We start from the raw sequence: 138,690 nt of genomic DNA on the forward strand, positions 1-138,690 counted from the left end.
ATTCCCAAACCTATGACTAGAAAACAGATGAGGGGATTCTTAGGTGCAACGGGTTATTGTAGACAGTGGATCCTGGGTTATGCTGCTTTTGCAAAACCCTTGCAAGCATTCACTCATGATACCACCCCAGAACCCCTCCCTTGGACTCCTGAAGCTGAACAAGCATTTGTGGCCCTTAAGCAAGCCCTCACTCTTGCTCCTGCTCTTGGACTTCCTAATTATAAGAAATCCTTTACCTTGTTTTGTCATGAACGGGAAGGAATCGCTTTAGGAGTACTCACTCAGATGCATGGTGAAAAGCATCGCCCAATTGCATATTACAGCTCTGCCCTTGATCCCGTAGCTGCAGGACTTCCTCCTTGCCTCCGTTCAGTTGCAGCTGCTGCCTTGTTGGTTGAAAAGGCAGATTCTCTAGTTTTGGGACACTCTTTAACCGTTGCAGTTCCACATGCTGTGATGGCCCTTCTGCTCAAGGGCAAAACTCAGCACATTTCCAATTCCCGTCTTACTAAATATGAGAAACTTCTACTGTCAGCTGCAAATGTAACCTTAAATCGCTGTTCAATTCTGAATCCTGCGTCACTTCTGCCTATTGCCTCTGATGGTGAGCCTCATGATTGCCTGTCTATCACAACTCAGTTGTTAACCCCTCAAACTGACCTCAAGGACATTCCTATCCCGAACTCTGACCTTGTTTTGTTTGTTGATGGTTCCTGTCTTAAAAATGATGCAGGCAAATTAGTTGCGGGATATGCAGTATGCACTCAGTATGCTGTTTTGGAAGCCTATTCTTTATCCCAAGCTCGTTCTGCTCAAGTTGCTAAACTCATTGCTTTAACACATGCTTGCATTCTTGCAAAAAATCAAACCACAACCATTTATACTGACTCTAAGTATGCTTTTGGTGTTGTTCATGATTTTGGACAAATCTGGAAACAAAGAGGGTTCCTCACTTCATCAGGGACCCAAATCAGTCATGGTTGTTATATAAAAGCGCTCTTAGAAGCTGTTCAATTGCCTCTTGCTGTTGCTATTGTTAAATGTAAAGCTCATGAGAAACCCTTTGATGATGTCACACGAGGAAATGATCTGGCAGACCGTTCTGCCAGAAATGCGGCCCTTTCTGGCCCACAGGCTCCTAACTCTGTTTTTGTTTGTTTTTCAGCAGACCAGTCTCCTTTGGCTAGCCCTTCAAGTCTGGCCCTTCTTCAAAATCAGGCCCCAAAAAAGGAAATAAATGACTGGCTGCGTGCAGGATGTTCACTGCACCCCGACTCTCTCTGGTGCTCCCCGGACGGCCGCTTGGTGGCGCCTAGAGAGCTTTTGCCACATCTTGCTCGTTTAACCCACTCTGTGGCCCATACGAGCAAAGGAGGAATGATTGCTACAGTACAAAGAAATTGGTTTGCCCCAAATTTTCCTTCCATGGCACAACAGTACTGTAGCTCCTGTCCCATCTGCTTAGCTCACAACATTGGGCAACGGGTAAAAACGACACCCGCAGCCCATCCCCCTCCATGGGGACCATTTATAAATCTGCAAATTGATTTTGTGCAGCTACCTAAGTGCTGTTCTTATGAGTACATTCTTGTTATTATTGATGTGTTCTCTGGATGGGTGGAAGCCTACCCATGCGTACATGCTGATTCCATCACTGTAGCAAAAAAATTGTTCAAAGAATTCATCCCTAGATTTGGATTGCCCCTCACAATAGATAGTGACCGCGGCACCCATTTCACAGGACAGATAGTAAAAAACATCTGCCAAGCACTCAACATACAGCAACACCTACACTGTAGTTATCATCCACAATCAAGTGGTGCTGTAGAACGTAAAAACTCTGATTTAAAAACGCGCATTTCGAAGATTTGTGCTGAAACAGGCCTCAAATGGCCTGATGCACTGCCCATTGCTCTTATGCACATTAGAAACACTGTTAACAGAAAACATGGCCTAACCCCTTATAAAATACTCATGGCACGACCCATGAGGATGCCAGCTACACCACCTGTTGCCCCTCACCAAACAGACCTACAATTAACTGATGAAACTGTACTAAATTATTGCAAGGCATTAATGAAGTATGCCAGGTCTGTTCATTCACAGGTCCAAAAAGCCTTACCTCAACCACCGGATGTTCCCTGTCACAACCTCGAACCAGGGGATTGGATCTACGTAAAGGTCTATCAACGGAAAAACGCACTTCAACCCAAATGGAAAGGACCTTTCCAGGTACTTCTGACCACTAATTCTGCTGTTCGTTGCCAAGGTCACCAAACGTGAACTCACGCCTCGCACTGCAAGAAGGTATCACCTCCATTGGACCCCGAAGCAGCTGTATTCCAACCAAGGTTGGGATCTTTCCCTGAGGCCAAGGACAAAGACCCTCAGGACCTCACTCAGGCAAGTGAGGAGCATCAGGGTGCAAGTGCTAGTAACCTCTCCCCTGCACCCAACACCTCAGCCCAGCCGGATTCATCAGTTGAAGAACAAAGATATCATCTTCGGCCTCAAAGAAAGTGAATGCTCCCATTCGGAAGATCACCACCTCGATCAAGACCAAGAGCCGACATTATCAGTCCTTTAGGTAACTTGAGCCCAGAGGACGAAGAAAGACTTTGGCTGCCATCCTGGGTTTGGCTGGTAGTGTTCTTTTTCTTACTGGTGCTGGTTATGTTTGTTGTTAAGATTCTTTGTCCCTCCTGTATCTAAAAATGGCACTGATATCCTTATATATCACACTTGGGTGTCTCAGTATCACCCAAGGGGGGGTGGGAGAAAAATTTGTATTTGCAGATCTCCCGTACGGTGGCTCAAGCTGGAAATAAAAGTGAATGCTGGATATGCTCTCACAGCCCAGCACACCTACACCAAGAAATCCCAGTGATCGGAGTACCAATATCCCTCCAGCAATGGGGAACAATAAACGGCGGCTTCGTTAGACTCTACTCGTTAGCTGCCCATCGGTCCGCTCCTAAAGAATGGAGGGCCGCCCCTGCTAACTGGATAATCTCCCCAAGAGTAGAGGCGCCTTTCTGTTACAGATCCAACAACACCGGAGCTTATAATAAAGCCACACCTGTAGGACACTACCCTCATTGCCTAACTACTCTAGATTATAGCCCTAGTAGCACCAGTGGAATCCTGTTGGATAACATACCCTCTCTCAATTGTACAGGATTCATGGTCTACAACTTTTCTAAGGAACCTCATGTTGCTCTCATTGCAAACAGATCGGAATTTTACATTGACTCCAATTTTACTTCTTATAATATATCTCGGTCCAGCAGGATAGCAGCTGAACGTGGTCCGTCCTATACGATGCATATCAATCGAAAGTGCCGGATATGGCACAACAACTGTCGAGATTTGAATACCCTTTCTGCCCCAGGCCTTTACTGGCTCTGCGGAAACAGGGCTCATAAAATCTTGCCCTGGAATTGGGTGGGGGCATGCACTCTTGGACGTGTTATCCCTGGTTTCGAAATGCATAGTGCAATATATCTGGAACAAATAAAAAATTTCAACCATCACATGAAAAGGGCGGTTAACCCCTTAGCTACCAGAAACACAGGGTTCCATCGATTTGTGAGAACCTTCATACCGTGGCTTGAAGTAAGAGAATTGGAACTAGCCATAATTAACATTTCAGCCACAATGGAAGCTATGGGAAATGCCACTGCGGATGCAATTCAGGCTCTGCAAAAAGAGATCTCCCAGATCTCACAAGTAACTATACAACACCGCATAGCCCTAGATTACCTATTGGTATCCCAGGGAGGAGTATGTGCCTTAGTAAACTCCACCTGTTGTGTCTATGTCAATCAGGACATGCGAATCGAAACTGACATTCACAAAATCCGAAATCAGTTAAGGGTCTTACATCAAGTGGCCTCAGAAAATACTGACTGGAGTCTAGAAGAAATGTGGTCTTGGCTAACCTCCTGGCTCCCAGATTTCGGGGCCCTTGGCAAGAAAATCCTGTATGGAATATTGTTTGTCTTGATAGTTCTGATAATGTTCTATGTCTTAGTGCAACTGATCCTCTGCTGCGTGAAAGCCAGCAGGAGAAGCTTTAGCAAGGCAAGAAAACCCACAGCAGAGTCTAGAATAATGGTGTTACAAAAGTGTGAGCAGATTAAAAGAAAACGTGAAAGGCTGCATGATGAAATAGAGGGGCTCATGAGAATGAAAATTTAAGGCTAAAGTGAGACTAAATAGTCTCAAAGGGGGGGGCTGTGGAATCAGAAAAAATATATGCCTTAAACTTTGATTATTTTAGTTATAAGATGACATAACCGCTTTGTGTAGAATTGCTGGCTCTGTACAGTAGAACATATAAGGGCAAGTGTTTGTTCTTTGTAACTCTTCTGCAACTGCTTCGCTCACCGCGGCCTTGAAGGTAGAAAAAAAGTATGTACAAAGTAGATTTCCAGGTGCAAGAAGGAGGTTTGTGAACTAACCTCGCCTCCCCCATAAGTTCCCATCCTGATTACAGCAAAGAAATAATGAAGTAATATTATAGCCGCTTTTCATGCTAATTTCACTATATGATCACGTGAGTTGTAAGCGACTGTTAAAAAGTATATAAGCCTCCTGATTTTGCTCTTGGGGGGGGACCCCTTCCAAGTGCTTGGGAAATCCATGTCACTTTGGAACTCCCCCCTACAGCTGTAGTTTCTTTTGAATAAAAGCTTCTGCTGACCTGACCCAAAAGTACTCTGTGTGTGTTTCCACGACACACTTCAAAAAGAAGACCAGATTATTTTTCCTTTTCTAGGACTGGGACTAAGTAAATTAAAATGCAAGTCAAACCACGTGTTCAAATTCAGACAAAACTTTCATTGAAGTCAATGGGGATTTTGGCAGAATAAGGACTGCAGATCTGGGCCCAAAATGTTTAATCCAAACTATATTATACTTCTACTAAAATCAAAGTGTTTCAGTATAAATAGTCAGAACAGAAACACTTTTATTTTACACTTCCAAATGGCCAGATAATAGCCATTTTTTGGCACTTAAGGATAGTTAGCAACCTATTCCATGTTCAGTGTGGATACACAAGGGTCTACATAACCACTGAGCTTGTACAGTAAACTATGCTCTAGTTGGGCAGTTGGCAGCTCCATATGCATATACCCAGGCAAGTAAAACTGCTGAAATTATAAGCAGGCTAAAACCCATGGCTAACGTACATTAGACACTAGGTTGCATTCTCCAATGTGTTAGGCCAGTGGTCTAGTGATTAGAGCACTTGCCCAGGAAAAGAGAGACATTCAAGTGCTAGTCTCCCCTCTCTCCCCACTTCCCCCCTGCAAAAAAAAGTGCTTGAGCTTACTGTTTTGCTGATTACCCAATACAGTGCTTTAACCATCAGGCCATAGGTTAAGCATTATACACCTGTCCTGTCCCATCCCCCAACACCCCCTGCCCTCTGGATCTAGGTCTTTTAGCAGACGAGGGAAGAAGTTACCAGTAAGTGAACCAAAAGGAAGCAAACAAGCTGGAGTGTGTCTCAAAAAAATATTTCCTACATTAGATGGCCAGGCCCCGGGCTCTAAACCAGGCCTGCGTCTTGAGTGGAGCAGATACTTCCCTGCTGCTCTCTGTGTTTTATCCAATGTACATTAAGTACAGTGGCTCAGCTACCAGAGGAGGGAAGAAAAGAGATTAGACAATACCTAAACAATAGCCTGGTGGTTGGAGCCCCATCTAGGAAAGAAAAAGGAAGAAGATAAACACACATCTCAAAGGAACAGCTGTTAAAATGTATGAGAGTGCACAGAATTATTTGGTTGGACAGTAAAGATCAGCTTCCTTAATATTTTATAACTGTACATGAATTATAGCATGCACTACAAAATTGAGATTAAAAGTCTTCGGGGACTAATTGACTATAACCACGCCTACTCGAAAGATTATGTTAAAAAATAATCTAAAATCTTTTCAGAAATTAAAAAAGTTAAGATGGCACAGATGCATTACGCTGAATCCAATACCTTGCAAGTGGATTATGTGAACTGGTTCAAACCGGTTTGAACTGGCTCTGAGCAGTTCAAACCAGTTTGAACAAGCTCCAACCAGTACGAACTGGTTTGAACCAACTCAACCCGGTTCCAACTGGTAGGAATTGGTTCCAACCAGTTCCAACAGGTTCCGACCAGCTTGAAGTGGTTCCGACCGGGTTCAAACTGTTCTGACTGCTAAGAACCAGTTCCGACCAGTCTGAACCGGTTCCAATTGGTTTGATCCAGTTCTAACTAGTTTGAACCGGTTCCGATTGGTTTGAACCGGTGCCGACCGCTTTGATCCAGTGCTGACCGTTTTGAACCGGATCTGACCGCTTTGAACTGGTTTGAAATGGTTCTGTCCGGTTCCCAGCAGTTTGAACCAGTTCCCACTGATTTGAACCAGTTCCAACTGCTTTGAACCGTTTTGAAGCAGTTCCGACTGGTTCTGACCAGTTGGAACCGATTCCGACCTGTTCTGAATCGGTGTTTGGAACTGGTTCACTGGTTGGGACCGATCGGGGTCAGTTCATACCAGGCGGAGCCGATTCAAACTGGTCAGAACCAATCCAAACCGGACTGGTTTGAACCAGCTCCGACCTGTTTGAACCAGTTCCGACTGGTCCTTTTTGGTTGGAACCAGTGTTTTTTGGTCTTTACTGGTCTGAACCGGTTCAACCAAGTCAGATCTGGTCGGAACCAGTTCAGTTCAGTAGGAACCAGGAAGAAATAGTGTGTGTGTGGGAGGAGGAGGCTGAGTGGAGCCGGGCCGGGTCAAGCCCCGCCCAGGCCCCTGCTTGGCCCAGCCCCCCAGGGAGAGAGAGAGGTGGGGGGGTACTCACTAGTCCCCCTCCAGTAGGGCAGGGTCCCCCAATCCCGGGCAGGGCCCCCTTTTGCCCAAGAGCAGCTTCCCCGACGGCAGGCCCACTGTGCATGCGCGCAGTTTAAAAGGGCCCGCCAACAGGGAAAAAGCCCCAGTTAGACGCGGGAGCGGCGAGAGACACGCGGGTGAAAGCCTGCTGTACCCCCGCTCCCCCGAAGCCCCCCAGAGACCCTTCAGCAGCCGCGGAGCCCCCCGCTGACCCCCAGCACAGCCGGAGGTAAGCAGGGCCCGTGGAGAGAGGGGGCTAACCCCTTAGTGTGTGTGTGGGAGGAGGCGGCTGAGTGGAGCCAGGCCGGGTCAAGCCCCGCCCAGGCCCTTACTTCACCCAGCCCCTCAGGGAGCCACGCAACCAGAGCTGCACAAACAGGCGCGCTTCTCTGCCGGCACGTGAGTTAGCGCGGAGTTTGCATGGGAGGGCACACGGGAGGGCCCAGGACCCTGCCAGCGCACCCCCCAGGGTAGACAGTCCCAGCCGTAGCCAGCCTCCAGAGGCATGACACGGATGGGCACACGCCGCACCCCGAGGGTCCCCTCGGGCTCTGCGGCCCCCCCTCTGGCACCTCAGAGACTGCCACCCAGATGGAGCCCCTGGTTCCGGGCTCCATGCAGACGGAGCCCCTGGCTCTTGGCTGCGGGAGCTGCCTGTCCCCTTTTCAGGCTCTGGGGCCTGGGAGCATGGTGACTTCCCCTTGTGGGGTCTGCTCCCTTTTGGGGTCTCTGGTGCGCCAGCTGGAGGAGCTCCAGGCCACAGTCCAGAGAATGCGTGCCATCAGGGACTGCAAGCAGGAGATAGACTCCTACTGCCAGGCCCTTCTCCCCCAGGAGGCGGAGGGTAGACCACAGTCTCCCTCCATGCCAAAGGAGGACTCCGGGACCTCCCGCTCTGTCCAGCCAGGGGCATGGACCACGGTGGTCAAGGGCCCTAAGGCCCACCGCACCAAGGCCCCTGCCCCACCGGAGCTAAGCAACAGGTATGCACCTCTTGCTGCTCCAGCAGAGCCTGCTGAGTTGCCGGCTCCCTCAGGCAACATGGACCCAACTGCAGCTCCCACCCCTGCTCTCCCCAAGACAAAACGTAGGCTGTTTGTTGTGGGGGACTGAGGGGGCAATCTGCCGCTCCAACCCCTTAGCCCGGGAAGTCTGCTGCTTCCTGGGGGCCCACATCCGGGACATTGCAGAGAGGATCCCAGAGCTCCTCAAACCCACAGACCACTATCCCATGCTCCTAATTCATGTGGGCACCAATGACATGGCTCGGAGCGCTCCCAGCCAGGTCATGAGGCGATACAGGGATTTGGGAGTGGGGCTAAAGGGTCTGGGGGCACAGGTGGTGTTCTCGTCGATCCTCCCAGTCTCAGGCTATGGGCCGAGGGAGAGGAGGATCCACGTGGTCAACCAAAGACTGCGGCGCTGGTGTCGTCGGGAAGGCTTTGGCTTTCATGACCACAGCCCGCTCTTTGGTGAGAGAGGCAGCGAGCTGCTGGGAAGAGATGGCCTCCACCTCTCTCCCCTAGGGAGGAGGCTCTTCTCAGCCAGACTGGCTGACCTGCTCCACTGGGCTTTAAACTAAGCCCGCTGGGGGACGGGGGCACTACTGCCACTGTTGGCCCGCTGAGCAATCCTTACAAAGCCAGCAGGCCAAGGCACTTAAGGGAGCCCACCCCTGCCCCAGCCCTGGCAAAATCTGTGGGCAAGGAAGGAGCCCCCCAGGGGGCACTTGCTTGCCTGTACACAAATCCCAGGAGCTTGGGGAATAAGCAGGAGGAACTCATCCTCCTGCTCAATGCAAATAATTATGATGTCATAGGGATAACGGAGACCTGGTGGGACTCCACCCATGACTGGACCACGGGTATAGATGGCTATACCCTGTACAGGAGGGATCGTGTAGAGAAAAGGGGCAGGGGTGTAGCTCTCTATGTTAAGGAAAGCTACACGTCCCTGCAAGCCGATATTGGTGACCAGGGTGGACGGCTGGAGACCCTCTGAGTTAAAATCCGTGGGGAACACGGCACAGGGGACACAATGGTGGGAGTCTACTACAAACCTCCCACCCAAAGTCCTGAGCTTGACCAGGAGTTTGCCCGGGAACTGGCTGAGGCCACATGCTCCAGGACCATGGTTGTCATGGGTGACTTCAATTACCTGGACATCTCATGGGAGGAACGCTCAGCAAAATCTGAGCGGTCGCAAATCTTCCTCTCAAGCGTGGATGACCTCTACCTGACTCAAGAAGTCTATGGGCCAATGAGAGGCAAAGCGCTGCTCGACCTGGTGCTGGCTACTGGGGATGACCTAGTCGGCAACCTAGTGATCAATGGGAAGCTGGGTGACAGCGACCACGAGCTGATCACCTTCACCATCCGCTGAAAAGCTGGCAAGTCAGTCAGCAACACGGAAGTCCCTGACTTCAGGAAAGCTGACTTTGACAAACTCAGGAGGCTTGTCAGTGAGGCCCTAAGGGACCATGACCACGGAGAGAGGGGAGTTCAAGAAGAGTGGTTGCTCCTCAAGGGAGCGATCCTCAATGCACAAACTAAGTCTATTCCATCTTGGAGGAAAGGCAGCAAAAGGGCACAGCAACCCCCCTGGCTCTCCAGGGACCTAGCAGACCTCCTGAGGCTAAAAAGAAAGGCCTACAAAGGATGGAGGATGGGAGTCACCTCCAAGGAGGATTATTCTGCACTGGTCCGGTCCTGTAGGGAGCATACCAGGAAAGCCAAGGCTGCAACTGAACTCCAACTAGCTTTGAGCATCAAGGACAATAAAAAGTCCTTTTTCAGATATGTGGGGAGCTGGAGGAAAAGCAGGGGCAACACTGGACCCCTGCTGAACCAGATGGGGCAACTGACAACTGACGCCCAGGAAAAAGCCAACCTACTAAATAGGTACTTTGCGTCGGTCTTTCATCAGTCCCATGGGACGCCCATGCCCGCTACGGGACAGGGAAGTCAGGGTGAGGGTGATCCCCTGCCCTCCATTGATGCTGACTTTGTGAAGGAACATCTTGAGAAGCTGGATACCTTCAAGTCAGCCGGCCCTGACAATCTTCACCCCAGGGTACTCAAGGAGCTGGCGAGCATCATAGCCCAGCCTCTAGCGCAGATCTTTGAAAACTCTTGGTGCTCTGGTGTAGTGCCCGAAGACTGGAAGAAGGCCAACGTGGTGCCTATCTTCAAGAAAGGAAGGAAAGTGGATCTGGCTAACTATAGGCCCATTAGCCTGACTTCTATCCTGGGGAAGATCTTAGAAGAGTTTATTAAAGAGGCCATCCTTAATGGACTGGCCGACGCCAACATCTTAAGGGATAGCCAGCACAGGTTTGTTGCAGGTAGGTCTTGCTTGATCAATCTCATTTCCTTCTACGACCAGGTGACCTATCACCTGGACAAGGGAGAAGAGATTGATGTCATATATCTTGACTTCAAAAAAGCCTTTGACCTGGTTTCCCATAATCACCTCTTAGAGAAACTGGCCAATTGTCGCCTTGGGTCCTCCACGATCCACTGGCTGGAAAACTGGCTCCGGGGTCGGACCCAGAGGGTAGTAATTGATGGAAGTCACTCATCATGGTGTCCTGTGACCAGTGGGGTCCCCCAAGGCTCTGTCCTTGGACCCATACTGTTCAACATCTTCGTTAATGATGTGGACACTGGAGTCAGAAGTGGACTGGCCAAGTTCGCTGATGACACCAAACTTTGGGGAAAAGCATACACACCAGAAGACAGGTGGGTGATCCAGGCTGACCTGGACAGGCTCAGCAAGTGGGCGGACGAGAATCTGATGGTGTTCAACGCCGATAAATGCAAGGTTCTCCACCTTGGGAAGAAAAACCCGCAGCATCCTTATAGGCTCGGCAGTGCTATGTTGGCTAGCACTATGCAAGAAAGAGACTTGGGGGTCATCATTGACCACAAGATGAACATGAGCCTGCAGTGCGATGCTGCAGCTAGTAAAGTGACCAAAACGCTGGCTTGCATCCATAGATGCTTCTCGAGCAAATCCTGGGACATCATTCTCCCCCTGTACTCAGCCTTAGTGAGGCCGCAGCTGGAGTACTACATCCAGTTTTGGGCTCCACAATTCAAAGAGGATGTGGAGAAGCTTGAGAGAGTCCAGAGAAGAGCCACGCGCATGATCAGAGGTCAGGGAAGCAGACCCTACGATGACAGGCTGAGAGCCCTGGGGCTCTTTAGCCTGGAAAAGCGCAGGCTCAGGGGTGATCTGATGGCCACCTATAATTTTATCGGGGTGACCACCAGTATCTGGGGGAACATTTGTTCACCAGAGCGCCCCAAGGGATGACGACTAGGTCGAATGGTCATAAACTACTACAAGACCGTTTCAGGCTGGACATAAGGAAGAATTTCTTTACTGTCCAAGCCCCCAAGGTCTGGAACAGCCTGCCACCGGAGGTGGTTCAAGCGCCTACATTGAACACCTTCAACAGCAAACTGGATGCTCATCTTGCTGGGATCCTATGAACCCAGCTGACTTCCTGCCCTTTGGGCAGGGGGCTGGACTCGATGATCTTCCGAGGTCCCTTCCAGCCCTAATGTCTATGAAATCTATGAAATCTATGAAAATCTCCCAGTGTGTGAACCAGAGGACAACAGTAGTAAAGTTTTCTTGAGCCTTTCACATTTCAAAGAGGTTGGAAAAGCTTTTATTGGAGGCACATCCCCTTTGTGTAGAGCTTGGGGTTCAGATTGGAGGCCCAATTAATAAACAGAGAAATTAACACTCCCTTTAGCATGCTTCCCTCAGAAAAGTTTTGTCTGTCTAATGGAATAGATGCTTAAAAGTGATAATTCCTCTTTTTTTTCCAGCCCTTGACTAGCAATCTTGGAAACTGACTCATCTTCTGTGACCCCAAACAGAGTTGTGCTTTACAGGACTGACCCACTGGAGAGACCTGGCCTCAGACTGAAGAGGCAGGCAGGGAGCATTTTCAGCAGGGTGGCTCCAGTTCTGAGACTTCCTCTCAGAAGCAGTTATACTGGGGCCAATATCTGCTTTGACTGTTTCTAAACATAAACCATGCCTTCTTGAGAAACCTGCCTAGGACCATTCACCACTTCAAAAAGTAAAATTAATCCACACATTCCTTTACGCCTAGGGAAAAAAGGGAAGAAAACGCATTTTATGGTGTTGTATGCTTTGTTTCCCTAGTTCTGCTTGGCTTTGAGGTAGGTAACCCTTTCACAATATGGTTAGTGTCCAGCAATCCTGTCTTGGGATTTTGCTGGTTGCCTGCAGGGTTCAGGAGGAATTTTTTTCCCCTCTTGTATGCTTTATTGGCTTCTGATTTTTACATTTTGCCTTTTTCTGAAGCACTAGACCCTGGACACACCTAAGGCTGGGAGTTTTAACTGGGCTGTTCTGTTGTTCCTGCCACCATTTAGAAACCCCTCAGGTTCCTGGCTAAAATATCTTGCTTTTCTGCTTAGGATCAAATCAATCACCAAATTTGTGTCAGGAAGGTTTTCATCCAGTTCAGACTGGCAAGTACTGTGGGAGATTGTGCTTTGCTCATATCACAGGACTTAGTCCTCTGCACGGTAAGTAGTAGCTAGCACTGGTTGAGACCCCCAAAACTTGGGTCTCCAAAAAAGTGTTCTGGCAGGGGAGCCTTAGAGATCAGTGAAATCTGGAAGGGTGCTTACAAGTGGAGCCACAACTCTTGCAGGTGATCCAGGGTATAGCTTCAGGGTAGCATTTTCTTGCTGTAGTGTGACCACCTGGGTCTGTATAGCCTGACTCTGGGCCTGCAGAGCTAATGCAGGAGTGCAGCTCCTCTAAACAGGCTACCAAATCCTCCATGAACAGGGCCATCTAGGTGGGAGCCATATCCCCAGGGGGTCATGGACCCAGGGGTGCCTTGGTAGTTCCAGCAAACTGTTGGGATTGAATGAGCTGTAGGCAGTCACTCACCAAATTACCGTAAGCAGGCCAGGGTCACAACATTTGGTCTGGTTCTTGGAAGTCTGGTTCTTCAGGCCAAGGGCTGAGGAAATATTATGGTCAGGGAGGAAGGAGATAAGAGCCAGGTGATCCAAGCAGAGTGGGGCCAGGGATTGTAGTGAGGCTGGGATCAGGCAGGAACAAACAGGAGCAGGGCAGATGTCCAAGGAGCACACACACAGGCAATGTTGCTGGGACATGTCCCACAGGAAGTAGGAGGGTTTTTATAACTCTCCTATCAGGGGTTTGTGGTCCTTATAGGTTCTCTTTGGTCACCTGACTCCTTATTAATATCCCTATGGAAGGAACCAAACTGAGCTGAGGCTGGTGTCTGACCAGCTGTGGGATAGTACTGAAGACCCAGCCTCCATGTGTGGGCCTGGCACCCCTGGTTTTGAATCCCTATGATCCTAATACCTCCTGCCCTTCCCCACCCCAACTGGGCAAAAGTAAGCCACATGAGCGTAGACTGAGTACAGCAAATGGCATATACACCCTCAGGGTGCATCCACATATGCAAGCATGTGTGCTTGCAGCAGCTCAAATAGAACCGGTGCAAATTTGAGCTGGGGCTTTTTGCCTCAGCACACATGCCCAGACATGCACTTTGTTGTGGAGCAATTGGTGAATGGTGCCACTTGGGGCAAAATAACCCTGCCTGGCTGCTCCTAGATCTGCAGCCCGGGGTGGCGGGGCAGCTAGAACATAGGGCCAGCACCTGTGCTGGCTCCAGCAGTATAAAAATCTGCCCTGGCCAGCAGCTCAGGGCTACTTGCCTTCAGGTTCTTGAGGCTCAGCCACTTGGTATCTGGGGACACTAGCCCCATGTATCAGCTAGACTGCTGAAGCAGCATCTCAAATTCACTTTTAAAATACCCCCAAATCCACATTCTTTCAAAATTAGAAGAAAGAGAGAGAGAGAGAGACTGATCAGATGGCCAATGTTTTATTGCTTTATTTACACTGTTAAAGAAATTTGGAAGTCCAACTAGTGTCTCTAGTATCATAATAAAATAAATCCTAAATATCTATGTTTTAATGTTTGCTTTTGGTTTCCTTATGACATTGTGGGTGTGTGATGGGGGGGATAGGGGGTTTTCAGTAGGGGGTGAGAAGTGGGGGGATGCGAGTCAGTGTGTGGGTAGGTGTGGCAGGACTGTGGGTGTGGAGGCTGCTTAGGAAGTGTGGGTCCTCTGTATGAAAGTGTGGAGGCTGGAGAGAAGCAGAACAAGCAGGGGACTGGAGAGAATAGGAGAACAAGCAGGAGGCTTGCTCCCCCTGTGCCCCCCCCATCATTCCCCGCACCACTCACTTGCTCTCCCAGCCCCACCCACACACACATTCACCGGCACTAGTAGAGAACGAGGCTGGAGAGCAGGGGAAGTCTTCATCTTATTTCCAGGGGCTTGTCTCCAGCCTCCTGCTCGTCTCCAGGGGAACAAGCAGGAGGCTGGAAGCATTATCCTGCTTGTCTCCATCCTACTGCTCATTCCCCCACTCGTCTCCAGCCTTCTGCTTGGGGTTTGAGATGCTGCAAGATGTACGTGCAGGCTCGTCTGGACATGCCCCCAATATCCAGAGAGGCCCCTTCCAGTCCTATGTTCCCAAGTGGCTGACAATGAAAATATGGGACACTAAAGTGATAAGAACAGATGCTGAATCTTAGCCAAAACGCCAAGAAGCAATCATTACACATGGGTAGAATTCTGTCTCCCTTTGTGCATCCTAGTGTCACTCTTCTAGATGTCTACCTGGCTGTTTTTGTCCCTCACTTTATGCTGTGGATGTGTAAGCATATGGATGTGTGCATATACCTGAGCATAAGTCCTGAAAAATTGCAGCAAGTTAGGGCACTTGCCTGAGAGGTTAGGGCACCCGAGAAGCAGGGCTATCAGTCCTCCCTCTCTGCCCCTCTCTCAGAGGAGTCTGAACCTATATCTCTCTTGACTTCCCAGAACAGCATTCTAACCACCACACATGTGCTCTACATTATCCAGACTCCTTCTGAAGCTGAGACACTGTCCCTTGCATTTAATAGTTATTGAATAAAGGGTCATTCATGCAAATTGAAATTTTTAGCCAATCAAGAACAAATGTTAAGGCTAGAAACAGGGACCTGTGCCCTTCCAAGCTAGCATCTCTCACTAAAACACATACCCAGGTTCCACATACCTCCCTCAGCTGTCCTGAAAGTCAACTTCAAGGGATTGTCAGAGATGCCACTGGGTAATACCTGGCTTGTGGCATAGTGGTTCAAGCAATGTTCTGGGGAATCAGAGTAAGGGAGGCCTAGAATCCAGCTTCCTAGGTTAAGTGCCCTAACCATCCAGCTATTGGAAATAAAACACAGGAGGGTTGTCCTCCTGAGGAACCCTGGGTTTCTGCTTGTATACATTTTCTGAACTTGGATGCTCATACATGTCTAGAATGGGCATGTGTACATAGCCATGTAAATGCTCAAACTACATGCATACACTTACATATCTCTACTACAGGGTAGAATTGCTCCCTGCAGCTAAGTGTTGTTTAGACGCAAAAAGGAAAATAGAAGCTACCCTAATTGTAATCTGTTTGTTGCTCAGGTAGAGTAGAATAAACCAATCTGTTGTTTCATTCTCATTTTCTATGTAGCTTAAAAATGACAACTTATATACTATGAGAAACTGGACCCAAAGATGATCTTGATCTTTAAACATTTTCTGTTTATACAGTATGCATGCCTGTCGTGTTCTTGTTTTCACTGTGTGTTCCTTTTTTTTTGCATGTATTAAGTTCTCTTACATCAAACAATTTAATTACAATAAAGACTATTAATTGGCACTCAGGCAGTCATTAGGCCATTTGAATTGTCTGGTGACTCTTGAGCTATTTCTTTCTTTAAGAAGCAGAGTACACATTATGAATACCTGTAAAAGCCTTCATATTCAGCATGTCATTGATGGACTTAGCAGCAGTTCCTTTTACTAATCTTCTTCTCTTTCTCTTCTTGATTCCAAATGGTAAGATTCTCTTCAATATCCGAGGGTATTTTCATATGTGCCCTGGGAGCAGGCATGGCGGGGGGCATGCTTTCATTATGGAGGCTCCAAGAGTCACTCTAAATAAAGCACCCAGAGCATTCATTTATCAGCATCCCTGTACTTCAAAATGGTGGCATGGGCACTTTAGATAAAGCTTGTCGAATGAGCATTAGATAAAGTGCCTCCACCACCATTTTTTAGTGTTGGGATGCTGATGCATAAATACATGCTGTAATTATAGTGCCTCAGAGCAGCCTCTAGGCTTGTGTACAGGCACCCTCAGAGCCTTTGTGGAAGACCAATGGTAGCCTATTGCCATCTCCAAATGCAGGATCTTGGGGAAGAAGCCATCCCTTCATACTTTGGGAAGCAGACAGTTCTTTGATAAAAGCATACCTGAAGTGCATTCCTTCCTCCAGCAGTTGTAGAGTGAACCTATTTCCAGGTTATAAAAAAAATTAGAATTAAACTAAAGTGAAAGGTATTTTAGATAAAATTATTTACAACTGTCCATAATACATTAATTTCAATCCCTTGAAAATTCCATTCACTTTTTCTTCCTACCTAGAATAATCTTTTGCTCATCTCCATCTGTTCCTCTACACCAAGGGTGTCAAATATCTGGCCTGTAGAAACCCATCATCCATGAGTCTGACTTAACCCACAGGCACATGTGGCATGAGCCAACCCAACCTCACAGGCAGAACCCGGGATGCACAATACACACATCACCTGTTCCAGCCACTCTAGGATCTCCGCCACATGTGGCAGCTGCCCTGCTGGTACGGGACTGGATGCACACCTGCAGATATCACATGCAGCATGGTTCCCAGACTGGCTTGAGTAGGTACCATATGAAGCACAGTTCCCTGAGCAGCCAGAACAGGTGCCACATATGATGGATCCAACATGGGGTGGGGGAGGTCCACGTGTGCAATCTGGCCTACAGACTGGCCCCTCACAGGCCAGATAGTTTTCAATTTTGACATCCTTGCTGTATGTTGTCTTCCTCCTACAGTAAAACAATGTATTTCTTGCACTTTTGCTTCCTCTCATTTATTTCCCTCACTCTGCCTTCACTCTTTGACCTCTTCACCCACCAACCTAATGCTGGCCTTACCCATAAAAGTCATTCCCCTTCTCTTTCCCCCTCTCTAACCTTCCAGTTTTCAAACTGGCCTTATTTTTGTTCATTGTATTTTATGTATCATGTTTTCTAAAGAAGCTATAGCATTTTGTTAAACTTTTTAGCTGTACAAAAGATACAATTTACACCCCCTACCCTTTACTTTAAGAACCTTTTCTGAGCAGGGAAAAAAGTGGAAATCATCAGCAGAACAATTAAACAAGTATTGTGTGGGGAACATATACATTGGAATGCCACAAAAGAAGTGCTGAGGCAGGAAGCAGGAATACACAAGTACACTATCCTATGAGAAGTTTAAGTAAGGGACCAGCCAAAGTCAAAGCACAGAGAAACGGATTGACAATTCAAAGAATGAGAAGTATTCAGATACCACAGAGGGATAGACTTGACCTAAGCTCAAAGAATGTTTCAGAGTCCTAAGCAAAGGGAGGCAGGAAAATATATAGTTTTTTCTTATTTTGTCTAGACTTCTATATTCATCATATTGCTGAAATAAAAAATAATTTGTTTTAGAATCCTATGCAAAACGTGTTTGTTACCTGTTATATGCTCCCAAGAATTTAACTGCGAACAAAGATAGGGAGGACAGATGTGGGGTGCAGTGGGGCAGATGCACCACCCTTTCAGATCATGCCATAGGAGTGACAGTCAAGGGGTTTTTTTTCCCCCTAAGTCCCCGAACATGGGTGACTGGTGCCTCCTGAGTCTGGGGGCACCAGCAGCTGATCACCAACCCCAGAAGTGCCAGTGGCACTTCTCTTGGCACCTCCACTCCCCCACTGGTGAAGGCCAATCTTGGGAGGGCACATGCCCCCTGTGCCTCCCCTATGCAATTTATGTCCCCAAACCAAGTAAGAATCCCTCCTCCCTTTTCCCTCTATGCTCCGCAGCCCCTTTCTTGCCTTAACCCACCCAACCCCCACTTGCCACTGCAGTCTCCAGCTCTCCTGGAGGGTGAGTTCCAGAGGCATTCCTGCCCACTCTGCATGGACTTGGGCACAGCCAGAGGCAGCAGCAGTAGTGGGCAGGTTCCTTCTCCCTGCCCAATCCCCCTGGGTGTTCCTTGCCAGCTCAGGAGCAGGTGTGGAAGAAAGTAACCTGCCCACTGCCACTCCTGTCTTTAGCCAACTCTTGTGCTCCCCATGCAGCCCTGGCTGAAGCAGGGCAGAAGTAGCTCTGGGGCTCTCCCCATGCCTGGGTGGCTTGGGGACAGTGGCAGGCAAGCTGAGAGGCAGAGAGGAAGGTGATGCTAAAGGGAAAGGGAGGGAAAATGCTGCTTAGCACAGAGAGGAAGGGAGATGGGAAGGAAGTTTTTTACCTGATTGAGGGACATAAAAGATCCCTAGATGCTGCTCTTGCAGCACAGTTTACCCACCCTGATGTGTATATGGAGGGGAAATGGGGATGCAGCCACCTCTGCAGCACAGGTCACTGTTTCCACACCTCTACAAAATCCTGGATCTGCCCATGAACAGAACCTCCATGGGGTTAGTATTTTAGGAAAGGCTGCTGTGCTTAAGCTACTGACACACCAGCACTGTCCTTGGGGCCTAGGGCAACTGAACTCCACCGCCCCATATCCAAGAAAGAGTAATGGACAAGAAGCTTGTACCCCAGAAATGTGCCATGTAGGCCAAGGGAAGAAACAGTACTACACTCCACTGTAAATTAAAAAAAAATAAATAAATACATAGATCCAATTGACTGGAATCCAACGCAGCAGTCTAGTGCATAGTCTGCTAGGAGAAACTCTCCCCCAAGGCTGTGACAGTTACACTATCTTGACCAAACTACACAAATACCACATGAAATAGTTCATAAGCATAGACTCTTATGACCACATCTCAGGAAACTCTAACAGCCTCTTAGCTTTTCATATAAAAAAATATATGCCAGTACCTGAATCTAAAATGAGACTTTTTCTCCCTCCCTATGTGGTCAGGGGAGGCATGTCATCTTCGATTCAAGAAAATATGGTAATATACCAATTACCACAAACCATAACTGTGAAGTCACTTAAATAAAGCCTGTCCAACTGGTAGCCCATGGATGGCATGCAGCTGCTTGCAACAAGGGGAGGGGCGTGCCTGAGCACTAGGGGGGACCCTAGCCGCCCTCATAGTGTGTGGCTTGTGCAGCAAGTGACTCATAGGACTGCAGCTCCCTACCCCCCCCCCCACAAGTTGGACTGCCCTGTTTTAAATCATTGTCAAGCATATAACTGAGGTATTCTTGCCTGATAGAAGCTCTACCTTCTTTAAAACCACATTACTGATACTGTTTTCACCATCAGGCAATTCTAGGAAAAGTACTAAGAAAAAAATCTGGTTCTTTATTTAGCCTTTGTTAATCTCATAATGGCCTTTGGTACAATTAACAGAAGACTTTTGGAAATTATTAGCCAAAGTAGATTGCCCCAAAAAGTTTATCCAGATAATCTATTACTTCTACAACAATAAGAGGGCAGAAGCCATTGAAGTTGGGGATGACTTCAACCCTTATCCTATATTCTAACTCCCACTCTACTAAGTGCCTTTTTATATACGTATATGCACCTTCAGAAGCTTAGATGAATTAGTGTGCGTGTGTGCATATATTTATATTACACACACATTTTAGCATGGATGATAAACTAGTCTTTGCTCCCTACAGTCCAAAGCTAAGACCCATGAAAAACGGTTTTGAAAACTCTTGTTTGCATGCAACTGCTCTTTGCCAACACAGAGATGGATCTCCAAGTCATCACTGACCACTTTGAGGGCTGCATAAGAATTCTGGTCTCATTAGAAGTCTTAAGAAGATGGAAGCAATGTACCAATCTGTTCCTGGTAAAATTCATTTACTGTCTATTACATCACTATTGATAGTGACCCACTACCTGCAGAAGATAAATTCATCAATCTGAGAAGCACCAGATCAAGTAATATGTTTATGGCAGATGGGGGTCTGAGGGGTGGCCATGACATTCCCCAGTGACCCTTAACCAGGCCAACTCCACCCCGAGGATACCTACTTATTTTGCCCACCACACCTTGTAGGTATCATCATCATCATCATCATCACTAGGGAGGCTGCCTCCAAGACTTTGTATGGCCCTCAGTCCCACTAAACCTTACTAGATTGTACTGGCCTTTGGACCCCTCGCTAGGTCCTTCTCCCAGATAGTGCCTCCTGGGACACCTCGAGCCTTATGGGCTAATTGAGTGGCTCCAAATCCTCCCCTTTACCACACCCCATGCCTTGCAGATGCAATACAAATAGCTGACTCCCTCAGCCCTTTTCTAGGAGTTGAACTTTGTCCCTATACCAGGTCTTTTCCATGGCCCAGTCTATGGCGCCCCTCTGGCACTGGGCCCTCCCGCCCCTGTATCTGCTATGCCCTTCTGGCACCAGGCTCACTGGCCTCCAACCTCTGCACCCCACTGGCACTGAGCCCTCCAGCCCATATAGCTGTGCCACTCTGGTGCTGGGCTCTGCACAATAGGGTGCCCCGCCCACTAGGCACCAATGAGGTCTCCTCCTCCCCTTATAACCTCATCCCAAAACCCCCAGTAAAATAATAACACAAACATAGGCCTCTGGGCTACAACACAACAATACTAATGGAGACTGTGGTCTGCCCCTTTAAGAAGGTAAAACTTCCACCCTAGGATAGTGTCCCCTAGTCCTGTGTACCTTGTAGGCTCCTACAGCCTTAGTCCTTATAAGCAGCAAAGCAGGCGACTAAATGTCTCTGAGTAGTTCTCTAATGCCATGCTCCTTCCCTTGGCAGTCTCCCCAGAGAGAGGGGAACTCCTAGCTCCAGCCCTGAGCTTATATGTTCCCAGAGCCCTGCCTCCTTCTGGTCATCTGACTGCCTGCAGGTGCTGGCCAATTATCCCATTAGGCTGTTGCTCAGGCAACCTGCAGCTCCCTGGCCAGGCGGCTTCTGCCCTTAAAGGAGCAGGCACATTTTAGTGCCCTGCTACAATGTTCTTAGATGGTTAAGCAGGTCTTTTGGAAGGCTCCAGCTAAGGCTGTAGGAAAAATAGAAGCAAAATTTGAAGTCTATAAGGCAACAGTCATACCATAACTGTACACATTTGAGATCTGTACTGCATATATTTACCATATTAGATAACTCAGTCACTTATATATAACTTATCTATGAAAGATCATGAAAATTCATGACAGCATATACCATATACTGAAGTCCTAAAAATACCAAATATGGCTGGCAAAGAAATAATAGCAAAGATGCAGTTGAGGTGAGTTGGCCACCTAGTCTGAACACGTGACACTAGACTACAAAAGAAGGTATTTTTCTATGGTCAGTTAAGTTTGGTAAATGATCTCATAGTGGTCAGCTTAAACGGTTTAAAGTCTAAACAAAAATAATGCGGTATTTCCACTGACACTTGGGACCAGGATATGTATGAGAAAGAGAGTAGTGAAAACTTATTCAGAGTAGTCTAATTACATTTGCAATAACTCTCTACCCAGCTAGCAGAAGAAAAGAAAGCTCAAATGAAGCATGGGAGAGAACCACTTTTAGGTCAATCTAAGTAGGGATACACTAATTTGGGTCAATACCAATGACTAATTTTTAACGAGCCATATTGGCTGATACCAATCTGATTCCAATATGCAGCCCTGCAGCATGGAGAGAGGCGTCTGGCTGATAAGTCTGTGGTGGGGGAAGGGAAGGGGCGTGGGAGAGGCAGATCAAGGCCCCTGCAGTGAGGGAGGGTGTAGGGCTGAGGCTGGGGCAGGCACTGCCCAGCAAGGGCAGGGTGGTGCGGGGCACTCCCACCGCTGTGCACACCCCAGGAGGCCGTGTGCCCCCAGATCTGTGCACAGGGCGAGGGTGGGTTGCCACTGCAGGCTAGAGCAGTGCTGGGCTCTTCCCAGTGGAGGGGGAGCTGGGCTGTGCTTGGGGTGCATGGCAGCAGTGCTGGGAGCGGAGGCTACAGCGAATTTTAGGATGGCTGCAACCCTCCCTCCCAGTGCCACCACCACCTGCCCCATGCACAGATCCAGGGGCACACGCCCCACCCCCAAGCTCTCCTGGGGTCCATGCAGTGGCAGGAGCCACCCCCTCCCACCCCCGAACCCTCTGAACCAGCCACAGCTCCGTCCCATTACCTGCCCCATCCTGGCTTGGCAGTGCCTGCCCCTGCCCAGCCCTACTCCCATTCTCTCCCTCACCACGGAGGCCTCAATCTGCCCCACAACACACACCTTCCCTCCCACCTTGCCCCTTCCCCCACAACAGACTTACCAGCCAGACCTGGCTGCTCTCACATTGCCAGGCTGCGCTCCTGGCTGCCTGCAAGCTGCACTGCAGCTGCATGCATGCACACAGCATTTATCGGCCACATCAGACAAAAAAAGCTGATTACTGATGCTCTCAATTTTCCTCATATCAGTGCCGATCCAATATGGGACAGGTGTATCTTACATGTTTCAAACTGTATGTAGAAGAACATTCTTCATAAAACCTGGACTCTATAGCCATATGAGAACTCACAATCAAAACAAATATGGAAAAGTTTTTATCTGTCATCATCAGAAATGATGCATAACCCCCATTTTCTCTGAGTCTTCTTTATAGAATATTCTTACGGATATGCCACCTGTATATAGAACAAGGGCTGGCAAAATATGGCCCACAGGCCAAATCTGGCCCACCAAGCCATTCTATCCAGCCCGCGAAGCCCCTGAAAAATTTAGAAAATTAATTATCTGCCCCTGGCTGCCTGTCAAAGATGACCCAAGGGCCAGTGGCAAGACCTAGGGGGGCAGGACCCAGCAGCCACAGCAGCAAGACCCGCCTGGCCCCACCTCCAACTGGAAGCCTCTGCCTAGAAGAGGCTATTGGTCTGGTGACCATGGGGCTGTACCCTGCCTCCCTCCAGGAAATACAGCTAAGAAAAAGGGAGGCAGGGGAGGACTGCGGGTGATCACCCCAGTCCTCAAGGCTGGGCCAGCTCCTTCTGAGTCCTGCAGTCCTGGCGGTGCAAGCAGATACCACATGATGCCGGAGCAGCCAGCCAGCGGGTGAGGCAGGAAAATGGGGAAAGGATGGTGGCAGGCAAGGGGGTGAGTGGCAGCAAGCGGGTGGGCACCAGTGAGAGAGAGAGAGAGAGAGAGAGAGAGAGAGAGAGAGAGAGAGAGAGAGAGAGAGCGCATGCATGGAACAAAGTGTGTGCGCATGCACAATGAGGCAGGGAGAGAGCCCCACACACCCCCCACCATACACATGCACCCACACACCCCCTCATACTGCCATACATACTAACCCCAACACCCACACCCCCCCACACACCACAGCCATCCTCTCCCTCCACACATGCCACAGCCCTCCTCAGCCACCCACCCTCCCATACAGCCCCCCCACAATCCTTGTGACCACCCACACCCCATGTATCCACACACCCAGATGCTCCCTTACCCCACACAGCTATCCACCCCCTCAAAACCCTCATCCACACATCAACACCCTCTCCCACACCCCACATACCCACACCAGCCCCCCAAAAACCTATACCCACACATGTATACACCCACCCCCTTCACAATATACAAGAATAAGACTTCATTTTAAGCTATTGTGCAATCACCTCCATGTACACTACACAAATACATGTAAATCAGGAAAAAAATTTTTTTTTTTAAATCAAATTAATGAATGTTATAGATGTTTGATTTTTAGAATATAATTTGGTATTTTTCTGGTTCCAAGATGGCAAAAACCTTTGCTGAAAGGAGTATTTTCAAGGGCAAGAGGAAGGACTTCTGGTGGCAAAGGTCAGGGGTTAGAGGGGCAGGACTTCTGGTCCAAGACCAGGTGTCAGGGCACCTGTCAAGGGGTGTGGCTACCCATGAGGCCCTTGACAGCTTGCTAAAACTCAGTAAGCAGCCCTCCAACCAAAATAATTGCCAGCCCCCGATACAGAAGCATCTCACCATCTCCCATGAGGATCTTGCTGCTGACAATCTCCAGCAATATTGTAAACAACAGGGCCAACCCCTAATGCAGTTCAATGCTAACTTCAAGAGGATTTGTCACTCATATAAGATCATTCATATCTGCCATTCGTGTAAGGTCAAATCATCATTTTAAATTATCTGTATATATGCCATTTATTCTTGGTCACATCAAAGTTCCTCAGCCCAGGTGAGAGTATTCTTTTACCTAATTTATTATGTGCTTTTCCTAAGCCCATAAAGCCCAGCTTTCCTGATATTACTTTAACGGCTTCATTACACTTGCCAATCATAAAAATTGCATGTGTAGTCACTCACCCTTTCTTAAAGGCAAACTATTCTTGTCTGAGTGAAGGTTCAACCAATCGTAGCAGCAACATGTTCCGGAGTCTCATTCCATGAGCTTCGTTCCATCCCGTCTTCATTCCGTGAGCTTCCTTTCTCCGAAACTTCTGCAGTCGTGGATGTTTTCCTTCTTACCTACTGGGGCTAAGATACACTTGCACCAGTCTTAAGAAATCTCTGGTCTCACCGTACAGCTTTAAACTTTCTGTTCATCTATTTTGTGCTCTTTTGCCCAACACTTTCACCAGTGAAGCCTACTGTCACTTCATCAGGTAGCATTGCGGTGCTGTTTTTCTTTCCCTGGGGCACTCCAGCAGGTCTAAATGCCAATCCTACAGCACCGCCTTTCCCTGGGCACCTCTTTTTAGAATAATAATTGACAGAGAAAAGAAAGCAGGGCAGAGGGGAACCACAGCATGTTATGGGGGGACACCCTGAGCTAAAAAATAACCATGCAGCAGCTCCCGAGTGGACGGTTTTGCATTATAGCAACCTTCACAGGTGTGGTGATGGGGTATCACCTAGTCAAAGAGCTGCACACGCGCCAAGTGCCTCACTGACGACAACTGTGCAAGGGGCATTTGTGTTGGAAACATCACCGTGCATGGCAACACACGTGCGCCTCACGCTGTTTTGCAAGGAGAGCTGGGTGGCATGGCAAGGGTGGCTTGGACACCATCACATAAGCAAACATGGCAGCATCACCCTGGCACCTGTATGGCACTTCGAGAGCCTCTCCATGCAGATGAGGCCAAAAGGCTCAGGGGAAAGCAGTGGAAATAGCGCCAGCGCCGCTGAATCCCGACAGCACTGGCGCGGGTCAAAAAAGGCGCCAACTGCCTCACCCCGCCCCGGCTTAACACGTGATCAGCTAAGCTTCGCTCCGCCTGCCTGACGTCACTCATCACGCGTCTGTCAACTGTCCCCCGACGTGGCTTTACCTTCTTCCTACCTGCTGATTCGCCAAAAAGGAAAGAGAGAAAAATAACCCGCTTTCCCTGGCCCTGGGCGCGGTGGTGCTTTTTGAGGGAGACGCAACACGAATAAACTCGGAGAGGGTTGCTGGAAAAGTGGGGGAGGGGGGTGTTCTCTGTGGAAAGTGCCGAGGCGGAAGCGCAGGTCGCTTCCTCCCCTGCTCGGCGCTCGCCCAGCAGCGCGGCGTCGGGGACAAAGGCACCGCAGCCGCGGCCGGAGCTGGTGAGTGCTACCTGCCCTCCCCCTCCGCCCGCATCGGGGCCCGCAGCGCGGCGGCTCTGGCAATAGGTGCCCCTCCCCCCACGCGCACCCGGGAGGGAAATCCTCCACGCCCCCCCCCGCCTCAGCAGGTCTGCAGTGTCCGCAGATTCGCCACGGCCCGGCCGCGCCTGTCCCGCCCAGGAGCCGCCAGGCTCCCGCCGCATCCAGCCGCGCCTGGGGGAGACTGGGCGGAGAAGCGGGGTAGCCACAAAGGTGGGGGAAGGGCGACAACTTCGTGTGTGGAAAGTGCCGGGGCCAAAGCGCAGGCGGCTCCGCGCGGCCGGGACAAAGGGGCTGGGAGGGCGCACTGCGCATGCGCGGGACCCGCCCGGGTCTCTGCTTCAGCCGGGCCCAGCTGCAAAGACAGGTCGGAGGGGGGAGGGTCTCTGAGTAGGCCTGGGTCAAGCCGGGAGGAAGTAGCCCAAAATGGGGGGTGGGGGCTGCTCCGCCCCATCCTGGAATGGGCGGTGCCAGGTGATCCTACCCCTCCCCCCACCGCAGTTTGGCTGGAGGGAGTGACCCCCAGCATCTTCTGGGTTCATGTGAGGTGCAGCACCCAGCTGCTGCCCTGGGTTCCCTGCCCTCACACCCCACCTGAGCACGTGGCTGGGAGCTCCCTGCCTGTCCCCTGTCCCACTCTCCAGGGAGCTGGTGTTCCTGGTGGGAATAAAAACCCCTAGTTCAGAAATAACACACCTGGGTGGCCACCTTCTGACTGAGCAACTACAAACGATAACAATAAATCCGAGTACCTGTGCACATCCATTCGATATGCAGGTTCTTTGGCCTTATCGCCCCCAAATCTGACAAGTTTCAGGATCTTCCTGCTGCTGCAGGACAGGACCTTCCTTTACAATAGGATGGGGGTGGCATCAGGGCAGCTATTCCTGTCTAGCCATGGCCTGTCTGCCCCACATCTACTGCTGGGGCTGCCAGCTGTGGTTTCCATGCCTGGGCAGGGCATGCTTGGCCAGGCAGATGGGATGGGACCACAGGTAGGCAGGAAGTGGCAGCCAGGAGCGGCCATGAGCCATGATCTACTCTCCACACATCCCTCTGCCCTGGGCCTTGGCCCTGTGCTGTCACCACCCCATGATCCCCTTCCTACTCCCAGATGCTGCCCGCCACCAGCCCATGACCCCATCCCACCCACCCAGCCAAACCCACCCTCCCGGAAGGGGTCCCAGGTTAGTCTCCGTGGAGGCCCCACCCACTCTGTCCAGTACCTTTGGTGGTGGGTGTGGGGCAGACGGACCAGGGTGCCTGGGCAGCAGAACCAGGTCCAGCAGCAATGGTGACACTAGTGGCAGCAGCCAGAAGGAGCCACCGATGTGGGGTCTGCTAGGAAGTGGAGTCCGGCCACTGCCCCTTCCCCCCCCCCCCTCCCCCCCCCCCCGCCACACCTGGAGGTGGTAAGACCAGCTGCATGTGCTATGGCCTGAGCTGACTTGTGCCTGGTCTGGGTGGTGCCAAGGGACCTGCTGCAGGCCGCATAGAATCCCTTAGCTAGCGGATCTGGCCGACAGGTTGTATTTTGCCCACCCCTGCAGTAGGGATTTTTTTCTGTTTTTGTATGAGAATAGGAATCAGGAATTTCAGCAGTAATAGTTGGTGTTCATGGTTGTATGGGATGGTTTGGATAGGGGTGATCCTGTCTCAGGCAGGGGTTTGGACTAGAATCACTAGATGATCTCTGGAGGCCCCTTCCAGCCCTACTTCTCTGTTACTCTGACAGGGCTAGGCCCAGATTTTGTTGTCCTAAGTCTTCAAGGGGATATTTCCCATGCTGAAAGTTAGTACGATATTGCTGTTAGTTTATAGAGTATTTACATTCTTTGAGCTCATGTTTATTAGTGGTTGCATATGCCAATCTCCCCATGGTTATTTATGGTCTTGTATCTGACACTGTTGGCACTTGCTTTTTCCGTTATACCAAGATTGAAAGACATCATACACACCTGCTTGCTCCTTCACTACCATCAGAACTTTGAAGCCAGCAGTGAAGCCAGATCAGTGAAATCCAACACACAGTATTCTTAATTTTTTGAAACAGTAATACACAAAGACATTTTTTTTTAATTTGAATGAGCTTCAGTTAAAGCATCCTGCTGCCATTTTTAAATGTGTGGAGGCTTAATACATGTGACACTGCAGCGTTTTAACTAAAACAACTCTCTGGGAACCAGTCTCATTAAAATGCCCATCCATGAACACGTGTATAAGCAGCCATGATTTTTAATTGCAGTATATCAGGGTGTCACATTCATCTTGATGTGGGGCTCTCAGGCTAGAACTAGTTGCAGGGGCAGCAGGGCAAGCACCATCAGGGAGCCAGGGGGCTTAATGCAGCTATCACTTGCCCCCTGCTGCTGAAATAAATTTCCACTGGGACTCTATATTCCAGATTTTGATAGTGTCCTTTACTCCCTTTTTCCTAGCCTGTCCAGGAGCCCTGTGGGCCAGATGAGACAGCTCTGCAGGCCATATGTTTGACATGCCATCAGTAGATACCTTATGATGGTATAAGTTTAAAAAATAAAATGAAAATAAAGACTTATGTTTAGTGTTATGGTGTCCTTTTTTTGTCTTTCAGCATAACAATTATAATGCTAGCTGACTGAAAATTTGTCCAGTCCATCAAAATGTCAAGTAAGTTTCTGGATTTTTTATTTATTTATTTAAGGAGAGCTTGATCTAGTAGCCCTTCCTTACACAATTAATTCTGTTGTTGTCACATAATAAATGGCTATGGGATCAGGCTCTTTTTAAAAGGAATAGAAGTCTGTCGCATCATACGCGCATTTAACTTATGCGAATTCAACTATATGTGGGGTGGGAGGGGGGGTGGAGCTTGAGTTTGCACACAGCACTGCTGCTTACCTGGTAGCCCACTATGGCGGTGACAGCCACTGCCTCCAAAACCTCCCGCTGTCGCCATGCAGCCGTGCCCAGAGCTGTGTGGCCGGCCTCCGGGTGGCATCGTGGTGGTGGCCAGGCGGCACGCAGCCATCCCCACCACCACCCTGCGCTGCGCCACTGCCACTGGCCGCACAGCTCTAAGCACGGCTCCGCAGCGGCGGTGGGAGGTTTTGGAGGCAGAGGCAGTCACTGCTGGCACGGTAATTTTGACTATACACGATTTTCGCCTTACGCACTGACTTTAGAACCTAACCTCCATGTAAGATGCAACTCCACTGCACTACCGAGTGCAGTAATTACTGATGAACCATCAGTTAGTTGGCCCTGAATCCTGCTCTGGTTACCACTCTAAATGTCCAGTTGTGATTATAAAATTTATCTTGCTGTTTCCTGAAGCATACATATACATGGAAAAACTACATTTTATTCTGTCTGTTTCCCCCTAAAGAAAATCTAGTTAGCTATCTAGTGGTCATGTATACATGTGAAATTAACACAGCTGAATAAACTCCAGCGCAGTTCATGCTGGAGTTTATTGCTCCCAAGCACAGCATTTACATGTGCGCCCAGGACCATAGTATCTTCAGCTGGAGTGGTGCAGCCCTGGCTGGGAGCCCTAGGAGTCAGCATGCCAGCCCAGGGCTGACTGGGGCATGAGGGTGCTTCAGTGCGGGGGCCTATGTGGCAGGCAGCCTCTCGCACTGAAGCACCCTCATGCCCCAGCCAGGCCTATCATCCTCTACATGTGCATTGCAGTGGGGTAAATAACTCCACTGTAGGATTGTACTTGTGTCTGGAAGAACTATTCTGTGGCAGATTTAATTAGTTTACACCTTCCTAATAACACTGCACATGTAGACAGTGACATTTTATTCTGGAGCTAATTAGTCCATAAATGTCTCATGTAGACGCGCCCAGTTTCTCCTCATTTTCTGTTACTATATTTCTCCTTGCCCTTATTTTAACTGATTGCAGATCAATACGTTTACTATTTCCTAGTATGTCTGAATAAAAGGTTAGTAATGCAGCAGTGGTGATGCTTTCAGTTTTTTCTTATTTTATTGTTGTACCTTGTAAACTATGGGGCAAAGATCTCACCTTTCTCTTTTTTGCTAAATCATTTTTAAATGATTTGCACTCTTTTAAGTGCCATATACACAGCTTAAGTTGTCAAGAAAAAACTTATTTATTTTCTTTTGTCTTTAAAACAGAAAGGCCATCTTATGCCCCACCTCCTACCCCAGCTCCCACAACCGTAAGTATAGTGATTTTTCTCATTAACACAAATGTGGTAACCTGGCTTTAAAGTAATTTATTCACTGGAGGCATCTAGTATTTAAAATACTGTAAGTAAAGATTATTAAAAATGATGCTCATCAATTTAGTTTAAATTAACTTTGATTTTAAAAAAGGGAGGGGACCGGGTAAGATAAAGATCACTCCTTTTTATGGCCAAATCCTGCAAACATTAAACTTAAAACCAATGAGACTGCTTATATGAGTAAAGTTAAGTATATGTGTGAGTTTCTCTGAGCTTTTGCCCTGAAATTATACCCATAGTACATGTTGCTAGGAATATCAGAAATTTATGTGTGTTTAATGTTGATATAGTGGGATATTTATAGTGTTTACAACAATAACATACAGATGAAGTGTCATAGTTCTTTTAAAATTTTCTTGCCTTTGAGAGCTTAACAGCTTCCCAGGTTTTCAAGATGAATGTTTGTATTTCTTTTTAGAGTAGTTTTACAATTGTGCTTAAAGTTTATTTTTAGCATTATGTAGAATTATGCACGTTTTCTTTATATTGTATCAGAATAATGAAACCATGAAGGGATTAGTACTCTGTCCTTAGTATGAATATAGTTCAGTACATAGTACAGAATGATGCCTTTTTAAAAACATTAATTGTAATTTTGGATCATGTGAAGTGGCATATCTGATAAATTAAGGACTTTTGTTTGAAAATACACTAAGATGTTGAGATTTGCATACCTGTAAGATATTCTACAAATAGTTAGTGTTTTCTAATAACATAGTAAATAGTACATCACTCAAGGAGTGCTTGCACTCCTAGTGTAACTTGTATCTGAGGACTGGAAAACATTTTATGTATTTCATTCAAACATCTGACACACTGTGAAAAGGGGTAATTACCCCTGTTGTACAAAAGAATAAATTGAAGCACAAGTGAAATTGCTTGCCTAAGAAAATTTCAAAACCTGTATGCATAGTAGTGGTCTTGGTCTGCAAAATCGAAAAGAAGTAAATCCATGATTTATGATTTTGTTAAATGAAAATTAAAGAGGTTAGAAAATACTTCTGGTGTTACCATAGAGTGTATTCTTTTCTTCAGATAAATTTATTAACTTTGAATTTTATCTTGCAAATATTATCTTGCAACTATTCCATTGTGGAAGTAATTTGAGATCATGTTTTCTTTGAGTTTTGTTTTTGCTCGTATTTAGTTTATATTAATACTGAAGTTAATGGGATAGGTTTCAATCCTGTATCAGATCGGTATAGTCTGCTCCCTGCATCTGTGTGGAGCACCACTGACTTCAGTGGGACACTGCATGGATATAGAATTTGTTAATTTTTTTAATCTACACGTACCGATTTTTTTTTGGTCAAATAAGCAAGTCTTTAGAGTACATGAGATTATGACCTCAGATCCACGAGTAGTGTGTGCACTGTACTACACGCATGTCTTCTCTACTACTCAGTGTACTTAATGTGCAGTTTTTTAGATTGTAACATGGGCTCTGTAAATATAGAATGAAGTGGACCTACATGTTTTCTCACTCCTCCACAATCAGCTCTGATTTTGTAGTATAGAAAGTATCATCAATCAACATCACTTGATTCATTGTATATGAAATAAATTTTCTGTTGTGCTTTTCTTGTATTGAATTTGTGTCTTGTAACAATAAATAGTTAGGTACATGTAGATTACGTTGTGGCCTAACTGTTTTGTGGGAAAGACCTAACTTTACCTACGTGAACATATTCTGTATTTTATAATGGTTTGTACTAAAGTAACAGCTTACTGAAAAATGAATTTACGTTTAGTAGTTACTGTTTGAGTGAATGGCAATTGCTGTCATCCACTGAGAGACTTAGCAGTATAATACTAATGTTTGGAGCTTGTCCGTTAAGGAGTAATTCTACTACTGCGTTTGCATGTCAAAGTGAACTAACTACGCTGTGTCTATATCCTCACAGTGAAGAGTGTACAAGTTAGGTGTACTTTGGTTTAAAAACTGTTTTTGTGCTCCCTTTGATATACAGCCTTTCTATCTTGATTCTTAGGGATGTTGGATTCAATTATGACTTTATAACAAAGGTTGTAAAATATACCACTGCCAAAGCATACTTTGAGACCCCATGTGCTGCTAACCAAGGCCAAAAAACTACCTAGTTTAGACTACATACTGCATGATTGAGGTGTGGAACCACCAAGTACCATGGTAGAGCCTGAAGAAACCTAAAATTCTGTAAAGTGAAAACTGTAGTGGTGCTCTCATCTCCCTGTAGTTAAGACTAGGGTTACTGTTGAACAGTTGGGCTTTTTTGCCCTGAACAAAGACATTGGGCAAAACTGGGGAACATGGAGAAGGGGCAAGACAGAAATTTAATCTGAAAACAGAAAAACATAGGACCATCTGGCTTTTTGGTCACGATGAAAAATGTAAAGAGTACTGTGAATCCCTGAAAAAATGAAATTGACCAGCAATATAGGAAAGACAAAAAATGACCCCCTGAAAATAATTTTCTAGTACAGGTATCAAGATGTATTATTTTGTGTTTTAACATTAATAAAATAATAAATTGATTAGATTAAATGTAATCTGTAGTTTCTAATATGTATATTCTATTGCAATGTTTCTCCAGCCTCCAATTCTGCAGGCTGCCACATAAGAAAAAAATACCATGTGGGATCACCACTCCCAGGCTACTAGTGCCTAGTTCCCCAAACATTTAATTTGGCAGGTCATCAGGAAAGGCTTCCATATACCACTAGGGGTACACAGGCTGCACTTTGATTGCTACTACCATAATATTAGTTGTATTAGTGTAAGGTTTTCTGAAGAGAGGATAGATAGCCTGAGCTTTTGCTGGTGTTTATGGTAAATGATGGTATTGGTGATTTCTGCATAACTTGTATGCAGTGTGCTGCCACGTATGTTAAGTTCTGTTTTCTTTGAGTGCTACGTTCCTTCTATTTTTTGGTTACTTTAAGAAATGCTTGCTAACATTAATAGATGCACAGGATTTGTGCACACTTTCTTGAGAAGATTGCACACCTAATAGTAGTAAACAACAGCAGTTACAGGTTTGTAGTGACACGTTTGGCTAAAAATCCTGTTTCCTTAACAGGTTTCAATTGGAATAGGTTTTACATGTTGAAGGGAAATCAACTGCTACACCTCATTTGCTTTGTTTAAATTCTGGTTGCTTTTGCATGCCATATTGCAGATCATTTTCATTTCTGTGTTTTCCTCGTTTGAGCTCATTTCTCATTCGTGTTTTTGTCTCATTTGTTTCCATCAGCAAATGCCCAGCACACCAGGGTTTGTGGGATACAATCCATACAGCCATCTGGCCTACAACAACTACAGGCTGGGAGGGAACCCGGGCACCAACAGCCGGGTCACGGTAGGAGAATCAACTATTACATCATCCGGCAAACAACAGGAATTGACCAGAAATGGCTTTAGAGTTAGGTTCTTCTGAATCTTGGCTGCTGTCACTTTTTATAAAGACAGAAAATTAATTTTGATTTTTTTTCTAACTCTTCCCCCTTTTCTCCCTCCCCTCCCCCCACCTCCTTTCATTGTGCAATGTTGTACTGAAACATGGACTTCTATTAAATGGAGCAAAAAAATACTTATTATTTCCATCTGAGAAACTTTCAAAAAGAAAGGCTTTCCAAGATTTTAAGCCTCAGTGGTTTCTGCATGTTTAAGAGGTCTTTTCAGTCTGAGTGTGAATCATATGCTCATTTTGGAGGGAGGAAATTACAAATTTTATTGAGGCTGTTGGCACAAAAATGAGGACAAAGTAAGTTCCAATGCAGAAATTTTAACAGATGGTTACATGATACTGTTTAGCAGTGCAAGGGACCCAATTCCATTCTCTAAGTCTGTATAGTTAGTTTTGCAGTGATTACTCCAACCAAAGGAGTGATGTTGATTGGATCTGAAGGGAGCCTGCTTTCTCTCCACTTTGGTTACCTGTTAAATAGTTGCCACATAACCCTTCAGGAAATGTTTGGCATGAAGTGGAGGAAATGTAGTGATGTGGGAAGAATCCTCTGAGCTAAAAGAAAGATACAGAACACCTTGCACATTCACACAAGACAAAAACTAGACTCTCACTAGTCTGCAATCTTTGCAATTCAAATGGCCTTATTAATTTTTATACTTTTAACTTTTTTTGCCCACTGATGTAAAAATAAATACTGTGCAATTTCTAGCCACTTTAGAATGCAGTATTAATAAGATTTTGTCAACTTTATAAATGTTGCCATTTAATATAATAGCCTCTTCATCCCTCTGTAATGAAACCCTTTCTTTAAATTAAAAATCAACTGATAAAATGCTTAAATAAGAAACTTCTTCCCCCATAGTGAAGATACGAGCCGGAGCTTAAGTGAACATAGGGTCTGAATTCATTTTTCTTATTGAATACACGAATAAGGTTTTGTCTGAGAACTTTCATTGTTTCTGTATGTCATAAGCATAAACAGCTTTCTCTGCCATGCATATATCAATATATGTATGGAATCTTGTTAATTTAAAAGCATTAAACAATTTCAGTTAATGTTTTTCAAATCCATCTGTGTGTGTATATATGTATACATTTAGTAATGCGTACAGCTCATATACATTTTTATATTTATATGGAAGTATGTATGCATTGTTTCATAGAAATTCATAAATGTAATGAAACAAAAATGTCCAGATAAAAATTTTGGAAGTAAAACACTGGATGTTGTTCTGTTTGGCCTGTTCTAAGTGCTAGTCTCACCCTTTGGCTAAGATCAAGTGTAACCATAACTTGTAATCCTGGAAACTCTTAATATAAGTACACTTCAGTTTACACATGAGAATAGTCCCATTTCATTTAATGGAACTACTTGCATGTGTAAGAGTTTGTAGGATTGAGGCCTTCAGAATCTACCAGTTACCAATAATATGATACCAGCAGAACTTTCTAGAAGGTGCAAACCCTGTCTTGTTATAAGGGCACTATTTCTAAATGAGATGCTTTGTAGACTGGGGGAGAAGAACAAGTGAATGCTGCAGTTTTCAGTCAATAACACTGATTGTTTAGTGTCTTTTTTTTGAGTGCAGGCAACATGCTTGGCGTTGTACAAACCTAAAAGAAGACAAGGTCTCAAGGAGCTCACAGTCTTAATTTGGACAAGGACAGTACAGTTTGGATACACACAATGCACAGGTTGAGGGATCAGTTTCCTAGTAGGGATGTTTTCCTAATTAATTTTGGATTAGCTCCAAATTACACTTTTCCATGAAAATGTTTATGGTATTTGTAAAGGGATTTGAGAACGAAAGAATATCCCGATAACGTACTGTTTCACACTTTCTCCTTATCTTTTTTCCTACAGTAACTTCTTTAATGCTACATTTGTCAAAACAGGTACAATAACAGTCACTCATCAAAACGAAGAAAGCAACCTAATGGGTCTAGTGCTTCCAATTAAATTTTTAGGTACTGCTTTAAGGTTTTTAAGACGATTGTCCCCTACTGGATTTTTACACTGGAACTTTTTACAAATTGATGCTTAAAGACGCATTTAGAGGGCAGGGGGAAACATGGCCAGATATTGAGAGAGCCAGTTATGGTACCTGTTGGGTTTTTTTTTGAGATATATATATCCACATAATGAGCATGTTCCCACATTGCTATGTATTGAAGTTACCCAATGGTCACATTAACAAATGGATTTATCCGGTTCTTTTATAGGCTTCTTCTGGTATTACAATTCCAAAACCCCCAAAGCCACCAGATAAGCCTCTGATGCCCTACATGAGGTATAGCAGAAAGGTGGGTACACAATGTTTGGCTTTAGGTTGAATAAGTACTATTTAAAAGTTAGTCTTTGTGTGTGCTAACAGTTGATTGCTGTTGTCATAGTTCTATCTTCTAAACATTGTCTTCTAACGCCTGCAGAACTTATTCTTAAGGGGAGTTTTAAAACACAGTTGGCCTGTCCCTCAGACTAATGGCAAGACTGGTCTGTGTATATGGTTGCCACCTTCTGGGGAAATAATGTTCTTTTAAAGTGTCATAATTCATTATCACTGTCCCTGCTGACAAGGATTCACCCTGCCGCATGCAGCAGTTCCTGTGACTAACTGGCAGAATATTTCTTGATGCAGAAAGTACTCCTTGTGGTATAGTGGGCTTGGTACAATGCTGTAGCTGGACATGAAGAGTAGCAATGAGTGGACTTTGTATCTCTCCTCCTCCGACCTAGCCTCTGGCACCATTTGTTTCATTGTTCTATGAACTGACAGGAAGTGGGAGATTGTCTTGCAGAGAGTCTGGAATCTGATTGGGCATGGGGAGGGCGTGTGATCCAGTCTCGGAGTGGGTGAGCCAGAAGGAAATTCTTCGACTTCTGGTAAAGTACCTTTACCAGCAAGCCTGCCTTAAGGCAAAAACAGCAAAAAATCAAATGAAGTGGCATTCTTAATCACTCCTGGCAAGAAATAACACTATAAAGTTAAAAACTTCTTGTTGGAATCAGAACTTGTTGGAACTCAAATTGATCAGCAAGACTGAAAAGATTTGGAATATTTGCTGAATACACTAAGGTCCAAATTCTGATCTGAACAGTTCATTGCCTTTTGTCATATATCTGAACACAAATACTGCTGGACGTGTTTATGCAGTAGCATATTTAATTTTTTTTCCAGAGATGCAGTGATGTGCATTTAAGAAGAGAAATAACAGGGTTAAAAGCAAGATTCTGATGAAACCGAAGCCATTATGAATAAATCAGGCAGTTGCCTTTTTCAGTACTTGACTTCACTACTGTCTTCCTGCCCCAGAAAATAATCAACCGAGTTTAGTGAGACTCGTTCTTAATGTAGCCTTGTTTTGTAGTGCTGTTTCCTGAAAGAACGCTAAGATGACAATATAAAATGTTTAATATGGAAGTCTTTAGATATCAGTAGTAAAGCTCCAGCTGTTTCTGTTAAGGTCTGGGACCAAGTGAAGGCGTCCAACCCTGATTTGAAGTTATGGGAAATTGGCAAGATTATTGGAGGGATGTGGCGAGACCTCACTGATGAAGAGAAGCAAGAGTATTTGAATGAATATGAAGCAGAAAAGGTAAATGGAAGAAATCTGGGATGTTAATTACCGGTGATTCTTCTAGGAACTGGTCTGAGAAGAAAATTCATCTTTCCTGTATCATGGTGTGTATGTGCCACTCATGAAACCATATGTATATACCTCAAATGGAAATATATCCTCATCCACCTCTTAGATTTTTACTAATTGGGCATCAACAGTGACTGGCCAGATGTAGACCCAATTCAAAATGAAATGTGTATATTTGAGTGGGAATCTTAACTAATTAATGAATGGATTTGACTGTACAACATCAGTGTTGAAAAAGAATATCTTAACACCCAAATCCTCTTTCAAAACTGGTGCTCTGTAAGTACTGCTGTTCAGTCACTTAGGAGTTGGCTTTCATGGTATAGCTTTGCATAATTTGATACTGACAATCTCATTTTTGATGGGAAAATAAAGTATCATTAGTTTTTTGTTACCTATCATCATAGCAGGTAAGTTTTTAAGAGTTTATTCTGTTGTTTAAAAGAAAGTCCAGGATTTCTACTTAATTTTTATCTTAATATAAAGGACTAATTCAACACTTAGATTGTAAGCTCTTTGGGGCAGGGACCATCTTTTTGTTCTGTTTGTACAGCACCTAGTGCAATGGGATCCTTGTCATCTGACATGAATAAAAATGATAAGGACACCTCTGGGTATATAAAGAGCTTCATATATCATTATAGAGTAACTCAAATCATCTTTTGAAATCAAAATAGACATGTTTCAAAAGTAAGAGTTAAAAGAAATGAGCTGAAAGGGAAAGTAAATTAACAAATGTGTAGGAAGTAACACAGTCTTGCTACAAGAAGCGAAAGAATGATATGGCTGCAACATTATGGATCGCTCCAAGTTGGGTAAGGGTTGAAGAACTCAACAAAAAAACTCCATTGCCACTTTAAAAAAAAAAAGTCAGAAGTGACTAAAATGATGATTGTTTCTATAGTAAAAAGCAAGTGATGAGAAGCATTGGAGCCAGAAAGGTGAGGAGATGAGGATCAAGGCAAACACAGAATTTCTTGTCACATAGAGAAATTGAAAGTGATTGAATCAGAAATGTAGGTTGACTGTAGATAATTATAGAAAAAAAGGTCGTAGTGATTAAACATTACATTTTTATTGTATCAGTAAGGATTCAAGTGAAGATAGCATGAGTTGACCCAGAAGTAACCTCTTCCTGGAACTTGTTTAGGAGCTCCCCAGTTGGTCACATTAGAGCATCATAAAACAAGAGTGATGTGAAGAATTTGTGCACATATCTGAAAGAGAAATGGAAAGTGGAAGGAAAGACCAAGTCATTTATACCAAATAGTCCTTTTGCTTATAAACATGGGCCAAATATTGCAAAGTAGGATTGTTGAGACACAGTGTTTCTTAAGTACAATAAAATAATATCTGTCAAATTTCAGATAGAATACAATGAATCTATGAAGGCTTACCATAACTCACCTGCTTACCTTGCCTACATCAATGCAAAAAGTCGTGCTGAGGCTGCATTAGAGGAAGAAAGCCGACAAAGGCAGTCACGTATGGAGAAAGGTGAACCTTACATGAGCATACAGCCAGCAGAAGATCCAGATGGTAAGCAGGAAGATTTGTATACACCTTCAGTGAGGCATATTCTCCTCCTAATGGCATACAATCTAAAATAGGATTGTCAAACTTATGGCCTGTGGAGTTGTACTGTGTGGCCTTCAGAGCTTGTAAAGGGGCCAGGCATCCAGGGATGGTGAAAGCAGGGACCGAGCCCTCTGCCAAATGGGTCAAGCCCGTTTGGCAATATACAGTGGCAGAAGGATGAGTAATAGCTTTATTAACCCCATGAAGCTGTTGCCTGTCCTGCCACCATCTCCAGATCTAGCCCACAAGTGTCATGGTTCAGATCTAAAGATCTGGCCTGAGGGACAGAGTAAATTTTCACAGCCCTGTCTAGAGCAAGGGTCAGGTAGCTATTTTATTCTCTTAATAAGAAAACATTTCACCAATATTCTCCTGGCCTGTAATGAGAAATACTCATTTACTGTTTCAAATTTAGCAACTGGGTGTTGCTTTTTTAATCTGTGAAGTACTTCATAAGATTTCTTGATTCCTATTTGAAAGGAATTTTGTCAGTTAATAATGGTTACATATAATTCTGATGGGATCTATTGGGAATTCCATCATAGTAGGCTTGCACTTCATTCTCAGAAAAAAACAACCTGCTTCTCTCAATCTAACTGGTTTTTAAAGATAAGTAGCACTTGCTGTTGACAAGTTAATGAGAAAAGTGTTGAATTTTGTTGACTAAGAGGGGAAATATTCCTATAGCTTCTGCACTCCACCCACTGGAAAAAGTCATAAAGATAATCAACGTGTATTTTAAAGGCTTAAGATGACCAAATAAAGTACTTGCTTGTTGAAACCTGAGGGTGAAAATGTGGCCAGATGATTACACCCATTTTTGTTCAAGTACATCCTTGCGATAATTCCCATGTCAGGTAGCACTTCTCACTGTGTGAGGTCCAGGCTATGTTAAACTTGTGGGAATGGAGCAAATTTAGTAATTTACATTTCAGAAGCTGATGCTCTACCTGGCTACCCCGAGCCAGATTCAACCCAGGCATAACCAGCTGCCAAAACCATTTCAGTGATTTGTACCTGTTATGTCAGGTTTGAAATGGGCTACCAGTATTCTGGATGAATGCATATAAATAAGAAGTGGGATTTGAAATTCCACATTGAATTAATGTATTGCCATTTTGCAAGCCTTGGTTATTGGTTGTGGGTTTTGGTTTGTTTGTTTGTTTGGGGGGGGTCCATTTGCAGTTCCGAATGCTTTAGCCTGGGACACAAAGACAATAGTATCCAGGGGCTGGAAACAAGCCACGTTGCTTCAAGCTATAAAAAAGCCTTATATTACGTGGATAATTAACCATTGCATTTTACTTAGAGATGTCATTCTGTAATTTGAAATCTTTAAAGCAAGATCAGATGTCTTTATGTTGTAGCTCAAAAATGAGATATGAGCTATCAGTGAACTGCTGGTTGAAATTCCATGGTACAATATATGCAGGACTATATTGAACTATAATGATCATTTTTGGCCTTAAAATCTAAAAAATAAGTCAGCACGTTTCTTGCTACTTTACAGATGTGTTTCCGTTTTCAGTTCATTTAATAGTTCATACTTTGAAATGTGAAATGGAATATTTTTTTCCTGAATAAACCATTTCTTGACTAGTCTCAGTCAAAATTGGACTTTTCAAAACATTTCCTTACATCATGCACAACTTATCCCCTGAAAGGCCTTTTGCCTCCAGTTTTGTGAACGGGGGAGAAGCAAACTCAGTCTTGACTCCATAATTATATAAAGTATGTGAAGTTAAACATACACCTTCAAGGTTTGTCTAAGCAGAGATATTTAGGAAGATTAATTCAAATTAAGTAAAGGTACATATTGAAGGTATAATAGTAACAATTCTATGGACAGTCTTAAACTATGTTAAGGCCACTAGTATTTTTTCTCTTTGTCTGCACAGAGGTTTTAACAAACCCTTTTGACTAACCTAATTATGGGGAGGAATGAGGGGAAAGGATGTCAGTGAAACACAGGGAAGAGGGAGAGTAGAAAATGAATGTTAGGTGGACCATTACCCTTTGACATGTTTTGAACCCTGGGATACTAATATGTTGGGAGCTATTGAAAGGGAAAAGTGGTTTCATAATTCTGGAGAGTTTCTTCTTCTGGTACAGATTGTCAAATTTTATTCTAATTATAAAATGGAGTATCTAGTATATTCCATTAATACCTAGTTAATACAGCAATTTTGCAGGTAGTTAAATAATACCATCCTTTAAATAACATTGTCTCTCTAAACTTAACACTTTACATTTTAATCAGGAAAATTATTTCTTTGGTCTATCATACGTACCTTCTTTGGGCTGTTCCTCTTCTAAAAATGTGTCAGAAAAGTTTGTCTTAGACTTAAGACCAAGCCTTTATCTGATATATTCTCCTTTCTGAAGCAGCATGTAAGAAACCAGCAATTGATATTTATCTCTCATCTGGTATACATTTTTTATTAATTACCAGTGGGGTACTGTTACTGATGAATTGTCCATTTGTGTGAAGACAAGGTTCCTTGGGTGAATTTTATATCTTTTATTAGACCAACCCAAATGGTTGGAGAATAGTTATTAAGCAAGCTTTCGGGTTCAAAAACCCTTTGTCAGGCTAAGGAAGTTTCAGCAGTTGGTGTGTGCTCTTCCTGGATGGAATGAAAAGTAGAGAAGCCAGGGGCTGGGCTGGGGAGTCAGTTGCCAGGCAGATTATAATGTATAAAAAATCCAATGTCTTTGTTTAGTCCAGACAAGGTTCCTTGGGTGAATGCACTTAAGAGAGTAGTTTTATTAATTTAGAATCTGTCCCTTCCATTGACTTCAGAGAGAATACAGGTACTCAGCTCTTCTAAAAATAAAATACTTCAGGCTTTAGGTACAAACTTGATTTTCATGGAAATCTTGTTTTTAAACTTCTTTGGATATAAACTCAACACTACGTTTATATCTGATTATAGTGAAAGCTTTGTTATCCGGCATGAGTGGGGTAAGGAGGGTGCCAGTTATCTAAAAATTCTGGTTATCTAAAAATTCTAGTTACCAGCAGCAGCCCGCCCTGTCCTGCACAGATCCAGGGGCACACCCCCCCCCCCCCTGCCTCCTGGGACATGTGCAGTGGCTGTGCAGAAAGAGAAAGCAGAAAGAACCCCCTGCATATCTGGAAGAGTATGGGCAGGAAATTCCGGTTAATAGAATATACCAGTTAGTAAAATGCCAGTTAACACAGCTTTTACTGTATTTTACTTCGAATTAATTCTTAGGTCATAAACTTATTGATGGCACGTTAGCAATTGTTTTGGTCCTGATTGAATTGAAGGTCGGTGATGTATATTAAGGGTGCAGTTTAATGAGATTTTTTTCATTCTATGTTGTACTTGGATCTTCTGATTTGTCAAATTCAGCATTTTCATTTCAGATTATGATGATGGATTTTCTATGAAACACACAGCAACAGCTCGTTTCCAGAGAAACCACCGTCTAATCAGCGAAATACTGAGTGAAAGTGTAGTGCCCGATGTTCGCTCTGTTGTCACTACAGCTAGAATGCAAGTTCTCAAACGTCAAGTGCAGTCTTTAATGGTTCATCAGGTAAGGAAGAGTTATGTGAAAATGATTAAATATAATGGGTTTAGGCTGTACTCCAAGTCTCAAATCATCTGATCATCTACATGAATATACTTGTTGGTTGTCAGTCCTCTGAATGTTCGTGTGTCTAACCTCTTGCTGGCTTTTGGGAGAGGCAAAGGGTGAGGTCTAATCTTCTATTATTCTAATGCTTCATGTAAAATTGTGACATAATACCAATTAAAGACAAAATGTTGTAATTGAGCTGTAGATTAACTTCTTAAATATCACGGCACTTCCAGTTACAGTCTTCTGTTAGTTTTGTTTCCCTTGAGCAGTCTGTTAAAGAAGCACTTTGGTGTGTGTGTGTGTGTTTGTGTGTATTAACTAACTAAAAAAACAAAGGCAGGAAGAGAGACATGCAGCTTGTACGTAGATAAAAGACATAACATTGGGAGAGATTTGCCAAGGACAAGAATGCAGAGGAAATAATTTCTTCCTTCTTTTAGAGTAGAATATAAACGTATGGCACATGCCACTTCAGTGAAGACTGCAAAGCTTTTCAGGTCAGGTGTTTGTTGTCTTTTGCATCTGTAAAAAAAAAAAAAGTGCCTTATATTTACAACAATGTAGAAACCCATGTATTTCTAATTTTTGGTTCTTTTTTTAATTCACATTTCCAGTTTAACCACTAAGCTTCCAATAAGAAAATTCAGATTTAGCATAAGGATGTTCATGTGCATATATGTGTCTATATTAAAAACAGTGGTCTAAACTATTTGTTTGCTTCTAGGCATTTTTGTCTAGTATTGAATACTAAGTTTTATAACCTAGTTACTTTTATTTCCAGAGGAAACTGGAAGCTGAGCTCCTGCAAATAGAAGAGCGTCACCAGGAAAAAAAAAGGAAGTTCTTGGAAAGCACAGAATCATTTAACAATGAGCTGAAAAGGGTACAACTCTGTAAAATATTGTTTTAAAAGTCCACACATTACACGAGTCTAAAGGAATCTTCTTTGCAACTTCTGTGCAGTTCTGTTATATAGTATATTTTTTTGCATATATCCCACACTTTCCCCCCGAACCAGCTAGGTAAAATTGAGGTATGCATTATATGTGAGGAACAGGGATCTCCATGGGTGTGGCAATTTGGTGAAGGGGGGCATGGGAGCAGGCAGAGCAGCGGCAGCATTAATTGCCGTGGCTCATAATTAATGCTGCTACCTTCCCCTCTCCAAGCCCCAAATTAATAGACCTGTGGGTAGCCACCCTCCATTCTTCCCCTTCTCCTCCCCAACCCTGTCCTTGATCATGATGGCATGTGGGGTTGGTGTACTACTGGACTTGACACATCAGGTCAGACCCAGCACATGATCCTGGACCTGGCATGCCAGGTCTGACCCCACATGCTGGCTTCAGAGGTATGTGCTGGGTTTGACCCCATGTGCTGCTTTCAGGGCTGCACACCAAGCCTGGGGACTGTATGCTGGCTCTGGAGCCACATGGTTTGACCTGGAGGTGGCACATGGTCCTAAACTTAGTGCATAGTCCTGGAGGCAGCATATGGGGTTACACCGAGCCTGTGGCTCCAGAGCCAGTGCAGGGTCCCAAACTCAGCACGCTGCCCTGGGCCTGGTGTACCAGTTTGGTCCATGGACCCAACGGGTACACGGCTTGCAGCAAGCTTGGCTCCCTAGCTGCTGTCACTCCTTTACCTTGACCAAAGATTTTTTTTCTTCTGGCTCCCCTTCAAAATCAAGGTGCATGCTATAGACAGGGGCATGCTGTATGTGAATACATGCAGTATACCACGCTTCTGTTCTGCAGTGTGTTTCAGTGCACTAATGCTAATGAAAGCAGAGAATACAAACAGTCTTGGTCAGAGGACTTCTCAGCATGCACATGATTCCATGTTCCTGCCATGACCCAGTAGGGTTGTCAGCCAAATTAAGTTCAAGTAGCCTTCAGTCTACTCTAACATGTTTGAAGAGGCCAGTACTGTGGTCTTGGGATCGAGGAGGAGTAAAGGTGGGTTGAAGCCACCTCTTGGAGTGTGTGCTTCAACCTGCAACATGTAGCCATTGAATGTAGCCAAGGATCAAAGGTAATGCTGGATTTTCTGTTGTTTTTGCTGTGTACAGCTCTGTGAGAAATCTGATGTTACAGAACTGCTAGCTGCATTTTCTATTCTTGCCCAAACCATGGTACAAATAGTATGATGTGTGCAGAACTACTGAGCTGTAGATGAGGATTTCCTGGTAGTGTTTTATTTTTCAAATATCTTTTAGTAGGCAAGATATTTCTGATTCCAATGTGCTAAGCAATGAGAGCGACATGCAGGATTGGTAAAAAGATTTTTTGCTCTTTTGATTGTTAGTTATGCAGTTTGAAGGTGGAAGTGGACATGGAAAAAATTGCAGCTGAAATTGCCCAGGCTGAAGAGCAGGCCCGCAAGAGGCAGGAAGAGAGGGAAAAAGAAGCGGCTGAGCAAGCAGAGCGCAGTCAAAATAATGTAGCTGCTGAGGAAGAGCAGGCAGCTAACAAGATGGAGGAAAAGAAAGAAGAAGAGAGCACTCCCATGGAGACAGGTAACTGCATGGGAAGATGACCTCTCAAATCTTTACATATCAATTAGGGATGTGAATGGTTAAACAAAGTGAATGGTTTAACTGATAAACCCAGTGATAACCAGTTACAGCTTACCAATTATAATTTAGTGGAGGGTGCAGTCTGGCATGGAAGTGAAGGAAGGGAAGCCCTGCAGTGTTCCAGCAGGAAACAAGATGGTAGAGGAGGCAGAGGAGAGGAGCAAGAAGGAGAAGAGGGGGACTAGTACTAGGCCTGTGCAAAGCAGCTGGTATTCACTTCGGATTCAGATTTGGCCGATTCAGGAGACAGTGATTTGATTCGGTGGTTCGAATCACTGTCCTAAATCAATTCGGCCAAATCTGAATCAGAGATATAGCCACCGCTGAATTGGCCGAATCTCCAAATCAAACAGGCCCCATCCCCCACCAACTCTCCCAGCCCTGTCAGTGGCTGCCCTGCCCAGCCCCAACATCCTGGCTCTTTAAAAAGAAAAAGCCCCACACTCACCAGATGCTGGCAGATGAGGGGCAATCCCCACTGCCTCGCACTGCATCGGGGGGCTCTGCCACCAGTCCCCAGAAGTCCTGTTGGCTGCTGCAGCAGCTGGTGATTGTGGGGCTTTTTTTTTTTTTTTTTTTTAAGGGCCAGGAGGCTGTGGCTGAGTAGAGCAGCTAGCAATGGGACTGGGAGAACAAGTGGGGGATGGGGGCTCATGGCAGAGCCCCCCACACAAGGCAGTTGGGGTAAGCAAGGATCTTCCCCTTCCCCCCACCCCTCCCGCCAGGCTGGCAGGAGTCAGTGAGTGCGGTGCTTTTTTTTTTTTTTTTTTTTTTTTTAAAGCTGGGGCCAGAGGGGACAGCCATTGACAGGGATGGGAGAGTGGGTGGGGGTTGGGGGGTGCTCAGTGGGGCTGGGGGAGCAGGTAGGGGATGGGGCCTGGCAAGGGTCCTCCCATGGTCCCTTCCCCCATCCTCCAGCCCCTCCCCCCCTCCCTTGCCTGCATGGAGCCTGGGTCCAGCTCCCTGCAGTGGCAAGTGGAGACTGCCGGAATCTCCAAATCTTTTTTGAATCGAATTGATTCGGAGGCTTCAAATCAGTTCGGACCTTTTTATCGGTCTCCCGATTCGATTCAGAGATTTGGCCACCAAATCGGGCCAAATCTCTGAATCAAATCAGAACCCAAAGCTTCATACAGCCCTAACTAGTACCAGTGCAGCCACTTTCAGCCTCCGTGCCTCTTGCCATGAGTATCCTGGGTTCCAGGCAGGCCCATTCTGCCCACCATGGGTGCAGAGCCTCCTCCACACTGTGGTGGGGCAGGGAAGGTGTTAGCCTGGAGCTGAGCCTCAGTTCCCATCCCTGTGCCTGGCCAGATGCAGTGCCTTCTGTTGCAGCTCCTGCTGCAGCTGCTGGCAGTACCCGCATATGCCCCCCTCAACTGGACCTATGGCAGCTGCAGAGCCTTGCAGAGGTGAGATGGAGGTAAGGGAGCACACAGTAGCTCCCTGGGCCTGCAGCTTAGCCCTATGGTGCACCCCACCCACCCAGCACATCATGAGAGCTGCTGAGTCCCCACCATATCTCTGGGGCTGGAAGCACCCTATATGGGCCAGGCTGGGAGATGCCATACCGATTAATCATTTAACTGTTTTAATTACAGCAGGTTAAACGGATATTTTCTAAATCCATATTTACATCCCTAATATCAATACAGCAGGCAGGATTGAGGAGGGGAAGGTTCTCCTTTAAATGCTTTCAGATTTTAAAGGGAGGAGACTGTTATTAAAACCAGAACACTGTGTAAGGGTGTCTGGCACACCCAGAAAAAGCCTTATCTTGTAAATCTTCCTATATGTAGCCTTAGACTGTAGTCATCAAAATGAATTGAACAAGATGGAGAACTCTTATTATGCATGGGAAAGAGTTTGGAGGGAGCCCTCAAATGGCTTTTAGCATATGTGGATAGTTGCTTTCCCTCCATGTGCCAAGCTACTTCAACCTTTGCACAGCACACCAATGCTGAACTGGCTTGCCACACAGAAAGCAATAATTCTGGCAGAAAAAATCTAAATTACTTTTTAAGTGTAATGGCAGCCATGTCTCAAGGACATGTGAGAGTGGTTAGCAGGTAATGCAGTGGCAAGCTGAAGTTCTAGTGCTTTTAGTTTTACTCCTTTCTTGTGGCCACCATTCTGAGATCTAGAAGCTATAAACAACTTCTAGGAAGCAGCACGAAAGGTGCTTTTATAAAAAAAAATGTTAAGTTCCTTCACAGATGTTACACTTAAGACATGATTAACCATTTAATCATGTCTTTAGAAGTAACCTGGTGACACGTCCATGCAGTTAATGGCATGAACAGAATAAGCTCAAAGCTAATACACAAAATATGTGTGATGATAGCTTTGTGGCTGGTTCCCATCATGCCTTAAATTGAATGTGTGAAAAATGACTGGCAGCCCCAGCTGTAGGAGCACACCAGAACAAAGGGCTCCAGTGGGCTCCCACAGCTTGAGAGTACTGATGCTACTTGCTGGCGCAGGGAGAGCCTGGGGTCATGATCCTAGGTTCTGCCTGCACTGGCAGTAGGGCATGATTAGGATCTGATCCCCAATCTCATAATCGTGCCTCCTGCCACGAACATCTGGCATGGCAAGATTGTGGATCAGGTCCAATCACATCTCTAACTGAATGTCTTGTCAGCAGTCTTATACGAGTTAGTGAGGTTTTCCAGAGCAGTGCCTGTAAATAGTAAGCAACCAAGAGAAGTACTTGCTATAAAACAATATTAAAATTATTCTTGCAGCTATTTGGACTACCTCATGGCTTTCCATCTTCTAAATATATTTGGGAAGTCCTAATAATTGAAATGAAAGTGTTTTCATAAAGGAAATGGCAACTGTCATGTTTGAACAGAAGAATGGGACAGGAAGCGAGGGGTTTAAATTGCAACAAGGGATAGTTAGGTTATTTATTAGGAAAAACTTCAAGATTTCTTATGTATTGGTACAGGTTACCTAGGGATGTGGAATCCCCTACTATTGGAGGTATTTAAGCACAGGTTTAGACAAACACCTGGCTAGGCTAGTTAGATATGGATGGACAGGTGGGTGGACTAGATGACCCCTTCCAGTCCCATTTTCCATTTATTCTATGTATAGTAATATAAATGACACTGAAAAATGTCCTATTGCAGAAGAGCCTCATCCAGAAGAAAATACAGAAAATCAGCAAAATGGTGAAGAAGGAACATCCACCCCAGACGATAAGGAGAGTGGCCAGGAAGGAGTGGACAGCACCGCAGAGGAAGGAACAAGTGATAGCAACACAGGTTCAGAAAGCAATAGTGCAACTGTTGAGGAGCCTCCTGCAGACCCAACCCCTGAGGATAGTGAGAAGAAAGAATAAATATTGACTCATTCCATGTGTCTCTTTTTAATGAAGTACTGTTTTGATTTTAAAAATGTGTTGTGCGGCTTTTGTATCTTCCTGTCCATATCAGTTGTCACCAAAAGATATTGTGTATTAACCACTGGGCTGTCATTTCATGTCAGATACCAGCATGGCAACCTAAAGGGGCCTTCAGGGATGAGGGATGTCTTAAAAACAAACTAAAAAAGAAAACACGGAATTTGTTTTTAACTGCTGCTCTATAATATGTACAGTATTATTATTTTATTTCCTCCCCAAAAGAAGCATTCCTCCCTCCTCCCCCATTTACATAAACATCAGATTATTACTCCCACTTTTTTCTAATTCAGATTCGTTAGATGACACAGTTGGAAAGCTCTCTCTCTCTCTCTCTCTCTCAGTATCAACTCCTACTTAGTAAGAGACCAATTAAGCTGCGGTTTAAGTTTGAACTTTGTATGAGGGTCACAAAGCCTCTGTTTGGTTGACTTAGTCTCAGGCATTTTCCCCCAAACCTATCATCATGACCGTTAAAGGGAATGTTAAATGTAGACTGAGGAAATTCATATTCCAGCCTTGGGTGCTAGTAAGTAACACTGAATTGGCTTTTTTGTTTGCAGTGTTTGCACTCCTTTTTGTACAAAAAGCTCAGGTTAAGACTAGAATTTTCAGATGCCTCAGTGCAGTTTGCATTGGCGTTGACCAAGGAAGGTTTTCTACTCAGTAGGTTCCAGGCCATAGTCAAGAAATCAGACCTCGCATTGCATAAGTCTCTCCATAGGTTCCTTCCCTTCCCCTGAGATAAAGTATCTTAGACAAGTATCTGGTTAAAATAATGATTTGTAGTTCAGGTAATTCTGTTACAGTGCTACCTATGTGCAAGGAAAAAACATAAAATACTAAAAACTAGCACTAGGGCATACATTCCTACGGTTCTTAAGCCTCCTTTCCTTTTACGAACTGAAACATCTTGCTCTTCAGCTGTTGCTTACTGAAATTTGGCTTTAAAAGGTTATGAGGAGTCTTTCTCGATTGGGCTGTAGGATTTGGTGTTAAATCTTTTAAGTACGGTCTTTGCTTCCCCTCATACTATAACAGTATCCCTTTTCACAAGGTGGGAGTGGGAGGAAGGTGGATTGCTCTCTAATCCACATCACTTCTGGACGTGGATTTCCAAAGGATTAGAAACTCAGTCTCCTAGAAATTACTTGGATATATTATGTTGAAGGCCCATTTCTTGTCCTCATCAGTCTTCATTTTTCATCGTTTTACCCCTGTGCTCACTAAAAATGTCTCCTTTAGGACAACTTTATTGAAAAACGGGGCAAAATGCAAAACAAAGGAATATTTAGATGCTACATACTTGCTCAGGCTGTGTTGTGAATGCAGCACAAACAGTTCATAGCAAATAGCAGTTTTGCTTGCCTTGAGCTTTCAAATCTAGCAGCTGTATGAAAATATTGAAAATCTGTGTTGTGGCCCAGTTCAAACAGACATCCCCTCCAAAAAGCTGCTTGGTAATTTTTGATAAATAAGGTAGACAAGATGTTTTATAACTGTTTCCAACTACAAGAGAACACAAGATGCATTCGCTTCATGTAAACTCAAATATGTTTTAAGGAATAGTGGTGTATCTGATAGGATGTTGCTTTTTTAAACCTGTTCTTTTTTTAAATGGTTTACACACAATAAAAAATAACGTGGGGTTTTTTTTTAAATTACAGTGGTTTGTACTACCTATGCGCAAAGACATTAATTATGTTTGATATAAACAACTTCCACCAGCCTCTTTCCTTTTTAAATGAGGTGAACTAAAATTTTAAGCTCACTATATGAAAGCCTCACTACTGTAACATTAAAAGCAAAAAGCTTTGATGCAAAAAGTATTTGTATATTTTGTATTTTCTAACTACTCTGGGCCTAGGCTATGACACACATCTACAATAATCTTAATGGCAGCTTGGAATTTAAATCCACTAAATTTGAAGGAATTTGTAGTGACATTAAAAAAGGAGCAGCTGATTTGCTCTTTCATTTTCCTTAACCCCAATTTGAAATAATTTAAATGCAGTGGGGTACAAAATCAAAAGCAGTAATAAATTTTGTTTGAGTATTTTAACATCCCAGGCCAAGTTCTAATATATGAATCAGTATTCTGCAGACTCCTCGGATTCATGAACACTCAGAGCCAAATTTGGTTTTAACGCTTGCAAATTGTCACTAATTCATGTACTGTAATGCTTCCTTCTGCACTGTGCCCTGTGCCTTCCTCATGTGCTAACCATTCCACAGAGTTGTTGTCTCATCTTGCTGTATGTGCTCCACTTAGAATGACATCTACATGCATGCACACAGTTCAGTATACCTACTGCAATTCAGTATGTATGATATTATTTCTTAACCTCTTGACAGTTGGTGCTGAGTAGAGGTTTTTGCTGCACTGCCTGCAGTAGTTCTTAAAACCTGTGGGTTCTCGTGTGAAACAGCAGCAGAATTTAGCTTCTAGAGAACTATAATCCTCACTATACAAATTACAGTACCCACCCTTAATACATATGTTTCACCTAGTTTTGGTATGCAGGAGTTTTATCTTGTTTACCCTTTGGGCAAATCAGGTTGATACAACACACATCTGTGTGTTCAGGTAGTGGCAGATACTTTTATATAACCAAACCAATCAAAAGTAAACATTCCCAGCACAGTTATAAATCACTTATTACAGATACTCTTATCTGCCTATTTAATAAAGCAGATAACCTGCACAAAATGCAAATGAAAACATAACTGGTGGGTCTGTTTTGGTGTTACTCTTGTATAATGGCAAATTGCTTAAATGGGATGATTTTATTTTCTACTTTGCAAAAGGAAAATCTATAGCACCTTTTTTGGAGTGAAAGGTGTTGCTTATGAGACAAAGTGGGGAAACAACAAATCTTTTTCAAGTGAGGAAAGTAGGAACCCTGGGTGTACCTACATTTTTTCAAAAGTCTCACTTAATATTTGATATTCACTTTTTGGGGGGGAGGGGAAGGGTTGCTTGTTTAAAAAAAACTTAAAAGCAACTGTCAAAGAAAGAAAGAATCTAAATATAGCGTATCACTCAAAAGTGGTCTAGAAGGCCTAAAAGTGTTCTTGCTGTTAGGCTTAACCAAAATATTTCAGAAGTTTCCAACTGTTAGCTGCAAAAGTTTGTTCCAAGAAACGCCTCTATTAAGGTTAAAAAAAGGATTGAATTTTTCTTGCAGCACGCTTAAAAATTGCAAATGTCATGACTAACTGTACATGCCCCAGAAACCCAATCATGCATGTATTTAGAAGTCCCTCTAACAATTTTTCCTGTCATTACTAAGAAAATTTACCAGCCCTAAAAATAACCGGGTATGATTTAACTATGAAAATCAAGATACTCAAGCAAGCTTCACTCTACATCTTTTCTTGATGGTTTAGGTGGATCGGAGACCCTTATTAAGTAAATAGTAAGTTAGCCTGTGAAACTTGTAGCAGATTAATTACTATTTTGCCAGTGCCTACGATGTAATATTTTCTGAAAATTATATACTCCGGTAAAACTTGAAATGCAAATCTCTATAGTTTTTAACTACCGAACCTCCCACCTCTCCAGGTGCCAAAGTTGCTACATTCTATAAACCTTGTGCAGTTACATAAATACTTTATTTGGATCACAGAGTTATGGATGTCATAAATTCCTGTCAAATAGTCCTCTTTGTTTTGGGCTTTTGGTATAGAGACACTTAAATCAAAATACTCTGACAAAAGCCATATTAAGCTGTAACTTGCTCCACCTATTCCAGCAATAAAGTCAGCCTTTCTGCAAATTACATAGGTTTCTTTTATTTGAGCCTGTTCAGTTGCTCAAGGATATACATCTTGCATGCATAGACAATTCTGTTATTCTCTGTCAAGATAAATATGGATTACTAGCAAAAAGTGTCAAGTTATGGAAAATTCCCCTTGTTAAAACCAAAATATTTGAACTATTGGAAGATAGCAGAAAGGCAGGGATACTGTCCTTGTATAATTCATATTCAGAAACTAATCAGAACTTCATCTTTTAAATAGCTTGGTTAATTTGAAGAGAGACCTGGAGCATACTAAGCCTCCTATTTTTGTTTTGCTTGGAAAACCCAAATTGGCATTACACATTCTTTGGAAGTGTTGCTATATGATGGACAGAGTTTCTAGTCCACAAACAGAATTTCAGTCCTTTGATTGGATGAAGAGGTCCCTTTTAAGATGTTACAATACTGAATACATCACAAAAAACTGCTTATTATATTTTGTTTTCACAAACTTGTTAAAATCATGGTGGCTGCAAACAAAACTCCATTTCTTAAATAAGACCAGTTGCTGACCATAAGGAACTTGGCCCCAGACACTTAAAAGTATATGAATACTGCAGAATATGGGCCCTAGCTAATATGAGCTATTACATAACAGCTTTTATCAGCAGGATACCTCTTTTTAAGCTGTAGTACATTTTCAGCAAGTATATGTTCTAATGGCAAGTTTGATTAATGGTAATAATTGGAAGAGACAGTATCACCTTGAAGTTAAGGTTGCACTCACAAAGAAGCAGGTATCTTTACTAATGGCAAAATGAACTCTTCTGAGCTCCACAAAACCCAGCCTGTGAATCCATTTTAAACTGGCTCCAAACTGCAGAACAAACTCATGAAATGAGCGCACAGCTGCACAGACTGATTTGTTACAGTAGCTTCTCCCTGCCTAATTTAACTCAGCTCCCAGCACTGATATCAGGGAACTAACAGGATGAGTTATTATCCTACTTCATCTGCTGGGCCTCTTCGGCTGCCTTTAGACATGCTCATTTGCATTTTAACTAGAACGCCTTGGAACAGACTCAATTGAGTCCGCTCCATGTTTTAAGTAGAACATTCCTGTGTCACCTCACTGTCACGTGTATTAAGCCCTCCCACGTTTGAAAATGGCCATGGGAGCACTTAAATTAAACCTCATCGAATGAGCTTTAGTTAAAGTGCCCCCACAGCCATTTTGAAATGTGTGTGTGTGTTGGGGGGTGGGAGGGGGGTGCTTAATACAGGTGATGGTGAGCCGTTTTAATTAGAGCAGTTATTCCAGGAACCACTCTAATTAAAATGCTCTCCCCCTCCCAACATAGACAGCCTTTGTATACTCCATTTCTGCCCTCCTTAAAGCCCTGAAAAATGGCTAACATGTAATGTACCGTTGTCTTAGCCTTCTAAGTCATTTTCTAAGTCACAAAGGAAAAGCCCCCCAGCCCCTTGATATTACTATTTTTTCAGGAACCTGAGAAGGGTAGAAAAGGATTGCATTTAGACACTGGGATACTTAATAGGTGGGTTAGGTTCAGGCCTGAGGCTGGCAACCATTTCATTATATGTTACATTCCTGTCCCCTATCCTTTGCCCATCTTTTGTTTAGAGTGTAAATACTCCAGGGCAGGGATCATCCAGTCCTGGCACAAATTAGCCCTAATCTCAGTCTCTAGGCACTACCATAATAAACATGGTTACTAATAAATAGGAGCAGCTATAACTAGATTCACCAGGATAAAAAATAAAGTCAGGGATCATCACTGATAATCACTGAGCTGGGGTGATAAGAAATGTCTTCCCTACCTGACTGCCCAGTTGGGTTCAGTACAGCATTATACTACCATGTGCGGGCATTGCGAGGCAAAACTGAGAATTCTGCAGTGGTAAGTATCTCCATAGCCATATTCCAGCAGAAAAAAAGGAGAGACAAAACAGCACAAGAAAAACAAGGGTGCACTAAGGACATCTGCCTACAACTTTAGGCACCTAAATATCTGGTCCTAAATGGCTGAGATTAGCTTTCTAGGTAAAAGAGAAGTCTCTGTAATATCAGTGTTGCAACTAGAGAAGAAAATAGGTACATTCTTTCAGACTAATGAAACCAATTTGGAAAAGCAACTGAGTATCACCTGGAATAGTTCTGGAAAGCTCCTCCACATCAAGAAAGGCAAACTTTTAACAGAAGAAGCTGTGTTTATTTAAGGAATTACCTCCATTGCTTGTGATCCAAAAAATAAAGGAGAGGGAGAGTGTGAGAAAGATTAAAGTGAAGTTAAATCTACATGAGCGACAGCTGAAATAACAGTGTGTTTAGTGGGAGCTGAACAGAGAAATTCAATGACTGCAAGTCGAAATGAGACTGCTATTTAAAACAACATATTGCAATACTGCAAAACAGAACATAGTAGCACCTTGTCCACAACAGGCTGCCTGCAAAACCCTCCAGTGTTATTTACAGTCCCAGGAGATTTTACTCTCAACTGAAACATGCTTCAGGTTGTCAGCAGCGGTAAATTAAAACATTCCCTGCACATCACTTGCTCAGTACAATTGCCTGTGGGCCAGTAAACATTGGGGACCCTTGCTAAAGAAAGTGAAAAATACGGTATACAACTGAAATTGAAACAGGTAATTTAGCTAGGCAGAAGCTAATTCCCTGATTCAGAATACGGAGACTTTGAGGTTGCCATCCCCAAGTTGCAAAAAAAAAACTGCCATGGTATTTTAAATGGCCATAAAGTTCTCAGGACCTTTGTTTTATGTCTCATCCAAAATAAGTAATAGGCCTCTTCCTAAGCCTGTGACCAGGTATTGGCTTGGAACTGCCTAAGACAGGTGAGAATCACCACATAAATTGCCACATCCCTTCCCATAGTACACTAGTTTTTCTCTTGTGAAGGGAATCCCTTCTATGTAGGTCCCTGGTCCAAGCAAGCTTTCTTCAAGAAACATGCCAAAATTACCACTTGAGGTAATGACACTTCTGGTTCAGGGCTTCCCAACCTTTTCCTCAGCATGACCCCCTTTAAACATTGGATATTTTGGGGGACCCCAAAAGATGCAGACAAGATCAACAAGCCATAAATATTATTACAATGTTTAGAGTCTTTATATTTTGCCTTTAAAACCTTTAAAATAATTCTAATTTATTTTTAGATTTAAAAGCAACATTGAATGCAAAATCTTAAAAGCTATTAAATGCATAATTGGTCAACACTTTGTAACTCCATTTTTTTCCGTTGCAACACCAAATGGAGTCGTGACGCCAAGGCTGGGAACCGCTGTTCTAGTTCCTAAACAACTAATCAAGAAGGGACATGGTTATGATTAGAATGATTGAAATTAAATAACACAGGCAGAGGATGTATTAAGTCCAGGAAAATAATCCACCAACTGCAGCAGGTCGTGTGAGTGGGTGTGAACAGTAGTCCAGCCACACCAGGAAAGGAGAGGGTTACCCTGAGGTTTAAAGGGACCTGCAACAGGGCATATGTAGGTAAGGCTCAACAGGGTTGGGGAGTGAGGGTAGAAATAAAACTAATCCTTTTTGATCATATTGACCGGGTAATAGAGAAAAAATGTGTAGTTAATGGAGTGATTCAAAGTGCCTTTTTATTAGGAATGGTTTGTTTGGGCATATAACTAATAGGAAGTGCCAATAGAGCCATTTTCCTTCAAATCATGAAGAGGTTTCCCAAAATGCTTTGAGGAACAGAAACAGACAGAACTGGGGCGGCAAGTTATATCTTTCTCCAATGATCTTAAACCACCAATAAATGACATCAAGACATCCTATCAATAGTGTGGAAGACTAACTAGACTCTATTTATTAGCCACCTCTCTAGCTAACCAGTAGCATCTCCCATGGATTACAATAGGCCCAACCACTGAGGGGACAATGACTGGATTCAGCAAGGATTAATTACCTGGTGAAGGGGAGGGCAGAGCTGTGAATGGACTATAAAACTGAATAAAATGACTCCTGGGTTGTTATGCTGATATGGGAAAAGAAGTCTTTGGGGAATAGGGCAAGAGTTTGTCTCTTAAATGCTTCTGTGTCTTCATTTATTGGAACTCAAAATTAGGGCTGGGTAAGGGGTTTTGAGGAACAGTTTATTCAGGGGAAACTATGCTGTCCCAGTTGACCCCAAACCTACAAATTTGAGCCAGATTCAGCAAATAAGTTTAGCCAAATAAAAACAGGTAAAAATGTTGGACTTGTTGAAACAAACAGATTCAATTATTCATCTAGATTTACAAGAGGGTTTAGGTGTCAGTCACAAAACCACAGAACCCCAACAGCCTAGTAGTTCCCAAAGCCCTTCTCCATGAGCAGATCTCTTGTTCCACTTAACATAAAATGCTTACATTAGCACCCTAACCATTGGACTTAAAGGGTCGACATGAGGAGGAGCCTCTTTTTTCCTCCCCAGTTCCATAACTAGTTCATAAATTCCCTTTTGAATATAACAGTTTGCTTTTATTAACACTGCTTAGGAACTTATTTTGCTTTCAATTTGAAAATAAAGCTCTGAAAATGCTAAAAAGATTGGTTTCAAATCCCCCTGCTTTGGCTACCTCACCAAGGCTAGGGACAGACATTACACATAAGCTGGTTTAAGTGAGCAGAAACTGGTTTAAACCTGTAACAGAACAGATGGTCAGTGCACATAAACCAGTTTGAAAATGGCTGAAACTACTTTGAGATAAACCAGATTGAATGTAGTATCAATCAGACTTAACTGATTTGGGTCAAACCAGTTTATGCAATGTCTATCCCAGACCCCTTGCTGGTTTAAGATAAACCAGACACCCCCAGCATCCCAGCATGCTTTCTGGGCTGGGCAGGGCTCTGCTCCACAGCAGGGCTAGCCCCTCCCCTCTACTCCCTGGCTGCAGCTCTGGCAGAGACTTGCAGCACAGAGTGTATCCGTGGCTTCTCCCTGCTAAGCAGGGATTATTCTCCTCTCCCCTCTGCCTTGCGCAGATACCTCAGCATTAGCTAGCAGACCACATACTGGCTACAGTCCATGCTGTGGGAGATGACAGGCAGACAAGCTTTTTGAAGCTAATCAACAGATAGCTTAATGTCCTTCCTTGGAAGAGCTGTATAAAAAGAGCTCTATTAGTTAATGGAGAGCAGGTTTGTTTTCTTAATGGACGGATAAACATTGAGTTAGGGGTGATAAACATTTCCTGCTGGGCTGGTCAGGAGGTAGGGAATAATGAGAGGGTCCTGCTGGGTCCTGGCCATGCCCCCCTCAGCTCAACTCTGTACAAGAGAAGGGAGAGCTGCTCTAGCACCCTCCCACCCCCAGCTTCTAGCCTGAGCCACTGCAGGCATATACCTGCATTTCTGGGATGTCTGTATGGTTACAAAACTGATTTAGCCTAGCCAGGTAGACTAACCTGCAAAGATTGAATCAATTTAGGCTCAGGCTTTTTTAATGTCTGTCCCTAGCCCAAGAAATCTGTTTTTTACAAATCTCTGTGGAAGAGGCATGAAATGTTTGTCCTTCACATGCTTATTTGCTTCTCCCTCCTTCAAAATGAGGATGCATCGCTTTTTAACTAGCAGATGTAGTTACCTGTGCTAATCTAATACTTGGGTGAAAAATAAGCCTATATCTGAGAAAGTTGTTATATACTGGACAGAATATAAGAAAGCTTGACTGAGGACTACAACAAATGAAACCACAAGATGTCCCCCTAAACCTTCATCTGTAAATGTCTTTGTCTCAATACAGGAAGAATGACAAATAGTATTTAGGGAGTTGGAATGTCTGGCCTGGAAGAAATCTATCAGCAATGAACACCAGACAGGACAGTACAAAAATATATACTACAGTATACACTGCTTATCAGATTGTAATCAGAGCCTGATATTGCACAGTTATCTGATTTGAAAGTATAATTCCCTGCTTAGGAAGGTCATAAGTTATATTGTCTCCATAATATAACACATGCAACACAAACTGTCTTACCTTTCTCCATTGCTGACTCTGATTAACAGCAGTTTCTGGCTTGTCCCGAGCTCTTCCTAAAATAAATAAATAGAAACAATCAAGAAGACATCAGAATCTGATAACTATTACTACCAAACAAGGAGCATCTGCAAATTGAAATACTACTTTTCATATATAATGACTTACTAGGAAAGGGATACATGGAAAGAATTTTGTGTTGAATTCACTAGAAAAAGATGCATTTAAAGAAAAAATCCTATCCAGGCACAGCAAAGAAAATGGCATGCCCATGCCAGCAGCAACAAAATGATTGCTGAAGCCCACTGTTATATGGAAAGGAAGGTAGTGTACGCAGATTTTACTGCTTTGGAGTTGGCATTCTAAACAGCGTATATATAGCAGAAGTATTGATTTTCAAGAGATCATCTGACGTATCTGATGAACTGAGATGGGTGTTGCTTCACATGTTGTCCCAACAGATTCAGCTAAAATTGAGTCCCCCCCTCCCCCCACCTCAAAAAAGTGGGGGGATTCTTGTTTTTAGCTCAAGAATCTCTCTTAGTTTTGCTTCTACTTAATGCAGTACAATGTGGTCAAAATGAATAGAAAGGAAGAAAAACAAAGCAAGGTGTCAGAACATGCTTGTAGAATAACAGAAGCAAAATGTAAGGCTGAAAGGACCTCAGCAGGCCATCTAATCCTACCCCCTGCTCAAGGCAGGATCATTCCTGACTAAACAATCCCAGTCAAGTGTTTGCCTAACCTTCTCTTAAAAACTTCCAAGGATAAAGACTCTCCAGTCTCTCTGGGTAGTCTGTGCTTAGCTCTCCACATAGTGAGAAAGTTCTAGAAATGCTATATAAGTGCAAAGCATTGTTGTTTATGACTTGATGGATACCAGACACTATTTTGGGGCTGGATCCTGCAAAACTCCCTCCTGTTAACGCCTGTTCTAGCTAGCAGTCGTTCAGCTAGCAGATGCCAGGCTCACATGGTCAGGCCCATCAGCTTTGACTGTTATTGGTTTTGAAGACTACTCCTTTCTTTTTGACATTTCTTTTTAACCTTCAGGTTTTTTGAAGTGGCTTCCTTGTTATTGTCACTGCTGCACTAGTACTTGTTGCTCTGCACATGCACTCACTAGATATGAACAGTTTTTTTTTCCCCTTTGTTCTTTGTTACTGAGATCTATTGAAAAAAGAAAGTACCTTTGACATCCCAACTTTGCAAACCAATTTTAGAGTTCTTATGGGTGAAAGAAACATACAAATACCAAGAAAAGAACAAGGAAAAAAATCAGCCTGATAATGGGGATATAAAGATCAACCCAAATACATGCTTACAATTTCTTTTTTAGCTGGGGCTGAAGTGTGGTCCCAGACTTACAGAAGTTTCAGGTGCACAACACCTGTTAAGGTTTTCAGTTCATCTTTCTCTGCCTCTGGTGATATGGTTCTTGTAGCTGTGTATAGACCTTGTCCAGTCTGCTTTTAAATTTCTGAAGTGACAGGGCTTAAATTACTAAACTGGGACACAATGACCTAGAATTTTTTTCCTTATATTCAGCCTAAATTTTCCCTTTCTTAATTCATCTTTGTAGACCTCAATAATTCCTCTCCTTCTCTGATGTCAACATCATCCAGATAATTTATAGGCTGTTGCCATATTGAGGCAAGGCACTAGGAATTTTTACTACAATATACTGAGTACAAGGTGGGTATAGCAGATGAATCACTCTACATATGCCCCGTTTTTTTCTGCTCTTCCTCTAAAGCATCCGCTACTGGCCAGTGTCAGAGACAGGATACTTGGTGAGATGGACCTGTGGTCTGACCAAGTATGGTAGTTCTTATGTTTATAAGATAATTACTATGTTCCCCGAGTAGTTTGATCCTGCCTAGTTACATCACACAAACATTTCAGAGACTTGTTACCAGTAGAATTTAGGCAAAATAGCTAAATGATCTCATTCTACGAACATGCTTTTTCTTCATCAAATCTCAGCTTCTCCACCTACTAGCCCCAACCCCCTTGGCAGCTTTGCAAGGATGTTCACGGTCATTGAATAGTCAACCAAAGCTCTAAATGGCCCCTGAGCCTTCTCCTTTTCTTCAGTTCTAACCTCTCCTCTTCATCTACAGCTTTGAAGCCCCCTTTATGCTGAGATTTCAAAGGTTCATTAAATGTAAGGCTACACAAGACCTTTATGTTTATTACAAACTGCTGCATCACAGGGGCCAAAGGTATTCACAGGGTCGGCCCACAATTTTTTGAGGCCCCCTGCAAGGTATAGTTTTGGGGCCCCCTGAAACAAAGAAGCTGGTGGTGGCATGACAGGGAAGGGGGTGGCGAGCAGCCAAAGAAGCCAGTGGCAGTGGTGGGGGGATGGGGAAAGGTATGGCGAGCAGCCGGACGTGAAGCCGGCGGTAGTAGCAGCAACTCAGAGTGGTGGCACCCGCCCACCCCCCTTGCTATGGCACTGATTTGGAGTTTTCACGGCCACAGGGGCCCCTTGGCTATGGAGCCCCCTGTAGCCACAGGTTCCACAGCACAGGGCGGACCGGCCCTGGTATTCACCCCTTTGACCTAAATACACTGTGGTGGAATTCAATGGAGCAGATCTTTCCAAAAGACTTGCAGACCTCAGATAATAGAATCCAGCATATGCCCTGGTTCTTGTGGGTAATTACCCTTGCTTCTCTTTGCAGTTCATGTTGCTGCACTTTACACACCCATCTGCAGTGTTACTACCTGCTCTCCTCCACCTGCTTGCTGTTTACTCATGCATTTGCCCCTTTGTTCCTTGATGTCTGCAAGTCCCTCTCCTGTGCACACCCAACACCTCTTATATTCCAAGCCTGGAGCTAGCTTATCAATACTGTTGTGAGGCCCTCCATTGGTTCCTTTTTACAGATCCAAGTTTCTCCTCTTCAATGTTCTTCCTGAATATCTTAGCCCCTATCACTGTGACTTAATCTCTAGATAAACCCTACAACCTCCCTGAGCTCCACCAGTTCTGGTGGATGTCATTTCTCCCAGAAAAAGTCTCAACTTCTAAATTTTCCCTATATCTAACCTGGCCCTGTAGTCATCAAGGTGAATTGGAACAAGATGGAGAACTTGTGCTATGGCAGGGGAAAAAGAGAAGAAGCCCTCTAGCTGTTTTTAGCAGATGTGGGAGAGCTGCTTTTCCCTCTGTGCACCAAGCTACTTCAACCCTTGCCCTCCTCCTGAGTGTCAAACTAACTTGCCAAGCAGAAAGCATGATATTGTTTAAGTGTAATGGTAGCTGCATCTCAAGGACACGTGTCAAAGTTGTTAGAGGGCAGCATAGTGGAGAGTTGAAATTGTTTCTTTTACTCTGTCTTGTGATCACTGTTCTGAGATTTAGAGACTACAGGAAACTTCCAAGAAGTAGCACAAGTGGTGTTTTTTTTATAAAAAATGTTACTTACACAGGTTAGTGATGTTTTCCAGAGCAATGCCTGCAAAAAATATCTAAACCCAAGAAGTACTTGCTGAGGTTATTCTTGCCACTATTCCGACTCCCTCATAATTCTCCAGCTTCTAAATATATTTGGGGAGTCCTAATTATTGAAATGAAAGGGATTTTTGAAAGGAACTACCAATCCACTGTTCTGTGTCCACAGGAAAATGAAACCAGAAGTAATGGGCTAAGATTGCAACAAGATATACAGGCAGTCCTCGACTTACAACGTTTTAAGTTACAACGCTTCGCACTTACAACGTTTATAAATTGACACCCTGTTTCAACTTTATAATGTCAGTTTCGACTTTACAACGCTTGATCTGACACCACACCACAACAGCGAACAAGTTTGCTGCGTCACCCATCTCCCTGGAGAACATCTGTCCAAACTTCCTTGGACACTTTCTTTAAGAAAGCCGACAAGACTCCAGAAAAACGTGCAGTCAAGACTCCTGAGAAGACTCCAGCCAAGAGCCCTTCAAAAAGTCACCTCAAAGAAGTCCTTCCAAATCAATACGATTGCTATTTACAATATAAATACATTAATGTAGCTAAATTACTCATCTATAATTGATTGAGTACAAAATTCTGAGGTATTTTTAGTGAAAATTTGGTATCGGGCCTTGGTTCAGGAACCAACCCCCCATTTATAGCATTGTTTCTTATGAGAAAATTGGTTCTGAGTTACAACGTTTCGACTTAAGAGGCGGTTTTCAGGAACCAATTGTGTCATAAATCCGAGGACTGCCTGTACTTAGGTTTAATATTAGGATAAGCGTTGAAGGTCCTTATCTACTGGCACAGATTACCTGGAGAGGTTCTGGAACCTTCTTCCTTGCTAGTTTTTAAGAGCAGATGTAGGGTAATTTAGATCGGGATGATCCTGCCTTGAGAAGGGGGTTGAGCTAGACATGGGCTGATCTAGGACTTTGAAAAGGGGGATACAAGTGGTGAGGCGCATCATTACATATTACACAACATATTTTTCTCCAGTTAAGAATAAACTAGAAGGTTTACTATATGCTAGGGGTCTAGGGGTGTATATTCAGTTTAAGGTTGAAGGAAAAACAAATATAACATCACTGGAATAAGTTAAAAACAATCTGCAGGGTTGTAAAATAGGAGCTTCATTACCAGGAACAGCGAGGACAGCAGAACTGCAGAACAAAGGACAGCCTGATAGGTAGAACATCAAGACTACTGAAAAAAAGAAAGGGTCATTAATACCTGTGGAATGAAGACTTTAGAGGGGATCAAATAGATTATGAGCCATTAAGTCAATTGGCTCTCAGCACTGCTTGACTAGAAATGCTGCTGCCAATGCCAGTCATCTGGTTTTCAACTTTGGCAGGAATCAAAGTGGGGTACAAATGCACAACTGCATGCCTCCACCCCAGATCCACCCCTAGAGCTAGATGACCCCCTAAGAGCCCTTCTAGCTCTACTTCTCTGTGATTCTGACTCTATGCTCTGGCCAAGCCCCCCCACTGGTGCCTATTAAGATGAACCCAGAGGAATTACTGCTTCTATTTAAATTACCAACCACAAGGCATCCCTTCTGTGTTCACACTGCTAAGACCCTTCTACTTACATTATTGCCTATATCATCTCTTGGCTTTAGACTTCTGGTCAAAAAGATGCCTAAATCCCTTACATCATGTGGAAACATTAGTCATGGCTTTCTACATATTCACTCTGCTCTTTGAGCATTGCCTGAACTGCTAGTGAAATCCTATTCTTCCAGTCTTGGTAGCAGGTGGACCCTTCAGACTCTCTGCAGCTGGAAACTTGTCAGTTCTGGCAGAAGAGGCCCTTAATTTTTCATATAATAGTTAATATATGCAAGTCCGTAGGGCTACTTTGCATGGCATGTGGATATCAAGGCTAGGGACAGAAATTACACATAAACCAGTATAAGTGAACAGAAACTGGTTCAAATCTGTAACGCAATAGGAGTTCAGTGCACATAAATCACTTTCAAAATGGCTGAAACTGGTTTAAGATAAACTTGGATGGATGTAGTTATCAGACTTTACTGATTTAGGTTAAATCAGTTTATTGAACTTCTCTCCCAGATCCCCTCCAGATTCTAATTAACTCACAGTCGCCCAGCATCCCAGGGTGCTTTGCACCTCCCCCACTAACTCCTCTCCCCTGGGCAGGCCAGCCTTGGCCCAAGCTATCTGCTCCATCCAAGCAAGGAGTCGTGCTCTAGTGTCCCCCAGCTTCTGGCCTGGGCCACTGCAGGCATGTGACTGCATTTCAGGAATCAAAAGTGAATGTCTGTGCACTTGCTTATTGGTTCCTAGACTAATCTGAGAAGATTGAATCGTTTCAGTCTCAGGCTTTTTAACCGTCTGTACTCAGCCCAGGTGAATGTGCTGGGGAGCTTACCAAGTGCCTTGCTCAAAGTAAAGCCACACAGCAGTGGCAGAGATGGGAAGAGTGTGTCTGCACTGGGACTCTCAGGAGGGTTAAAGAAACAGTTGATTTGCCTTAGCTTTTCTGACTGACCTCACATAGACAAGCCTGTAGGTAACCCAGGAGTTCCGACTTCGTGCCTCACTACACTAATACCCAACAACAAAAAGTATGTACGCACTGTCCTACGTCAAACTCTTCTGTTTCCCCCAAAAACGAGAAGTGAAGAGAGGAGAGGCAAAATGCCATGACTAAGATGGGGAGGTGAATTCCCAGTGATACCATGCAGACCCTTTATGTTTGTGGTTGATCTTCAGAGAGCAATGGTTATAATGAACTTGCGGCTACTTGGCATTCAACATTCTTTTCCTGAGCTGCCTGCCCCTGAAGCTCTGTGATCTGTACAACAGCTCACTTCCTCTAGTGTGTTTGTGTGTGTCTGTGTGGATAAAATATCTTTAAATAACCTCCTCATACGATAATAATCAGATGATTGTTTTTTGGACGTCCCCTGAAACCACAGAGAGAAGCCCCCTGTGTGATGCATTCCAGTCTAACAGTCACTCTTAATGTCAGGAATTTCCTCAAGATTTCACTTCTGCTATTTAGTTTGCCTGAAAAGCTCACACAGTCAAAACTATTTCCCCAAATAAACCCCACTGACTGGGCTGCTAAATTGTCCCAATGTTTTTCAGAAACTGCCTAATCAGCTTGAGCATAAAAGGGAGCATTTTAAAAAGGAACCAGGGCCCTTGATGGGAGAAACCAAATGCATGATTTTTACTGACTCTGCGTCTCCTGGGTATTTTATTTTGCTTAGGAGTTTTTCTGCCCTTCTCGGGTATAGAGGGGGTGGCTTTACTACCAGTGGCAGACCTGTTTTCACAGTGCACTAACTACTTGGCAATGCTTTCATTTGGGGGGAGGTTATCAAAAAAAAAGGGCAGCAAAGGGCTCCACTTCACTGAAAGTTATTGGAAGTTGGTAGCTGCACTAACCCTTGAAAATGTCCTCCTAAATGCATTAAAATCCTTTGATTTCCATGTCTGGATGAGTCTGCGTAACCTCCAATGACTTCCCATTGGTTTAGAATAGAGGAAGGCCCTAATGAGGTTCAGGTAGAGGACAGAAGAAAAAGGGGTGCCAGGCTGGTCCCCCAATCCCCTGAGACACCTTGATCCACAGTAATTTAATCTGGGGCAGGACAGAAGGGACTCAGAACTAGGGCAGTGACCAATTCATCTGTTTAATTTGAAATTGGCCCTCAGTATGTTAATTGACTAATATAAATACCTTATTTTAATACTCAGTGGGCATGTCTACACATGCTGTTAAAGCAAAGCAATAAACTCTGGTGCATATTGCACTGGAGTTTATTACTCTCAGGCACTGTGTTTGCATGTGTGCCCAGGACTGCAGCACATTGAGCCAGGTCAGAGTAGTCCTGGCTGGCAAAGGGTCCCGGGGGTCAGCCTGCCAGCCTGGGGCTGCTCCGACCCAACTCAATGTGCTGCAGAAGGGCTGGTTGGGGCATGAGGGTGCCCCAATGCAGAGCCAACCAGCCGGCAGTCCCCACGCTGAAGCACCCTTGTGCCCCAGCCAGCACTGTCAGCATCTACACATGCATTACTGCAGTGTAAAGAACTCCACTGCAGGATAGCCCTTGTATTTACAAGGGCTATTCTGTGGTGGAGTTAATTAGTTTATTCCATCCTAATAGCACTGCACATGTAGATGGTGACATTTTTCTGCAGAGCTAATTAGGCAGCTCTGCAGTAAACGTCTCATGTAGACATGCCCAGCCTCCTTCTATGCCCAAACAAATTCAACTCCTTAGCCTGAAATGACTGAACCCACTGTTTCAGTGTGTTGTATGAAGTCCACCAGGTGAAATCTGTCCACTGCTTTGCACTGTAGTGAATGGGTCTGGACAGAGCTGTAATTTCTATCCGGGAGCAGGGGGGAATACTAATATTTCATTACTTGGGTTTGATTTTAATTTGGAATACAAAATGAAGTAAATGAAACATTCAGGAAAATGTCATATCGGAAATGATGAAACTATTTGGAATGGTGTTAGTTCTGAATTAAATTACCTCTATCCAAAATGCCATGGTACCTGATCAGAGTTGCAGTTTGGGATGGACTCCCTAACCTAATGACATGTCTCCAAATGCACTGTGCTCACATGATTTCCATAAGGTACTACACAAGTTTGGTCAGAAGGGAGAGTGCAGTACACATGAAAGATATAGTCTGGCTAAGAAGTGCAGCTTGTTAGAGAAGTGGGCATCACTGACATTCTCATAAGGCACTACAACACCTTAAGGAAATGCAATTTAACAGTGACATAACTCAAAACTGCATGTTTCAGTTGACTTCAGCAAAGCAGTATGTTTCAGTTTTGGTTGAATCAACCCAAATCTCTATATATATCATTTTGAATTTCTAATTTCCTGTGGAAAAAAAGTGATTTTGTGGAAACTGCATTTTCTTCTGAAAAATAATTTTGATGAAAAATTCTCCACCAGCTCAGGAGGACAGCAGGCTGCCACTGCCAGCTGGGGCACTGCTAGCACTGGGTTCTTTTTGGCACTCAGCGTGGGCTACACTAAGCAGACTTGGGTGCTGGTGCTGGTCCCAGCCAGCAGCAGCAGCATGCTGTCATCCTGCACACAGATCTGGTGGCCTGCACCCACACCCCCCACCCCCCAGAGGGCTGTGGGGCTGTAACAGACTCCTCCCAGGGGTTGCAGGCCCCCAGATCTGCATGCGGGATGACAGCAGGCTGCCATCCCTCCCCCATAGCACTGGGATTGAAAGGGACCTCAGGGACAGACCGCAGACACAGGCCAGCTACAGATGTCAATATCAGAGCAGTCCTTCCCCACCCTCTTCCCCCTCCCTCCTCTTAGTTTCTGTTTCCCTGCAGGCCTGGCTCCAAAATGCTGACATTTTCTGAAATGTTGTGAAATGTTTCGGATGGTTTTGTTTAGTTTCGGAGATGTTTTGGAGCCTTCCATTTCATTTCAGATTTGGTGTTTCAGGCACTGAAATGGGCTGAAACACCTCCAAAATTAAACAGCTGCTGAAGTTCTGCACAGCCCTATTGAAGATATCTGCAAATTTGTGAAGCCACTTGCTTTGTAGAGTTTGTTTGAAAGAATGTTAATGCATTTAGCTACTGACTTTACTGCAGTACATTCATCCTTTGCTAACGGTCCATTTGATTGTTACTTCATTGGGTCCAGATTAAGCCCAGCATTTTATGGTTTTTTCCAATACTACTGTGCAGTATTTCATTACTACTGCGCAGTAGTATCACATCACAGTCAGTGCCCATCAACACTACTGCGCAGTAGCAATGAACTTGTTGCTATTGTGCAGCAGTATCTTGTGTAGACATGCCCCCTGTCTCTCAAACATATCTAAGGAGCCTGTGGATGTTGCCCAGTGAAGCTCTGCCCAAACATGTGCACAGTTGAGTGAAAGGAAGACAGTCCCATGGTTGCTCAAATTCCCTTTGGCCAGTACCTCTTTCCAGGTCTGGTAGATGGACAGCTTGGCCAGGGCCAGAAGGAGGTTGATTAGAAGGTCCCGGGACTTAGTGGCATAAAATAAAAGATGCAGAACATCCAGATTTCACACAATCCTGGCAAGCAAACTGCTTAACTAAGCATGCATCAGAGCAAACTCGATTAATCAAGTTTGCTGCAAATCTGCTGGAGTGTGCTAATTAACGAGAGCTCATCTTAAGAGCTTTAGTTAAAGCACCCCCACTGCCATTTTGAAGCACAGGATACTGAATGCACATGACACTGTGGGTACTTTAATTAGAGCGACTCCCCTCCACCACATAGCACGTGTATAGATGCCCTTAAAAAAGGTTTGCTTTAGTTAATGTGCATTAAGCCAAGTTAATGCACATTTTCCTAGTACCTTACAACGGAGGTACTAGATTTATTGCACATTAATTAAAGCACATTTATGCACATGTAGATGTGTCCACTGTGTGTATGTGCCAAAAAAGATCACCTACGCTATTGGATAACTGCCATTTCATAGATGTTGTTAGGGTCGGAAGGGACCTCAATAGATCATCGAGTCCGACCCCCCCCCCCATTTAGGCATGCAAAGTGAAACAGAATTCCACCTTAAGTGGATACTTAAAATGCAAATTAAGCAAAGTTTTAATAAACTTTTCAGGTACAGAACCCGGCTACTATGTAGCAAAGGAGAGTATTTTAGAGTGACATTAACTAAAAAAATATGTGGGTTTGATTTTGGCTTTTGCTCCTCATTTCCAGCCCCGCTTTGCAGATGATCTGTGTTGATTTGCATGGCTCTGGCAATATAAAAAAATAGCACATAAGAGTTTTGAAAATAAGGTATACATAAATAGTGTGCAGGAAGCTGCATAAGAATCTGCTAAGAGCTCTCTGGCCACATACACTCCTTGTCTCTGGCTGCAGGCATGGGGGTTCTGGAAAAATATTTATTGATGGTTTGTATTAAGTTCAGATTGGCTTCTTTCTATCTGGCAACTCTGATTTAGAATGCCTTTAAGAGAACATATTTATCTTAACATATCAACTCACTCTCCCACATAGTAAAGTGTACAACTTAAAAGCCTTTTCACCTACCATTTCTGTATATCCTACTTAGACCTGAAAAAATGCCTTTGCTCTTCAACTATGTACCGGAAGTGGTAAAGAGCACACCTACCTGAGAGAACTGCGGCCAAAGGGAAATACCATGACCTGCTTATCAAGAAACAAGGAGAAAGAAAGAGTTAGTCCAAAAAGATGATCTGTATTTGGGAAACCACAAGAATGTCACCCAACAAGAGGGCTGATGAAACATTGATACTACACACAGACATCTTTGACACTGCAATGCTGAGCACTGCAATCCTTAACATCCAGGTACCTGGACTATGGGGCAGAGCACAAAACTCTGGGTGAAGTGCCTAGACAGTGCTTTAGAATGGAACTGAGAACAAGCAGCGTGCCAAGTTGCCTACAGGGAAATATTGAGAACAAAGACTGCCCTAAATCCCATTCCTCCGAGGTTTTAATACTAGACTGGCTACTAGTATCAAGGATAATAAAAAGACCTTTTTTTAGATATGTGGGGAGCCGGAGGAAAAGCAAGGGCAGCGTTGGACCCCTGCTAAACCAGATGGGACAACTGACGACTGATGCCCAGGAAAAAGCCTACCTACTAAATGGATACTTTGCGTTGGTTTTCACCAGTCTCATGGGTAACTTTCACCAGTCCCATTATGGGACAGGGAGGCCCGGGTGAGGGAGATTCCTTGCCCTCCATTAATGCTGACCTCATGAAGGAACACCTGGAGAGGCTGGACACCTTCAAGTCAGCCGACCCTGATAATCTACACCCCAGGGTACTCAAGGAGCTGGCTAGCATCATAGCTCAGCCCCTGGCACAGATCCTCAAGAACTCCTGGCACTCTGGTGAAGTGCCCAAAGATTGGAAGAAGGCCAATGTGGTGCCTATCTTCAAGAAAGGGTGGAAAGTGGATCCGGCAAACTGCAGGCCCATCAGCCTGACCTCTGTCCCAGGGCAGGTCTTAGAAAAGATTATCAAAGAGTCCATTCTTAACAGACTGGCTGATGGCAATATCCTGAGGGATAGCCAGCATGGGTTTGTTGTGGGTAGGTCTTGCTTGACCAATCTTATTTCCTTTTACAACCAGATGACCTATTACCTGGATAAGGGGGAAGAGATTGATGTCGTATATCTTGACTTTAAAAAAGCCTTCAATCTGGTATCCCATGATGACTTCTTGGCAAAACTGGCCAGCTGCAGCCTCCAGTCCACCACGATCTGCTGGCTGGGGAATTGGCTTCGTGGTCGGACCCAGAGGGTGGTGGTTGATGGAAGTCAATCATTGTGGTGCCCTGTGACCAGTGGGGTCCCCCAAGGCTCTGTCCTTGGACCTATTTTGTTCAACATCTTCGTTAACGATCTAGACATTGGTATCAGTAGTGGACTGGCCAAGTTCGCCGATGATACCAAACTTTGGGGTAAAGCATCCACACCTGAGGATAGGAGGGCAATCCAGGCAGACCTTGACAGGCTCAGAAAATGGGCGGATGAGAACCTGATGGTGTTTAACACCGAAAAATGCAAGGTTCTCCACCTTGGGAGGAAAAACCTGCAGCATGCTTATAGGCTCAGCAGTGCTACGCTGGTTAGCACTACAGATGAAAGGGACTTGGGGGTCATGATTAACCACAAGATGAACATGAGCCTTCAATGTGATCCTGATGCTAGTAAAGTGAGCAAAATGCAGGCTTGCATCCATAGATGCTTCTCAAGCAAATCCCAGGACATCATTCTCCCATTGCTCAGCCTTGCTGAGGCTGCCTTTGGAGTACTGAGTCCAGTTTAGGGCTCCACAATTCAAAAAGGATGTGGAGAAGCTTGAAAGAGTGCAGAGGAGAGCCACACACATGACCAGAGGTCAGGAAAAAAGACCTTATGATGAGAATCTAAGCGCTACGGGACTCTTCAACCTCGAAAAGCACAGGCTCAGGGGTGATCTGGTGGCCACCTATAAGTTTATAAGGGGTGTTCACCAGGATCTGGGGGAATGATTGTTCACCAGAGCACCCCAAGGGATGACAAGGTCGAATGGTTATAAATTCCTCCAGGGCCGTTTCAGGCTGGACATAAGGAAGAACTTCTTTACTGTCTGAGCCCCCAAGGTCTGGAATAGCCTGCCACCAGAGGTGGTTCAAGCACCTACTTTGAACGCCTTCAAGAGACATTTGGATGTTTATCTTGCTGGGATCCTATGACCCCAGCTGACTTCCTGCCCCTGGGGCAGGGGGTTGGACTCGATGATTTTCCGAGGTCCCTTCCAGCCTTAATGTCTATGAAATCTATGAATTCTATGAAATACCTAAGTCAGTACTGGCAAGAGGCATCTCCATCCACCTGTGCAGGCTTTACCACTTACAGCCCTTTTTTGAAGGCAGACACCTAAGAGCTCTCTTTCTAGGATAGAGCAAGAGGAGCACTGGTGCCCTTTTATTCAGTCTCTTTTAGTGGTTAAAGCTCTCACCCAGGCTGTGGCAGGCACAGGTTTAGTTTGCGGTTTGTGCTTGAGAGGATGTGAACACAAATCTGTTACCTTACTGCAGAAAATTCTAACCTCCTTGTTGAAGACCACTCCAGAGAGAGGCTTCATGGTTGAACTTGCCCTATTCTGCATGGAATACATAAAGATTCATGGACCATGGGACATTCTAATAGATTCATAGATGCTAGGGTCAGAAGGGACCACAATAGATCATCGAGTCCGACCCCTTGCCTAGGCAGGAAGGAGTGCTGGGGTCAGATGACCCCAACCAAATGCCTATCTAGTCTTCTCTTAAAGACCCCTAGGTAGGGGAGATCACCACCTCCCTTCTAAGCCAGTGACTGAGAAGGGGATTCTCAGGTTTTAGTCTGTAAGTATTTTCTCTAATGAATTTCACATAGAATACACAAATAATTGCTATAGCAGGAGCTGGAGCCCAGGACTCCCCATTCCTACATGAATGCCTTAAGTCTGTAGACTACAGCATCAGGCTGTAGCGTCTAGAAGAGTTTCTTTGCTCTCTTTGGCTTAATGCATCTTCAATTATTTTCAGCACAGTGGTTTAGCTCCAGTGGGAGGGGTGAAAAGAGCCCATGTCTCATGGGTTAGGACACTAGGGAAGTGGGAGCCTGAGTCCCCTGGACTGAGAATGGAGTTGTATATGAATCCCTGACAGCCTGACTATTATTAAGGCTATTATTAAACAGAGCATTGGCATCCCCTCCTCCTATGAACTTGTCTGACAAAAAAAACCAGTAGCTGTCTCTGCACTTTATGTGGGACCCAGTGCTGCTGGTGAGTGTTTGGTACACTCTGAACATGTTTCTCAGAGCTACAACTTCAGAAAACATAGGCAGAGAAACACTTTGGTTTTGGATGCTGCTGATGCTTAGATGAGAGCAAGACTGAGGAATCTCTGCATGTGTGAAGAAGCACAACTTTAGGCCACCTGAAAAACTTCAAGGTTGAAAATGGAGGCACCTGTAGAGTTTAGGTGTCCTCAGAGTGCACCAGCAGCTGAAGAGGGGTTTTTGGATTTTGGTGTCTAAATTCCACCCAAGTCCTGTTTCTAGATCTGGCCCTTAGTTACTATGACTTCCATTATACCAGGTTGTGATGAGAATAGAACACAAGTGATGCAGGAAAGATGAATAAACTTATTGCAAGTCACTTATCACAATTACCTCTATTTACCTCTTGCTATTAACATGAATTTTTACTCTATGACTGGACCATGACTGGGATATACCTTTATATTTATGCAGAGAGTAGTCTACTATTGTTGGCAATACTGAGCTGCAAGTACAGATAGCTGCAGTAATAGCTGACCATTTGATTACACCATAATTTCTATACTATACCAAGGAGGTATAAGTTAAGAACTACTGTCCTAATGGAAGGTGTCGTATAATCACTGCCATCCTCTAAATCAGTGGTCTCCAACCTTTGTAAGCAGTAGATCACCTTTAGCATTTAAAAGCAACCCAAGATCTACTGTCTGCTGCCACCCCACTCCCCCACCTCCCAGCAGGTAAGTCTGTGGGGAGGGAAGAGGGGGGAGCAGATCAAGGCAGAGGGAGAAAAAATTATTTGGGGATGCGCCACCCCAGCAGATAAGTTCCACTCGGCCAGGGCCCCACTCAACTTACCCCTGCTCCTGCCTCTGTGGCACTGTCCCTCACCACGGGGTCCTCAATCAAGACCCCACCTCTTCCCTCCCCCCACAGACTGCATACATACAGGCTGGGGAGTTCCCCTCTTGAAAGCACAGAGGCGGAAAGGGATCCGAGTCATTATTGACTCCAAGATGAACATGAGCTGCCAATGCCAGACCGCAGCCAGCAAGGCCAGCCATAACTTGTCCTGCATCCAAAGATGCATCTCAAGCCGGTCCAGAGAAGTGATACTGCCCCTCTATGCAACTTTGGCCAGGCCGCAGTTGGAGTACTGCGTCCAGTACTGGGCGCCACACTTCAAAAGGGATGTGGCCAGCCTGGACAGGGTTCAGAGGAGGGCTACCCGCTTGGTGAGAGGGCAGCAGGACAGGCCCTATGAGGAGAGACTGAGGGACCTGAACCTGTTCAGCCTCAGCAAGAGGAGGCTGAGGGGGGACCTGGTGGCTGCCTACAAACTCATCAGGGGAGATCAACAGCAAATAGGCAGAGCCCTTTTCTCCCCAGCACCACCTGGGGTGACAAGGAACAATGGTAATAAGCTGATGGAGAATAGGTTTAGGTTAGAGATCAGAAGGCAATATTTTACAGTTAGGGTGGCCAAAATCTGGAACCAACTTCCCAGGGAAGTGGTCTTCGCCCCTACCTTGGGCAAATTCAAGAGGAGGTTGGACGATCACCTGTCTGGGGTCTTGTGAACCCAGCATTCATTCCTGCCTGTGGCAGGGGGTCAGGCTAGATGATCTGTTCAGGTCCCTCCTGACCCTAGCTACTATGAAACTATGAAACTGACTTGCTGGGATGGGGCACACGTGTGCTTGCACATGGGCACTCAGTCCCCCACTCCAGCCTCGGATCAACTCCAAGAGGCTCTGAGATCTACCGCAAAAGGCTCTGAGATCTACCGGGGGATCAAAATTCACTGGTTGGTGACCACTGCTCTAAATCACGGCTCAGGTTTGCATGATATCTTCTGGCTTTACTAGTGTGATGGCACTAGTTGTTAGGCCAAATTCACCTTTAGTGTAACTCCATTGAAAGCAGTGGAATTACACTGTGGATGAATTTAGACCATTGTGTGAGGTACAACAGGAATTTGAGAAAGCAAAATTAGAAGATGACAATGCTGAATTAGCATCTTTAATGAGGAAAGCCTTCCAGATATCCAAAGAACAGGAAAGCACAATGTGGGCAACAGCAGCACAAGCTTCCCATAGGCGCTTTTTACAGGCTCTAGCCTAGTTTGCCTCCAATAATGTATTTTACATGGACCTTATGCCAGTAAAGACATTCACATGTCCTGAAGGGAGGAGACTAGAAGGAAGAATCAGGCCAAAGCATGAAGTCTATGGAAGGAAGAGGGGAAAAATTACAAGGGTTTCAAGTCCTGCCTCCACCTCTCCAAAGAAAGAATCAGCTGCATCAGACATGAGATTCTGATTCTTTTGTTTTCACTTCATTAGGAAGAATGGTGCAGACCCTAGCCTCAAACCTGGGTTCAATTAGTTCTCTGCTGTGAGACCACAAGTAACTCATTTGTTCTTTCTGGGTCAAGACAAAAAAAAGGTCTAGGTTCTTCAAAAGGGAGTTAAGTGTCAAAGTCCAAAACTGTGACTCTGAAACAAGCTACTCTTTTGCTGCCTCTTGTTTTTCACCTTCAAGTTCCACAATAGCTTCCATTTTTGACAGGGCTGACCAGCTTGGCACATAGCTTCCACCTAGTCCTGATCAGGTGCAGACTCAACATGTTCCTTTACCTCTCGCCTTGGGCTTTATCCAGTCAGGTTTCCCACAACATGCTTAACAGATCAAGCTCCATTTGACATATAGCCATAACTGGAAAATGCATAATCCATTTTTGAAACAGAAAAGAGGCTATTAGGCTAAAAAGTCACGCTTTCTCTTCCTCACTGGGTGTGTCCCCACATGCAGGGGTATGTGCTTGCAGTGGCAAAAATAGTAACGGCACAAATTTGTGCAGTTCCTTTTTGCCATAGTGCACGCCCCTGCATGTGCATTTTGGTGTGAAGCAAACTGCCCTGCTACAGGGAAACTACCCTTTCCCTGCTCCTCCTGGTGTGCTGGAAGAGCCAGGGAATAACTAAAGTAGTGGAAATTCTCTGGCTAGAGCCTCTGTGCCTGCTGGTGCATGCTCATCTTGCACGTGTTGCACTGCTTTTTTTGTGCTGTTATTTTTTGCTATCAGGATTTCCCAGTAAAAATTTACCCCTGCACTGCAAATTTGCAGTGCAGGGCACATTTTAATGTCCTCGGCAAGCAGTTTGTGGTGCTGCACAAGGTCTGCAGCATCACAAACTGCACATGCCTGTATGTCTGGATGAGGCCACTGAGTCTTTTCTGGCAAGTTGAATCTTCAAGGGTTCCAGACCAAGTGGGACAGTTTCACCAGCATGGTAAAGAGAAGAGAACAGCTTGATTCTCAGAACAGCCTGTAGTTTGGTGGTTAGGACCCTCTTTTGGGAGGTGGGAGGTAATGATTTGAACTGTCATATCAAAGAGGAAATTGAGTCTGGGTTAAGTGCTCTATCTACATAACTCTTACATAAAAGGGGAGTGAGCCACAGCTCTGTCCTTCCAAGGAGATACCTACATACCAACCTTCAGGAGAGGGCTCTGGGCTCTGAATCCCAAGTAAATGGAGGTAACTGAGTGCCAGGAAGGTGCCCAAAATGCCAGAGTGCTGGGATTTCAGTGTGCTTATGGCCAGCCATGCAGCTCTATGCTCAGAGAGGTGCTTTCTTGGATCCCATTCTAAATCCCCCATGTACTGGAAAGAGATGTTGCTTGGAGAGCAGGTACCAAAAAGTTAGACACTGCAATGTTCAAAGCTAAAGCATCAATGTCCCCCTTCCTGGATCTGACCCTCTGTGCCTTTGTTGCCCATATGTTCAGAGATAAATCACTGACCTATCTGACAAGGGACTATTGGGAGAAAGACCCTACAGACTGGCTGTGTCAACACCAGATGCTGACTGTATAGTAGCCCGATACTACTTCACAGTAGCATCACATGACAAAAACTATGACATGATGCTGCTGCACAGTAATATTAGACTACTGCGCAGTACCATCACAAAAAAAGGGATTCATTAGTGCTATTGTGCAGCAACTCAGGTTATTGTGCAGTCATTTAGTACTTCTTTATACAAGTACTAAATGACAGTGTGATAACTACTGTGCAGTCAGCATCTAGTGCAGACATGGCCACTGCGAAGTACTTGGCGCACCATATACTGGTAGGTACCTTAGAGTAAAGTGAAGACACACTACCCACAACTTATGTGATAATTTTCTAGGAAAATCAAAGTCTCTTATTAGCATTAGAAATAAGTACAAGTTTCACACACCCCTGCAAAACGTCTGCCCCATGAAGAGGAGCAGCTGTGGTCAAAGAATCCTTTGGCTAGAGGAGAGATATACAGTCAGAAACCAGTGATGTTTCTAACCATTAGGGGAGGGAGGGTCTAGTACAGCCTTTCAATCAGGGCAGTGGGGCAGAAATCCGAGCTGCTTGAAGATAGAAATTAACCAGTTTAGGACCAAGGTTACCAGTATATGACATGAATGCTCACAAGAGCAGGTGATTGGACTTAAGAATGCAATAAATCCCTTCCAGTTCTGTGTTCCCATGTACCTACCATGCCCCTGACATGGCGGTGAGAAAGGGGCAGGAAGGCACAGCAAGCTTCAGAGACAGAGCATGTAAGAACTGACATTTACTTGGTCAGACCACAGGTCCATCTTGCCTAGTATTTATTCTGTGTAGTGGTAGAGAGTAGGTGCTGAAAGAGAGAGTGAACTGGGTATGATGAGGGGTTTTTCCACTGTTCTTCTCTCACTTGCAGCCTTCAGCATTTAAGGTCTAGGAAGTTTTGATTCAGAGGCTGTAACTCTAACTCCCATGCTCAGTAGCTACTGCTGCCCTTTTCCTCCAAGGACCTGTCCAGTCCCTTCTTGATCTGGCTAAACTGTCAGTTTCCACAACATGTAGTGCTATATGTTAACAACCATGAATGCAAATTACAGAGGAGGAAGAGGTGGGAGAAATCCATTTCCTGAGTTGGAAGCTGTTGATCTTTCAGAGACTGAGAACAGATACCAGGGGTGTGGTACCCCACAGCGATGGTACCCATACGATAACTTAAACAGAGATCTTTACATTTCTTTGACTTCCTCACTGCACCCAAACCATGGAAAATCCCTTTCTCCCCTTCCCAGAGTGTTCAGCCAGGAAAAGATTGTGGAGGGGATGTGAGGGAGAAAAGGGTTTTGTGCATCTCCTAGTAGTATTTGGCTCCTAGGGGATTTCTTCATAAATGCACTGGCAGGGGTGGGGCACAAGTAGTAGAAAAATGGAAACCCCCCTCCACTTCCACAATCGCTGTCTTTGGGTGCCAATTTAGAGGCATTTCAGAAAGCTCTTCTGGGGGAAACAGCCACCAGTTGCAGCAGCATTACCACGATGTACCAGGAAGCATCTGCAGGTAGTACAATCTGCTGAGAGAAAGTGAGGGCTAAAGTGGCGGGGGGGGGTGGGACTCAGGAAGTATACAAGACACAGTCTCTCAAAAGGGGCCCTTGGCAAGACATACTGTGCAGTGGCACTGTACTGGAGTCTATGATGTTCTCTTTCATCTAGTAATTTCAACATCAGCAGACACAAGACCATGGACAGTGGTAAGTACATCTTCTCCATCCCTTTGCAAGACCTATCCTTTTTGCTTTCACCTAGGTAATTGGGAGAAATCCTTTCCAATGACACAGAGAGGGAAGGAGCAGACACTGCATTATATTCAAATTATTTTAAACTATAGGAAAAAATTCAGAGTTTCTTATATTAAAAAAATATCCTGGCAAAACCATCTCTTTAACAATATTTTTAAAAAGACTTTATTTTTCCTTCTTCCTAAAAGATTAGCCACTGCTTTCTCTGACAACCTTAACAGAGTTTAGCAAATAATGCAGGGATCCAGAAGCAAAGGTTTCTGGATATCTGGCTCTGCAGCTCTAGGAAGGGGCTTCCATGAATGAATGTTTGCAAAGCACCTTGGGCACCTGTAAGGAGTCAGAATTTTGAATTCACTCAGTATTGGAATAGCTCAGAGTAGACTCAATCTATTTTAAACTATATTTCAATGGTTTGCTCTGTTGTTATAAAATATCAAAATAAGAAGCAACAGGCAACGAAACTGGCTGTTCTTTGGAACATAGCGCCCATGTTACCTCGAAAGGCACAGCCCTTTCGCAGCTTGTTTTTGCAACCGATCGAGACTCACTTGTAGTGTTTTATTGGAACTAACTCACACATAGGTCTATTTGCAAGAACTTGACTCAGATTTGCCTTCAGTTACTGAATTGAATCTGTTGCTACTAATACATAGGATATGAGACTATGAGGGCTGAGACAGCAGAAGAGCATGAACGAGAATATTTTTATCTTCCAGAATACCTTCCATGTTTCTGTAATTTTCTTCCTAATGTCTTGTTTTTATAAACTTATAAGTTTTTTTAATTTCTCCAAACATAATCCCAGAATGAATGAGTGAGGCCAGAAGTGGGGAGAACAACAGAGAATAAAGAATCATAAAAGAATAGGGTTCGAAGGAACTGCAGATCATCTAGCTCAGCCCCCTGCATAAACCAGCTCCAAGTATTTGTCTAACCTGTTCTTAAAAACTTCCAAGGATGGAGATTCCAATGCTTAATGCAGACAGGAGGCTTGCAAATCGCTTACAAACTGATAAAGTGAAGTAGGATTGAAAAAAGATTGATACATTTCTAGGAGTGAATGAATTATCAGAACTGTATGAGAACAGCGCACGCGAGAGATTCAGCGTGAACCTGTTCTGAAAGACAGTGACCTCCAAAACCAAAGTACAGTACGGTAACGCCTCCTGTATGAGTAGAAAGTGGCTGGGGTTTGCTATAGGAAGGGATGTGGGTCCTGCTGCCCATTCTCCATGCCACATTTTCAAGTGAAAGTTTGAAAGGAACTAAGAGGTAGAAGGCTCCTCTGTCCCATTGAAACCTCTGCCAAATGCCACAGCAAGTTATCAGTTATTACACCTATTGCAGTACAGTTTGGACAAATTAGCTGTGTTCAGATACTCACTGTTGAGGATGACTGGAGCTAAAAAATGAGGTGCCCAAATCCCCTCAAGATAGTTTAAATACTGTCTCAAATTAGGTGTGTACTGTCACCCTAGGCATGAAAGGGGGAAGGGAGGTTTTTATCTCTTTGTTATCACTAAAGAAAGCAAAGCACAGGTTCAAGTGACTTCCCCAGAGACTCACAGGAAGACCACTGTAGCTGAAATATTAACCCAGGTTAATATGTTTCAACCCACTGTTTTAATCCCCAGGCCAACATTGTTTTTGAAAGTCCAAAAGTAAGTGACAACAGTTCATTCAGAGCTGAACCACGCAAATGTTTTCCTCATGGACAATTCCTCACCACTTGAGCAAAGACATCAGAATAAGTCCCCAGGGACTTCAACCATATCTTAGCACAGGGGTGGGCCAAATGCAGCCCGCGGGCCGGATGCGGCCCACCAGGCCATTCTATCTGGCTTGCGGGGCCCCTAAAAAAATTAGAAAAGTAATAGTTATCTGCCCCTAGCTGCCTGTCACATGGCCCTCGATGGCTTGCCAAAACTCAGTAAGCGGCCCTCCGCCTGAAATAATTGCCCACCCCTGTCTTACCAGATACTTAAGTGCTCACTCAACTTTATGTTAGAGCCCATATGTGGATATACTTTCTAGACTGTGGCTTTAGAAACGCCTACAGACATAGCACATGACACATGCATATAGATCTTCACAGGTAAACAACAGAAGGTGGACAGAGAGGGAGATTGTCAAAGCTTTCTTTGATTTGAGGGTACCTTAGATTGACAAGGAGAAGGCTCCTAGTTGGACTTAAGATTTGGTACAATAAGGAAATACAGAGAGAAAAACAAATAGGAAGAATTAGACAGGTAAACAATATATTACTTTTTCAAAGAGTACTACTGTGTTCAACAGTTATGTTCCAAAACACTACTATTTGTACCGATAATGACACAGCTATTATTATAGAGCACAGCTGGAATTTTTACAGGGGTATGTAGGAAACATCTAAACCAGGAGTGCCAAACAAATAACCTGTGGGTCAAATCCAATCTGTGGATCCCCATAATATGGCCCCTGGTGCTGCCTCTTTTGCTTCAGACCATCCCCACACACAGTGCCTAAGATGTGTGCTACCTGTGACATTCGCATGGGCAGGTCCCAGGCTGCACCATCAGTGGTGCTTGCTCAAGTTGGGACCAGGGGTGAGGTTGAGACCATACTGCCTGTGGCACCTGCTTGGGCCAACATCTTGGACCAGCCTGGGCAGGTGCCACCCGTGCTGGATCAGGCATATGGGTGGGGGGCAATGTTCCCTCTAAGGAGTAGTGGTCCATGAGCGCGCCGCCTCAGTCCATGAGCACGCCGCCTGGAGCCGAGAGGCTGGGGGTTGGAGGCTGAAGCCAAGAGGCTGGGGGCCAGAGGCTGGGGCCAGGGGCCAGAGTCGGGAGCTGGGAGCTGGGGGCTGAAGCTGGGAGCCGGGGGCTGGAGCTAGGAGCCAGGGGCTGGGGCTGGGAGCCGGGGGCCATGGGCTGGAGCCAGGAGCTGAGGGCCAGGGGCTGAGGCTGGGGCTGGTAGCCAGGAGCTGAGGCTGGAGCCAGGGGCTGGGAGCCGGGGGCTAGGGGCTGGCGCGGGCTCCGTGAGCTCCGGAACACTGCTCTGCTCCCTGGCCCTGATGCCACGTGCCTCCTCGCTCCCCGAGGCCATGCGGGGGAACAGAGCAGTGTCCTGGAACCTGTGGAGCCTCACTGGGGCAGGCAGCGGCTCCTCCCTGAGGCGAGGCAACGCATGGATGGAGGCTGGGGTGGGGGGCTGGCACGGGCTCCAGCAGCTCTGGGGAAGTGCTGCACTCCCCAGCCCTGATGGCTCCCTTGGTGGGGAGCAGATGAGTTTGACACTCATGACTTACACATTCAACATTTTTTAGAATGACTCTTATGCTAAATTCTTTATCTCTGATCATATCTCCTCTGATTCACAATTTCCGTAAAGAAGAAGAAAAAAATCCCTCCTAATTTGTTTCGGTCAAACGTGCTCACAAGTGCATAAAATGAAACGCATAACTGTCTCATCGTCCCTTTTTACTATTGAAATGAAGGTGTTTTGCCTGTGATGTGACCTAACTGGGAGGGAGAAAGGAAAGAAGAGGACAGAGACATCAAGATATTTCTAAACTGCCACCAGTGTATCAGTTAACAATTACTTCTTTTTTTTTCTCAGAAACATTTTGGTTTCACCCAAGTCACAAAATCTAAAGTTTCTGACCAGAGTATCAGAACCAGTTTCTACCACATAAGACAACCCAGGAGATAAGCACGCACATTGCATCAAGTTGTAGCAATGGATATTTAGGCTAGACATTAGGAAAAACTCTCTCATTAGGAGGGTGGTGAAACACTGGAATGGGTTACCTACAGAGGTGGTGGAATCTCCATCCTTGGAGGTTTTTAAGACCCAGCTCAACAAATCCCTGCCTAGAATTATCTAGTTGGGGATGGTCCTGCTTTGACCAGAGGGTTGAACTAGATGACCTCCTGAGGTCCCTTCCAACCTGAATTTTCTATTATTCTACTAATTTGCATCTACTCTTTGGCTTAGGCCCATTAATTTGAATCCTATTCTAATATTATAGAAGCCTAAGTCTGTCTGTCCGTAATGCTTTATTCGCACTCTTATTGGCTGATGGAAACAGCCAATCGGAGTGCTCCAAGCGTGGGGGAGTGTCGCCATGATTTCAAAGCCATGCTGAGGACCAGGCCAAGGGTGGGGGAGCTGGGGGAGCCAAGGTGCTCCCTGCCAGAGGCGGAACAGCAGCAGCATGGGGCATTAGGTGGCAGCACTCCATCCCAACTCCCTCCCCCTTTTTGCCCCCCCTCCCCCCTCCATCATTCTTGACGGGCACTTGGCTACTAGAATCATAGAGATGTAGGGCTGGAAGGGACCTCCAGAGGTCATCTAGCCCAACCCTCTGCCTGAGGAAGGATCACCCCAACTCAAACCATGAAACTCAGGCTTTGTGTTTTTGACTACCAAGAAACAATCTTTCACCATGTGGATGTGGTCCAGAGCAGGCCCACATAAGACACAGGTGTTCAAGCTGATTGGATCTGTTGCTGCTGCCACAGTTCAGCTTTCGCAAACCACTTTCTGAAAGGCCACCCAGCATGGCCCAATTCCCTATTGCATTTTGTGCATTCATTTGTGCCTTGCATTTTTTGCATTCATTTGTGCAGCTCCGTGGCATAAAACTACCACTGCACAATGCTCTCCTTGTTGAACCCAGATACCTAAATTCACAGAAGACAAAGCCAGAACAGACCTAGTTGGTGATAGATGACCATGGGAATCAGCATAGATCTATGTATGATTCTGCAGGGTCTTATTTAGGATACATTTAAATGACCCAGGAGATGAAACTTCCACTATTTCCTCTGGGAGACTTTTCTATAGAAAACAACACCTCACTGTCAGGCAGCTTTCTTTCCGGTATTCAACAGAACTTTTCCTTTTCTTATTCCTAATTCTATGCCTTTATTCATGCATTTACTTTGCTAATAGAATATCCCTACTGCATTTCATAACCTTTTCTTGTGTGCACTGGTTGGGATATGTTGTTACTACTAAAGAACAATCCAGATACTTACTCCATATCCTATAGAGTAAATTTGCAGAAGTGTTCCATACTGGCTCATCTTGGATATCCAGCTGAGTTTTATCAGTACTTGAGAGCAGAGATGGACCAACTCTGTGAACTTTTGAAACTGCCACCCTCTGTCTAAAAAGGGTGACCAGCTCTCAGCTAGAAGTCCCCCCTGGTAAGAGGTGCACTAAGTCTCTGTAAAGAATTGGCTCTCTCTGGTGCCATGCTACTGAGCTAGTTTCCTAGTGTCTCTCTTTGCGGGTCTTGTTGCATGATATGGTGCATCTGAGAGCAGTGATGAAAGAGCATGTGCAGAAAAACAAGCAAAGGAGGTAGCAGTGAGTGGCTCACTGAGCCTCATGGCATGTCTTACCTGGTTCATAGCATTGGTTATTTTTTAAGCGCATGGTTGCTAGTTGTGCTGTTAGGGGGACTTTCAAAAGGGGAATTTTCAGTGAATAATTTGAGAGAGAAAATCATGGGAAAATACCCAGAATCAACAACTGCCACAGAAAACCCAAAACCAAAGCCAAAATAAAAATAGGGCACCAGCATGACCATGAAACACCAAAGTGCTGGGGCCTTTTTTGGGCTCATTTCCATTTGGCAGCCCCCTCCACTGCTGCCAATCCATCCACTTCCCCACAGCCCTGGTTGGGGTAGTGCATTAATGCATACCCATCGCTCTACCCCTTGATGACTCAGAGTGGAACTCAACAAACCAGCCAGGGAATAGCCCAACAAGGGAGCGTCACTGTAGCTATGATCCTTGCTACTGCTTTGGAAAGCGAGGGAAATGGAGCAGTTTTCATTATACTGGCCAAGATGCAATCCTGAAAACAGCTAAAGGAAGTGAAAAAAAAGGGGGGTGGCTTTTTAACAGAATGAAACCTCGCAGAACTATTTCAGAATAGGCAGTTGAGTCTTTTTTGTTATTCATTTGTCACACTCTTCACACTAAAAAAACCCCAAACAACTCACTCTGGATTGCAATTGCATCGTTCCTTGTAGGTTAAAGAAAGGTAAACTTAGTCTTGGGAGTTGGGTGGGAGACATAAAAGGAAAAGCTGGAAAGTGGTTCTGTTGATGGAGTGCCCCCAGGTGCTGAGCCAATGCCTCAGCCTGGTAGGAGAAAACAGGCTTGGAGAAGATTTAAAAAAAGAGAGAGACAAGGGCCCAGGTGGACATTAAAGATCCCATTATCCTATTTGCAAGAGGTGGAGTGTTAACCTATGCAAAGTAATTGCATTCTGCCTCTATAAATCCCCTCAGCAGCTTCCATTGTTTATGGGATCCCTAGGCATTTTTTTGCCTGAGATGTTGCATGATACTAGCATGTAGCTCCTACACAGCAGTAGTTACACAGAGCAGTGAGTTACTCAAACCTCTCCAAGGTTTGGAAGTTCAGTTCAAACTTCTCTTAGTTTTGGCATTGCAAGTACAATTCCCAGATAATGAAGTTTTACAACATTAAATTTAACTTCTTATGCAGCCCTCATTACTATTAGTAGAAGCAGGAGCAAAGCTGCACGTGGACAGCCAATACTAGTCAGTTCTTTCTTCTATGCTCTTCTTTTCTTGAACCTCTATACTGCTTTTCTCCTTGTTCTCTCATGCTTAGTTCCTGGCAAACTTCCCTAGACAGACCTCTAAGTGCCCCTGAAATTGCTTTAAAGCCATATGAACACACATTCTAAATTCCTCTGTGAAATAGGATTCAGAACAGAATTAGCTATTCATATGCATAATTAAGATCAACATTACATGAGATAGGATAAAAATGTGTGTGGGGTACAAATAAAAACTTCAGGACACAAATTCCCCCTTGTTGCACAGGGCTCCAGACAAAAACGCCCCCAAGAGCAGGTTATTGGAAATGTGGGACTGGGAGGAACATCACTGGCAGACACATTTATATAACCCTTTTACAAAAAAAGGATCAAGTTCAACCTTAAAATGAGCTAGGTTTTTTATGTCCCTGCTACTTCTCTAAAGAGGTAGCTCCAGAACCTAATTGTTTGGATAGCTGGAAACTTGCTCCTAATTTCCCATCTTACTTTATTCATAATCAGTTAATCCACATCTGTTTTTGTGCCAATATTGTCCTTTATCAATTAAATAGTTCTCCCCTCTCCCTAGTGTTCACACCCTTGATGTACTCATAGACTACAAACATACCCCCATCTCAGCCTTTGTCTTGACAGGGTACATAAAAACTCTTCTCATCTTCTCTTGTAAAATGGGCTTTCTACTCCCCAGTTGTTCAAGTCACCCTTCTTTGCACCAGCTCCAGTTTGGGTTAATTTTTTCTTGAACATATATGACTGGAACTCCACACTGATTTTCATATGAGGACTCGCTGGTGTCTTTTACAATGTATTAATACTTCCTCATCTCTACTGGAACTACTTTTAGTGGCTCAGTCATGCTGCAGTCAACAAGTACACCCTGGCCTTTCTCCTTTGCTGCCATTTCTAATCTGTGTGCTTCCAGTGAAATCTTGTTATTAGTCCCTAAGTGCATGACCTTGTACTAGGTACAATTTAATTGCTTCTCATTTCTATTATGCCAGTCCTCGAGGTCATCCAGTTCTTACTCTACAACAGCCTGACCTTCCCCTGTGTTGAATGCGCCTCATACTTTGCAACACCAGTGGATTTTATTAGTATACTCCTGTGTTTTGTGCCAAGGTCACTTATAAAAAAATTAAATCAGTTCAAAGTCTGAGCCTTGAAGAATTCCAACTCCCTCCAGTCTAATTCTTCACTTTTCAACACAACCCGCTGTCATCTCTCCTTCAGCCAGCTCCTTACCCACCTCACAATTCTAGTATCAATCCCATCTTCTCCAGTTTAACTAACATACTATCATGCAATACTAAATCAAATCTCTTTTTGAGGTCCAGAAAGAGTAAATCTACTGTTTCCTTCATCTTGAAAACAGTTACCAAGTTACTCTGGCCCAATCTGTTTTTGAAAAACCAATATTGCAATGCATCCCATTTTCCAATTATTTCTATGTCTTACTACATAAATGGGAGGGGGAAGATGCAAAGGGAGAGGGAATATCTATTTCTTTGAAGCACCCAGTACTAGTAATTCTCAAAAATAAGATACTAAAGTAGACTACAGGTCCCACAGAGTTCGGGAGCTCTTATGGCCCAGACTGGTGTTTTGATTGGTCACCTGTAGCTTTTCCAAACAATTTACTTTTGTTAAAAAGGACTAAGGTTCTACTATACTAGACAGTGTATAAAAAAATAGATCCTACTCCAGAGAGCTCTTTTGGGGAAACGTGTACGTTCAAACATGCACCTTTGTGCAACACACAGTATTGTAAGACTTCATCACAAAAGTTTGGAGAATATCAGCATCTTCAGGCCACTGGGGACTGGAGAAGAATGGCTACATGCAGAGAGGTTATCTGCCAAAATAAAGTATCTTCTGCTGTAATGATAAAGGAGGGTAGGTGCAGCTTTGTGCTAATGTGTGAAAAGTCAAGCAGCAGCAGAATTGCAGGCAGTTGTCAGCTCTCACCTGTTATTCACCAAAGCACCTCTTCTTCCTTTCTCATTACTTTTCAAAAAGCTCTCAGTTCCCATCCTGCAGGGATTCACAGTAGACCAGTGCTGAAGTTGAACTGCCCGTGACATATACCATTATTTCCTGTAGCTCAGCCAAAGGACTAGATCCAAAAGAATATGCAGGTACCCAAGTCCTTTCTAATAGCTCAAGTTCAAAACTTAGATCCTTAAAAACCCTGCTCAGAGGCTACTTCTTTCTGGACACACCTAAATCCCATAGATGCCCACATTTCCATCAATAACATACTTTAAGCACCTAAAGCTCTTCTCCTGGGTTTCTCCAGAACTGCCCAAGTCTTGATAGCTAAGGGTTCATTCCCCACAAGCATGCATGTGTGGTTTGCAGCACCACAGATTCAAACTGTGTGCACCACACATGCAGGTGTTCACTGCGCTGCTAAATTGCAGCACTGGGGGGAGTGGGGGTTGATATGGGGAGATCCTGGTATAAAAAAACATGCCAGAAAAAAGCAGGGAAGTGCATATGGCTGCAGCAGGAGCCACGTGAAACTGGAACCTGACCAGTCAAAACCACACTCTGGTTGCCAACCAGGCTCTACACACCCACATCACTGCTACTGGAACCTGGGGTGGCTCCCAAGACCCAAAGTGCTGGCCCCAGCCTCCCCTACTACACACCAGAGCACACGTGCAGGCCACACACCAGAGCAGACATGCAGGGCACAAATCTACTAGGTGTCCCCAGGGAACGCATGTTCCCGCTCATATGGACACATCCTAAGTGTCCAAAACTTGCTGGGATCCATGAGCAAGGACTTTCTGACTTGCAGGATCCAACTGGGTAGGCAATTTCTGAGGAAAATTTGCCTTATCAGGCCCTATACATGATAGAACAGCAATGATACCAGCAAGAGGAGGTGGTGCTCCCCACTTTTTACTCAACTGCCCACTCACCCAGAGGAGAGGGACTTGGGTTCTATTTGCTTTTCTCCATCCTTGTCTCAACAAGTACTCAATATAAAATACATGAACTTTCTTTGGAGCAGGGCTTTCTCTCTCCATCTATGTGAGTGCACAGGCTATTTTTTGTGTTTGTGTAATATATATATATATATATATATATATATATATATATGAAAAAATTGACTAAACCAACCTGTCTCCAAAAGAGGGTCTGTGGTTATGAATCCCAGCCAGACATAGGAATGCCTCTTCATCTCAGACAGGTATGAAGTTCAAGGTCCACCCTTCTCCACATTTCCTACTGACCATTTTACACAGCTTCCTCTCAGATTGTCTTTTGTAGATCCCATTCTGAGGCATCTGGCTTTCTACATATGCATTGTACAGGGAGCCTGCACACCTAACTGAAGGGTACAGATGCCCCTTTTAACTAGCAAGATGCTTAAAAGCAGTCATTGCAATGCTGTCTCCTTTCTTGGATCTAGCCATAAGTATCAGTTCACCCTTTAGAGACAAGGAAGGGACCTTGGTTGGGGGGACCTTGGTTGCTAGAGTACAAGCTCTTAGAAGAAGGAGTACTACAAAGGAGGTGGCAATCCTCCTCTGAGTTTCTGCATAGACACCTGTTCAAACACTTCTTTGTAACTGTGCTTCAAGCTGGGACAATACTTCCTTCATTTCTCTGCTACATGGGGGCTATTTTTTGTGCTGGAGTAATGGTATAGACTTCTCCCACCCGGCAGCATGGCAGGTTTGATTTAATAGGAGAACTGGCAAGTGATAGCTTGAACCAGGGAAATATTTTGTGGCTCGGAAGACAGGGGGTAAACAGCAAAGTGTTATGCTAGAAATGAAATGAAAGCATTGGGAATCCTATACTTGAGCCCATAGGGTGCACTGCAAGTCAAGACTGGAGGGGGCATCTGCAGGGCTGTGCCAGGAACAGAGGCTGTGAGCTAGAACTAGGTGGAATCAATAGCTCTGTGTCCAGGACTGAAACAGCACTGGGACAAGATGCTGGTGATCAGTAGAGATGAGGGTGTACAGAAGTTTATGCCTTACCTTAGAAACCTTGAGGATCTTCATGATAAAGTTGTCAGGAAAAGGAAAATGTGACTTTCTGCTCTAAAAATAGAAAACCTTCATCCTCACTACACCATTCAAACATCTATCTCGCGGCTAAGTACTACAGAGATAAGCATTTATTTAAAACAAGCCTATAGGTGGCAGTATGAGAACAGAAAGGTGAAATAATGAAAATGAATCCTTCCTAGTTAGAACAATTGGACAAGAAATTTGAACAAGAGAGCTGAGAAGGGCACAAACTAACGCTTCAAGGACAATGGAAAGAAATATAAACAGCAATGTGTCTAAAACACAGAAGGGGCTGGTAATAGCAAAGGGCAAATTAATTATTCAAACTGATTAGCAAATGGATTTAAATGTGCAGAGGCAACCTGGTCTGTTGTAAGAAACAGCTGGCTGTGAGCCAATGGTTCATCTCCAGCCTGTCACTTACTTGCTAAGAGATGTTCAGCAAGTTACTTACTTTTCTTGTGTCTCAACTTTATTATTAGTAAATGAGGAACTGTCTCAGAGGCGTTGTTTGGTTAATGGCACAAAGAGCTGTAAAGATAAGCACTGTAACCTAGGTGCTGAATAACAAGTTCAGCCTGACCTGAAAACATCCCCAAGACAGACAGACACATGATCGGGACCCAGTCTACAAGAGGTCAAGTAGATTGTAAGATGGAAGATATTATCTCCAATTGGAGCAAAAGGAAGCAAGGAGTCCATGCCTTGCCAGCTCAGTTTCTGACTTGAGCATTTTACTGTTTCACTTGCAACTTTCTGAGGCTGAACTGCAAGGAAGGAAAATGCTTTCACTGGCCTCTATGCTTCTACTAACCACAGAAGGAAGAGCTGCCTGAGATTGCTCTGCATCTGAAGCCAGCTTTAAATTTACTTTTCTTTCTAGCTGTCAGCATGCACTATCTCAGAGCCAAGGGCAGCTGGAGCCAACTCTGACATTTAGAAAATTATAATATATTTCAGCTGGTTTCGATCACATATACCCTGTAGGGAAGTCCAACTCCCTGTCCTGTAGTTCTGCTGCTGTGCTGTCAGGGAACAGCTGGGCCAGATTTATTGCAGTCACAGCTGTACATTTCTCTTTGCTTCGAGTAAGTTTCAGCCCAACAACCTAGAGCCATGTATGTGCTATGTGAGGCTTGTCACTGTAACATTGAGCCTTGCAACACCAATAGTGTCTTTGCAAAACATTAAATAAAAATAAGCAAAACCCATCATTTAGCCATAAAGGAATCAATTAGATCTTTAGCTTCAGTGTTTACAATTGGGAACTGAGAACCCAAATATCTGGCTTCAGTTCCCTGCTCTTCTAACTCACTATATGACTGGGCTAGTCACTTAATTTCTCTACTATGCCTTAGTCAATCCATCTGTGCATAGCCTAATAAAGTCCACAAAATGTTGATGGGAGCACTGGATGAACAGCTATCATGCCTATAAGATGTTATGATAAAACTTGTGTACAGTTTTCAAGGTGGACATAACCTGGAAATCTCTCCTAATTGCTGTGTCTCTTCTTTCTCTAGGTAAACAGATGAGGGTGACAGTTGTTTTCAGTCTTCCCTTAATTTTCCAGGTAAGAAATTAAGACCAACAAAAAAACTCCAAAAAACAAAAAAAACCCAAAAAACAGTTGCTAGAAGCAGGGGGCTCTAGGCAAGTAGGACAGACAGAAGCAGCAGCAAAAAGCTGGACAGGGCAGAAAGGGATTCTAGCAGAAATCACTTGCATGTTAAAATCCTGAAGGGTGTTGATAAGTCTGCACAGAGGACAGGGTATGCAGAAAAATGCCAATTAAGGGGCCAGAAACAGGAACACTTGGGGAAAAGATTTAAAAAAACAAAGTGTGAATGAAAAGTGACTGTTGGGGCTAGAATTTCAAGGTTTCTATAGTTGAAGTCAAGGTCTTATTTCAGCATCTAAATTCATGGCTGGGTTTTCAGAAGAGCCCAGAGTACTAAGGGCTAAGTGAGTTTGGAAATCTGGCTCCAATCTGGATATTGGAAAAGTCCTAACACCCTGATCCTCCAACCTTTGTTCAGCTGAAGACATAGAAGGGGACACATCACAGAGGGAAGAAAAAGTGTTCTTTTGCAGCCCTGAGATAAAAGTTCATCTACTCCTCACACTTACACACAAACAGAGTAAAACTTAGCACAGGAAAAAAGCAAATGTGGAAAGACCAGGGGGCCCCGTTCTGATCTGCTCCAGAAGCACGTGCCTTGAGTAATCTGCTGTGTGACTGCTTCTCACCTTCCTGCTGTTCAGGAAATGGATCCTCCTCCCCCAGCAGTATCAGTGTCAGCTTCTGCAAGGGGCTCAGAAAAGTTAGAAGGGTACTGTCATGTTCCTTTACCCTTTCAACCTCTGGTGTCAGTGACTTCTGCATAGGCAGGATGTGGGTAAAAGTTAAATTTACTTGAGATGGAGGAGAGCATGTGAAGAAGATAAGCAACCAGATGCTGCTCCAGGACAGCCTTTCATTTTTGTGCAGAGAAGAGGACAGGGGAGACTAACAGGATACAGAAAAGCAGGACACAGACACTACAGCTTACTTGTCCCTTTAGGCCCACTAAAGTATGGTAAATTGACATAGAAGATTAATCTATGCTGAAACCATGGAGCAGGGGCTCTGTTCAGATGCTATTTTTCTTTTTAAATCAGCATGACAATACCTCCCTGCATTGGTTGATGGATTTTATAAGAGTTTCATAGGCATCATCTATTACTGTATTACAGAAAGTCCTAGACAGGAAGGCCAGAGCAAGGTCTTCTCACAGGGACCCATGTGTACCCCCCACCAAAATTAAGCAGCAAAAATTGTGCAAATTAAAGGCATACCCTTAATAAGTAACAGGAAGGAAGCAGGAGAGTCAGAAAATATCCATGGACAAGAAAAACTTGCTTGCCTACTCATAATTTTGTCTCTGGCCTCCTGCTATTTGGTGCTCCTCTTAAAGCCCCAGATCCAGGAGACAAGCAATATAAAAATTTAAGCTTCTTAAAGACAGTGTAGTCCCATGGTTGCCTAGAAAAATTCCGAAGGTAGGACCCTTAAATCTCAAAAGAAAAATGGAAGTCAGATAAGAGTCAGCTCAAATTTATTACTATTTTTAGCAATTATTAATTTTTTTAGCCAATCTTTTGACTGCTCAGAGGCCTGACTCATAGCTGAGCACTTATGATTGGCAATACTGTTTTGAGTATACTCCATCTTAATTAAGAGGCTATGGGAAAAGCATAGATCAGGGTCACTGCACCTCCTGAACACACTAGGAGAAGTATCTACTTAAGAGCAGCATTTGCTGCCGTTAAGAACCAAATCAGCATTTCTGTAACACATTCTGAAGACAGACGTGGTAATCTGTGGTGGTCTGAAATAATCAGGCAGAAGGTAGGGCAGGGTGGCATCTTGGAGACAGCTGTTTCAGACTTTTTGTAGGCACCAGATTACTTCAGATGACATTTGAGGAGAAACCAGAGTTTCTAATATTCCTAACTATATAGGTTTACAGCAGGAATTTTAATATTCAGGCCAGGTGTAAGAATAGCAAATCTAGTTTGAAGGACACATGCATAGATTAAACAAAAGCGAAACAAAAATGCATAGCAGTGCTTTCATGAAGCTCACCCCATGGCTTAAAAGAATAGAGAGCAATCCTGCCAAAATAACCTTTTAGACAGGAACTCAAAATAGCATGTCCAGCAGCATTCCCTCTAATCTGCATAGTGTGCACGGCCACACAGGCGCGCTCACACCGCACTGCCAGGCATGCCTGTGCGGCCATGCACACCACACAGCTTAGAGGAAACGCTGGTGCCCAGTGGTCTCTTTTTCAAGGCCAGCTTTACCCAGGCTGTCCACACTAATATTGTTCTGCAGGTCTTATTACAAATTCAGTCTTTGCCAACAGAACTGCTGCTCATGAAGACAGAAAAAGCAGCAGTCTTGCCATGATTAACTGATAAGTTTCAAGATCAAAAGAAGTGAGGATGAGATGCAAATGTACAACTGACTCAGGCCTCTTGGCTTTCAAATGTTGAGCTGGAAACATCATGTGGACCTCCTCACTCTTGTGACAGTTGCGTTTGTCTTTTGTGTCACAGAAGTGACAGTGTGTCAGCCTTTGAACCTCTGACATGAAGGACTAGTTCAGAATTGGCCTTCTGAGAATGGCTCAGGTCAATCCTTAATTTTTAACTGATAAGGTTCTCTATGGGGAAGTTCCTGAAAAACTCACATGACATTAGGAGTAGTGGTGGTTCAATTTTCTAGCCAAATTCGCTTAGTTATTGCATTCTGTATATAGGGTCTAGTTCTTACAAAAATTCATTTTATAGTTTGCTAGATGATTCAGAGAATAGCTCCTCCATTCTTCCTCAGCATCAGTTTCACTGCAATAGCAAGTAAAGCAAGCCATCACTGTAGTTTAGTTGTTTCATCACTAAGACATCCAGAAGATGTCTAAAAGGCACTACATAATGATTTGAAGTACAACAGTGCTTAGAGACGTAAACTGAGGTCCCAGCCTCATAGATATAAGCCAACATTATTAATGAAGATGTTTCTTCCCCCCACCCTGTTTCTGGGGCATTATATTTTGTGTGTTATCCCCATTGTTCAAGTGGGCTTCCCACTATGCCCAGTTAGGTCAAGTTGGACACACAGTGGAAAAGAGAAAAAAAATATATGTGACTAACACTAGTTGGGCAATGCTTATATTCCCACCAATGAAAGGAAAAGTAATCTTTAAAAAGTTATACAAAAAAAATATTTTTTTCTCTCTTGCTTTTGGTAACAAACATTTTCGGACCAATTTCTGAATTTTGATTCTTCTATGGAAAAGCAAAACACTAAACATTTCCTGTGGAATTTCTATTTTCATGGGGGTGGGAGGAGGGAGAGAAGAGTTTTGTCAGAGCTTTGAGCAACTGTATGACTTTTGCAAGAGGAAGGATTTGGAGGTTGTCTGGGATTTCTCTGCCCTTGCAAGCTTACTGATGTTACATACTATGTTCCAAGGTGAGGGAACTCCTGTAGGGAGCTCTGCATGGATGCAGCATTGGTGGGAGTGGGTGGGGAACCTGCCTCAATACAGGATCAGAGTCTGAGCATGCTTGTTTTCTTCCTATTCTAGTTCTGCACAGGCAACAATGTCACTGATGACTATGACTTCAACACCACGGTTGACTACAAAAATTATGAGATTATGTGCGAGAAGGCTGAGGTCCGGAGCTTCCGTGCTGCCTTCCTCCCAGTCATGTACTCCATCATCTGCTTCACAGGCCTGCTGGGGAATGGGCTGGTAATGCTGACCTATGTCTATTTCAAGAGGCTCAAGACCATGACAGATGTCTACTTACTAAACCTGGCCTTGGCAGACATCCTCTTCCTCTTGACCCTCCCCTTCTGGGCCACTAGTGCAGCCAAACACTGGATTTTTGGGGAGTTTGCCTGCAAAACAGTCTACTGCATCTGCAGGATGAGCTTCTTTAGTGGGATGCTCCTGCTGCTGTCCATCAGCATTGATAGGTACTTTGCCATTGTCCAGGCTGCCTCTGCCCACCGCCTCCGCCCCCAGATGATCTTAGTCAGCAAAATCACCTGCATCCTTATCTGGATCCTGGCCTTTATCCTCTCCATCCCAGAGCTAGTCCACAGTGGCGTACAAGACTCAGAGAACTCTCTTCCTCGCTGCTCCATTGTTGCTTTTGATTTGCAACAGTTTGACACCGGCATCAAAGTGTCCCAGATGGTCTTTGGCTTCCTGGTGCCTCTGGTGGTCATGTCCTTCTGTTACTTCGTCATCATCAAGACTTTACTCCAGGCCCGGAACTTTGAGAAGAATAAAGCCATCAAGGTCATCATTGCTGTGGTAATAGTGTTCGTTGTCTTCCAGCTGCCCTACAATGGTGTTATGCTGGCCAAGACCATCTCGTCCTTCAACCACACAGACAGCATGTGCGAGAAGAGCAAGCAGCTCGATGTGGCAGATGATGTAACCTACACCTTGGCTTGCTTCCGCTGTTGCCTCAACCCTTTCCTCTATGCTTTCATCGGTGTCAAGTTCCGCAATGACCTCTTCAGGCTTCTCAAGGAGCTGGGCTGCCTAAGCCAAGAGAGGCTCTGGCAGCTGTCAACCTGCAGGGAAAACAAGAGGTTCTCCATCGCCATGGAGACAGAAACAACCACCACTTTCTCACCATGAGGTGCATTCTGCTCCCACTTGGACTGGGCTAAACCGGATGTTTTCCTATCAAATGGAGCCATCATGAACTACTGACTAAGCAGAACCAGCCTCTGGCTTGCCCAGATAACTGTACAAACTTCCCCACATTTCTGGATATCAGCACTGGTGAAAAATGAGCAGAGACTTTTATAATGGACAATTAAGCTGGACAGCAATAAGACTTGGCTGTAATATGTCTTATAACAATAAGACTCCATTTTCCTTCTACTCTACCATTTTCTCATTACAAAAACTTGAAAAAAACATAATCCTGAAAAAAACCACCACAAACACTTGAGCAAATGAAGTTCTTGTGTTAGAGCTGAGCTCCCAGGAATACTCCCTTACTTCAAATGCTAAATTGAATCAGACTGACTTTTGCCAAATAATGGCACCACAAGCTTCAAGATATGTTTTGAGCACAATTACATGATAAGCTATATCTAGCATGCAACTCTCAACTCTGCTTCCCCACCCCCTTTTCCATTCTTATCGAAGTATTATGTATAATTTACACACACACACATTTTTTTTAAAATATACAAAGTATGGTAACGACCCATTCAACTGAAAAAAAGCTAAAGTAAGGTCATTGGGAAAACAACTTCCAAATCACTCCTGCTTGTGGCAAGATACTGGGATCCCATTTAGGAGGGCCCATATAATCTGTAGGGCTTGAGCATCTTAGAGACAGTCACCTCTCTTTAGAAGTGAATTAGAGAGGTCTTCATTTGGGGTAGTTTAATTCAAATAAGAGCATCCCCACAGGGTTTAATGTGTTTTAACCAACGCAGATTAAAATGTCCTGACTATCCCCGGGCAGGCAGGCTGCTGGTGTTCTAAACTGCAAACTGTGAATCCCTGGGGCTGGGTCCTCTAAGGTGCAAAATACTTTGGCATCAATCCAACAAAACACTTAGTAGACTTGAATTTTAAGCACCCCAGTAGTCCCAATGCTGCTCCACCCACTGCAGTGAAAGTGGCCTCTGGTTCTTCACATGCTTGACATTAAAGTACATGTTTAAGTGCATTGCTGGATGGGGGCCAGAATGCTCGGCACATTGTGGGAAAGAACCCAGGATGCATGCATCCTGATTTCAAGTCTGAAGTTTGCTCTGGCCTTGGTCTGAGAGCTCAGGTTTACCAATCTTTGGAGCCTACTTAACTATAGCTTCTTGGGCTTTTCATAACAAGGTATAAGTATGCTTCTGAAGAAAATCTATGAATTGTCACTGTAGCTTGCTGCCTTTGGTTCAAATGATGAATGCATGGATGAGAGTTCTGCCTTCCCCGCCTTATCCCCACCTCTCTCTATAAAAAATGCTATAAAAAGGTGCCTTTTCATGAATCCAGGATAAAACCAAGCATTTTATTTTTAGGCTACTGAAAATGTATTTTATATTCCTAATGTCTGAGCTAATAAAGATGCTTGTCACTGCAGTTTGATTTAACTGTGAAAAAGCATCATGTGCTGAAGATCACTGCCAGGGCCACACACTTGAAAAAAACAAAACGAAAACATGGCAGCTGAACAACAGATTATTGTCATGTAAAATAAGACACTGAAAAGAAGCCCAGAATGTAATGTCAGTCGGTTCATTTACTGAAAGAATGAAGGACTCCTACTTATGGATGAATGTCCTGGGAATTTGTGGTCATGGGACAGCTGACTGTCAATTGGATAGGATTTGCTGTATTTCATTTTGCATCTGTTCTAACTAGAGTTCTGTCATCACTAAACCATACAGCTCTCCCCTGAGGCAGACAGCAAGGGCAAAAGGTCCCAGTACTGCATCTCTATTGGCAGTGTTCACCTTATTACAGCAAGTGACACAGAAGGATGGTGCTCCTAACCCCAACCTCTAGCCACATTAGAAGCAAATTCTACCCTCCATGGAAAGAATCCCAACAGCCTAGCTGGCTATTCTTGTACCAATGCTGCCACCTACATAATTGGCCACATACCCACACCCACAGGCACACAAAGCAAACACCACCACTTTCTTGAAAGCATTTGATCTGAGGTCAGGGCATACCAAATGATACATCTAGTCTGTCTTTGAAAAGAAAATGTGTTCTGCTCTCTATCATTTGTGTATTTAGAATGATAGTCCCATCAGACCATTTATAATGTGTCCTTTCTTGAAGCCCATGTCACTGCATAACAAGTGCTGCTTCCTAATTAGTCTTAGAAGATGGGAATGGTAAAATGACACACTAGAATATTCATTCCCTTTAAGTTTGATCCTACACTCATTATTCAGACAAGATACCCCTGGACTCCCAGTAAGAATTCTGTCAAAGCATATCATGCAAGCTCCTTTTATTTTGCTGCATCAAGACAAAATACTTAAATAGTGTATACTTATATAGTGTAGCTGTGCAAAGTCACTATATGTAGAAAAAGAGTCCACATTAATGTACATTGATGACATATTGCTGTAAATTAAGCTTTTCATGCTAAGCATTTATTTTCATAAGGAAGCCTATTTTGTCAAAAAAGTATTTTTAATGTTATCCAGTTTTATCATAGAATCCCCTTTCCCCTCTTTCACAATACACTTCTCAATTTTAGAGCATCGCTGCCTAACTTCATTATTAATAGGAATATCAGGAGCATGCTGGGTAAAGTTACACACCAATTACAGAGATACTCACTAATTGAATACTAAGACACTTGGGCCGTGCTATTTTGAAATTTGGGATCTTAAGTTAGGATGAAGTACTATTTAAGCATTGAGAGAAGGGGAATCCAGACACTTATCCAAGAGTGTTGAGCACTTGACTTCTCTCAGATTGTGAACAACTCCAAGGTGCCTGGTTCTTTTGAAAAGTATATAAAAAGGACAAGAATAGAGCACTTAAACTGGTGGTTTTCACTCAGGAACCTAATTTGGAGTCTCCCCAAAACTTGGAATGTGCAGATGTGCTGGCCAGTCATGAAAAACAACCAATTAAAATACCTTGTTTTTCCCCCCACTGGCATTGTCTCCAAGAGAGGGAGCTAGTACTGTTCCTAATAGTTAAATATGAATTCTTCTAGACCTATGAAGAGCTCCCTGTTGGTTCCTTTGCTCAAACCAACAGCAACCTGTAGGAAAATAATGTGTAATGGCCTTAATTGACATCTTATCTTTCCTTCATCTATTGGTGAAAATAGCTTTAACAAGTCACTGATATATTTAAAATAGTGGAGCTTTATCCTTATTCTAACTCAGAATCCATTTATGTCAATGCTGCTCTAATATGGGTGTATCTGATGGTATCTTGTTTTCTGCTTTTGTGTACAAGAATTTTGTATTGGTAAAACATGTTTATGTCTAATTAAAAAAAACCCCAGCAACAAAACGTTTTTTCAATCACTCAATGGAAACTATTTACATAAAGAGACAACGACCACAAAGCTACTGCTAGAATTCACCTGAATTCAAAAATAAAATGTAGGAAACAGAAAAATATACCATAAAAAAAAATCAGACCAGTTGTGCATCTCATCCAGTCTCCATCTCAGACAGAGTCCAGTACCAGATAACCTGCACCTAGGGGAAAAAAAAAACTTTTCCAAATCTCGATGATTGATTCATGCCCTGAAGCACAAGGGTCAATATCCTTTATAAAATTGCCTTCTGTAACTTGCAATTTTCATCCTGCAATACTTTAACCCTTCACTATGGTAGCATTGTGGTGCAAACATCACAATGGATACATAAAAAAATGAAAGTATGCCACTGTAACATGGAAGTGGCCAAGCACTACTAACACAACACACCAAAAGCAAATGATGAGGCAAAGGATTCTCTGTCCAGCAACATTTATTGTTTTACTACTGAAAATATAAACATTTTAAAAGATTAACCACATCTTATAAAATATTCAGTTACTTATAGCTCAGTACAAAGATCCCACCAACAGTTAAAAAAAAGCACAAACAAACCACAACAAATGGTTATGAACAAAGCCAAACCAGCTTAAATATTTTTAAATAACAGAAAAGAAACATTTTTGCTTTGAACAGTGATAAAATTTAAGCTGTGAATTAAGACGCTTCCTTTGTTGGAGAAGTCACAACATCAGTAACAGAACAACACTCAAGATTTTGCCACATGCTGTACACTTGCAAAGGCCAGACTGGATTCTGATCCCAGGTGTTCAGAGAACACATTATCAGAGCATCCCTAGAACCTGCCAGCATATATACAAGCAGGCAAATGCATCATTTTTCAAGATGCCCTGTGGCGCACACAACATCTAGATCTGCCCCATCTGTATGTGCCCCTGTCAGCCTAACACAAAGCATGTTCTTCCCAAACACCACAGAGACAAATGCAGCTTCCAGGACCTCCTCTAAAATACGAACTGTGTCAGAAAATAGGGCTGTGTGAAGCTTCAGGTGCTGATTCAATCTGGAGGAGATTTGGCCCGATTCAGCAGCTGAATCTCCGAATCCAAATCAAATCGTGAGACCGATAAAAAGCTCTGAATTAATCTGAAGCTCTCTGAATCAATCTGGAAAAGATTCAGAGAGCTTCGGAGATTCAGGCAGTCCCCACTCACCACTGCAGGGAGCTGGGCCCGGACTCTGTGCCAATAACTAGGGGGCGGGGGACGGTTTTGGAGGAGGGGGGAGAGGACCATGGGGGGACACCTGCCAGACCCCATCCCCTGCCTGCTTCCCCGGCCTACCTGAGCACCCCCAATCCACTCTCCCAGCCCCATCAATGTCTGCCCCACCTGGCCCCAGCACCCCGGCTCCTTAAAAAAAAAAGGCCTGCACTCACCAGCTCCTGCCAGGCCGGGGGGGAGAGGGGGGAGGAAGGGGAAGCAACCCCCACTGCCCTGCACTGTGTAGGGGACTCTGCCACAAGCCCCCAACCCTGCCTGCTCTCCCAGCCCCGTCGATAGCTGCCCCCCATCCCCATCCCCTCCCCCCTAGCCCCCCACCCCAGCATCCGGGCTCTTTAAAACAAAAAACCCTCTGCACTCACCGGTTGCTGCAGCAGCCGTCAGAGCTTCTGGGAGCTTATGGCACAGCCCCCAAGCAACATGGGGCAGTGGGGAACAGCGGGGATCCCACCCCCCCAGCAGCAGCTGGTGAGGCTTTTTTTTTTTTTTTTTAAAGCACCAGGATGCTGGGGCCTGGTGGGGCAGCCATTGACAGGGCTGGGAGAGTGGGCAGGGGATGGGGCCTGTTCAATTTGGAGATTCGTCGGATTCAGTTAGGGACAGTGATTCGAATCACCAAATCAAATCACTGTCCCCCAAATCGGCCTAATCCAAAGTGAATACTAGCCGCTTTGCACAGGCCTACCAGAAAGTGTATGTGTGGCCCATGCCAGTGAAGAGAAAATGATTCGAGGTCTGAAGAACAAGCTGCCCAAAATGCAGCTGTAGATGCAGCAGAATTCCTGACTGCAGACAAGATTTGGGTTTGCTGTCAGAGCTCTGGGCTACACGTTTGGTTTGGTCAAATACAAGAATAAAAAGCAGCTTCTAAAAGGTTCTGTTTTCAGAAAGACCCACGGTCTCCTAAACTGCCCTGGCTGCCTTCTCCTGGCAGTTAAGAATTCACACAAGGCCAAACAGAACAGAAGTATTTTCTCATGACAAAGTGCCCATGACAAAATGCTGCAAGTCTGGTCTGAGTCAGAGGCAGCATGAAGGAATCAAAACAGAAAAAACCCCAAATGACAACAGAAAACATACCATGCAGTTTATGGCTTAATGCCTAAAGAATAAGGCTCATTTTTGCTTTCACAAAGCAACACAAGTCAGTAATGGAGTCTCCCTACAGCTAAAGCATCAGGCCAGTTTCAAAGCCTGCTCACAGTGTTTAATTATGAGGGACAGCAATAGGGTATATCACCACACTGTTCTAGAACACAAATCGAGGCTTTTTTAATTCACCAACTAGCTAAGCAAATGCTACTCTATTAAAATCAAGAGAGCAGCTGTTAATGGACCCCACTGAACCCAGTTAGCCTCTAGCTAAAGACAGACACCCTGCTTTAACAAGCTCCCTGAAACTCAAAGGTGACTCTAATAATCTGGATCTGAAAGGCCCTAAGCTTTGAGTAAGCTCAGATTGTAGTTGTAAAACTTGATGAGCCCACAACTCTTAACAACAATCCCAGGTTATAGCTTCAAAAGATGCTTTCTATACCCCACTTCTTCAGGAAAAAAGAAAAAAGGTCCAGGATGGATTTAGCCCATTTTAGAACCTTCCACACAGCTACATTCTCTTTCAGAGCACATGGTCATCTCACTATTTAGTGGAGCCTGGAACAGTTCATGCTGCTAGTGGGACTGCTACCTAACTACCACTCCACCACAGTTTACTGGTGCCTTTCCTATCAATAGGCAGCTCTGACAAGTCGTCTGGTGTCAGCACAGAGAAGCAAAAGAAAACAACTGTCTAGCTCATGTGCATGCAGTTCATGTGCCTTTAATTTCCCCTCTCCCCATTAGTGTTTGATATCAAGCCCTTCCACAAAATCATCCTACTGCTTAAGATATACAAATCCTCTAACTCCCATTGCATGGAGATCCCTGAAGTCAACCTGTTCCGTTTAAAAAGCAAGAGGGTTGGCTCCATATTTATACACAACCATCTAAATTCCAAATAGCGACTCCAAGCTGCACCAATAACTTAAGATAAACCCTTAATTGCAATGAAGTGCTGGGATCTACGTCTAACGCCCCAGGAACACACAAACTGTTTTAGCTTACCAGTGCCCCTTCCTCCTAAAACTGTGTTTAAAAGCGCACACAAATATTTTTCAAAATATATATTTTAAAAGCTCTAAACAGCAACCAAATGTCAGGGTGAGAGGCTGGGGTGGAATGAAAATAAAGGCAAATCAAGCATCACTAAATACAAAGGATGTTGTCTAGCTCTTGTCTAGCTCCAACACAAGGTGTGGCCTGGCTCCCCATCCCCTTTTCAGTCCCAGATGCTGCTTCCAGATGGGTCATTTGCGGGGCTGGTGAATATGCTGATTGATGTGATGGTGAGGGGGTAGCTTTTCCACGCAAGGCTGTGGTTTCTGATGTGCCACCTGGGCCGCTGCTGGAGGGAAGTCTTTGTCACCCTAAAAAGAAGCAGCTGGATTTAAACAAGGCAGTCAAACCTCCAATAAATAATGTATGTGGTGGGGGCGGAATACATTTACATGCAACCTACTACAGCTATTCTGGCTACTACACAGATTCCCTCCTTTTTCAACTTTTCCTTTTTCACAAAAGCCTTTTTCAGCATGTGGAATGGTGGTGACAATTTTTGGGGGGAGATGAGAGAATGGCACAGTCCTCTCATGGCATAATACATATTTTCCACAGTTTGTCAGCCAGATAGCCCTACAGAGCTGTAAATCTCCCTAAAGCAAATTCTCATCCTTTTCCACACTAGAATCCCTTCCCATCTAGAATGTGGGAAAGACAGGGTGACAAGTCTTATTTACACATCCTCCCGGCTTCTACCTTGGCATACAATGCCCCGTGTTTATACCCCATGCTCCAACCCATGTAGGACAAAACTAAATGAAAGGCTCTTGAAAAAAAAGATCTCTCTGGTTCTTCCTAAAAGAGACAAGCTTATGGAGGAAAAAAGATAGCAAAAAAAAATCCAGTAAAAAGATTAGTTGCATTAATAGCAACACACTACATTTGGTACTAAGCAATAAGATACATTGCCAGACAGTCTTACCCTTGTTATGGCTCCTGATATAATCAGAGTTTGCTTGGGGGGGCTGAAAGAGAACAGAATACACACTTAAATACAAAGAACTATCTTTTATGCAGAAAGTGAGCAGCCTTAAAAGCAAAATTACAATTTGTTTCTTAAGAAACCTTTCAAAATTTGTAGTTCACACTTAGGTTCTTCTGCATTTGCCCTAAAAAGGTTAGAACAAGGAAGACAGAGGAAGATACATAGTAGAAGTTTGCAGCTTAAAGGCAGAAAATCACTGGACAGTTCATCATTCACCACCTGTTCATCTCCTGCTTGGAATATCCTTTCACTGAGCCTGAGTTCTTGCTCTTTGGTGTGTTTCAATGGAAGTACTAAAATGGAAATAGCAAACTGGAAGTACTAAGTGAAGTCAGATGCATGGGATGCTGCTCAGCTGGCTTCAATTTCAATTTCCTAAGCCTGTTTAGGAGGTGCAAATACAAAGAGAGGCAGTGTGCTGTAGTGGGCAGGGCACTAGACTGGAACTCAAGTGATCTAGAAGCCACTTCCAGTCCTGCTACTGGGCTACTCTATGACCTTGGGCAAGTCACTTAACTTTTCTATACTTCTATTCCCTTCCTCCTCCATGTGGAAAATGAAACAGGAATGACATTTCACAGAAGATACAAGCTTAGACAAGCACAGAAGAGAAAGCTAAATATTATTGCAACTATATATGGGAGACTTTTCCTTTGATTATTAAAAAAGAAAAAGCTTATATAACAAATCTGGCTTTGTTTGGAGACTTTGAGATCGCTGCCATATACAAAGACAATTCTGAATGACAGTATACACATTTTAAAAGCATGGCTAGAAGTTACCTCTTCAACTATCCACCAAGATTTTATGTTAAGGGTCATATTCTCATGCAAGAGCTGAAGTTCTCATTAACACCTACGACAAAATAGGTGGCTGCTATTTCAACGGTTGTTATAAAAATCTCAGGTCTTGGCAAGAAAAGAAACTTTCAGTTCGCTTTTACCACATGCAAGGAAAACACAAAAGAAAAGCTAAAGCAGGACCTTGTGTACAGTATTTACCATTCTATAAAAAATTTAAATCTGTAGATTAAGGGAACTGAAACTTGAACTTCTCTTTGTTTTTGCTTCAATTGTCTAAAATAAGACATCAGTTGGCTATTTATTTTCCCTTCTTGGTGCAACCTGTTCATCAACAAAGTCCTAATTTTGTTCAGCACACAGAGCTGGGTGGCTAAATAACACTGCTCTGCCATTTCTCCACATGAAAATGTCAAGGCTAGGCATGCATTTTCCGCTACAGGGAGGAAAAGTCCTAAGCCACTACACATGCAGCCCAGTCTGATGAGCTGTTAGGTAACTAATGAAAGGTTTGGACACTTCAATCTTATTTGAAATTATGATTTTTTCCTACATATTGAAGTTCTTTCTTTTCTTTTACTAAATCCCTTATCCAAAGCCTTGTGATGGCAATGGGAATGCTACTGACAAGGGTGTCATTGACTTAAGTGGACTGGGTATCCAAATAACTATTTATTACTCATATTACACATGGGAAAGCAGAAAAAATTCCAGGAGATCCCCATAGTCAGTCTTAAGAACTAATGCTAGAATTCCCAGTTGCTCTACCTAAAATACGAGCAGCAGGTTTTCCATAACTGAGTTTCAATACTCCTCCTTTCAGATTCCTCTGCAAAATACTGTTTCTACACCATTACAGTCATGTTCTAGACTAGGGGTTCCCAAACTATGGTACACTTACTCCTGGGAGTATGCAAGACATCTCTGGGGGGTACGCAGGAGAAACTGTGTAAAGATGGATTTAATTTTAATTGTAATAATAATCAACATTTAAGGGGTTAAATATAAACCGTATGCTGCTAGGGGTACATGAACAGCTGGTAAATCTGGAAGGGGGTACACAATAAGAAAAAGTTTGGGAACCTCTGTCCTAGAAGATCCTACCCATCTCATGCCAAAAATCTGAAGAGGGGGATGTTCTTCAGAAATGCAACACTCAAAATATTTTAATCAGAGACCTGTGTTAGCCCTAACCAAAACAAGTAGTATTGTGAAAGTGAGAGGAGATAAAAAGGCACAACTGATAACCTCCAACTTATATACCATTTTTTGTGAAGGTAAAGCTTTCAGAAGTGTCAGAGTGACTCATAAGTCCCACTTTTGAAGGCAAATGCAGCATCCAAAAATCAAAGGCTTACTCTGTCAAGAGACATTAGTATTTTTGGGTGATTTGATTTCCAAGCAGCTACTTAGGGGCAAGCTAAGGTGGCCCATTTTTCAGACAAAACTGGCCACCCACCTTCTAGAAACCAGAGGTGTCAGGATGGGTAACCCAAAAGTCAGGCTACTCAGAAAAACCCACCATTTTGTTTCTAAACCTTGGCCTAAGGCCAACAGAAGTATAGTTTTAACCCTTGAAAAAAATGGAACTTGGCCACTTCTGAAAAATTTTATCCAGATGGATTGCCTTTTGACTATTCCAGTACCCTGAAACACATTACCCATGAGGAATCCAACTGCTCAGCCTCACTGGGAATCCCCGTAAAAGAGTCCACTGATATAGGAAGAAACAGACTAGCAAACACTACAGTGATCCCAGGACATTGTTTCAGACCATTTTATCAAAACACCTCATTCCAATGTTTGGGCAGGTGGGAACACTCCTTCTGCCTGTGTCTGGACCAAAACAACCCATTTTTAAATGGCGGCTGACTGTAACATGCTACTACTTTCTCACATTTATGTAACAAGTGCAGCCAGATTGCAGAATCTTGCAACTTCCCTAGCTCCCCCTCTCCGTACCTGCCACTTTGCATCTTGTCTACAGTCTAGAATAAGGCTCATTTTATAAAGAAGGGAATCACCCCCTCAGTTATATTTGTATAGTGTTTGCATACCACCCAGTGCAACAGGGTTCAGAAGCCAGGTGCTATCGTAGCACAAGCGCACCCTATGCTGAAGTCATCTGCCAGGGAGCAAGGAACTGGTGGTTTGTGGGAGAGTCTGTTGACTCTAACAGAAACACCACATTATTTTCTGCAAACAAGGTTCCTTGCGTGAACCCTTTGGAGGGTTTTTGACCCGAAAGCTTGCTTAATAATTATTTTCCAACTATTTGGGTTGGTCTAATAAAAGATATCAGATTCATGCAAGGAACTTTGTCTGCCTATGTCCTTAGACCAACACGCCTACAACCTACACCCCTGCAACATTATTTTCTAGCTTTTGGTCATGCCAAAGAAGAGAAGAATCTCTACTGTGACATATGGGTGATGGGGAGGAGGGAAAGATGAGGACTAGGAAAAAAACAGTCTCTCTCTCTGGATGACTAAAACAAAGACTTCAACAACAGCTGAAAACAAGTACTGACTGCTGCAGCACAGCTCTGCTCTTCTGCCATGAGAAATGCGAGAGTCCTTTGAAGAGGTTATTGCGCTTCGCTAGACTGAGTGCTCCTCAGAGATATAACATTCTCAGAGATGCCTTGAGTATCTAGAAACGCCTACACTCATACCCCATAACCCTAAACCACAGGTAGGAGAGATTTGGTCTTACAAAATAGCACTGCACTAGCTAACAGATTTCACAGCCTCTTTAAAAAGGACTGTAAGGGTGCTGGCATACAATCAGATAACTGTGAATTCTGTACCACTTATTTAGCTCCAGGTGCTTCTGATGCATATCTGACCACACCTGGAAGTGAGCCCCACTGCTTGTAGAAACCAGAGGTCTGTAGGCTTAAAAAATTATTTATTTAAAGACTGGAGATCATTTGAAAGTGCATAAATAGCAAGCAATATAAAAAAGACCTCAGAAGCAGGCCCTAGTTTAGCATCTCATTTCAGGCTATTATGCAGGCTGCAGTGATCACATATGGACCTGTTGCACTCATCTGCCATGCAGGCAAGCAGAAGATGGCAAACCAACCTCACAATCAGATGCATCTATCCCATTATATCTGGTTACTACCAAGCCATTCCCACTAGGCCTAGTCTCACAGCCGTCGTCTTTGTGGCCAAGGAAGATGTGAAGCTGCATCTTTCAAGACTCACGTTTAAGAAGCCTCAGCTGGGCATGGGACTGCTGTTAACCCACATCTGCTCTTTTCCCCAGCAGAGGCTAGGACTGTCTGAACATGCCAACTCCAGGGAGCTCCATATCAGAAGCTGGGAAGTTTACGTGCACTGCTCCCCTACCTCCCATACCCTTGTGTCCCTTCAACTTCTCTGCATTCTACCACTCCATAAACTGACCTCTGATATATTAACATCTCATGGCTTTTGCTTCTTCTCTCCAGAGGACTGACTTTGCAGGGAGCCCCGTCAGCAGCAGTCACAGCTGTAGCCAGCAGCAGCAGTGCTCCCTCACAGGCAATCAAGGATGATCACTCCCACAGGTCAAGTAAAGGGTTGTAGATGAGTCCGTTGATGGCCGATCCTAGAGTCACGGAACCTCTGGCAAACACCATACGTGGTGGTTAAAGGGAGGATCCGACCACAGATTTCTTGTTTCCTTTCTTCTGTTTCTATTGTTTTTCTGCCTCCAGGGTGAGACAACTTTCCTCCAAGATGTGCCTTCTCTCACAAGGAGGCATCACCATGTAGCCCTATCCTGAGCTAGTTTTTCCCAATTTGTGGTGTCAATGCCATACTTAATGTCTGCCTTGAAGCATTCCCTCTGGCACCGGTGTGTCCCTTGTCCTTGGCTGAGTTGGAAGTACAGCAATTGTTTTGGTATACATACATCAGTCATGCGCACACAATGCACACGCAATGTCCACTGCAACTGATGTTGAATAACAAACGCTTCCATACTGGTGGTGTTAACGCTGGTGAGGACACTGACATTTGTGTGATGATCCTCCCACTTTATGCCAAGAATCTTCTGGAGGTAGCATTGGTGATGGTGTTTCAGGCTTTTCAGGTGATCCCTGTAGGTCACCCAAGCTTCACAGCCATATAGAAGAGTTGGGATTACCACAGCCTTATATAAATAGGAACTTTGTTCGAGTCCTGATGTCATGATCATTGAACACATGATGATTCAGTCTTCCAAAGGCAGAGCAGGCACTTTGAATCCTGTACTGAATCTCCTTGTCACTGTTGGGCTGCTTTGAGAAATGGCTGCCCAGGTATGCAAAGTGCTCAACATTCTCCAGCTCCTGTCTATTCAATGAGGATCTTTGCCAAGGGAGTTGATTGGCCAGTAGCAGGCTGGTGAAACACCTTTGTTTTTCCAATGTTAAATCCTCTCCATAGACTGCCACCTTGACGGGGTGGAGAGGCTTACATGTACCGATGACACTAAGAGCAACACCGTCAGGAGTATATACATATATATTTTAAAGCCAAGAGAAACCACTATAACCTACTTTGATGTCCTACAAAACAGAGGCCACAGAATCTTGCACGTGGAACACAAAAGGCACTCTTTTATCAAGAACCTTATGACTTCAGCAGCCACTAAACACCTAATAGGATAGTTTCCTTCAGGGACCATGGAGAAGAGCCCAACAAGCTTGAGCTGAGGCATGCATTGTGCCACAGGCCAGGCCAGGCTGTTACCAGTTACCTCTACTAAAAGAAGAGTGCACTAAGTGCACCTTCAAATGACAGTGGCTTTAACACTGCCTCAACATGTGGGAGCTGTCCTAAAATTAAGTGAAAACATTGCTCAAACCCACATAACTAGACTGTACCTCCAGCAACATAGAAGGGGCTGTTCAACTTTGCAAATTCAAATTATCATCTTGGAACAGTGATGATTAATTTGAACAGTTAGGTCAGCATATTGGAATGATGCTACAATACTAGGCAATGGTTTGTAAATGCCAATTGGCTGAAAAAGTGCTCAATCCACTATTAGCTACAAGGCAAATACTTTGATTGCCTTTTGCACAAACACACACAAACACTTTGCCTTCTAGAAAGAAAGGGAGCCTCCCAAAGGAAAGCAACGAGCTCACCAAGTGGGCTACGCAGCAACTGAAAAATGCAAGTCACTGGATATACTTTAAGCACAATAGTAATGTTAGATGTAAGATAAATCAGCAAATGTGGAGTCTGCCACAACAGGCAGAACGCTGCACAAAAACAGGGACCAGAAGTAAGTTTAGAAACAGTATATAAATGTGGAGAACACTGTGCCTGGTTTCAGGAACACATACAGCAATGCACATGGAGCAGTAACTGGTGGTTCCTTGGTCTAGCACAGAAACTCACACACTCTGGTAATTGTTCTGTTCATCACACAAGAACTATAGTCAGCTTATGGCTTCAGACCTTGTTTCAGATAACCCAAAGCACACCCTCTTTATAGCACACTGCAGCACAAATGTACCTGCCTAGTGCCTTCTACCTCTTGTACTAGATGACTGAAGGGATCCAGAGGCACTAACTTGTGAATAAGGGTGTGTCCGAGCAAACACCAGATCTCATTGTGAAGGCCTGGGCAGAAAAATCCCACAAGCCTTCCAAAGAAGTACTGACAAATCTCAAAGAGATACTGACACCTTGTGGAAAATATTGAAAAGCAAGGCTTTTTTAAGACATCTTCTACCAGACCAATTGTATAATTTAGAGCATGTTGTCCAATAAAAGATTTCACCCCCCCCAAAACTTAAATGGAATATTTTATTTCCATTTAGCAGTTCTAATTTTCACAACAAGGCTAGGGATTCACAACAAGGCTAGGGATTTATGGACTCTCTTTGTGTGAACAACTAGGGAACTGAATTCAAAGTGAATTAATTATATTGATCTATAGTTTAACTCAATCCAACTCTGTGCAGAGAGTCCTCTTCAGGTTTATAATGATCTTAATCTGATTTAACTTGATTCCAATACTCTCACTTAGGAAGTTAATTAAAATAAAACTAAATGAAGGCCACTATAATTTTGAAGAAGAGTGCCCACACAGAGGTTTGATGTAATTTAACCCATCCACTTTAGAATGTAAAACACATTCTGGATTCACTACCTTGAGTGTCCCCATGAAGAAAAGCCCTTACACACCTTCTGATAAATGGTGAGCCCAGACCCACTACACAGCTTTGAAAATTTCAACCAATTCTGGTTTTTTATTATTTTCTCTCACTAATACAAAACTTCCAGGAAAAAAGAATAGTTTTTAAGAGTTCATTTGTTTCGTCAAGCTTCTTCACCTGAAAGCAGACTCATACAGCTATCAAAATATAGTTTCTGTTGGTGACTACTGAACAAGAGAACTCCGGGGGGAATGAACAGCTAGAAATCTAAAGCTCTTGTGTGTCAATGGAGCTTTATTGTAAAATTGTCCTCTATGATGTAAGGATTTTTACTCCCTGAGCAAATATAGAGAACAATGAGGTTTTCTTGAGCATCATGTGGGATATCAGTTCTGCAACTTGTACTTGGGCAGCCTCACGCAGCTTTGAATGTTCATGCTGCTTTGAATGTTCCCCCAAATTTCTATATATACAAACAAATATCCTGTTAAGTCAAATGCTTCTCCCAGCATTATTTGAAACAAGGGCTTATCATTCCAGTTTCTACAGGTAGAATGGGATGACAAGCAGCAACAATTTTTACTATGAAGGCCAAGCAACAGGACACCCTCCTCTGGGATTGCATTTTCTGCTCTGGCCATTCTATCTCAGGAAATAAGTTAAAGGGATTAAGAGACAAGTAACACAGTCTGAAGATACATCCATATAAAAAGAGTGGAGAAACTGGGAAGAGATGATAAAAACAGGAAGCAACAGAGTTATACAAGAGCCACTAAGCAAACTTCAAATGTCAGATTTAAAACTTATCAAAAGAAATCTGATGGGGGAGGGGGAGTCCCTAAAATTATTCAGTGGGACTCTGTGGGTGCAGTTACCCAATTAGCTCTGCAGTAAAGTCTCAGCATCTACATGAGTCCCTATTAGGGCACAGTAAACTAATAAACACTGTTGTAGGACAGTAGTTGGCAACGCAAGTACTATCTTGCAGCGACATTATTTAGCGTGCTGCCATACATGTGTGGATGCTGACAGGGCTAACTGGAGCATGAGGGTGCTTCAGTGTGGGGGCTGCCTACCAGCTAGCCCCACAAACCAAGCACCCTCATGCTGTAACCAGCCCCTCCACAGCATGCTGAGAGCCAGGTCACAGCAGTCCCAGGCTGGCAGGCTGACCCCCAGGACCCTCTGCCAGCCACAGCTGCACTGCCCCAGCTCAATGTGCTGCAGTCCTGGATGCATGTGCAAATGGCATGTCCAGGAGCAACAAACTCCAACACAAACTGTGCCAGCGTTTATTCATTCTTATTAACTGCATATATAGACATGCCCAGTGTCAGTGTCACTTAAGCCAAGACTTCATTGTAGGACTTAAAGAACTAGATGTTTTCATACAGATCGGAACATTCAAAGGTACATCAGAAAATATTTTAAAACATACTCAGCAAGGATAGAAGCCCTCATGCTGTAGAGCATAAAGGTGATTACTGTCGACAAAAAAGAAGAAACTTTTATGGGTAGACTATTCCTTTACTGCCCATTAAAGAATTTCTAGCACCTTCCCCGAAATCCACCCTCTAAGACGAGATGCCAGACTAGACAGACTACTGATAGGGTAGCAATTCCCATGTTACAGATTCCAACAGTTGATAGCCAATTAACAAATATGCTTATTTCAGAAACCAGCTGTTAAAATCTCACACAGACTTTGTGATATCTGCAGTTGCATTTCTTATCAAGCATGCAGAAGAGAAATTAAATTATCATCACATTTATCAGAGACCAACAACAAGATTTTAACTTCAGCTGCAGTCACTATATTTAATACTTAAGTTACAATGCTCTCCAATTAATGGATTGCAGTATTTTCCCAATACATTCAAATAGCAGGGGTGGTAATACAGAACCTTGCCAACTGCTGGCCTAGTGTAGCAGCAGGCTTGAACAATCTGGTTCAGGTTTGAGGCAGGCCAGTGCTTCTGCTTCTTGCTGCCATGGCACCAGCAAATCCCCACATTCACTGGCTGTGGTGTAGGTAAAGTCCCCTGCTGCTGGAACACTGCTAAAACCCCCAAGCTGCATGAGCAGATGTGGCCCGCTGGCCACATGTTGTCAACCCCTGCTCTATACCCTTTACCTTCAAATAGATTCTTGTATTCAGGAAATGAAAAGGGCTGATTCCATACTTCATGAGTTAACCAACAAAAGAATTCAATATCATAATTTCCCCATAAAACTTGTTTGCTGCACACCAAAAACTCCCTGCTCCATGAGGGTGACCTTTGACAGTACCTCTCCTGTTTGCACAGAAGAGATGCCTTCAGTCAGTAGCTTTTTGATGAGGTTAAATGAATAAAAACACAAACCGCATTCATTCTTTACTACCTCATCTCCTATTATTACCTGAAAGGATATTGCTTACAGAGCACACTCCACCCTGCAAAACCTTTCAAAAAAATATTTGTGCCAACCGTATTGTCAAGAAATGTTTCTCACACATCCCAGAAAGTAAAAATATGTTTCGAAAAAGTCACCCCCGCTGTGCTGCCACCTACGTGGGTGCTTACAGCAACAAAGCAGTAGCATAATGTAGGTACATGCAATAGGGTTAAAGAATCAGACTTTGTCACTTCTCCACTTACAAAAGCTTATGCTCATCTTCTCATACAAGTTGACCAACTGCTCCTCCTGTTCCTGTGGTTACTAACCTATCCTAACGCAGCAGAAGCCACTTCAGCCTGACCGCCAAGATGAAAAGTCATAAGATAATCAAGACAAAAGCAAGATGAGACTTGGGACACAAAATAAACATTAAAAACCCACACCTCTGCTCAAAGCAGCTTAATCCCAGTGAGTTTTCCTGACTCATGTAAAAAAATGTTTTTTTGGCTGAATTTACTGAAGAAAAGAGAGAAAACAACCTGGGTAACAAATACAATTTCTCCTGAAAGGGCAGCATTGTTTTATACGAGTCCCAGAGTGAGCAGACAACTCTTATTGTTGGAGATGGCATTTTTTATAAAAGGGTTCACTGCAGGGGAACTGCTAGGGCCTAGGTCATTCTAAAGGGGACTTCCAATCCAAGAGAGGGCTACAGGGATGTAAATGCTTGCTGCTGTATAGAACTTGAATGCTATAAGAGAAGGGAGTTTGCAGCAAAACTGACTTACTGCAAGCTTGGTAACTCATTTTGAGCATTTCTATGCATACACCTTATGCTCCCACTCATGTCTAAAGTATCTGTTGAGGGTTTGGAAAGTAAGTAATTAAAATAAAAGCCAACTAATTTTCCAACCAGACAAGTAACTTCAAACATAAGATAGGTTGCTGGGCAGAATATATATTCATTCAACGTTTTAATTTTTTTTCTATCTGGATTAAAGGGTGAGAGGTTAATTCACTGAGAGAATACTGAATGCTAACGTTTACCATCAAGATGATTTTTATGCTGAGCTAACTCAGTAAGAAAGTCTTGTCCTCCTTGCACTAAAGAATTTTACAGACATTACTGCTGGCAGTCACCTGTATCACTACATTTAAAAGTATAGATGTATATCCAATCTAGTGTCAAGTGCCTCTTTTTCAGGCAGGACCCTAGTTAACAATTAACTGGAATAACTCCTGCCAGATCTGTTTTTCCTCGGAGACAGAAACACATAGAGATCCCTAAAAGTCAAGTGAAATCTTAACAGCTATTACACACTGGGCCTTCTAAAATGTACTTCATTGCACCTCTGAGTATTTAGAAGGGTTTGAGATATGGCTTCATGGCCCATTGCCAAAACCAAATACGAACACAACAAATTTTTGAGACAGGAAAAGACACCTCTTTGGAGAAGGTTAATGGTGTGACATCCTGAAGGGTCACTCAACAGACAGACACACATCATCACACCTGTATAGTACAGACTCCACAAAACCAGTCATCTCACGCACAGGGGAAATTACAACCCAAAATGTAAATAATCTCAGGAAATAAAATACTCTCCTCCCCCAAACCTTACCAGACCTTGCTCTATGCTTATTTGAGTAAGGCACAGAGAAAGCACAATCCACGCCCTCGTTTAAAGTCAGCAAGTGACTGTGAAACAATGTTTCAACCCTGCAGCCTCCAGAAACTATAAAACAATGCTCTATCCTGTGCCAGGTAGAGCCTCTGCCAATCATGCCAGAACCTGAAGTCTCCTCAAGTCTCTTCTCCATATTAGGGCTTGTTTATACAGAGGGAAGTTAATGCATAGTAAGCTAAACGGTGAATTTACTGCACACTAACTCCTTGAGCAGACATTCTTCATAGGCACTAAGCACAAGGCAGTTTACTCCACTTGCAAAGCAGAGTAAACTAGTGCACGGTCATAGGGTCTATGCGGGGAGCAAAAGTTGAATCTGGTAGACAGAATGTTCATGCCCTTGTTTACTGTGTGCAAACCTCCTCATATGGACAGTGCTTTGTGTCAAAGGAAACACCAATCTGCTCCACAGACAGTGAGACCATTCCAAACTTGGTTTTGCCATACGATACTCACACTCCTCCAGAGCAGGAACTCTTGAGTGTTTTTGACAAACTATGAAGATTAGGAGGCATCTTGGGGAGGATGTGATTTAAATGAAAGATGGGAACCATGTGGAGGAGGGTCCTCTTGGTGTGTTGGTATGGCAGAATCATTCATTGAGCACATGGCCTGTCACCATCTGCTAAGTGTTAGGGAAGGTTTATAAAGTGCAATGAAGTTGGTCGGACTGTCTAGGATAGGCATTGCTATTACAAGACAAACTACAACTGTAGGACTCCAGATGGCACTAAGGATTCAAAGACCCAGTTGGTCTCTGATGCATTCTTTGTCTCTGCTGAAGTTAAAAGAAGTCCCTAATTGGCTCCTGAAGTTTTCCGTTTTAGAAAAAATAAGCCTCCAAGACAGTCCTAACTGAACTTCTGATCTTGTTCGAAAGAGCAGTTGCTACAAAAGACCCAAGAGAAAGGCCATTCTGCCCCTTACCTGTCACATTCCCAGTCTTTGGCATCTTTGTCTCTCTCTTGGCTCAGATGCTCTCCACTGCTGTGATGCTTCTGGACAATGCGCATCCCTCCAGCTTTCACTAGAAAGTCAATATGTAAAGGCATTTAGTTTCCAGCTTTAATAGACACGTGCAGTCAGTGCAGGGCAGGGAGAAGGGAGATGGTGCCAATTCTTTCTAGAAGCCTTTCCAAACAGAAGCAGTGTTTGGTTTGGTGAAGCTCTCTGCTCAAACTACTAGCTTTTCATGCCTACATTAAGGAACAAAGTGTACAGGTTTTCAGGACTTCAGTTTTCAAGTAATTTTGGTGCTTTTGAATATATTGGCTAGTGTCTGCTCTGTAAGAAAGAGGCAGTCAAGGCTGGGAAACATTTCACTAGTGCTCTGAGACAAGAGAGAAGCTGTATAGAAGCATGGAACTTCCCATAATCTGCTACATGGATGCTTTAACTAAATAATGTTAACCCTGTGCACAACTCTCACAAGGCCACTTGTTTCTCAGCATCCCAGGCAAGGATCTTGCCTGTTTTCAGGTGGATTTATGAACCAGTAGGCTATCCCTGCATCATCTCAAGAAGCCACAATAGTTTCTTCACTTCGTGATCTAAAGAAATAAAAAGTTAAAAGAAAGGCTGCTCTTAGTGTTGAGACACTAGATTGGGACTCAGGAGGTCTGGATTTAATTTGCAGCTCTGACAAAACCTCATTGTGTGACCTATGGTAAATTCCTTAATACCCCTGGACTTCAATCCTTACCTATACATCAAGGATATTAATACTTCTTTCTTCTCATGCATTGAGAGTCTAGATAGTAAAACTCTTTGAGAAAGAGATTGTGTGTTTGTACAGTGTCTAGCATGTTAGAGCCTCTAGATGCAAGTGAAATATAAAATAATAAAGAGTTTGAAATCCCTATCAGACAGACAAAGAAGCAGCAGGATGAAAAAGATTCACATGCTTGTCTATTAATTACAAGAATAATCCACATCAGTGTTATAGGACTGCGGGATGCCAAAGCTTTCTACCTAGTGATGAGGCTTTCAAAGAGCTTTCAAAACCACAATTACAAGAACACCAATGCTGAATTTTACCAGAGAGCTTGAGATTCAGTTAATACCTGATCAGTAGTATCCTCTTGTAACAGCTTGACCTCTGCATCTCAGGCAATTAGTAGATCTAGGATGAAGTCTACTAAAATCAGTGTACCCCTTCCATGTAACCCAAGAAGACAGCACTACTAGCACAGAGAAACAACGAATTTTGGTCCTATTTTCAATAAACAATAGAATTAAAGAGAAACCATATTTGCTTTATAGAGCCACTTCCAAGGAAGGTAATGGATTTGGGCTCAGTTTTGGAATATTAACCTCAAATTCTACTAACTTAAACAAGCCTGCAAATTCCCTATAGGCTAAATCCATCATCTACAGCCAAGCTCTAAGCCACAACCATATCTGCTCTGATCCCACTGACTGGGATGTAGACCTTAAGGATCTGACGCAAGCATTCCTATGCTTCTGTTTCCTACATTTCCTAAAATTGTAGCCACTCAGATTAACAGAGCCAGACTCAGACCCCACTTCAACCTGCTACAATACCAACCTCATGACAAGGACAAGCCCTTTGGTTGTCAGCTACAGCCCCCAGCTTGAACACCTGGAACACATCATTAATGACCTCCAACTCCCCCATGGAAAATGATGACCAACTCAAGGTAGCCGTAAGGGACAAACCTGTCCTGGCTTACAGACAGCCCCCCAACCTCTAACAGAGTCTTTCCAGCAACAAACTACCTAACTCCTATTCTCACCAAGGCCCCAGACCTTACTCTGGACTCAGATGCCAGCTGTGTCTCCCACATCAACACAGACCACATTATCGCTGGATCAAACAACACAGAATTTTTATTTTAACACAGATTCAGAGGTTGATTCATTTGTTCCTCAACCAGAATCACATATGCCATAACTTGCATACAGTGCCCCTCTGTTGTCTACATTGGACAGACTGAGTGATCCCTATGTGAAAGAATGAATGAACATAGATTTGACATCAGTTCCAGAAGGACAGAAAAGTCTGTGGCAGGACACTTAAACATCCCAGGATATTCCATTATTGACCTCAAAGTAACTGTTCTTAGACAACAAAACTTTAAAATACAGCTTGAATGGGAAACTGCAGAATAAGAATTCATCCACAGACTGAACTGTGTTAAATATGCATGACTCCATCTGGGGCCATAGCTTCTTATCTCTGCTCCTCCTCACCCCCCCACCCCCTACCCCAACATCCCACACTGCCCGCTGCCCGGCTTGCCTGACACCAGCAAGCAGGAATACTGTACTGGGCATGGAACTGTGGCATTTGCATTCCTATGGAGCAGGACTACATGGGGAGGGGGGAATACCCCCACCTCTTGAAACCTCTCCCCCAACCCACTGGGACAGACCCTGGCTGGGGGGCAGGACAAGGGGCTGAGTTCCCTCACCCCTGCAACACCCACCTCCCCTGCTGAGTAGTGCCAGCTGGGTGGGTGGGACTCGGGGGGGATGCTGGGTCAAAGCAGCCCCACCTGCCCAGCGCTGTGGGGTTGGACTTCATCTACCAGACCGCCATACAGTGCCGGGTGGGCAGGGCTGCTTCTGCCCAAGCATCCCCTGCTGCTTCAGCCTCTGTTGATGCCGCAGTCCAGATGGAATCAACTGGTGGGCTGGATATGGCCCACAGGTCTAAACCAAGATGGATTCATAACCCATTACCTGGATTAGCTTTCATAACCCCTCAATGGGTTAATTGCTTTGTTTTTTTCCCTCTCTTCTTTCTACCCACCTTTGTCTCTCAGCAGCGCCCACTCCTTGTTTCCCCCCTTCTCTATCCTTAAGGGCCTTATGACACACTGTGAGCAACACAAATGTTGATTGGTGTTAGTGCCAGCTAGAGGCAGTCACACAATCAGGCCAGGAAGAGCTTGGAGGACTTAAAGGCAAGAAATCCCCATCCCCCATTACAGTACTTACTTGTGGCTGCTGGCACTGTCCATCTCAGGGGAACAGGCAGGGAAGGGTTAACCTGTTTCCTTCCCCCCTCCCCCCAACACTGTTGCAGGGCTGCTGCTGCTCTGGCCCAGGCAGCAGCAACAGTCATCACTGGACAGGTAGTTTAACTCTTCCCTGCCTGCTTCACAGGGGACAACAGTGCAGGCAGCCACAAGCAAATAGGGGATGGGGTAGGATGGGGTGACGAGCAGTGAGCAGGGATCTGGGGTGCTGGGAGCAGGCAGTGGGCCTGATCCAGGACAGCAGGAAAAAGGGAGAGTGGTTGGGTGTTTACGTGACGGTGTAGCCTAGTATAGCTGCAACTTAGTTCAACACAAGCTGGATAGCATGGATCTGAGATAATCCTGCCTTGGAGAATTAATTTTGATCCACATAACCAGTGCTTAAAACCAGTTTCAGATGTTAATGTGCAGACAATCCAAGGGTAAAGAGCTCTAGGAGGTGCCCAAAATTACCACATAACAAGGCCATTTGTATTCAAATCACTGCCTTGTTTCAAAGCTCTGCCCTCTGCAGTCCCTTCATCACATCTGATGAAGTAATTCATTGCTTACAAAAGCTTACCTGTCTGATTTAGTTAGTCTACAAGGTGCAAATCCACCTTGCCTTCTTCCTTCTAGAAACTACCAATGCTCAAGTGATTTGACAACAATAAACCAGGATATACTTGCAAGAAAGGGAAGATTTCCAGCAAGAAAACAAGCGAGAAGACAGATTAAACCAGCTATACTGATTCTTTGAAAAGCGTTTCAGCCGTCGGGGCAACCCTACTACTTGTGTAACTTATCATGCCGCACATAACACTTCTCACTGCTGGTCAGTAAAATTGCTGAGCTCATGCACCAAAGGCTCAGGCTCTTACTTTTATTTGAATTTCAGCTGTGCATCTGATCCGGTGGCTCCCAGTGTGCTGGGCACTGAACACAGCAAGCAAAGACAGCACCTGCCTCAGAGCCCCTGTGGTCCAAACAGACCAGAGACAAGGGCAAGGGAAAGGAGGGACCATCTTCCTCATTATGATCTGGACAAATTCACACAGGCGGCCTGGGACAGAGCCGCACCCTGGATCACACCTCCCATGTCCCTAGGCAGAGTCTGAACTATTCGTGCACTGCGGTTTTCAACCTTTTTAGATTAAAGACACCTCAGAAAATGCCAGCTTTTAGTTTTAGCTTGGTTTTCTGACTACAGAAAAAATAATAGAGCACTTCTTTTCTGTTGCAAACAACTCAGCCCACAACAGAGTGGGATGTTTTTAGCACTATGGGCTGTGATTTGAGATTTCCGGGTCTATCTCATGAATCACGTCCTGTGCATCTAACAGTGCTAACAGCGTGGCGTGAAAGGATCTCGAGGCGTCCCCACACCCACGGGGCCCTGGCTGGGAGTCACGGCGCCAGCGTGCCAGAGCCTTCGCTTCCCGTCGGCCACAACCCCGCGGCCGCGCCGCAGGCCTTCGAGCGGGCAGGACCTAGACACAGCGAGAGTCCTATCCAACCAGACACGCGGCGAGTCCGGCCCCGGCGGCTGGGTCAGGTGTGGGGACCCGAACTGCCGCCTCCGCCCACAGGGAGACGCCGCCTCAGGCAGGGGGACCCGCCACACAGCCAGGGCCTGGGCCGCCACGGGGGGCAGAGGCGGCGCTGGGGACAGCAGCACCGATCACCGGGGCTGAGGTAACGGGGGAGGGCGGCGAAGCCTTTGGAAAAGGCCGTTGGTGACGAGCGGCCCCGCCCCGCGGACACGCACAACCCACCCCCGGGGCCTCACGAACCGCCGGGGACTCCAACGGCCCCGCCCGCGGCCCCTCCCACCTGCGGGGGCGTGGCCGCCCTTGGTCTCCATCCCGCCCCCCGCACGTGGCGGCGCCGGGGCAGCTGCGCGCGGACGCAGACGACTCAGTGGCGGCCCGAGCCTGGCGTGGGGGTCGGGACGCGGTTGGCTGCTGGGGGCGGGCAGGAGCCGTCACAACAAAGCCACGTGACTAGGACGCACCATTCTCGTTCCCAAGGGCGGGGGGAGGCGCGCTCGACGTCATGCTGAGCCAGGCGACCTGGGGGGTGCAGTTGGAATGCTCCGGGGCTGCGCGGGAGCCGCCGCGTTCGTGCGGGCTGTGCGCGGGCTCGTCGATGCTCGCAGTGTGCGGTCGTTCGTGAGGCGGCTCCTCGATGCGGCATGTGCAAAGCTCAAGTCGCCTCAGGAGGCGTTACCTGACTTTGGGGGCTTGCCGCGTGTCTCGAAATAAAAGAAAGGCTTCGGCTGTGCGGATGGTGACCCGCTGCCGCGTTGCGGTGAGCCGTGGGCAGTTAAGAAGAAGACGTCTGTACACTTATTTGCGTGCTTATTTACATATCTTTTCAGCGAGCAAGTCTTTCAGCAAATACCACAACTTCGAGTTTCCAATACGATCATTTCATATTTAAGACCTGGCAGCATATGGGGAGGCGGTCGCTGCAGCCGGGGCAGCAGTGGCTGGCGGGGCTCCCACAGCCTGAGGCGGGAGGAGCGGGGTGGGAGCTGGGACACGGGGCAGCTTTGCTTGGGGGCAGGGGTTGGGAGTCAGCCCTGATCTGGGGGGTTGCCCCCGCCCCCACACTCTCCCTCTCGCTTGCTCCTTTGGCTTGGGGCAGCCGAGAGGATGCCTGCCATGGATGTGGGGGTGTCTGAAGCCCCAGGCTGAAGGTCTGGGAGGGAGGGTGCTCGCTGGTGGTAGCGCCACGGACATGAACAATTGAGCTCTGCTCAGTCCATAGAACTGGGAACTGATTTGGCCTCAGACAAAGTTTCAAGAAAAAAGTGCCTGGGGCAGACGATGGGTCTGACCCATGGCACAGCCTGGAGGACAGCAAAAACAGTGTGACCCTGCCAAGGTCTTCTCGTGACCTTGCTATAAAACCCTGACAAATCGCACACCGCTGGTTATGATGTATCACCCCTCCCTCGAACCTGTATGGAAAATCCTCAAACAATTACAACCCATACTAGAAAGAGACCCTATTCTTAAAGAGATCTTCCCAGAGCCACCCATCCTAGCTTTCAAACAAGCACCAAACCTCCCAACCTCATCACCAGAAGCAAACTTCCTTGAACCCAGAACACAACAAATGGATCCAGACCGTGCCATGACAAGAAATGCAAAACCTGCCAACACACCTTCACCACCCCCACAATCACTACACCTCACAACAGAGCCATCACCTGATGAACTCCGCTTCATCAACCTCCTGGACACTAAAAAACATGGACTAAATATAGACATTGGATTTATGACACATTATAACCTGCTTGACATCTGACTCCCCAGGTACTTCACTATCCATCCCCCTTCTCTCTCCCCCCCACCCAGACTGTCTCTCACCCATTGACTCCTCAGTCTCTATCTTCACTGACTGCCTATCTTGTATGCATACCAGCCCAGCCCCTGGCTTTTTTACTTTTCATTCCATCCAGGAAGAGCACACACCAACTGCTGAAACTTCCTCAGCCTGACGAAGGGTTTTTGAACCCAAAAGCTTGCTTAAAAATTGTTCTCCAACTATTTAAGTTGATCTAATAAAAGATATCAGATTCATCCAGAGAACCTTGTCTGTTATAAAGTATTGTGCACAAGTGATGGCTCTTGCATTGCTGCAGCAAGGCCCTCCACACGGGTCTCACCAAGGAGCTGGCAAACGAGCAGATGCCCCATAGTGTGCACTTCACAGCACTTACAACATACATGTTAGATTAGCCCCATTTGATCATGTTTGTTTTTGATCTTCCAGTTGACCTGCACAGAAAATTCAGGCATCGCCATGTTGGCCAGTCCAGTTCAGCGCCTCTGGGAAGGTCCTGGGGTTCCAGGTCCATTTCGGAGCATCTGATTGTGCATAATCTTTCCTTCCATAACCTCAGTCCAATGGTGCAACATTGGTCACAAAACTCTTTCATGTTTTAAACCAGTTACTTCTTTGTGACTACAGAGTTGATGCCTGGGGTCTTCCATCTGCTGTGATTTTTCTTTTTGGCTTGCTACCTTTCTTCTGATATCAGGTGGTGCAATGCCAGCCAGTAAGTATGGGCTATCCTTTACTGTTGGCTTTAGACCTCCTGTAATTTCAAGACAGCTGTCATTTAGAACTGGGTCTAGTCTCTTGGGATGAACTGATACTGGACATGCATACTCTGCAGCAGAGTATTTTATTTTATTTAGCGAATGCAAATTTGCAACGCCAAGCAATAGCCTCCTCATTAACTGAGTTTCATAGTTGGTAGGGTTGGAAGGGACCTGAGCCAATCATCAAGTCCAACCCCCTGCCATGGCAGGAAAAAGTACTAGGGTCAAACAACCTCAGCAAGGTGTTCATCCAGCCTCCTTTTTAAGACCCCAGGGTAGGAGCCAGCACCACCTCTCTTAGAAGTTGGTTCCAGATCCTAGCCACCCTGACAGTGAAGTAGCGCCTCCTGATGTCTAGCCTGAATCTACCCTCTGCCAGCTTGTGACCATTATTTCTTGTCACTCCTGGGAGTGCTTGGGGGAACAGGGACTCTCCCAATGCCTGCTGGTTCCCTCTGACTAGTTTGTAAATGGCCACTAGATCCCCCTGCAGCCTTCTCTTGTGGAGGCTGAACAGGTTAAGGTCCCTTAGCCTTTCCTTGTAGGACCTGCCCTGCTGCCCCGATCATGCAAGTGGCCCTCCTCTGGACCCTCTCCATGTTGTCCACATCCCTCCTGAAGTGCGGCGCCCAGAACTGGACGCAGTACTCCAACTGCGGCCTGACCAGTGTCACATAGAGGGGGAGGATTCAAAGTTATTAATCCACATCTTAGTTTGTAGAGGGGACACTCCTTGGTGATGTGTGGCATTGTTTGTATCTTTCCACAAGTGCACAATGGGTTACCACTGAGGCCCCAATGGTGAAGGTTGGCTGCGCAGGGACTTTGGCCTGTCCTGAACCTGTTTAGCAGAGACCACTCTCACCGTGATAGTTCAAAACCAGCAGGTTGATGAGCGGAGTTTGTCACAAGGAACTTATTTGTGAGTTCCTGTGATTCCTATTTCTTGATCCAGAGGGCTTCTGCAAGCAGATCCTGGTCAGGGAGGTTGCTCCATAAGGAGTGTTGTGAAGGAAGGCAGACCTTGGGTGGATTAAACAGGTCATTGTAGAGTGGTAGGTAAGGTGCAGTATGAACAATTTTGACCAACTCTCAGGTCATCATCAGATGTGTCGGGGAGTGATATTTGCAAGGATGGGGAGCCGGAGAGGGGAGCTGAATAGAAGGTTCCAGTTATGACACATAGTTGTGTTCAGCTGAGTGTCAACAAGATAGGTATGTGATGATCTGTGCCAGACCTGTGCACAATACTCTGCTGCTGAGTATGATAGGGCAGGAGCTGAAGTCCAGAGTGTTGTGGCTGCAGCTCTCCATGTTGATCCAGCAAGCTTGGCTAGCAAGTTGTTTCAGGAACTGACCTTTGCTGCTGCTTTCATCACATGTTCTCAGAAAGTCAGAATTCTGTCTAAAGTCAGGGTTCTGCAGTGGAGTAACATAAGGCAATAGCAGTGGTTTGTAATGCAGCTGGGTTTGCTCCCCACTTTGTGGTGACCAACCAGGACCAATGTGGGGGTAGCTTATGTGGCATCATGAAAGGTTCAGAGGTGCTGATGTGGGGGTGGCTCATGCACAGGTGGGAACAGCAGGACACTCAGACCACAGGGCACAACCAAGTGTGACACACTAGGTACAAGGGGGGAACAGCAGGATGCACAGGCTGGGAGGGGAGGTTCCACTGGGTGTGTGAGACTACCACATAGCTCAGGGCAAGAAGCTAGTGGAGGAAGCACTCAGAGGCCCTTGGTGCCTCCCGCCACAAGGCATGACAGGACTGTAGAGCAATTGTGGTGGGCACTGGGATGTTCGCCTGATTCTGGGTGATGCTGGCATAAGATTTGTGCAGGCTTCCAACCCCTAGCAAGCAGATCTTGGAGTGGTAACTGCTCACAAAGGACAGGGTCTGCCTCCATCTAACCAATCCACACAACCTCTTCATGTGCCATGGGCTGCATATCACAAGGCAGTTACAGTCAGGGTGTAATTCCCTTTAACACTAACACAGACTTCACATCTGCTGGAAGGTGGGGAAGAGAATAACACTGGCACCGGCTTCATATCTATGGGGGTGAGAGGTGAATGCAGCCCTTGAAGTTAACATGAAAAAACCAGTTAATCCTGTCTATCCTGCCCCAGCAAGAGCAAATATGAGGGAATTTGAGATCAAATGAGTTGTGCCGAAGCATGCTGCTAGCACATCTGCACACAAAGTGCCCCTTTTTTGCCTTACATGGCAAGCTGGTTTTGATGTCTCTAGCCAGCTGGAAGACCTGAATATTATTTATTATTGATTTGCAGAGCTCTGCACTCATACATCAAGATGCTGCATGACATAACAAACGGGAACATGGCCGTAGGGAGAAAGGAATTGTTTGAAGCAGGGTAAAAGGGATATTGCTAGGGAGAAGAGGATGGAGGTAAGGAAACACACCATTCAGACTGAATATCAGAGCAATTTTCCCTCACAGTGAGATCTGTAAGTCTTTAGAGCTGCCAAAAATAAAACTACTATTCCTACCAAATGGAAGTAGCAAAGCTCCACTGCCTCACTTAAGTGTCTCCATTTAACCTCTGCAGTGCACTGAGATACCACAGTCCTGGATTTGTAGTAACATTATGATCCATTTATCAGACTAAGGCTGAATCCTCCACTGAGCCATGTTGCTGGACAAGTTTTAATCCTCATTGGCCTTTTCTATTCCTTGATAAAAAACATAATGTAGCAGAGCATTTACCTCAACACATAGGAGAGTTAATTAACGCAACTTAATAGAGCAGAGAGGATTTGAACTGAACCTTGACAGTGCCAGGGGAAGGCGCAGCTGGAAGTATTATTGATTATTTGCATTTCAGCTGCTCCTTCAATGTGATAGATGCTGTCCACAAACAGGAAGGCACAGGATGTGTTCTTAAAGACTGTGATGAACCTCACCTGGGGGCTTAAGTCTAAAGACCCCTAGCCCCATAAATTGCAAACAGCCCAGAATGAGAAACAGAGCATAAATGAAAGGGAATAACCTTAAACAGAAAGCAGATTTCACCATTTTCTAGGTATGCTCTTGACTACACAGTGCCCAACTGTGCATGAAATTCAGGCTAGAGTAAAATGCTTGTATGAGATACTTGTGTGAGCACAGTGTGCCTGGAGAACATGGGGCAGGAGGAGTCCATTGCCTTCCATAGCAATACAGTTTGAGAAAGGGCATCAGAGGCAGAATATCCTGTATCAGCCTGGAAAATGTACAGCTAGCCTTCCAATTTACAGGGTAATCCAAGGCAATGCGGTGAGAACATGCACCCCCATGCACTGGGGTCAGTGCTTTCAAAGGGGATGTGGCCATGCACATTCTTTGCTGACTCAAATCCTGAGTCCTTGAAATACAAGTAATAATTGAGGACCAGAGTCATCTGGGCAGACTAAGTGGGAGGGATATCACTTCAGACTTAAGAAATATTACATCACTGTAGCAGAAGAGGATGTGTAGACCATGAGTCTGATGAGAAGGCCAAGGTATGTGTTAGGAGCCAAGCCTGGTCATTTTTATCTCAGCTTGTCATGATCACCGATTCCTACAATGCGTGTGTGTGCTTTATCAGTTACTTTCCATTAGAGGGTAGCATTAGACCATAGTTCTATTTCACCTCTGCACTGGCATCCTTCAGACAGTAGGTAGAGGGCAACATAGATAAAAGGAAAATGAGAAGGAACCAGTGCATGCTGCAGTGTAGTCTGTGCTGGGAAGAACATACAACAATGAGACCAGAGATGCAGTGTACCTTTGTAGATTAGGCGCAAGTTGGACCCTGAACATGTTTCTTTTCAGGGATTGTTTCACACAAACTTTCTAAAATCTTCCTCTGCCCTGCGTATCCTTTTCTTCTGGTTTAGAAGAAACAATATGACATATTACATTTATTTATTTATTTATTTATTTTAAAGCAGGGATCACCCTGCCTTTCAGGTCAGTTTGATGTTTGCACCTCCTCCGGTTCTTGCAATAGATTCCATTCAACCCATTTCTGTTACTGTGAAGGGTTAAGATAAATCCAGAAACAGCAAGATATTGGCAGAGCTCAATGTCTTCTCATTCTAAAAACAGCCCTGGGCCATGTAAACTCTGGCATCCTCAGAGTGCTTTCAATGGCAGCTCAAAGTGATTGTGATCCAGGCATTAGTTCCATTGCTGTGAATAATAAACAGAACAATGGGACGGCACAGCTGGGAAGTAAAGCTAGGAGAATGCTGCTTTGCATTGCTAGTCTTTCATATGAGGTTCTCAAAGTGTTCTATGGACATTCATTATGAAGCCTTTTGACACTAACTCATGTTGGAAAGAGGTGGAGGCTTATTACCCCATATGTAGAGAAATGCAAAATTAAGAGTTAGCAGAGAAGAAAAGTGACTTGTTCAAGGCTGCTTATTGGCTAGAGCTAGACTAGAACCCAGGACTCCTAGTTCTGAGGTTTCTGCACAAATATTTGTGATCTATTTGAAGAATGCAGACTAGAACCCTGGCATTAGGGGACAATTTCTACAATGGCATTAGGGGGACAATTACACCGCAGCCAGCCAAAAAAGGGATGTTTTAGAGGTGCAAGGGCACAGAGGTTCCTCATGGGTGTTCCTGGGCAAGCTCTGGGGATTTTTGCTGGGTGTGCAAGAGCTAGCCTCTGCAGCTGTTGCAAGTTTCAGCGCCAAGCAGTAGCTTTCATCAGCGACTTGCAAGCTTTGGTGTAATTCACCAGCATTCACCAGGGTTCCCTCCTCCCACCCTGTTGTGTCTGGGCAAAGTTTGGACATGCCACCACCAGGCAGAGTCAAGCCCCGTGCACCAGGGCTCCCCCCTGTTGTTCTAAACCATTCATCATACATAAATCTCAGCAAACTGTAGCAACACTTGGTGGGCAAGGGGGCTCATTACACAAAAATTGTAGCAACACCCCATGGACAAAGGGGCTCACCACACGTCATTCAGTGAATTACCATGTACATGTGACAGATTAATGGCTGCACTGGTCCAAGTTGCATCCTTGCAAACTTAACTATGTTGGGATGGGGATTAGTTTATGAAAACGCGAACTCATTTAAATCACCAGAAACTCGTGTGTGTGAAGTGTGATGCCATTAAGCCACGCAAAGGGCAATTTTTGTCACGTGTACATCATCCGGGCGTCACATGTACAAGTGCCCCAAGAGTTCTATTTTGATTCCATGTTTAGACTCCAGAAGAGCCTAAACACTAGGCAACACTTTTTGAAAATAAACTGAAACCTATTTGAGATTCAAAGTCCCTTTTCCAGAACAGAACTGTCCAACTTCTTTGGCTTGGTTGGCTGGATCCAAACTGAAGGGCTTCTCATGGGCTGAATGACCCATCTCTAGTGGTGGGGTGAGCGGCAGCAGCATTAATCCATACATGCTGACCACTCCACCACCACTTGCCCTGCCAGCTGAAGATGTCCCAACCTGTGGTCTCGACCCAAAAATTCTGCACAGGTGGTGTTAACCCCCTGGGTGCTGGCCCTGCTGTCACAGCAGCTTTGGCAGCCATGGGGGTAAATGCCACTCCTGCTTGCCCCATTGCAGAATCTCTGGCCTCCTGGGCCATGCTTTAGCTATGATTTTTGCCCCACAAGATGCCAGTTAGACAGCCTCTTTTTAGAATGTCGTTTTGCTAGTACTCTTACTGTTGAGTTAGTTCTGGGTATGACTGTAAAATGCATCCAAGCAGAGGGCCTGATGGCAATGTGGTGGGACTACTTATGGCAGGGTAGTTCCAATAAAATACCACAATATTGCAACCTCCAGAGTAAAGCAAATATAGGGTGCCTCAAAACCCTACCACCCACTGCCTTGTGGGTACTCCTTGGTTGGAGAAAGGCTAAGGAACATCACCCTGATAGAAATGTACCCTCACTGAGGTGTTAGGCAGCCAGCAGCAGCTCCTATCTGTTGCTCTCTGGCAGAAGCTACAACCATTGAGGCACTGAATGTCTGGACTCATTCTGGCCTTTGGATTCTTTCTCAGTGGTCTAAAGGGGGGATAGTAAGTCTTCAGTAGCCTCCACTTCTCCATACTCTTGCCTAGGCATAGGTCTTGAAAGTGTTGACGTGATGGTTATATGACTCTGTTGTACAAGTGGATTCATAAGGCATCTGCCTACACCTTGTCTACTACTATTGAGTTCAGCGTGTAACTCTGCAAAATGTTATTATCTGTGTTTTTATACCATGTCCATCACCATGGTCTCTGACTATGTTCTAGCAGTGCCTTAAACAACATGACTAGAATCTATCACATATGGTTAGTTTTTTTGTTCTCTGGTCTCTTTCTTTCCCCAGAAAGAAACTGTGTGCGTGTGGTGTTCTGAGTGCCCATATTGGCAAAGTCAAGTTGAAAGTGTCTTATAGGAGTTTCTTCTACAGTTGAATAGTCCAGTTCAGAACCCTTTATTTTTGCACATGCTTCAAACATCATACACTTATCACTGAGATCATTTTAGAGCCTGTTTTCTTGGCATGGATTTGTGTTATTTGGTTTAATGGGAAAGGAAGTAATAGCACAACACTTTTGTTATTAAAATGAATAAATAAATAGGCCATGACCTGCATTCGTTGTTCTAATAGTGCTTTGTAGTCTGTGCCATTAGTTCTGCATCCAAGTCTTTAGAACAGATCCTTTCTTTGTATTGGTGTGGTTGGCTTTCAGTGACACACTTGCTTACATGGGCAGTAAGATCATGGGTTACTTCAGACTTCTGGACAGAAGAGGCAAGGAAAGGGAGAGAGAGTGTTCCCATGCTAGTTCACAAACATGTAAGGAAACAAAACCAAAAGACAAATCATTTTGTCCTCATAAATGCTGAGCATCCCTTTTTTCCCATGACACGTTTGGTCAATGTCATGAGAAAAGTGCTGGAAAAGCCTTATGGCAGGATGAAAATTAAAAAGGCCAGTGTGTCAAGTTTGTCACATGGGTCAAGGCCATCCTCAGCTGCCAAGATAGTTATCTGACTAGAAGCCTCTTACAGAACAAGCTTCTTTCTGTAGAAAGTACCAAAGTTATCACAGGCAGACTTGGGGTCTGGGAGGGAGACAAAGCATGGGTATCCAGTGTCTCCCATGCTGGTGGCATTTAGACTTGTCTTTCCATCCTCCTCTTCCAGGTGGCTGTGTCATTTCAGTCTCCTGGAACTGCAAGTTTTATTCCATTATAATTTGCCGAAGCTATGACCCCAGGGGATGTCTGAAAGCAGCAGCAAGAACAACTGTGGGAAGTGCTAGTGATCTGTTCAATGCTTTTTCTTTCCAAGGCAGCTTGTATTCCTCCCAGGAGAATTGCTTCCAACTCCATTAGAGTCCATTAGCAGCTCCCTTGTTTTTTCTCCTTGAAGTGAATTTAGCACTGGCAAAAGGTACGGCCTTGACAACACTGGAGACTGAAGTTTCTATTTATTCACAGCACAGTTACAATATGGACAACAGCAAGGGAAGCTTTCCATATGGACAGGCTCTATCAATCCTACCTTTACCCCAGTCATAGATGACCTACACCTTAGGGCAAAAACACATTAGCTACTCAGTTCTTGTCATTCTTGAGGCTGCTCAGTGTTCAGGTATTTGAAGAAAAAAAAGAGTGGTCTGTTCTCAAACCAAAGCCAAGTTATTTTCTCAGAGCTCAGACTAAGAGGTATTACTTAAAATGCACCAAAGTATCCTGAACAAACATTTGCGCAAGTGGTGAGACTTCTGCATGGAATGATTGTTACAAAGCAGGGCAGTCCATTTTACATACCATAGCCTCTGAAAAGGGAATAGCACTTGCTGAGAACCCAGAGCTTCACTGACCTTGTCAAAGCGTACTGGATAATGAGGTCATGGCTTCCTAAATCTTATTACTGGTGAGCAAATGGACTAGAGGGGACCTGGACTGGGAAAGTAAAGTATCCAGACAAAATACTACTTCAGTCAGGACTGGTTCTTCACAGGGTGCTGCAGGTTTTGTTTGAAGAGCTGAACTTGGGAAGCCTAAGACTGGAATAGCAGGGCGTTTGCAAGTTGGGATCAAGATGCATCAGCAGAGCCGGACATGTGTCCAGTAGTCTAACAATGGGTGGGTGAGAGAGGCATGAGCTCTGGGTTCTGCCTAAAGGTGGTGAAGGCAGCAGGATGGAGCTGGGGGAGTGTCTAACCCTCCCTTCTACCTTCCCCCCTTCACCCTGCACTTCTCCTGCAGTGGCTCTGGCTCTGGCAGCTGGGAGGGCCGAGCAGCAGCAACATGCAGTGCAGGAGCAGTAGCCACTGGGTTGCTACTGCTGGGACAAATGTCATCTCATGCTTGTGCTCCCAAAAACTGGCATTTAAATGGTTACTTGACACGCAAATCAGTAGCAGCTAATGGATATGTACTGTACACTGCCTCCACCCAGGGTGCAGTACTGACCAGCCTCTGCATGTGTTCTCTCTGTTGGTGGAACAGCAGGCTGTATGGGAGCTCAGGGCTGGTCAAGCAGGGTTATTGTAGGTTTGAAGTGCACTTGCTGAAAATGTCAGGAGAAAGTATGCAGAGCACAGGTCCATACTGTGCCCTGACTTATCTGACATTAATGTCCTCCCCCTGTCATAAGAACCTGTTGCTTTCAGTGTCATGAGTGGCAGTGTCCAAGGGTCAGCCTCTTCCCATACTCCTGTGTCTTTTTTGCCTCTGGGTTCTCTCCTGTGAGCAAACCCTTAGCAATGTGAAGAGAGGACGTGCCAACTGCCTTCCATCATAAGCAAAAGCAAACACTTTGTACTGTCTCAACCGAACAATACAAGTGCCTCAGAAGGGAGTCAAAGGTTCCAGCTGGGATCGCCCCGTACTCCACCCAGAGCTGGAGCACCTCGTGCATAATCAGACCGCACCTCCTCATGGACTACACTCTGACTCACTTGTCATGAGGAGATGGGAGAGGCTGCTGGGTTCCCTGGGCATGATCCAAAGCCCGTAGAAGTCCATGGGAAGAGTATACTTCAGTCAGCTTTAAGACAGGTGACCGTTGCATACTGCCAGCACCTCTTCCACAATGACAGTCTGGCAGACTTCCAGCAGTGCATGCTTCTCAGCCATTACAACCTCAGAGGCTCACAATACCTTTTATTCTGGACCTTTGTGCTGCCTCACCTATCTATACGTTCCCAACACTCAGTGACTCTGCCTCTCCCCTTTCCTTTCCAGGGAACTGCTTCTGTTGCTGTTTTTTTTTTTTTTTACTGCCCTTATCAGTAGTGCCAAGTGTAATCAACACACCTGGCCTTTGCCAGAAGTGCCTCCCACCATCCGGCTTTACAAACTTTTCTGCTGAACAAACTTAGGTGTAGCTTCCCCTTCATTGTTAATTCTCTATCAGTCATGTTGTCCAGGGGCACTGAGACCTGGGCAAACAGCACTGAGTGCTGGGAAGGTAGAGGAAACGGAAGCATTTTATGGAAAGTGGTCTTGCTTCATCTCAATTGACAAATAATCTCTTTCTAAGATCAAAAGCTTTCCGTTAAACACTTTGCTTCCGGGTGCCCGGTAGAAGCGGCCTTCCCAGAATGGAGGAGTTCAGTGGGTACACTGGTCCTCTGTGGGTACAGCTGGTGTACGCTGGTACACGACATCCTACTAGTTTAGGATGTAGGTAATAGGGAGAATGGTCTATGGGTTACAGCAAGCAGCCAAGAACATGGGAGACCTGGCTTTAAGTCCATGCTCAGACCCAAGCATTCAGTGAGACACTGGACAAGTCATTTAGCCTTTTTGAGCCTCATTTCCCCCTTCAGAAAATAGGGATAACAGCAGGGCCCACCTGAAGGTTGGGCTGTCAGGAAAAATACATTTTTGAAAAGTGAGGTCCTATAATAACAGGGCCTCCATAAATACATGAGTGAATGGCTAGAACTGAGCAAGGCCATAGCAGCATCATATAGACTAACTTAATTACAGTAACTTCTTTGTTGTAGCTTCTCTCCAGCTCTCCTTTCTATTAATGTGGCATCAGGGTTCATTCAGGTAGGGGCTAGCCTGCATGGAAAACATACCTGTGTAAATGGGATTGAAATGTCTAGATATCTGGTTGTTGGGGAGAGGGAAGAAGGAAAAACATATCTTATGCTCTGCAAGGTCCTCTTTAGGCTCACCTTCCTCTAAGACAGCGTTTCCCAACCTTGGGGTTGTGACCCCATTTAGGGTCCCAAGCATGCTCGACACTATTGATGGATTATGATTAATACACTTTCTGTTTATAAATATGCAACTCTCACTCATGGCAGTTATTTGTCCATGCACAACAGTTGCAGCTCCAACGCAAGGTGCTCATACATTACAGGAAGCTGACGTAAAATCAGTATGTTGATACTGGCTGGCTGAAATACATTTTACATGACAGAGAAGTCTAACATGGATGCTTTTCTCTGAAAAGTTTCTGCTTCAGGTTCTACCTGACTCAAGAAGTCTATGGGCCAACGAGAGGCAAAGCACTGCTCAACCTGGTGCTGGCTGCTGGGGATGACCTAGTCGGCGACCTAGTGATCAATGGGAAGCTGGGTGACAGCGACCACGAGCTGATCACCTTCACCATCCACCGAAAAGCTGGCAAGTCAGTCAGCAACACAGAAGTCCTTGACTTCAGGAAAGCCGACTTTGACAAGCTCAGGAGGCCTGTCAGTGAGGCCCTAAGGGACCATGACCCCAGGGAGAGGGGAGTTCAAGAAGAGTGGTTGCTCCTCAAGGCAGTGATCCTCAATGCACAAACTAAGTCTATTCCATCTCGGAGGAAAGGCAGCAAGAGGGCACAGCAAACCCCCTGGCTCTCCAGGGACCTAGCAGACCTCCTGAGGCTAAAAAGAAAGGCCTACAAAGGATGGAGGATGGGGGTCACCTCCAAGGAGGATTATTCTGCACTGGTCCGGTCCTGTAGGGAGCATACCAGGAAAGCCAAGGCTGCAACTGAACTCCAACTAGCTTTGAGCATCAAGGACAATAAAAAGTCCTTTTTCAGATATGTGGGGAGCTGGAGGAAAAGCAGGGGCAACATTGGACCCCTGCTGAACCAGATGAGGCAACTGACAACTGACGCCCAGGAAAAAGCCAACCTATTAAATAGGTACTTTGCGTCGGTCTTTCATCAGTCCCATGGAACGCCCATGCCCGCTACGGGAGAGGGAAGTCCGGGTGAGGGTGATCCCCTGCCCTCCATTAATGCTGACTTCATGAAGGAACATCTTGAGAAGCTGGATACCTTCAAGTCAGCTGGCCCTGACAATCTTCACCCCAGGGTACTCAAGGAGCTGGCGAGCATCATAGCCCAGCCTCTAGCACGGATCTTTGAAAACTCTTAGCGCTCTGGTGTAGTGCCCAAAGACTGGAAGAAGGCCAATGTGGTGCCTATCTTCAAGAAAGGGAGGAAAGTGGATCCGGCTAACTATAGGCCCATTAGCCTGACTTGTATCCTGGGGAAGATCTTAGAAAAGTTTATTAAAGAGGCCATCCTTAATGGACTGGCCGACGCCAACATCTTAAGGGATAGCCAGCACGGGTTTGTTGCGGGTAGGTCTTGCTTGACCAATCTCATTTCCTTCTACGACCAGGTGACCTATCACCTGGACAAGGGAGAGGAGATTGATGTCATATATCTTGACTTCAAAAAAGCCTTCGATCTGGTTTCCCATGATCACCTCTTGGAGAAACTGGCCAATTGTCACCATGGGTCCTCCACGATCCACTGGCTGGAAAATTGGCTCCGGGGTCGGACCCAGAGGGTAGTAATTGATGGAAGTCACTCATCGTGGTGTCCTGTGACCAGTGGGGTCCCCCAAGGCTCTGTCCTTGGACCCATACTGTTCAACATCTTCATTAATGATGTGGACACTGGAGTCAGAAGCAGACTGGCCAAGTTCACCAACGACACCAAACTTTGGGGCAAAGCATCCACACCAGAAGACAGGCGGGTGATCCAGGCTGACCTGGACAGGCTCAGCAAGTGGGCGGACGAGAATCTGATGGTGTTCAACACCGATAAATACAAGGTTCTCCACCTTGAGAAGAAAAACCTGCAGCACCCTTATAGGCTCGGCAGGGCTACGCTGGCTAGCACTATGGAAGAAAGAGACTTGGGGGTCATCATTGACCACAAGATGAACATGAGCCTGCAGTGCGATGCTGCAGCTAGTAAAGCGACCAAAACGCTGGCTTGCATCCATAGATGCTTCTCAAGCAAATCCCGGGACGTCATTCTCCCCTTGTACTCGGCCTTAGTGAGGTCACAGCTGGAGTACTGCATCCAGTTTTGGGCTCCACAATTCAAAAAGGATGTGGAGAAGCTTGAGAGAGTCCAGAGAAGATCCAGGTGCATGATCAGAGGTCAGGGAAGCAGACCCTATGATGACAGGCTGAGAGCCCTGGGGCTCTTTAGCCTGGAAAAGCGCAGGCTCAGGGGTGATCTGATGGCCAGCTATAAGTTTATCAGGGGTGACCACCAGTATCTGGGGGAACGTTTGTTCACCAGAGCGCCCCAAGAGATGACAACTAGGTCGAATGGGCACAAACTACTACAAGACCGTTTCAGGCTGGACATAAGGAAGAATTTTTTTACTGTCCGAGCCCCCAAGGTCTGGAACAGCCTGCCACCGGAGGTGGTTCAAGCACCTACATTGAACACCTTCAAGAGCAAACTGGATGCTTATCTTGCTGGGATCCTATGACCCCAGCTGACTTCCTGCCCTTTGGGCAGGGGGCTGGACTCGATGATCTTCCGAGGTCCCTTCCAGCCCTAATGTCTATGAAATCTAGGAAATCTAGCAGTAAGACTAATGACAATGATGAGAACAAGAAATTAAGGAGTACAAGACACAAAAGCGGAAATTTGATGAATCCTTCCTTGTTGATCTTGTCTGCATCATTTTGGGGGTTGCAGAAAACTTCCAATGTTTAAATGGGATCATGCTGAGTAAAAGGTTGGGGAGCCCTGCTCTAAGAATTCTGATATTCTGACTGGGTAAATGTTGCAGTCATTCCCGGGAGAGAGCACTTTTGACAGTATGGGCAATGCAGAGGGCCAACAAGTCTCCTCTTGCAAATGCCTTCAGTGTGTGTAGAACTACTTCTGCTGCTGGGGCTTTTGAAACTTATGTTAACATGTACCTATACGCATGGGTGGATCTTGGATTTTGAAAAGCAGGGGGTGCAGATGGTGTAGTGCATTGTTATATATAACATAACTCATATTTTTCTCCAGTTAATAACTAATTAGCTTTACTAATATGCTAGGGGCCTAAGGCTATGTTGTTCAGTTTAAGAACCAAACAAAAACAAATTTTACTTTATTAGAATTTGCATTAATTTGCTATCTCATATACTGTGTATAAAAATACAACAAATTGGGCAATAATAATCAAAAGCTGATGTTTCATGAGTCCTATAGTCATTAGAATTAAATGTACTTCTTTCTTTCAAATTCATAAAACAAAATGTAGCCTCCTTGAGCATCTTACAGTGAATCCAGTGCTTTATTGAAGGCTATTTCCACACCCCAGTTAACATTTTTAGCTAGAGTTAAAACAGTCTGCAAGGCTGTGAAATATGAGTTACATTACCAACAGAATTTCAGAAGAAAAGACAGCTTGATTAGAGGAACATCAAGCCCATTAAAAAGATGAGAGGGCCATTTAACACCCATGGAATGAAGAGTTTAGAAGGAATTGGGTAGATTATAGTGAGCCATGATCATAGATTTCATAGATTTAATGGACATTAGGGATGGAAGGGACCTTGGAAAATCATCAAATCCAGCCCCCCACCCCAGGGGCAGGAAGTCAGCAAGGGTCATAGGACCCCAGCAAGAAAAACATCCAAATTTCTCTTGAAGGTGTTCAAGGTAGGTGCTTGAACCACCTCCGGCGGCAGTCTATTCCAGACCTTGGGGGCTCAGACAGTAAAGGAGTTCTTCCTTATGTCCAGCCTGAAATGGTCATGGAGGAGTTTGTGACCGTTTGACCTTGTCATCCCCTGGGGCGCTCTGGTAAACAGACGTTCCCCCAGATCCTGGTGAGCACCCCTTATAAACTTATAGGCGGCTACCAGATCACCCCTGAGCCTGCACTTTTCCAGGCTGAAGAGTCCCATAGCTCTCAGCCTCTCATCATAAGGTCTGTTTTCCTGACCTCTGATCATGCGCTTGGCTCTCCTCTGCACTCGCTCATAGATTTATAGACACTAGGGCTAGAAGGGACCTTGGAAGATCATTGAGTCCAGTCCCCCTGCCCCAGGGGCAGGAAGTCATCAGGGATCATAGGATCCCAGCAAGATAAACATCCAAATGTCTCTTGAAGGTGTTCAAAGTAGGTGCTTGAACCACCTCCGGCGGCAGTCTATTCCAGACCTTGGGGGCTCAGACAGTAAAGAAGTTCTTCCTTATGTCCAGCCTGAAATGGTCATGGAGGAGTTTGTGACCGTTCGACCTTGTCATCCCTTGGGGTGTTCTGGTGAACAAACGTTCCCCCAGATCCTGGTGAGCACCCCTGATAAATTTATAGGTGGCCACCAATAAGCTTCTCCACATCCTTTTTGAATTGTGGAGCCCAAAACTGGACGCAATACTCTAGCTGTGACCTCACCAAGTCCGAGAACAATGGGAGAATGATGTCCTGGGATTTGCTTGAGAAGCATCTATAGATGCAAGCCAGCGTTTTGCTCGGTTTACTAGCTGCAGCATCACATTGAAGGCTCATGTTCATCTTGTGGTCAATCATGACCCCCTAATCCTTTGATATGACCCCCAAGTCAATTGACTATTTCACTGTTGCCCAAATATAAATGCTGCAGGCTTCCCTCGGCATCTTCCCTTAGCTGCCACGGTCAGACAGTTGGTTTTAAACTGTGGGTGGATCAGGAATTAAATGGGAGGGTGCAAGTGATTGCACCAGTGCACCCCTCCTGGAACCATCCCCACCTACATCCTAGTTCTATGCAGCTGGTAATTAAACAGTATGGCCCATAGACACCACATCCAGATGAAGCATCCATACACTAGTGTCAGCTATGCTCTAGCTGATATACAACATGTCCTCAAAGCTTTTGAAGGTCCAATAGACTGGTTAGCTACTCTTCCAAGAGCACCCTTGTGTAGGAGCATGTGTAGAACCACTTTCTTGTAATTCTTTCCTCACCATTAACAAATCTGTTTTTACTTAAATAAACCCTTTAAAATAGATTTACTTCCCATCTTCTCATGGTTGTACAAGTGTGAATACATGCATGCACTCAGACACACAGCATACACATCACATGTACATACATGCTGCACATGTACACATACCTGAAATAGGCACACCCATGTTCACATGCAGACACAAACAAATACCACCTGGCTTTGTTGACATCTTGGGTAAAACCCCAAATTCCATCAGCCATCACCTTTAAGTCATTCCAGCATAACCACAAGATTTGGTCAAGGTTTTGTCCCATGTAATCCTTAGAGATTCTTTGATATTAGCAACATCTTGTTCCCTCCAACGGCTTGCATTAACAGTTCCTCAGCTATCAGCCTCTGTTTCATTGGAAGATTATGTCAGGAATGTGCTGTTGTCTGAAGTTATAATAGCGTGCCCTCAAGCCTTGTGTCAGGTACTGGATTCTGTTGATACTTGAGAGAGAGCTATGATTCAGACCAGTGCCTAAATCAGAGGCGGGCAATTATTTCGGGCGGAGGGCTGCTTACCAAGTTGTGGCAAGCTGTTGAGGGCCGCATGGGTAGCCCCTCCCCTTGACAGGTGCCCTGCCCCCTGGTCACCATTTTGGGACCAGTGTCCCAACATCTTGGGACCAATGTCCCAGGGCCAGCACCAGTGGGGCCCAGAGCAGGGCGCAGGCTGGCAGGGGTCTGTGGAGCAGGGCCGCACTAGCAGGGAGAAGGGGGAGCCATCCCGGATCCATAGATCCCCTGCTGCCCAGCACCCTGTACCCCTACCACCCTGCTCTAGGCCCTGCTGGCACTGGCCCTGGGACACCGGTGAGGGCCCTGTTCCTGCACCTGCTCACTCCCAGTGCCCCCTCAGACCCGCAGTACAGGCAGCGCGCAGCTCTGACCCGCTGCTCACTGGCAAGGAAGGAGCTGGTGCTGAGTGCGGGGGAAAGGCAGCCCCTTGCCCGCTCCATGGCCAGCGCTCCCTGCTGCAGCCACTCGCAGCCTGCATGGGACTGTTCTGAGCAGGCACAGGCAGCCCCATGCAGGCTGAGAGCAGCTGCAGCACAGGGCGCTGGCCATGGGGCAGGCAAGGGGCCGCTTCACCCCCTGCTCCTCCGATGCTCAGCACCAGCTTGTAACCTGCCCCTGCTGCCAGGCTGGCCCCGCACCGTCTCTGGGCTCACCCATCAGGGCTGCACATGGCGGTGGCAGCTGCGGCCCCCATGGTTGCCGCACTGGGCAGTGTTTGCCACTGCCACCTCTGTGCTGCCCAGTACACAAGCTCCGGGCAGGCAGCAGCAGCAAACACTGCCCGGCGTGGCAAGCGGGAGGGGGCTGCAGCTGCTGCTGCCATGCGTAGCCCCAACAGGCGAGCCCAGAGCCGCACGGGGCCCAGGCTGGCAGCAGGGATGGGTTACAAACTGGTGCTGAGCACCGGGGGGGGCAAGCATCCCCTTGCCCGCCCCATGGCCAGCGCCCCATGCTGCAACCACTCGCAGCCTGCATGGGGCCGCTTTTCCCTGTGCTCAGCACCAGCTCCTTCCCTGCCCTTCCCCTCTCCCCCTTACCTGAGCTTCCTGTGCAGGGGCAGCCACATGGTCCCAGGCCAGAAGCCCCTGCTGGGGCTTTGTCGGGGGCTGGGAGGGCCTGCTGTTGAAGGAGCTCTCCAGGGCTTCCCCTAGGTCCTACTGCCCTTGGTTCCTGTCATGTTTGACAGGAGCCAAGGACAGAAATTTTAATTTTCTAAATTTTTTTAGGGGCCCCGCGGGCTGGATAGAATGGCCTCATGGGCTGGATCTGGCCCACGGGCTGTATTTTGCCCACCCCTGGCCTAAATAGTGCAGAACTGTTGCAGCAAGTGTTTAATCTAGTCTGCAATAAGCAGTGTGAATCAGAGAGGGGTTCATTAGGCCCACACCAATGTGCACTAGTTTCACAACTACATAACCTAGAGGTTTTTTCAGGAGGGCTCATCTGAAGAGGGAACAAACCTTTTTAGTATCTTAAATTGCTTGGGCACTGACTTCAGCAGCTGACAAAGTCAGTTATTGCCTACAAAATCTCATGCCTCTTAGTTAGTCTCAAAGATGCCTGTTGGTGCAACATGTGATAGGGCCTTGGGGCCTGGTGACCCTGTGCCCAACCTGACTGTGCCATGAGTCTTGGAGATGGTTAGGGTTTAGCTACACCCAGAGATTCCCTGTTTCTTTCCTGCCATGACTTGATGTAATCAGATATTTTATTACAGGAGGAGTTTGGTTGCCTTGCAGGTTGACTAGGCACCAGGCTTAACCCATCTTCTGGGGCTCTGACCTCCCCTACACCCCAGCCATGTGCTACCCTGATGTTAACACGCCGTTGTGCTCTAGATCTTTTTAGGGTGGACTCAGTTTCTCTCTTTTTTATTTTTCTTGTTGTTATGGCTCTGAGTTGTATCAGTCTGCCTCCCTACTATGAAGGGTACCTGGGCCTTAACTGCCCTTGTCA

General features: G+C 44.8%; 4 protein-coding genes and 3 long non-coding RNA genes across 11 annotated transcripts; 3 read left to right on the forward strand and 4 right to left on the reverse strand.

The window, feature by feature from the left end:
- The first annotated feature begins 1,656 nt into the window (after window positions 1-1,656).
- Window positions 1,657-4,731, forward strand: LOC132250333 (endogenous retroviral envelope protein HEMO-like). The gene is made up of 2 exons (XM_059726960.1): window positions 1,657-2,181; window positions 2,270-4,731. The coding sequence occupies exon 2, from the start codon at window positions 3,184-3,186 to the stop codon at window positions 4,198-4,200; it is 1,017 nt and encodes a 338-aa protein (XP_059582943.1). The 5' UTR covers window positions 1,657-2,181; window positions 2,270-3,183; the 3' UTR covers window positions 4,201-4,731.
- A 9,063-nt stretch (window positions 4,732-13,794) lies between these two features.
- LOC106738029 (uncharacterized) lies at window positions 13,795-25,183 on the reverse strand. The gene is made up of 2 exons (XR_009462005.1): window positions 24,310-25,183; window positions 13,795-16,310 (listed from the first exon to the last, which is right to left on the reverse strand). It is a non-coding gene; the product is annotated as an uncharacterized LOC106738029 (long non-coding RNA).
- A 259-nt stretch (window positions 25,184-25,442) lies between these two features.
- Window positions 25,443-49,747, forward strand: SMARCE1 (SWI/SNF related, matrix associated, actin dependent regulator of chromatin, subfamily e, member 1). Of its 4 annotated transcripts, none has more exons than XM_006265322.4 (11): window positions 25,443-25,533; window positions 28,166-28,221; window positions 29,703-29,746; window positions 33,046-33,213; window positions 35,485-35,565; window positions 36,727-36,858; window positions 38,277-38,448; window positions 41,882-42,054; window positions 42,881-42,982; window positions 44,407-44,617; window positions 47,815-49,747. In XM_006265322.4, exons 2-11 carry the CDS (start codon window positions 28,215-28,217, stop codon window positions 48,024-48,026), a joined length of 1,302 nt encoding a protein of 433 aa, XP_006265384.1. In that variant the 5' UTR covers window positions 25,443-25,533; window positions 28,166-28,214; the 3' UTR covers window positions 48,027-49,747. The 4 variants fall into 4 exon arrangements, with proteins under 4 accessions (XP_006265384.1, XP_006265386.1, XP_006265385.1 ...); XM_006265324.4 differs by having other exon boundaries at window positions 33,046-33,150; XM_006265323.4 differs by lacking the exon at window positions 25,443-25,533 and adding an exon at window positions 25,916-25,939.
- Window positions 37,963-41,885, reverse strand: LOC109280505 (uncharacterized). Its single transcript, XR_002086850.2, has 2 exons — window positions 40,779-41,885; window positions 37,963-38,126 (listed from the first exon to the last, which is right to left on the reverse strand). It is a non-coding gene; the product is annotated as an uncharacterized LOC109280505 (long non-coding RNA).
- Window positions 42,027-87,976, reverse strand: LOC132250334 (uncharacterized). The gene is made up of 3 exons (XR_009462006.1): window positions 87,868-87,976; window positions 57,853-57,908; window positions 42,027-42,621 (listed from the first exon to the last, which is right to left on the reverse strand). It is a non-coding gene; the product is annotated as an uncharacterized LOC132250334 (long non-coding RNA).
- CCR7 (C-C motif chemokine receptor 7) lies at window positions 77,124-97,699 on the forward strand. The gene is made up of 3 exons (XM_019476771.2): window positions 77,124-77,227; window positions 89,424-89,473; window positions 93,036-97,699. The coding sequence occupies exons 1-3, from the start codon at window positions 77,218-77,220 to the stop codon at window positions 94,104-94,106; spliced, it is 1,131 nt and encodes a 376-aa protein (XP_019332316.1). The 5' UTR covers window positions 77,124-77,217; the 3' UTR covers window positions 94,107-97,699.
- A 222-nt stretch (window positions 97,700-97,921) lies between these two features.
- On the reverse strand, window positions 97,922-119,190 carry LOC102568155 (death-associated protein 1 homolog). Of its 2 annotated transcripts, none has more exons than XM_059726963.1 (4): window positions 118,902-119,190; window positions 113,832-113,931; window positions 101,830-101,872; window positions 97,922-101,215 (listed from the first exon to the last, which is right to left on the reverse strand). In XM_059726963.1, exons 1-4 carry the CDS (start codon window positions 118,942-118,944, stop codon window positions 101,096-101,098), a joined length of 306 nt encoding a protein of 101 aa, XP_059582946.1. In that variant the 5' UTR covers window positions 118,945-119,190; the 3' UTR covers window positions 97,922-101,095. The 2 variants fall into 2 exon arrangements, with proteins under 2 accessions (XP_059582946.1, XP_059582947.1); XM_059726964.1 differs by lacking the exon at window positions 118,902-119,190 and adding an exon at window positions 118,721-118,865.
- Between the last annotated feature and the right edge of the window lie 19,500 nt (window positions 119,191-138,690).

This window comes from Alligator mississippiensis, chromosome 4 (genome assembly GCF_030867095.1).
Source record: "Alligator mississippiensis isolate rAllMis1 chromosome 4, rAllMis1, whole genome shotgun sequence".
Taxonomy (NCBI): Eukaryota; Metazoa; Chordata; order Crocodylia; family Alligatoridae; genus Alligator; species Alligator mississippiensis.

Excerpts from the sequence above, each read along its gene's own strand:
- CCR7 (XM_019476771.2), top strand. Across the intron at positions 89,474-93,035 it reads GTCTTCCCTTAATTTTCCAG|TTCTGCACAGGCAACAATGT; the intron begins GTAAGAAATTAA and ends TTCCTATTCTAG.
- LOC132250333 (XM_059726960.1), top strand. The coding sequence starts at position 3,184 with ATGGTCTACAACTTTTCTAAGGAACCTCATGTTGCTCTCATTGCAAAC.
- LOC102568155 (XM_059726963.1), bottom strand. The coding sequence starts at position 118,944 with ATGACGTCGAGCGCGCCTCCCCCCGCCCTTGGGAACGAGAATG. Across the intron at positions 113,932-118,901 it reads CGCCCTTGGGAACGAGAATG|TGAAAGCTGGAGGGATGCGC; the intron begins GTGCGTCCTAGT and ends TTGACTTTCTAG. Across the intron at positions 101,873-113,831 it reads AAAGACTGGGAATGTGACAG|CCCCCCCAAGCAAACTCTGA; the intron begins GTAAGGGGCAGA and ends GTTCTCTTTCAG.
- SMARCE1 (XM_006265322.4), top strand. Across the intron at positions 29,747-33,045 it reads CTACCCCAGCTCCCACAACC|CAAATGCCCAGCACACCAGG; the intron begins GTAAGTATAGTG and ends TGTTTCCATCAG. Across the intron at positions 36,859-38,276 it reads ATGAATATGAAGCAGAAAAG|ATAGAATACAATGAATCTAT; the intron begins GTAAATGGAAGA and ends GTCAAATTTCAG.